Source organism: Tenrec ecaudatus, chromosome 6 (genome assembly GCF_050624435.1).
Source record: "Tenrec ecaudatus isolate mTenEca1 chromosome 6, mTenEca1.hap1, whole genome shotgun sequence".
NCBI lineage: Eukaryota > Metazoa > Chordata > Mammalia > Afrosoricida > Tenrecidae > Tenrec > Tenrec ecaudatus.
Window position 1 is genome coordinate 5203112 of NC_134535.1, and position 142125 is coordinate 5345236.

A 142125-nucleotide genomic window follows, 5' to 3' on the forward strand; every position below is an offset into this window, starting at 1 on the left:
ATCCATACATCTCTGGGCAACTGGCTTTTGACAAGGGTGCTGCTGCTGCTGTTTGTTGTTGTTGCTAAGTGCCACCAAGTCAATTCCAGTTCATAGAGACCCCACGCACAACAGAAGGACACCCTGCCTGGTCCTATGACATCTTCACAATGATTAGTATGCTTGAGCCCACTGTGCAGCTACTGTGTCAGTTCATCTCTCTGAAGGTCTTCCTCCTGTTTTCACTGACCCTCTAGTTCCCCAAACATGATGTCCCTCTCCAGAGATTGAACTTTCCTGATAACCAGTCCAAAGAATGTGAAAAGAAGTCTCGCCATACTCGCTTCTCAGGCGCATTCTGCCTGTCGCAGACATATGTGTTTGTTCTTGTGGCAGTCCCTGGTCCTTCCGATGTTCTTCATCAGCACCATGATTCAAACACATGTTCTTCTGTGCTCTTCCTGACTCATTGCCCAACTTTCACATGCACGTGAGACCATTAAAAATACCCCGGTGTGACACATTGTATGCCAACTTGGCTGGACCAGAATTCTATGAAGTGAGCTAACTTAATACGGTCAAGTCCATGATGGAATCGTCTGTGAAGCAGTCAAGCATTGTGACAATAGGGTGGGGTACCACCTCCTTAGTCTGGTCACAGCTCTGATCCAGTTGAAGAGAGGCTTCCTTTGTGGTGTGGCCTACTCTTACTACAAATTGACAGTGTGGGGGAGTTAGCTCACTTCTGCTGCTGGTCTGGACTCTGAAACTGGTTCATCAACCTCCTGTCACATTGCTTGCCAATCCCAGGAGCCATCAGCAGATTCATTCGGCTTTGCATTCACCGGCCTGTGGTCTTCCTGTTTCCACTTTCGTCTGTCTGCAGCCTGACCCATGGACTTGGAACAGACTGGACTTACTTAACTACTCCTACAGCTGTGTGAACCATTTTTTGATATAAATCTCGATATGCATACACATGTAAGCATTGCTGGTTTTGTTCCTTGGGTAGTTATGTAATTTTGTGTCAAGTTGAAGATATAAAACTATAGGGGTGGAGTTTAGCCTGTTAAACTGGTCACAGCTTGATGGTGCCTCCTTGTGGGCATGACCTTCTCATAAGGAGGGTCCTGGGAACCTCCCCTCTCTCTCTGCCTTCACTTTCCTGTTGATGAGCTGCATTGAGACCTATGCCAACTCTGGAATGCTTCCACCACCATTGGATCCACCAGACTTTTCACCCACCAGCCTGTGATCTTCCTTCATTCTGTATCATTGCATGTGGCTACGCGAGTCTGAAGAGGGACCTATGGACTAGGTTCTGACTTATGGACTTGAGTTGGACTAGGATGGGATGTTTTCCTGATATACAGTTACTTCTGGATATAAATCTCTTTTTTACACATATTTTAGTGTCACTGGATTTGTTTCTCTAGGCAACCCAACCTAATACAACCCTCTAGAGAACACAGCCTAACACAGATGACTTGGGTCAGGGGCACCTTAGTCTTCCAAGTGACATCTTTGGTCTTCAATACTTTAGAGGGGTCTTCTGCAACAGATGTGCCCAATGCAATAGGTCACCTGATTTCTTGACTGCTGCTTTCATGAACACCGGCTATAGACACAAACAAGATGAACTCCTTGACAACTTTAGTATTTTCTCCAATTCTCATGATGTTGGTCCAGCATGAGACCAACGTCTAAGATCTAAAGATTCTGGCTTTCTCTACACTGAGCTGCAATGCACACTCAGGCTGCAGCCCTTGATCTTCATCAGCAAAACAGATGTCTATTTTCATCAGCAAGGGCTTCAAATCCTCCTCGCTTTCAGCAAGCAAGGTGTGTCACCTGCATATCTCGTTCAGAAGTCTTCCTCCAACCTTGATGCTGTGCTCTCCCTCACATAGGCCAGCTTCTCTAATTATTTGCTCAGCATACAAATTGCATAAGAATGGTGAAGGGCTACAATCATGACACACACACTTCTTGATTTTAGACCATGTAGTAAGTATTCCCTTGTTCTCTGTGCACAACTTCTTCTTGATCCCAGTACAACGTCTGCCTGAACACAGCGAAGTGCTCTGGCGTCCCCACTCTTCTCAAGGCTCCAGTTTGCTCTGACCCGCACAGTCAAATGCCTCCACGTGGTCAATGAAGCACCACTAAACAGCTTTCTGAGCCTCTGCTTTCAGACTAGATTCATCTGACATCAGCAGCCACATCCCTTGTACCACATCTCTTCTGAGTCCAGCTTGAATTTCTGGCAGCTCTTTGTGGATGTACTACCGTAACCAATGTTGAATGATCTTCAGCAAAACTTCACTTGCATGTGATATAAATTAGATGGTTTGGTCATTGCTGCATTCTGTTGGGCCACCTTTTTTGGGAATTGGTACAAATATGGACCGATCTCTTCCAGTCAGTTGGCTGGCAGCTATTTTCCAAGTTTCCCAGCATAGGCGAGTGAGTACTTCCAGTGATCCATCAGCTTGCTGAAACATGTACATTGGCGTCCCAACGATTCCAGGGACCTCATAGTAATTCCATTCCAGGGGAAAGAAGAGTCTCCTCAATAAATGGTGCTAGGGAAAATAGGATTTCCACAGGCAGAAAAATGAACTTGGATCCATGCTGATGCCACACACAGAAAACAGTTGAAGATGATTTGAGGCCCTAAATGTGAAACCCCAAACCACAAAATTCTTAAGACAGAGGAGTGGGGAAGGTGTGCAGCCTAATTTTAACACTGCATTCACAAGACAACAAAAGCATGAGCAGGATGAAATAGAATCATGGGACATGTGAAGGTCATGAGTTGGCGCAGAGTAGCTCTGGGCATGCATGGTTGGTGCTGGGATGGGTTCCTCCTCATCTTCCTCTGTGGCCGGTTTGGGTCATGTGGATCACCCGGTGCAGCATTTCATCAAGGTGGAGACGCAGAAGTGTGGACAAGCCTTGGCCAAAGATACACCGTTGGGCTGAGGCCTGTTTTGTGAACTGTGTTGAGCACTTCATCGATACAAGCCAGCTGGAGTCAACCGGAACTGACCCAGACATCTAAACCAGTTTTCTCAGAAAGCCTTTCTGGCTGGTCTCAGCTTTACCTCTCTGGAGGAGGAATGTAGCTCAAGAAACGAAGAGCTGTTTATGAAGACAAGGCGATGGGGGATTACTGGTTTCCACCTTGTTTCACTTTGGGGATATTTGGTCACCTGAGAATGAACAAAGACTGGGTGTGTATGTGTAGTTTGATGACCTTACATGTATTTGGTTGTGGGATGTTTTGTTTTGTAAGCTAAATAAGGGTAAAACTCTACTAGGATGTATATGATGGTATGTGGGTTTGAGCTTTTTCTCAAAAGTCCCACTTACTGTTTCCTGTAATTTGAGAGGGAACTGCTTTCGACAGTCTGACAGAGGGCCCACGTAGGTTAAAAAAAAAATCTGCCATTTGTTGTATGGGTTCATTTCAGATTTCTGGGAAACTGAGACTCATGTGTGTCAAAAAGGACAGCCATGGGGGTGGGGGTGAGTTTGGCCTATAGCTGTACGCCTCCTTATCTAGTGTTTGTCAATACTGGAGACAACCATGTGGAGCATTCAGACTGTGTACATCAGCTGTCCTGGTATCGCCTATCGAAGACCTGGGGGTCTCTGGAGGCACTACAGGTAGCCTGTGAGTCAAGAGGCCTTTGGTTATAAAGGAAACGAGTCAATGAATACAATTCTCACTTCTAGACAAGGAAGAATTCCACTTTCCCTGTATTTCAGGGCACAAAAATTTTCAAAGATGTGCCTTATTAGTTCTAAAGATGTAGGCCAGTCAGAAACGAACAGTTTCAGAGAGGGTTATGTCTAACGTTAATCAACATAGATTCTGTGGCAGTTATATAATCTCGTGTGAAGAGCTGGAGGTCTAGCCTGTCAATCAGATTGCAGCTTGATGACCTCATTTGGAGGCACGATGGAGATAAAGGGCTCACTGGAAGACCAGACACACACACTCTCTGCCATACATTCCTGTTGACAAGCTACATAGAGCTCTGCTGATGGAGCCCAAGCCCCGGAGCTGGAGGAGCTACGTGGAGACCCCTGGCAGCACTGAGATGCTTCCACCGTCACTGGATCCACAAGACTTTCCACCACTGTTCTTGATCTTCCTGCATTCAGCATCATTTCCTGAGTTGCCTGAGTCTGAAGAGGAATTTATTAATTGGTATTGGACATATGGGTTAATCTTAGACTTAGGGACTTGACCTGGACTGGGCTGTTTTCTCAATATACAATTGCTCTTGTATGTAAAGCTCTTTCTTAGACATAGATGAGTGTCTCTGATTTTGTTTCTCTAATTAACACAGATTCCATTTGTTGCATTCTTTTGATTCCTCAAATAAAAGTTAAACGATTGGGGGGGGGGAACAGAAAAATAGAATCATGGAATCTTGTCAAAATGAAATGTGTCCGCACATCAAAGGGCTTTATCAACAAAGAGAGGGAACCGTTTACAGATAGAGAGACATTTTTTCCAGAGCCACACGTCTGGTTAGGGTCTTATCCCCCAAAGCTCCCAGCCCTCCCTGGCTGCTGTGAGAAGTCAATCAACTACTCTCACGTAGATTTTAGAATGAGGTCCTGTTACTTCCCTCTGTCGGTGGACTTAGAGCTACCCTGGGGGAGGACCAGGGCAGAGCACCACCTGGGGAGTACGAGGCTGTCTATCTGGACGGCAGCAGAAAGCCTCATTCTCCTTCAGAGTGGCTGGTGGGTTCCAACCGGTGACTTTTCCATTTGCAGTGAAATGCTCTACTGCGCCACCAGGATGCTTCGGACTCAGAGAGACTTTATGTAGGGTTTGCTCCAGTTGTAAATCTTTACAGAAACCTACCACCTCCTCTTTCTCCTGCAAAGTGGCGGGTGGGTTTGAACTGAAAATCATGAAGCTGGCGATCTCATGCTTACCAGACAGCGCCACGAGAGCTAGCTTTTGCAACAGCTGAACCTGGGGGTCTAAGACATAAGAGGCGGGCTCAGCTCGAATGCCACCTTCTCTCCATAGCCCACCTGAGCCGGCCCTGCCTGCTGGTCTATATCCACAGCCCAGAGTGGGGTGGGAGCGCTGGAGATGCGCTCTGAGAGGGAGGGGCTGAACAGAAGGGAGGGCACTGTTCGCAGAAACTTGGCGAAAAGGTTTCATAAATGCCCCACCGCCCATCATGGAAGGACAGAGTCGAAGCATCCTTCTGGACCCAGTTGTTCTAAATTTATTATTATTAAACAATAATAATAACAACCGAGTCTTCACACATACTCTTCAAAGGTGGGTGGGGAGTGTGCCTTCTCCACTACCGGCTCCTGGTGTTGAATTGTGAGAAATAGTCCCCGGTGGGGTAATTGGTAAAGACTTCCTTCATCTCCTTTTTCCTGGTAGTAAAACAGAAAGAGTGGAGGAAAGTCAAGGCCCCACCGAACAGTCTTTGCGGCAAAATGGAGCCAGCAAACGTTGTCTTATACCAGAGTTGCTGTGCGCTGCCCTCGAGTGGCGTCCACTGGCTCCAGCAGCCCCGAGGTACAGCGTTTGGCAGGCTGTCATCTTTACGGGCACCCATAGGCAGGGCTCTCCCCTGGTGGGTGGGCTCCAGCCCGCAAACTTTCGTTGCAGGCCAACACGTGCCCTTTATGCCACCGGAGTCCCCCGGAGACGGAAGATGTCTCCACCGCTACCAGTTCCGGTCTCGGGAACCCACGCGGGGCGGGGCGGGGGTCGCTATGAGTCAGCGTGGACTCCATGGCATCCACTTCATCACCGCTGGTCTCCAAATGGTCCCTTCCCTTCCAGCTCCCTTAAAACCAGTCACTGCCACCTGGCCCATTCTGACTCACAGCGGCCCTCGGGGCTGTGAGTCCTCTCGGGAGCAGAAGAGAATCAATCATCTATATCTCCGACAGAGTGAGTGATCAGTGGCCTTGAACCGCCCATCTTGTGAGGAGCTGCTTAGCGCTTACTACACAGCGCCACCAGGGCTCTGACGTCCTCCTTGGGTCACTCCTAAATGTGCAATTGAGGCCCCCACAGACCAACCGTGACCCAACTGTGTGGCCAGTGGACACCTGCTGGGAGAAAGGGCCCGCGGGTCCCTTCTGAGGACAAGCCTCGAGCTTGAGAAGTAGAGATCTCGTGGTCACCGGGCCAGTACCCACTCACAGTGACCCCAAGTACGCACGTCATGTCCTTCAGTTACAAGGGCACCTACTAGATCATGCGCATTTGATGTTCCGGCTGGGATCCAGACTTGGGGAGGAAGGAAACCCCAGGCTCGTCTTGGCAGCCCCTGCCTGGCACTGCAGGCTGGCACCGCCCTTCCTCCCGGGAAGCCCTCCAACGGCCGGCCGCACTCACTGCAGCTGCTGCTCGCAGGCCAAGCCGTGGTTGCTGCTGTCCAGCGCCCTCCGGAGCTCGCGGAGCTGCCGCCGCTGTTGCCTCTCCTGCAGCAGGGTGGCCCGAGCCTTCTGCACGCGCTGCCGGTCCCAGTCCATGTTCCGCTGCCGCTCCTCTTCCTGGAGCCTCTGCAGAGAACGGTGCTCACTCACCACCTCCTTTTCCAGTTCAGGCCTCCCACTTTACAGAATGGGAAACTGAGGCCGCAGAAGGTAGGGGCCTAAGGTCATATGAGAAGCCACACTGTCCCTACCCTGTGCCCCTCAGGGGCCCATCTCCAACACCCCTGGTGCTCCTGGCTCTGCATGGTTAGCGCATCCCACCTCTGTGGGTACCCATGGCACCCACAGCACAAGCGCAGTGGGCTGCCGCAGCACCTGACAACCCTGGGGCACAACTTCGGGACAGGCCCACTCCTGCACTGCCATGAAAGCCACTACACCCTAATGTATTGTTGGGTGGTGCCCAGGGTAGGAGTCGCCTCTAGGCATTGGATCCATTTTATCATCCTTGTTGAATGTGAATGCCTTCATTAGCACATCTTCTGGGCTGCTGTGAGGTAGTGGGTTCAAACCCAGCAGCAGCTCCTCAGAGAAAGAAGAGGCTGTCTACTAGGTAAAGCATCTCATAAGTGCTGGGGGAAGTTCTACTCTGTCCTGTCGGGTGGCTATCAGAACTGCCTTAATGGCAGTGGGTCTGGTTTCTTGAGGAAGCAGGGCCAGGGCGGCAGGTAACCCCCTTGTCCACAACCCAGGGACTCAGAGAGTGTCTATTGACCCCGCCAGCCTGCATCAGCAAGAAGTGGGACAGCGTGGCAGAGGTCCTGTCGCTGAGGGGTGGGAAGGCAGGCTGGGGACTGGCTCTGCTGTAGAGTGCAGACCGCCAGTTTCCACATCTGGAAGCTGAGGCCAGGCCTGGGTCATCGCAGTGCTCTGGACCTGGGACTGGATCCCTGAGGGGCCTGGTCTCCTCTGGGTGAACTTCAAATTCCTTCAAGCCTCTGCTCAAAGCCCCGCCCTTGCCGGCTTTGCTGTGCCTGGGACCGCCCACTGCACCTTGCATAGGGGTTGGTCTGCTCTCCCACCTCTGTGCACAAGCCCCGCCCAGGACAACCCCAGCCCCAGCCCTGAGCCCCAGGCAGTGGGCACCAGCTTCTCCTGGACTTGCTGCTTCTGGGCCAGGCGGATCTGTGCCAACTGCTCCTGGGTCATGCCCTTCCAGCGGTCAGGGACCACGCGGTGGGGCCCGAAGGAGCTGGCCGCCTGCTGCGGGTTCTCTGAGAGCAGATCCCCGCGGAGCAGGTTGGTGATCTCAGCCAGGTTGTCCTCTTGTTCTTGTTGTTTCTCGTGCTTTCTCCTGGCTGCTGACTCCAGAGCCTAAGTGAAAGGAGACACCAGGGGAGACTCCAAAGGACCCCAAGGACAAACCTCCCAGGTAGCCCTGGAGGAAGAAGGGGTTGGGGTGGGGTGGAGTGAGTACAAGACGATGTAAGTTAGTGGTCTTTATCTGCACAGATATCCAAAGCAAGGAGCTGAGCCTTCCTGAGTGGGCTCCTGGACCCCAGGCTTGGTCCCAGGCCTTGCCACTGTGGTCCCGTCAACCCCTGGACATCCCTGCACACAGAATGCTTCTCAAGTGATGTGCTAGCAATGTCACTGATGCATGTGATCACAGATAAGCCCTCCCAGCCAAGTCCTTGCTCAGGCAGGGGATGCCCCAGAAGAATGTGCAGGCAGAGAAGGTTGATGGCTTGGTTTGGGGATCTAGAGCTCCGGAGTGGGGGCTGGGTCTTGTTTGCACCTGTAATGGCACCCTGCACTGTTTCTAGACCAGGGGGGCGGGGGGTGGCACAGTCAGAGACCACAGAAGGGTCAAGGGCATGTGTGCCCTGCCACCAGACACAAAGCAGTACCTGGCTCCTGTTGAACTCCTTCACCATCGAGCACAACGCCTTCCTGGTGTCGCCCTCCAACATCTGCAGGTGCTGAGCTGTGTTGTCCAACTGCAGGCGAGTGTGCGTGTGCCGGGCCTCTGAAAGGGGGGCAGGGCCCAGTGCTGGGTGGAGCAAAGGCTGGCGGGGAAGGGGGGGTGCGAGTCAAAGTGGGAGCAGGGAGGCCAGCAAGTTGGGTGGCTCATTCATTTATGCAGCCTTGCAATGGCAGAGTGGGTGAAGAACAGGTAGGATTGCAGGTGAGTTGTCGATGGCCTTAGGGTGGGTTTTGGGAGAAGGGGTGCAGATGACTTGGGTCTGGGAGCTGGGTGACCAGAAGGTTGACATGTCTGTGAGTCATCTGAGAAGAGTCATGGTCCAGGGGCAGTGGGTCCATGGTCTGGGTTCCTGCCACAGATGCTCACCATTGAGAGAGGATGGCGTGCAGCCAGGAGACGAGGGCCAATTACCAAGCGGGGTGAGGGGGGCTGTCAAGGGGAGCTAGTTGCTAGCAGAGCTGTCCAGGGAACCCTGGTGTCGACAGCATCATCAGGTTCAGGACATGAGCCAAGATCAAGTAAGGAGCCTGAGAGATGGGGGCAGGCCCAAGAGGTATCCTGGAAGCCACATGAATGAAGTATGTCAAGGAGGAGGAAGTAGATAAGATGAGGCTGAGAACCCACCTTGGGTGGGACAACAGGGAGGTAGGTAACTGATGACCTTGAGCAGATCTGGTGCAGAGAGGCTGGGGAGGGCACCACTCTGGTGGGAGTGGGCTCTGAGGGGATAAGAGGGTATGCTTGGGGAGTGAGTATAAGCAAAGAGGCCGCTGCAGGCACTGAAGCCCCAGCCCTTGGAGGCCAGGCTGAGAGGAGGAAATAGGCTGCATGGGAGAGTCCCCTGAGGGTCCAAGTGCATCCCTCCTGACCCAGCTCCCAGCATCTCTTCCTCACGTTCCTCTTGATGGTATCCTTGCCTGTCCATGAACTCCCTGAGGGCAGGAGTTCAGCCCTGCTCACTGATGGGCTTCCTCGCCATCCAGAAACTTCTTCCATAGTGCCTAGGCCACTACGATGGACCTGGTCGTTTCCCATTTGGTTTCCCCAGCGGACTTCGAACACTTCCAGGGCAGAGACTGACTTATTCAGTGTCACCTTGATGTTCTAGCACCCAGTGAGAGCCCCAGCACAACATGCACCCTCAGAGTTTCCAGTGGAGGGGGGTGTCAGTGGGTGGGCTACAGGAAGGAAACAGGGGCTGGGGTGCAGGCTGCGGGCATCTTCCCTTTCTCCACATGGTCAGGACTTCAAAACCTTGGTGGCTTCTGGATGGAATATTCGCCTTCCAGGTGGGAGAGCCCAGTGTGACTTCTAGCCATCACCCCACCTGCCAGGGGAGCATCCAAACTAAGGTGGCTAGGAAGAAAGGCCTGGCAGTCTAGCACTGAAAACCACCCGTGAAAACCCTATGGGTTACAATGCTCTCTGTTCACATGAATTAGGGGCCAACTCTACCCCAGCTAACAACAAACAGCAACAAACGACCCAGGGTTTCATTTCTTGACTGCAAAGGCTGGGTGTTCAGCTGTGTGGATCTTAACACTGAGCAGAATGGGAATCCCAGAACACTTCGTTGTGCTCATACAGAACCTGCACACGGACCACGAGGCAGTCGAATGAGCAGAACAAGGGGGTACTGTGAGGTTTAAAATGAGGAATCTGGGCTGTATCGTTTTATCATTATTTGATCGGTATGCTCAGGGAACAATCTGAGAAGCTGGACTGTATGAAGAACATAGGAGACCTGTTGGCGTGGTGGTTAGGCATTGGGCTGTGCGCAGTCTGAAAGGTCAGCAGTTCAAAACCACCAGCCGATGAAGCACATGGCATCAGGGTTGGGAAAGGGCTTATTAACAGTCTGGGGTATGCAGCAGACACAGCCTTGTTTGCTGAAAGCAAAGAGGACTGGAAGCGCTTGCCGATGATCTTCTAAGGCGGCAGCTGTCAATGATTTACACCTCATTACAAAGGAAAGGAAATCTTCACAGCAGGACCAATAAGCAATTGAACTAGCAAGGATTTCCTTTCACTTGGATCCATAAATGTGCCTGGGAAGCAGCAGCTGAGGAATCAAGCAAGGCATCGCACTGGGAAAGCTGCTGCAAACACGTTCCAAAGCAAAGATGCCACTTTGAAGATGAAGCTGCACCTGACCCCGACTGGGAGCAGAGTGTTTTCGGATGAGCTCTGAGATAGGAATGCAGAGATACTAAAATCTCTGAACTCAGAGAACCTGGAGCAGAACGCTGTCCCGGGCTTCTGAGTCAGAGTGTATTAACTGGACCGTATGCGCCTCATTTCCTCTCCAAGTAAGACAGGACCACTATATTCCACGGTTTAGGCAAAGCCGGTGGGGAGGAGCAGATAGCTCAACCCTAAGGCACTGTATGGTCTGACCTTCCACAAAGATACACTTTCCTGTTCCCTAGGAAATGGTTGAAATGTAGATATTCCATTACACTTCCTAGTTTGGGCTTGACCTTCCTCTCCAGACTACAGATCAATTGGATGAAATATTATTGCTTCTTTGTTTGCCTTCAAAGAAATTGTCAGCAAACTGTGAGAACTTGTCACAGAATGCAGGATACTATATATAAACAAGACTGTATATGACAAGAACTGTATATAAGCCTGCCTCAAATAAAGTGCTGGGCCCTGGAGTCCCTTCTCCTGGTGCCCCCTACACCCCAACTTTGTCTTATCTTTTATCTATCTTTCTCAATCGCAACCATGCCCCTCTTGACCCTTGTTTGATTTGTGAGAGAGGGGTTCTCACACCCTACCAAACTACATATTTCCAGGCTCCTCTGATGCCTGTGAAAGCTGGCCAATGAATAAGGGAAGAGCAGAGAGGAATTGGTGCCTTTGACTTGTGGTGTTAGCAAAGAATATCAAATATACTACAGAAGCTCAGAAGAACGAACCGACCTGCCTTGGAAGAAGTACAGCCAGGGCGAGACTTCAACTCATGTGCTTTGCACATGGTGTCAGGAGAGACCAGTCCCTGGAGAAGGACATCCTGCCTGATAAAGCATAGGGTCAGCAAAAGAGAGGAGGACCCCTGTGGAGGTAGCTGGACACAGCAATGCGACAATGGGCTCAAACATGGCCACGGTTATGGCGGTGGTACAAGGCTGGGCAGTGTTTCGTTCTGCTGTACCCCGGGAGCTATGAGTCCGAATTGACATGAGTGCACCTAACAAAAACAACAACGACAACCAGACTTGCGACCAGTCTTGTTTGCCTCGTTACCTGCAGAACTGTGGTCAGCACGCGTGTTCTTCCACTCTCTCTGTTGTTGCAAGGACCACTCTCGGTTTTGTTCTTCTTGGAATTTCTTCCGTGCGTGATAGTTGAGATCCTCACCCAGGAACTTCTGCATCCCTGATATTGAATTGCGCACATCATTGTCCGACAGCCGGGCTGGGAGATCCTTCTTCAGGGCCAGGGGGTCAGACAGGTCAAATTCACGGCGTGATTCTGGCAGCTGAGAACTCTGCTGGAAGTTGTTGATAGCCCTACAGAGATTCTTTCTATCCCTCCTCTCCCGGTTTTCCAGGATACACGAGATTTTATCATTTTGCCTCATTTCAGCAGCTAGAAGAAATGAAGTACAGCAAAAGCTCAGAAGAGAAAATTAATTTAAGTCCACTTCCAAGTGTTGGGTTTTCTTAATGACTGTAAAAGTAGGAACCCAAAGATCCACTGCTATGGAGTTGATTCTGACTCCTGGAGATCCTGGATAGGGTTCCCAAGGCTGTAAATTTTGTGGGAGCAGCCAGCTGCATCTTTCTCCCACAGATCAGCTGGAGGCGGGGTGGGTGGTGTTGAACTGCTAGCCTTGTGGTCAGTAGTTCATGGTGTCCTGGACAGTGTCACCAGGGCTCCTGGTAATGCAAAACCCACTGCCACTGAGTTGGCCCCAACTCAGGGCGACCCCATAGAGCAAATTAGAACTTTAAGGGAGTAGAAAGTCTCCTTTTTCTCCTGCAGAGCAGCTGGTGGTTTTGAACTGCTGACTTTGTGCTTAGCAGTCCAAAGCTTGCCTGACAGTGCCACCAGGCTCCTTCTACAAAGGATCAAAAATGCAAACAAACACTGCCATCAAGTCGATTCTAACTCATAGTTACTCTATAGGACAGGGTAGAACTGCTTCTGTGAGTTTCTGAGACTGTCCATCTTTACAGGATCAGAAAGCCTGGTCTTTCTCCAGAGGGGTGGTTGGTGGTTTTATGCTGCTGGCCTTGCAGTCAGCAGCCTAACATGTAACCACCATGCCAGGAAGGGACCGGCAAGCCACTCAAAAGAAAACTGAACGATCAATAAACTGAAAACGATCTATCAGCCTGACATGAGTCAGAATTGACTCGGCAGCAGCAGGTCTAGATTATATGTGAATCATTTCAAAATATGCTGAATGGGAAAAACAACAACACATGTTGCCAAAGGATCCATTCAATAGGTTGGCATTCATGGCAATATTGTCAAGGGAAGAAATGAACTTCTAGAAGTTATTATGACAACATATGCCAAAAACCCAAACCAAACCCACTGCCATTGAGTTGATTTCAACTCATAGTCACCCCACAGGGCAGATTAGAATGGCTCCTTGCGGTTTCAGAGGCTGTGGTAGTTACATAATCTGGGAGTTACATAAACTTGAGACTATTAAGAGTGAAGGGGTGGAGTAGCCTGCCAATCAGATTGCAGCTTGATGACCTCATTTGGAGGCACGAAGGAGATAAAGAGCTCACTAGAGGTCAGGCACACACTCGCTCCATGCAAGATATTCCTGTTGACAAGCTACATGGAGCTACGCTGATGGATCCAGAGCCCTGGAGCTGGAGGAGGAGCCACATGGAGACCCACGCCAGTGCTTAGATGCTTCCACTGCCACTGGATCCACCCACTGGCCTGTGATCTTCCTGCATTCGGTGTCATTGCATGGCTACATGAGTCTAAATACGTAATTCTGGACTAGTATCAATATAGGGGGTAATATTGTACTATGGACTTGATTTGGACTGGACTGAGATTTTTTTTAATGTACAATTACTCTTTGATATAAAGTTCTCTCTGAGTCCTTGTGAATTTGCTTCTCTAGTCAACCCAGTCTAACACAGAGGCTATAAATCTTTATGGGAATGGAAAACTTCCTCTCTCCTATGGAGCAGATGGTGGGTTCAAACTGCTGACCTTGCAGTTAGCAGCCCAACACACAACCCACGATGCCACCTGGGCTCCTTTGGATGTGTATGAGTACATCCGATGTACAACAAACATGGTTGGCAATGATGCACACCTCTTTAGGATGAAGAGGAAATCTCCTTTGCTGAAGATTTTTTTTTAAATGGCGGGGGTGGGGGGGTGCCAGACACAGAGTAAGCTATTGCGAAGTATGATAATTTGTTTTAAATTCTTGAATAAAAAAAGGATAAACTGAAAGCTAAGCCCCCATCTAATTCGTAATTAAAAACTTTTTTTAATTCGCTGCCATTGAGTCAATTGTAACTCAATAGCAACCCTAAAGGACAGAGTAGAACTGTCACGGTGGATTTCCAAAACTGTAACTCTTCACAGGAATAAAAAGCCTTTTTCTCCCAGGGATCTGGATGGTGGTTTCAAACTGCTAACCTTCTATTTAGCAGCCCAATGTGTAACCACTACACTCCCAGGGCTCCATGGTGTAGCTATAGACGCTGTCTCTATGGAGACAGACATGTATATCAGTTGTCACTGAATTAATTCCAAATCATGTGTCAGAACAGAGGTGTGCTCCACAGGTTTCTAATGTCTGGTTTTTCGAAGTTCACTGCCATGCCTTTCTTCCTAGGCACTTCTGTGGAGACCAAAAGTGCCAGCCTGCCTGATGGTTAGTAGCTGAGCATATTAACTGTTTGCACCATCAAGAGATATATCGATATGTGTGTATATAAAGTAAAATGTTTAATTTTCTTTGCCTTATTTTTTTTTAAAGCCTGTAAATAGTTCAAGGTCTGTTTGTTGACCTCTAGGAGTGTTTTCCAGTCGAGTCTGATGGGGTGCCACACTCTGGCCCCAAACTCCATTTTTGTTCTGCTTCCCTTGCTGCTCTGTTGCTGCCCTTAGTGTTTTGCCTCGGTGTGCTGGGGTCAGATCGGGTGCAATTCCCATACTGTGTCTCCAGTGTTGTCCCCTGTAGGGCAATGGGTCAGTGATATCGTCCTCAAGGCTCGGTGGGCCAGCATGTGCTCCAGTCTCTCTTCCTCCCCCTTCATTTGCTTCTATGTGTTCTGATCAGATATGTCCCTCTCCCTGAGCTGTAGCTTCAGTGCTGTCCTCTGAAGAAAATTCTTCTGGGGGGAGGGGCACCTGTCCACGTAGTTGGGATTGGGGCTGGCCCCTCATTGGGATTGGGGCTGGCTCCTCATTAATTCTTTAAATAACACCTCTACAGTTAATTTGGGGAAATGTTATAATGTAGCCTATTGAACTACATGTATGTGTCTATCGTGTCGATTTAAAAAAATAATTTATTGGGGGCTTGTACAACTCTTACCATTATCTATCCATCCATCCATCGTGTCAAGCACATGTGTACATTTGTTGCCATCGTCATTCTCAAAACATTTTCGTTCTCTTTGAGCCCTTAATACCAGCTCCTCATTTTTTCCCTTCCCTCCCCGGAACCCTCTTTTACAAACCATTGATAATTTATAAATTATTATTATTTTGTCATGTCTTATACTGTCCAACATCTCCCTTCACGCACTTCTCTGCTGTCTGTGCCCCAGGAAGGAGGTTACATGTAGATCATTGTGATCGGTTCCCCCTTTCTCCCCCAACATCTCCTTACCCTTCTGGTATCTCTACTCTCATTATTGGTCCAGAGGGGTTTATCTGTCATGGATTCCCTGTGTTTCCAGCTCTGATCTGTACCAGTGTACATTCTCTGGTCTAGCCAGATTTGTAAGGTAGAATTGGGATCATGATAGTGGGGGGTAGGAAGCACTAAAGAACTAGAGGAAAGTTGCATGTTTCATCATTGCTATACAGCACCCTGACTGGCTCATCTCCTCCCCGCAACCCTTCTGTAAGGAGATGTCCAGTTGCCTACAGATGGGCTCTGGGTCCCCACTCCACACTCCCCCTCATTCACAATGATATGATTTTTTGCTTTTTAATGCCTGATACCTGATCCCATTGATACCTCATGATCACACATATCACGTCGATTTTTATAGGTTTGATTTTTTTGTTACTAAAAATAAAGAAGGTAAAACACTTGAAATACTGGAAATTATACACCTGATAAAACACCTCACTCACAGTTCCATCACCCGCACAAGGACTGTGGCTCACAGTTGGGAAGGAACCCTGGTGGCACAATGGCTAAGCGCTCGATCGCTCACCTAAACACTGGAGGCTTGAACCCCTCCCTGCAGCCTTTCTGGAGAGAAAGCCCTGGCAATCTGCGCCCGTGGACGTTGACAGCTTGGAACCCCTGGGTGGGCAGTTCCCCTTTGTCCTCTCGGGTACCATGAGTTGGGGTGGACTGGCTGGCCCCCAACAGCAACTATGTTGGCATAATTACTTCCATTCATTTTCTGTGTACTTTTTAAACCAATGGACAACCTACTGTAGGTACCATTGAATATCCCTGTTATCCCAGTTCAAAAATCATTTAAGTGTTAAAATTTAAAAATTGAAATCAGATGGAGGCACTTATGGTGGATTCAACCCTCTGACCACTGGGTTAGCAGCCAAGAGCACTCACTGTTTGCACTCTCTTCCCCTGTGCCAACCCCCAGGCTCCATCTAAGAGTAAGAACACTTAGGTGAATCACACCAATTGCTCAGTCCGTTCATGTGTGAGTTCAGGGACGTGGAGGTGTCATCTGGTATAAACTGTAGACATTGCATTGAATAGAGTTTTCTTCCCAGGAAGGTCTTGGCAGAGACTCTGTGTGTGTGTGTGTGTGTGCGCGCGCACGCGTGCACGCACGTTCTAAAGTTTTCACTTAAAAGCAAAACAAATTATTCATCTACACTTACCATGTATTTCCTCCCATCCATGGGAAACCTCGCATAGCTCGTTTTCTTTTTAGAGGGGAAGAATCTGCTCTTTGGCTTATTTGGACACAGAATTCCAAAAGGAGACTCAAGTCACTGCCATCAAGTCAATTCCGACTCAGAGCAACCCTATAGGACACAGTAGAACTGCCTCTGTGGGTTCTAAGACTAACCAGGGGTGTAGAAAGCCTCATCTTTCTCTCAAGGACCTGCTGGTGGCTCTGAACTGTTGACCTTGCACTATGCCACCAGGACAAAGGAGAAGGAGCATAAGAAGGACAATGCTTACATTCCCAATAACGTTGTACATTTCCGGAGAATGGTGACAGGAGTTGAAAGTTACCCTGCCCGAAGCTCCTAGAGTCTATACTCGGAAACTACTCACCGAAGGTTTCATGTCGGGCTTTTTCTGTTGCTTCTTTTATCTTCTGGTCATGAAGCTGGACATCCCAGGCCTCTAGGTCTCCCTGGAAATAGAAAACAGGAGGAGCAGAGTTAGAACCACATACTTTTAGTCAGTGTACAACAGTCCTTCTAACCTGGCAGTCTTGGCCTCCTGTAAATGACCTGTGTGAGAGGACACACATGCCTGGATACCCCTGCTGGGTGGTTCCTCAGTCCAAATTCTCTCCAGAGCTATCTTCCTGCATTCTCCTGGTTAACAAATTATGATCCTCAACACATCACCTCCTCCAGGAAGCCCTCCCAGATTTCCCCTCCCTGCCCCAGGACTGCTCCCTGAACTCCCCTCCTCCACAGCTCCCAGTCCATGACATTTTAATGTGTCCGTTTTTATGTAGGCTACTTCCATGGAGCCATGAGCTTCTTCAAGATCCTCAAAACAAAAACCACCTGCCATCCAGTCAATTACACTTCAGGGAGACCCCTGTATGTGGGGTATAGAGTTTGGGGTGGATGCTTTTGGGGAATCGACTTCCAGGCCTTTCTTCTGAGGCACCTTTGGGTAGACTCTAACCCTTCCGGTAGCAGCTGGGCACGTGGAGTGTTTGCACCATCAGGGACTCCTCTGCAGCTCAGGTTTGTCGCGAAAAAGGCACTGCCTATCTTCCCTAAGTGCATGGCGTGGGAGGCGATCCTGGTGATGTGGAAAAATCTGACTCCTAATCTAAGTAAGCCATCAACTAAGTCCACATGGAAGAAGCACACCAGCCTGTGTGATCCAAAGACAACAAAAATCCAAATATGATACAGGGAAACATATTAGAGCTTAAATTATGAACACCCAATTGTAGAAGGCTATGGAGGGCAGTGGGAGCCCCAAACCCATCTAGTCTCTTGTCAGATTAAGCCTCGGGCAGATCCCCTCGCCACAGCTTTACAGAGATGATTGTATAATGGTATAACATGATACTAGGTCAGTTGACCTCCCTCTTGACCTGGCCTGAATTTGCCCTAGGCTATTTCTTGCTTGTTCCAAGACAGAAATTTCTTCTCTGGCTTAAAAAAATTTAATAGTGGTCTTTTCCTTCTTATTCTATATTTTTATATTATTATTTTATTCTTGCTGTTTTTTATTGTTCTCTTGGGTCCCCCAGTTTGTGAAGCACAGAAAGCATGGATGCATAAAGACCATAAATGATGCAATGGTTTATTGGGGCCATGAGGGGGTGAGGAGGGGGAGCATGAGAACTGATTGTGATGATGTATATACAACTCTTCTAAAAAGTTTCTAAATGAATGGAGTGTATGACATCAAGAAAACTACCAAAAAAGAAAAAAAGAAACCAAACTTGACCAATGGTTTCCACGAGTGGAGGAGGAAGAGTTTTGCTTAAGGGGCACTGAGTTTATGTTAATGGTGGTGGAATAATTTGGAAAAGGCTATCAATAGTGGTTGTACAACGCTGAGTATATATAATTAATGACACTGAATTATACATGTAGAGTTGTTGAATTGGAGAATGCTTTGGTGTGCATACTTTAGCCACAATTAAAAGAGCAAGTGCTAAATAAAAAGAATATATAAAATGCTAAAGAATAAGAAGACGAAAAAGAAAAAAAAAGGCGAAAGAAAATCTGGTTCCTGGGAAGAACCACATTCCGAATGACCCCAGACTTCGCATCAGCCACAGGCAAGCCCCTCCCCTCCCCTCCCCAATCTGAGACTCAATTTGCCAGGTGCGGGGTGAGCAGGTTTGCTCTGCCCAAAGCTCTCCCATCCTGTGCAGATCCAGTGCAGGGAACGTCACACCCTGCACACACATCACGCACACACACACACACACCCCGCTTGCAGTTCCGCCTGGGTCCGACACTGAAAGGTTTCACTCGAAGTTCACCCTCACCCCGATGAGCCTGCTCCTGGCATTGAAGAGCCGCTTCTGCCGGCACAGCTCCGCGTGCCTCCTCTTGGCCAGGCCCACGTCCTGCGCCAGGTCCTTGGGCAGCGCGACGTCCATGGCTCTAAGGCGCCGCGACGCGCTGCGGGGATCGGGGGCGGTGCGGGAGGAGAGGAACGAACCCCCCAAGTGGGACCCGCTGCAGCCCGCACAGGGCCGAGCCGGCTCCCTGGGAAGGTGGACGGCTGGGTGCCGAGCGGCACCCCAACCCGGCAGCGCAGCTCTGCGGACCGAACCAAGGCCGGGGCACAGAGCGTCCCCAACTCCCGTTGCTAAGGAACGAGGCCGCGCTCGGCCGCCGCTCGCCCTCTTCTCGCGAGACATCGCGAGACCGCGCCGGCCGCTTCCCGCGCTTTCGCGGGCCACGCGCTTTTGTGAAGACGCGGCGGAGGCGCAGCCATGGGCCACCTGGAGGTGCTGCTCGTGGAGAACTTCAAGTCGTGGCGGGGCCGCCAGGTCATCGGCCCCTTCAGGAAGTTCACCTGTATTATCGGCCCCAACGGCTCTGGTAACTGGGCGCCTAGGCGGGGACCCCAAACTCCCCCACCGCGGCCCAGCCGCGCAGTGCTGCCGTCTGCCGAGCGGACGTGAGGGCGCCATGCCGCCTGAACTCGGGCGGTCGCTGCCGATGTCCCACCCCAGACCCGCACCCCATCTCCCCGCAACCCCCTCAAATGTCTCCCCCACTCCCACCCCACCCCCTGAAAACCCTATTTTACCGACCACAGCCTGGCTTCCCCAGACCACGCCTCACAGACTGCATCCCCACCCCCAAAGCCTGTTCCCCCAGACCCCGCAGCCCTGCAGACCACCCCTGAAACCCCGTCCTCCACAGACCCTGGACTCCGTCCTCCACAGACTCCCCCTCACAGACTGCCCCCCAAACCCTATTATCCACAAACCCTGGACTCCAACCTCCACAGACCCGCCCCTCCCCCACCACAAACCCTGTTCCCTCAGACCCGGCCGCCCTCCAGACTGTCCCCCCAAACCCCATTATCCACAGACCCTCAACTCCGTCCTCCACAGACCCCCCCTCACAGACTGCCCCCCAAATCCTATTATCCACAGACCCTCAACTCCGTCCCCCACAGGCCTGCCCCTCCCCCACCACAAACCCTGTTTGCATGGACCGGCCGCCCTCCAGACCGTCCCCCCAAACCCCATTATCCACAGACCCTCAACTCCGTCCTCCACAGACCCCCCTCACAGACTGCCCCCCAAATCCTATTATCCACAGACCCTGGACTCCGTCCTCCACAGGTCCCCCCCTCACAGACTGACCCCCAAATCCTATTATCCACAGACCCTCAACTCCGTCCTCCACAGACCCCCCCTCACAGACTGCCCCCCAAATCCTATTATCCACAGACCCTCAACTCCGTCCTCCACAGACCGACCCCCAAATCCTATTATCCACAGACCCTCAACTCCGTCATCCACAGACCCCCCTCACAGACTGACCCCCAAACCCTATTATCCACAGACCCTGGACTCCGTCCTCCACAGACCCTCCCCCTCCCCCACCGCAAACCCTGTTCCCTCAGACCTGGCCGCCCTCCAGACCGCCCCCAAACCCCATTAGCCACAGACCCTCAACTCCGTCCTCCACAGAACCCCCGTCACAGACTTTGCCCCCCAAACCCTATTATCCACAGACCATCAACTCTTTCCTCCACAGGCCCCACCCCCACCGCAAACTCTGTTCCCTCAGACCCAGCCACCCTTCAGACCGTCCCCCAAAGTCCTTTATCTATAGACCTCCCCTCAAACTGCGTGTCACCCCTCAAACCCCATTATCCACAGACCCCCACCTCAGACAGCACCCCCAAACCGTATTATCCACAGACCCTCCACTCCATCCTCCACAGACTCCCCCCTCACAGAGAGCGCCCCCAAAGCCCCATTATCCACAGATCTTGGACTCTGTCCTCCACAGACCATGCCCCCCCCCAATCATTCCCCAGGTCACAGATAAGTCTTCCCAGACCCTACCTCACAGACAGCAGTCCCTCAGACAGCAACCCCAGCCTCCCAGACCTTGACCTCACAAGTTTCAGATCCCTCACCTACACAGGACCTGACCCAAGGCTCCCACAGACCCTGTACCCCTCAGCTCCTGGCCAGCACCCACCCAGGGCCCAGCTCTGCCTGGCCCCCCACCCTCTGCCTGGGAGTCTGTCCCAACTCAGTCCTTGTCCTCGGTGCCAGTCCTGTGACCTTCAGCGAGGATAAAGCAGGAGCGCAGTTTCCTTGCAGTAGGTTCCCTTGAGGGCAGATTCCCTCAAGCCCTCCCCCCCAGAGCTGCAGAATCGCCAAGGTCTAGTGCACTCACCCTGAGCATTGCCATTTCTGTGTGGCCCATGGCTCCTCAGGGAGAAATCGAGCTAAGGAGGGCCAAGGTACTTTGCCAAAGTTGACTGACCAGGCTCTCCACTGCACAGTGATGGAAGATCAGGGCGCCCATACCTTAGCCAACTTTGAGGAAATCACTGGGCCTCTTACCCATTGATCTTTATCTTTCAACCAGTGATGGTGTGACCGGTGATGACATGAATGAAGGTGCCTCAGTTTGGTTTTAGAACTCCCACCAGAAAGTCTCTACCCACAACACAAGTTGTCAGCCTCACCATTCCAGATCCTGTTAACATAAATCTGGAACCTGGTTTTATTAACTGGTGCTGGTATTAAACCATCCCATTATGATCTAGAATATACCTTAAAGTTATTGTAAAAAATGGCCTTTACAGAGTCTTCTTGCTGCCCCTCCCCTGGTCTACATCACCCCATAGAAGCTCCTTCCCTCTCATGAGAATTAATGGCAAAGATCATCTAGAGATTTGAGTTACAATCACATTAAACCAGCCATAGTTTATTTAGCATTGCCTTCCATGCCATCTCCCCAAAGCAAACATTTGGTTGACTTATTCCATGAATTTTATTTAGATGGCATTCATTTTTTGCTGTAAAATAAGAATCAACCTGCTTTTGAGTGGATTTCAACTTATAGCAACCCTATATAGGATTTTCTGAAACTAAATCATTATGGCAACAGACAGCCTCATCTTTCTCCCAAGAAATGGCTAAGGGGCTTAATCTGCTGGCTTTGTGGTTTGCAGTCTAACATTTACATACAGTGCCACCAAGATTCCTTCCTTTTTGCTGTATACAGGCCAAGTTCAATATGTTCATATTTATTTGAATGCTTGTTAGTTAATCATTTTTTTAATCTTGCAAAATTTTTGCCACACTTAGATAATTTTGAAACCATTACTTGGTCATTTATTTTCACCTGACAAAATTTGGCATGTTCTCAACTGTTGGTTTTTAGTATAAAGTTTTTTTGTGTGGTGGAGTAACATTTTCAGTTTTAAACTTAAGCTTTGTGGTTTCCATTAGTTTTTATTTGGTAAATAATTACCTAACCAAACTGTTGGCCATCCAGTCAATTCTAGCTCACAGTCACCCTAGAGGTCAAGATAGAACTGCTCCATAGCCGTAGCTGTAGTCTTTATGTAAGCCGACTGCCACGTATTTCCCCTGTGGAGCAGTTGTGGGCTGGAACCATTGGCTTTTCCATTGGCAGCTAAACACTAAACCAGTTTGCCACCAGGGTACCCATTAGCAATTAATTGCCACTGTGTGTTGAGTTTTAAGAGCAGAGGCTATGCAGAGTAAAGCCGCCCTTTCCAAAGTATGGAAAATAAAAAAAAAAACACAAAATATAACAGAAGGTCAAATACTGTTTATGAAACTTTAAACAAAGAAAGTACATTCTTTGTAGTACATTTTTTTTTTATAGTTTGTCATCTGAGTTGAGTTCCCAAGATCACTTCTAGGACATTGATTGGCTAAGAGGACTCAGCATATAGTTATATTCATAGCTATGATTTCTTGTCGTGTAAGGAACCGGCCAAATGGGGTGAAATCTGAGGAAACTCGATACAAGATTTCAAGAGTCACTTCAGAGTCACACAACAAACTCAATGCCATTGAACTGATGCCGACACATAGTGACCCTCTATGAAAAGGTTGAATGGCCTGTTTCCAAGGCATTCCACTCCATGGGAGTAGAAAGTCTAGTCTTTCCCTGGGAGCAGCTGGTGGCTTCAAAACGCTGACCTTGCAAGTTAGCAGCCCAATGCTTAGCCACTATGCCACCAGGGCTCTTGGTCACACAGATGTGCTTAATCCCTCTAGCATTGAGTGGTGACAAGTATGTCTGAGAGAAGCTCATTCGAGTCTCGTGTCATGTTTTTATTTGTGTAGGCACCTTCTGCCTTGCACATAGAGAAATTCCAGACTCCCAGCAAGCAAAGCAATAAGTGTACATCATTGTTTATACAAAGCCGTTTAGGCACAGCATTCCTCTTATCAAGGAATGAGGGGAAGACTGTTGAAATCCAAACTCACAGATACTAGCCAGCCTGATAAGCGAGCTTTTCAAAGGATACCAGCAGTCTTAAGAATGTTAGCCTTTCAAATGTCAATTTTTAATATTCTGGAGAGCTTAGTTAAGCCTTTGGAGAAATCTTGAATTAGGAAAAAAAATTATGTGTGAAAATTTAGTGCTACGCAATACTTTTATGTCATAGTTTTTTATATTTTTAAGGTACGCATAATGGAAATTCAGCAGAGTTAGGGTAAGGATTATGCTTTGAGATAATACCTAGTAAGGAAATCTGGGATTTAGCTACTGGATCCTTTACATTTAGATCACTTAACTCTCTGCCATTAGAGCCCTGGTGGCATAGTGGTTGTTGCCTTAGGCTGCCAAGTGAAGGTCAGCAGTTCAAAACAACTAGCCGCTCTGAGGGAGAAAGACAAGACTTTGTATATACATACAGAGTTACAGCCTCATAAACCCACAGTCAGTTCTGCCCTGCCTTATAGGATCAAGATAAGTTGGAATCCACTCGGTGGCAAGTGAGTAAGAAGGCCCCGGGATAGGGCAGAGATGACAACGGACCCGTTCATGAAGACAACCTGGTTTGGGGGAACACAGTCCCTTTTGGAGTCCCTGGGTGGTTGGAGTTCATCCCGAACCAAATTTGGTGATGTATTTCCTAAAAAAATCAGTCATTGCAAACCGCATTTGCTATCTTCTCTGACACACAGGGGACACTGAATTGATACTGGCTGTTCCTGCCACAATTTGCTTCTGGATTTCTATGAAAACCCACCTCTGCCCTGAAGGACTCCCAAGCCTCACAGATCCTTGGGACCTTGGACTTGGATGTTCCTACCACCTACCTGTGCCTCCCAGGTTGAAACACAGGGCAGCAGATTTAATTTGCATTTATTGTCCACCAACTCTCTACTGAGAGTTGGACCTGTGTGAGCCCCGCTCATATCTGAAGCCAAGTTTTGTCCCTGGGGTTGATCCTGGATGATCCGCCCTTTCTGGGAGTCAGTGCAGTGGGAGAGAGGGTGAGCAGGCACTTTGATATCAGAGGGATTTGAGTTGGACCCGAGCTTGGTTAATTGGAAGTATGACCTTGAGCACTAGATTGTCATGATTCTCTGAGCCTCTTGCTTCCTCATCTGTAAAATGGGCATGTTGCCAATCAAGGGGATGGATGTGGGGAAATGAATGAGACCTTCCTCACAGGGCCCACTACTTGGCTGAAGTCCAGCAAAGGGAGGTGGTTTATTATGATGAGGTAATGACAGATGGTCACATCCTGGATTCTCTCCAGCCTGGTCACCCTCCCTGGTGGACTCCTCCTGGTCCTTCTGATGGGATTTGCTAGGCTGACGGCACCTCGCTGGCCCTTTGCTGATATCAGCAGGATGGGGCCCCAGGTGGCCCTCCTCTCACCAGTTCCATTGCTGCCCTTTAGTGTCACTATGAGTCGGAGTCAACACAGTGGCAGTGAGTTTGGTCGCTCTTTTGTTCTTGGTGCTCTGCCACAGTGATCTACATAGCATTTTATGTCACATGCATTATGAATATGTTCAATTCGGACTATTTAGATAGGCTAATTGACTATTTCACTTGTTGGGAGCCTGGTTTCTTGGACTGAGTAAGGACTTTTATGATTAAGAACTAGTATCCATGTTTGCCCTATCTCTTCTTCCCCAGGAAAATCTAATGTAATGGATGCACTGAGTTTCGTAATGGGAGAAAAAACAGCGAATTTAAGAGTTAAAAATATTCAAGAACTTATCCATGGAGCACATATTGGAAAACCTGTTTCTTCTTCTGCAAGTGTAACAATTGAGTACATCGAAGAGAGTGGAGAAAAGAAAATATTCACAAGAATTATTCGAGGTATTTGTAGATTTTTGTCAGTCGTTTGATTTTTCTTTGAAGGCTACAGTTTGATCTCACTATAGCAAATCTTAGCGTAAATAATCTGTTTGACAAGGATTATCCACTAGGACTCTTCCTTAAGCAGACATATTTGTAAAATTATCTTTTATTTTAAAAGTTCTGTGGACATATAATTCACATATCATAGTAAATATTTCTATTTATAAATAGCATTTTATACTTGTATATTTCACTAAAATGAAGGACACCTACCAGGAAGGCAAAGACAAAAATTACTTCAAAGGTAGTCAATTCTGACTTAATAGCAACTTTATAGGACATAGAATTGCTTCTTAGAATTCCAAGACTTCAAGACTTTGTGGCAGTTCACACAGCTTCATCTTTCTCTCACAGTACCACTGATGGGCTGGAACCACCGGCTTTGTGGTTAACAGCCCAACACTTCATCTACTGTACCACCCAGAACAAAGAGGTTATAAAAGTCTTTGTAAGGCTATGTATGTTAAGTTTATATATTTTTCTTAGTGATGTGTTTATGCACCTTTTTCACTTAGTGTAGGTAGTTTTTCTACCATCAAGAAGCAGCTTGAATGAAATTTTAAATTTATATTTTGTGAATTTATTCATGAAACCCCTGTCCTTCCCATTTCCCATATAAAGTTAGGGAAGTAGATCTATGTACCTATATTTATATGTTAAGTATTAAGGCAGCAGATGGACATTGTACTCCCTCAGTGCTTCATCACATTTACTTATGCACCCATTTTGTCTTCAGCAATAATGTCGGGAAGTTGAGCATCACAGAATGCCGGGTTATTGGAACACAGTTAAAAGTTGATGGTGCCCAGCTATCAAAAGATAATAGTGTTTGGGGTCTTAAAGGCATGAAGATAAACAAGCGACCATCTAATTGGGAAGCAACAAAGTCCACACAGAAGAAGCAGGTCAGCCTGTGTGATCATCAGGCATCAAAGACCAAGAACAAATTATATCGATGTGAATGAGGGGGAGTGTAGAGTGGAGACCCAAAGCCCATCTAGAGAATTCCACATCCCTTTACAGAAGGGTCACAAGGAAGAGACCAGTCAGGGTGCAGTATAGCACTGGTGAAACATACAACTTTCCTCTAGTTTTTTAATTGATTCCTTCCCCCAACTATCATGACCCCAATTCTACTTTACAAATCTAGCTAGACCAGAGCATGAGCTGAAAACACAGGGAATCCAGAACAGATAAACCCCTCAGGACCAGTAATGAGAGTAACGATACTAGTACAGTAAAGGGAAGGTGGGGGGAGAAAGGGGGAATTGATCACAATGATCTACATATAACCCCCTGCCAGGGGGACAAACAACAGAAAAGTGAGTGAAGGGGGACAGCGGTTGGTCTAAGACATGAATATAATAGTAATTTATAAATTATCAAGGGTTCATGAGGGGAAGAGGAGGAAAAGCTGATACCAAGGGTTCAAGTAGAAAGAAAATGTTTTGAAAATGATGATGGCAACATATGTGAAAATATGCTTGACACATGGATGTATTTGTGGATTGTGATACGAGCTATAGAGACCCCCCAATAAGATATTTTTTGATAAAGTATATTATAAAATAAAGTTCAACATACTCCTAAAATAAATAAGTAAATGAATCTTGTCCTTCCTTAATAAAAAAATTGATAACTATTTTTCTGTCTACGTCAGAAGTTTACAGAACTTCTATAGATAGGCTTAGTGTGTGTCTGTGTGTGTGTGTGTTTCTGTTTTCATTCTTGGCCCTTTAGAACACTTGTATAAATATTACCTTATAAATCCAATCAGAAAACTTTAGAAATGAATATTATTGTATACTTGTTACTATGTAATTTAAATGTTTCACCACTTTATCACCAAGATATCTCATTGCCTAGCTCTCTTCCTTCAGATCTTTACTCAGAAGTCTTCATCTCGGTAGGGATTCCCTAGCCATCCTATTTAAAATCGTACCCCTGCTCCTCAACCCAGAAGCTTTCATCGCCCCTTCACAGCTCACATAACTATTTATGTCACTACATGTCTTGGTTTATCTGTCTTCCCCCCCGTAGGATATTCCCTCCATGAGATCAGAGACTTCTTATTTTGTTGGTAGCCACAGACTAGTCCCTGCTTGTAGTAGGCACTCAAAACACTTTATTTGAAGCCTGCTTAAATCCATTTAAGAGCCCTGTTGGTGTAGTGATTACATGTTGGACTTCGATCTGCATGGCCAGCAGTTTGCAGCCCTGCGGAAGAAGGACTGGACTTCCATTCCCCATCTGATTCAGAACACTAGCATAGTTACAGTTGTGAAGTAGCAACAAAAATGTTATGGTTGGGTGGTCACCACATGAGGAACTGTATTAAAGGACCACGGCATTAGGAATTTTGAGAAACACTGCCTTAAACAGTTAGTCTCAGAAACCCACAGTGGGCTGCTATGAATCAACATTGACTCAGGGGCCCTGAGTTTGGGTTTTAAATGCATTTATTAGAATATATAGTGTATAACTTAAATTTCATTAAAAAGGGATTTTGTTAAACTCTGATTGTTCAGATATGTCTAAAACTTAGATGTCCTGTAACAGTCTTGATTCTTTCACTTTAGGGGGAGGCTCAGAATTTCACTTTGATAACAATCCTGTGAGTCGTGCCTTTTACTTAGCAGAGTTGGAGAAGATAGGCATAATAGTCAAAGCAAGAAACTGCCTAGTCTTTCAGGTAAATAGTTGGAGTTGTTTATCTTAGTTATAGTTTGGAAAAAGAACTGCACCCGTGTATTTGTAATGTTGGTGTACTTTACTATTTTAAAAGGGAACCGTAGAGTCAATTTCACTGAAAAAACCCAAAGAGAGAACCCAGTTTTTTGAAGAAATCAGCACTTCAGGAGAGCTGTTGGGAGAATACGAGGAAAAGAAAAAAAAGTTACAGAAAGCTGAAGAGGATGCACAGTTTAATTTTAATAAGAAAAAAAATGTAGCTGCCGAGCGCAAACATGCAAAATTAGAGAAAGAAGAGGTAAGGTCACAAAGAAGTAAATATTTGGTTGTCAGATTCAAACACGACTTTCTGTTAAAATTGTCAGTATTGATTCAGGGTCACCTTCCTATAGTAACTATTTATATCAGAAAGGCCCCATAATCATTAAAAGTGTTTTTCTTTATTTTCCACATTCACTTTGCTTTTATCCCTGGGGGCAGGACAACTGAACTGAAAAATGTCTAAATAAATATGAGTTTAACTTTTTAGAATTTGACTACAACATTTTACTTTAAAAAATCAGTAAGGAAATCTAAAATGTGTTGTTTATGGGGTTTATCTCAGCATTTGTCATATTTGAAATTAGAATTAAATTATAAAAGTATGTTTTTTGTGATCCATATAAAAATTACAATATTAAACTTACTACATGTTAATATAAATAACATCTTTCTCTGATAAGTAATTCTATATTCTAGGTGCCCTGATGGCACTGCGGGTTAGACATTGGTCTGCTAAACATGGTTCAAACCCACCAGCCTCTCCATAGGAGAAAGAAGAGACTGTCAACTCCCATAAAGATTTATAGTCCTGAAAACCTACATAGTGTTCGTATGAGTAGAAATTGACTAGATGGCAGTGGAGATTGTTTTCATGTATAAGATCTAAAAATACTAAAAGAGCGATTGTTTTATAGTTTTGTAGTCTCTTTAATGTCTGGTTGAATACAAGACAGATGAATTCTTAGATCTGCTTCTGTATTCCATCTGTTGTAATTTGTGGTCAAAATCAATGAAAATCTCACCTTATATAGATAACCTAGCTAAAAATTGAAAGACTGTCTCAATAGCTTTTCCAGATAACTGGTATTCCATTAAAGTTTGACAGATGATGGTTTGTTAAAGATTAATTTCAGCATCTAAATTCAAGAATCTAAAACTACCTCGGGGCACTTTTTATACTGTTTCCTATAGTTGATCTGAGCCAAAAGGCTAATACTGTTTCCTTAAACTGTCTTGGCATACTTTGTATTTTGAATGTGTCTTATACATATTACATGATTTTGTAATATCATGCATTGATTATTTGGTCGGTATTGGTTCACTTGAGTCATGGAGCTTTTCCAAATCGGTGCACACATCTTTATATCAAGTCAAAAGTCCACGTCTCAATATTATATTCTCATCTGAAATGTTTTTATTATTGAGACAAATACACCTTTTTCAAGATTCGGATTTTCACTTAAAAGCTCAAATTTGGTTACAGCATCCCTTCAATCATTTTTTTAAAATAACCAAGTCTGAAAAGCATCATTTGCACTTGTTCTTTTAAGTGGAAAAGGTGTTCCATTAAGCAAAGTAAGTGGTGAGTTCCATTCAGCTCAATGCAGTCATTGCAAATGCTTTTCTTCAAGACAACTGTCCGCTGACAGGCATTTGCAGCAGTGCTTCATGCACTCTTCACGCAGCAGTAAAAAGATATGGACGCAAAGGTCAGGGTTTAGTACTAGTGAGGATGCCCTGCTTTCAAATGCATTCTTAGTGAAACAGACTATTTTGAACAACTGCAGGTGTGTGGCAGCAATGGATACAGTGACTCCCTACTGCAGTTGGGTGTCACTGTCTTGATTTGTCCTCAGACCTACAAGTTGGGACTTTGGCTTCAGAGTCATCAGTGCACCTGTCAGCACTCTGAAGAGGCAGGGTCTTTGGCTCTTGCTTTTTTCTTTGTGTAGGTCACTCCTTATTTTTGTGTACATGATACTCTATCAAGTTTTGATTAAAAAACTCCCAGGTAGGCATTTGTAGTTCAGTCTCTAGTCTAAACTAGCACCCTCCCTCACACTATCAAACCAAACAACCAAACCCATGGTTACCAAGTTGATTCCAATTCATAGTGACCCTATGTAGGGTTTCTAAGTGCATACATCTTTATAGGAGCAGGTAAACTCATCTTTCTCTCATGGAACACTTGGTGGTTTTGAACCATAAGCCTTGGGGTTTGTAGCCTAATGCATAATGCGGCCAAGGCTCTATTTCACATCATCCTTTTTGGCTTTCTTTTGTAGCACATCTCATTTCACTGTCATCCAGTCAATTCTACTCATAGTGACCCTGTAGGGCAGGGCAGAACTGCCCCTGTGGTTTCCCAAGATTAATTCTTTATAGAAGTAGAAAGCCTCATCTTTATCCCACGAAGCAGCTGTTAGTTTCAAACTGTTCACCTTGTGGTTAGCAGGCCATTGTCTAACCCATGTTACCACTAGGGCTCCTTGCATCATATATTGCTTACAAAATGGTCATCTTTATTATCTGTTGCTTGTTTAGTGTCTGATTTCTCCCTCCCGTCCCAGAATATAAGCTGTAATGGAGTAGAGGCCCTGATTGTCCTGCTTTCCAGTAGTCTTAGCACATAGACCCAAACCAAAACACGCTCACTGTCATCAAGTCAATTTTAGCTCAACCTTCTAGGACAAAATGTTACTGTTCCTGTGGGCTTCTGAGACTGTAAATCTTTACAGAAGTAGAAAGCCTCTTTCTCCTCAGAACTGCTGGTGGTTTCTAACTGCTGACCTTGCTGTTAGCTGCGCAGTAAATACATAACTATGACACCACCAGGGCTTCAGCACATAGGAAAGAGTTTGGCATGTAGGAGGTGCTCAATAAAATATTCAAATGAGTAAATGAAAGGTGGGTGTGTACCTCATTAGTGACGTTGATCTCTGTTTCTTTTTATTGTCTCCATGCACTAGTGGTGGCAGTAGGAGTCAGGCTATGGGGTTCATAACATGCAGAGATAGCAGTGCAAGTACAGTTAGAGCAGACCTTGCTGTGGAGTCTTTACAATCTCCTGGCTCTAGCTGCTTACTATTACTCACAGCATGTTATCAATTATAAGTGCTTCTCCATCCCAAGGCAGCACATTGTTTTATTAACAGTTGAAATAGAAAGGAGCTAGAAAATCCTTCCTTTCCATATATAATTGAGAATTTTAGTAGTCGTGATATATCCTGTAGCAGGAATTTTACCGGACTTGTTGAAGGGTTGCTAGGAACCGTCCACATCAGATGATGATCTTTCTTCCGTTTACAAGTGAGGAAGTGGGTGCTGGAAATGTTCATGGACTTGCCAACCTCACAGGTCAAATCAAAAGCAGGACTGGGACCAAGGATAGTAGGTGTCACTGCATGATTCTTGCCACTGCGCTTGCCATGGTCATTTAGCAGTGTTCCCACAGTGTGTCTTTGAAGTGTATCCAGAGCCCTCTTCATAGTGTGTTTGGGAACAATACTGTTTCTCAGTAGCATACATGAAAATTAATTTGTTGGTGAAGTAGTTAAGTTTATGAAAGAGTGGCTCAAATGGACTCCCTGCTAACTACTGTTGAACTGTACTGATTTATAGGCAGAACGTTACCAGAATCTCCTTGAAGAACTAAAAATAAACAAGATACAACTGAAGCTTTTCCAGCTCTATCATAATGAGAAAAACATTCATGTTCTGAACATTGAGCTAGAGCATGCAAGTAGGGAGTTGAATGCCACAAAAGAATCTCTCGTACATCAGGAGGGCATAGTTAAAGTCAAGAAGAAGGAACACGGAGTGTTAACTAGACAAGTACAACAAACGGAGAAAGAATTAAAGTGAGTTTTCAAATATAGGTATTAAACAGTTGGATTGTATGTATCTTATCTGATAGATTAAGAATATAACGTCTAAGTGATTCTGAGAGTTTGTTCTTTAAAGTTAGCTATTTAGAATACTTTAATATACAGAATAATGGCAGAGATGGTCATGGTAATTCCTATATATCTACACTCAGTGTATCTGTTAGTATCCCCTGTTAATTATGGACCAAACTCCCTACTTTATTCTGATTTTCTTCACTTTCAATTTCCTGTTTTGGTGCAAGGTTCCACATTACATTTTGCTGTCACATCCCCGTAGGCATCTCTTAGCTGTGACAGTGTCCTAGGCCTTCCTTGGTTTTGATGACCTGGACACCTTTGAAGTCTGCTCAGATATGTGATGTTTTCTTATGATTGAACTGGGATTGTTAGTTTGAGGCAGAAAGAAAGACCACTGAGGTCAAATGCCATTCTTATCACAGTATATCAAGGGTTTGAACATACCACATAAGTGATATATCCTAATATTTTTGACTGGGTACTATTGATATTGACCTTGATCGCCTAGCTGAGGGGTATCTTTCAGGTTCCTCTAATAAAAAGTTACTCCTCTCCCCCCCCCCCCATTTCTACACTGTCCTCGTTGGAAAGAAGTCCTATGCTTCGGCAGACTTTCCGTGAGGGCAGTTGTGCTCCACCTTGAGGGAAAGTTTCTGTCTCACTAATTTGGGATCTGCACAAATAGATCTCTTTTTCCCACTTACTGGTATTTATTCAATTAGTTAAGTCAGGACTGATTGATATTTACTTTATGTTTTCAGTTGTCATTCAACCCTACTTTGTTTTCTTGCTCAAATTATTCCAACTGGTCATTGAGGTGGCTCCTGCATTCTTTGCCAGACCCTTTGCCACATATGAATACTTACATTCCTTGCACTAAGTGGTCATAAGTTAAGGAACATTCTTTGTGCAATAAAGTTCTGTAAATTTAAACAAATCATAGAATCATGTACCCACCAGAACACTTGTATGCTCTATAAAAATGTTTTTGTTATATGTTACTCTTAAGTCCCCCCTCGTCATTGCTGGCCACCACTGATCATGCTTAGTGTCTCTGAAAGTTGATTTTTTGAAAACTTAAGTTTAACATAATCAATTTAATCTAAAGAATTTCCCTTTATATATTATAAAATTTAATTTTGCTTAGTATTTTTTTTACCCTTTGTTCTTTTTAGAGCTCTTGAAGCACTTTTAAATCAGAAGAGGCCTCAATACATTAAAGCAAAAGAAAACACTTCTCACCACCTCAAGAAGTTAGACAAGGCTAAGAAGTCAATAAAGGACCAGGAGAAGCAGTGTTCCAAGCAGCAAAATGACATAAAAGCCCTGGAAACAGAGCTGGTGGACTTAGATGGTACATGGAAACGTTTTGAAAAGCAGGTTGAGGAAGAAATCTTACACAGAGGGAGAGATATTGAGCTGGAAGCAAGTCAGGTGAAAAGTCAACGTTTAAAAAACCTTATTTTTATCTCGTTTTGGTTTCTCCTTTTAGAGCAAGTTAAAAGGATGGCCTCTCAGATACCTTAAGAGATTGTCCTTGGGGTATTCAGTTGTAAGGACTGAGACCTGTACACAAAACCTCATTGTAATCTTTAGGCTGAGTTGCCTTTCCTTATAACCAATCACTTGCCATTGAGTTGGGTCTGGCTCGTGGCACTTCCGCATGTATCAGAATAGGACTTGGGTTTTCATCTGCTGATTTCGAGATTTCAGTTAGCAGCCAAGTGCATTAAACATTGGTGCCTTCCAGGGTCTCCATAGAAGGCGTTACAACTTTTCGGAATTAATCGAAGTTCTAGAAAATATTTCAGCAAGGTTGCATGATAATGTGTTGTTGCAAAGGGTAATTAATTGAATGCTATGCTTCTTGTACTTTTAAGGTACCTGTATACTCAGGTATAAGCTGACCTGAATATCAGCCGAGGCAGCTAATTTTACCACAAAAATTGCATTAAAATGAGCTGAAAAAACTCAGCTTATACATGAGTCCATAGGGTAATTGTGTTTCATCTATTCAATTTATTAAAATGTTAAAGACTAATATATGTGGCTTTTAAGAGCTGTATGTGATCATTAACAGGATGGAGGTTAATTACTTGAGGTTATATAAGATGCTAAGTGATATATTAATTCCCACTTTACTTTATAATATATTGACTCAATAGTACATATCCAAATATATGTAGTTCAGAGTTTTCACACATTCTCTAAATCAAATTTTTACCATTTATCTCAATATTTTGTGTAATCTTTTGTCACAATCTATATGCCAGAGAAAATTATGTTTCTATAAATAGGAAGGAAAAAAAGTTTTCATAGAACTCCTCTTGCTATCAGACTATCAAGGAGTTTCAGTCCCCTCTTTCAAGAACTTCTGGCAGAGTCTACCTTTTATTTATTTATATATTTTTCTGTTTCCTTTTTTTTTTTAGTCATTTTATTGGGGGCCCTTACAAATCTTATGACAGTGTATCATTCAGCTGTACTAAGCACACACATGTATGTTGCTATCATCATTTCCAAAACATTTGAGACCTTCTTTTAGAGTTTTAAAAAGTACTGTGTTGATCAATTTAAATGGTTTTAAGCAAGACATATGCTTTATGTTCCCATGATGGTGCCTGGAGAAGATGGTCAGTTGAGATCTAATGCTAATGTGTATAAAACAGAATTGTATAAGAGTCATGACCTGGCAAAGTATAGCATACAAAGGATCTCCTTTCATGCTTCCCTAATTGTCTGACTGCTGTTTCTGCAGCTGGAACATTCTAAGGAACTAAAGGAAAGCGTCAGAAAGAATGTGGCCATAATGGCCCAGCAGCTGGAGAAACTGCAGTGGGAACAGAGAGCCGATGAAGAACGACTGGCATTTGAAAAGAGGAGGCACACAGAAATTCAGGTACCTTGATTCGTGCCACTGTGACTTAGAAGCGTTACACTGAATTTGGTTCCTTTTTTGTACTAGCTTTTCAATACAGAGATGGATTGCTTTAAGTCAAAAATAAGCAAGTAGTCGAGAGTGGCTGGGTTACCTCTTGTGGGTTACCTCATGATTGTTGAGGTAGCTCTTCTGTGGTCTTAGGGAAGATTAGACAGCCTTCAGCTGTACTCCATACGTGTTCTTGTACAACCATGTAGTAGTAGGCAATGTTGCCTGTTACTAGGAAGACGCCAAGATCAGGTGTGACACTCATTTGAGTCCAGTGGGGTTAGGGGCAGGTAGGTAAAGTGAGAAAAGCAAGGAGGTACCATGATAAAGATGAGCACAGAATCATTTGGAAACATGAAGGTCAGCCCAAGAGGTGCCATATAGTCTATGTGGGCAGTGGCCATTGAAACAGCCTGTGATGGTCATGTTAGGTCATCCGGGTTTCTGCTTAGAGTATGTGGCTCCCGATGTATTTTCAGTTAATAACTAAATTATCTAGCTCCTCCGACTTCAATTTCCTCATCCATATGGAGGTGCTGGGCAGGTTAAACCAGGTGAACGTGTGAACCAAGCTTTAGTCTTTCCCTTCATGATTCCTCTTGTACAGACTCTCATCTGGCCTAGCCAATGATCCTTGTCACATAGTCAGCAAGAATGTAATTCAGCTAATATGAGGGAGTTACATTGGCTTCCGTGGGCCATCCTAAAAACATGACTACCGCTTCTTTTGGCAATAGGGAAATGGACCAAATTACATATGCATCTTATTTACAAGTGAATATTTGAAATGTACAGGAAAAAAGCGTCTTACCTTGCTGGGCACTTTACATTTACTAGAGACTTCAGCCCTCAGTGGCACTGTGAGAGTGGGTCTTCATGCTGGTGTGCTGAGAAGAAACAGGTTATTGCTGCTGTTGTTCCCAGGACATGTCAGCTCCTGTTTCAGAGAACCTGTTTCTTCCTGTGTTTATTGTACTTGCCATGCATCCAACACCGCTGTAAGTCTAATTCATTTAATCCTCATAATAATATCTCAAGGCTAGTCTTATCTGTTTTCTCTTGTGTACATATGAAAGGGTATCACCCTCTAAAATGGGAAAAAGCTCCCTGGGTGGAGCTTTTGTAGTACACATTTTCCCCCACTAGGCGAACATTGAGCAACTTGCTCTGAGTGTACCCAGTGGTGTCTCCTGGGAAGGTTCTCTGTGGTCATAAAAGCACTTTCACTTGAACCTCGTTTTTTGTGATGGCTGATTTAATGCACCTGCTCACGCAGCCATCTCAGTGCGGCAGTTTTTTGTCAAAAACCAGCACGCGTCTCTTGCCCCACACACCTTACGCAGCTGATCTCGCTCCATGTGACTTCTTTTTGTTTCCACGAATGAAGAGGGGCATGAAAGGATAGCGATTTGACAATGTAGAAGACGTGAAGAAAAAAAACGAGGGAGGTGCTCTCAGCCATCCAAACAGATGAGTTCGAAAAATGTTTCCAAGAATGGAATCACAGATTTGACAAATGTATTAAGTATAATGGAGAGTATATTGAAGGTCATAAGGATTTTTAATAAAAAAATTTAAATATATAACTTTGAAAAAAGTCCATTTTGGGGGGTGCCCGCTCTTACATTCATTGCCTTGGTGAGCTGATCCAATCTCATAGCTTTAAACACCATCTGATGATGACTTCCGGTTCTTTAGTCTAAACCTGGACCTTGTACATCCAGGTGCATCCTCAACATCTTCATGTGAAATGCTGACCAGACATATCACATGAAACAAATGTCCACTGAAGTTCTTGTCTGCATACTCAAACGTGTTCCATGTGTTTTTTCCCACCTACTAAATATTTTACTAGTTGCTTGGGCCAAAAACGTTGCTGTCCATCCTGTGACTGTTTAGGAAATTTTTGCTCCACCTTCAAAATCAACCACAAATCTGATCATTTTTCTCCACTCGGCTTCTCCCACTTTGGACCAAACCTCATCTTTGTTGTTGGATTTTTGTTTGTTTCTTGATCTGTCTGGTCGCCTGATAGCCTTTTATAATTTCTCAGATCATGGACCTCCACTTCCCACAGTCCTCTGATGGCTCCCATTGTGCAGCAGATCCTAGTCGAAGTCCTTAGATGTCTTATCTCCGTGTGCTCACCCTCCCTAAACCACCCTCATCTCTACAATTTGGACATCCTCTTTTTTTCTCTTCTCCTTCTTGCTCTGTTCTAACCAGATGGGCCCCTGAATTATATCTGATATATTTCTGCCTTAGAGTGTGTGGTGCATTCTAAAATTAATGTTCACATAGAACCTCAGAATTGACTCTATTTGTAAATAACATCTTTGCAGATGTAAGTACTTAAGGATCAATCTTGACATAGAATCATCCTGGATTTAGAGTAGTCCGCAGATCTGTGGCTATGAGGAGAGGACACACAGACACAGAGAAGAGGGTGATTCAAAGACAGAGATAGAATAGAGTTGTGTGTCTACTAGCCAAGGAACACCAGGAGTTTCCAGCGACCACCAGTAGCTGCAAGAGAGTTTACCACAATCCTCCCCAGAGCCTCCAGAGGCCCCAACACTGCCAGACAACCTCTCTATGGTACTAAGCTATCCAGTTCTGGTAGTGTGTTATAAGAGCCTAGAAAATAAATCCAGAGCCTTTGCACTGGTTGGTTATCCCTCTGTTTTCCCTAGATTGTCTCATTTTAAACTCTCTCCCTTCTGACTTTTTCGCTAATGTATTGCCTTCTTGGCGAGCCTTCCCCTGACTATCTCCTTTAAATTTGCAGTCTCCATTGTCCATATCGCCCTGATCCTTTGCTCTGGCTCTATTGCTCATAGCAATTGCCTTCTAGCATACTACAGTCAGACTTTGAAACCTTTGGAGAAAGATTTTCAAATGTTTTCTATGAAAGGAAGTGATAGAAAAGTAGCGAGACTGTGTGTTCCCTGTCAAAGGCAGAAATTTTCAAGATTCAGAACTACAAGGTAGGCCTGTGGAGTTCTGGTTCTCACTGAACTTCATCAACTAAAGTGTTATATTTATTACCTACATTTCCCATCTGGAACGTAAGATCCACAAGAGGAGATGTGTGTCTGTATGCTCATCGATCATCCCAAGAATCTAAAATACTTTGTTATGCCAAGTAACACATTGAATAGTCAATCGATGAATGAGTGGGTGGATTTCACTAATGAGGGATTCAGGACACACATGGTTGAGTTGACTTAACTAAGATCACTCAGCTCAGCTAGTAATCAAAGAAATTCCGGGAGTTGATCTCTCAAGCCTTAGCATACAGATTCTAAGACTAGTTCTCCAAAAATTATCTTCATAACCATTGCGTCATTTTAGTTTCTCTGTGGGTTGGCACAGGAAATACAAACCATCTGTAGGGTGTAGTATATGATCATCATGAGCAGAAGAGAGCATTTTATCTAAAGAGAAAAACAAGACAACATTGCCGGAACTACTTTAAAACACTTGTCCAGTGGGTGTCTTATAAAATAATTCTCTGATTTCTTCAGATGCACACTGAAGATTTTTGCTTGCTAATTTCTATTTTGGGAAGCCTACTCATGTTTAACATGTTAAATTCAGTAGTCACCTGCACCAAAAATCCTTCCCTGACCCCTCTTTTTCTCCCCACCTCTTTTGTGATAATTCATTTGTTACTCATGGTTTTGATCTATAAATGTCTGGGGCTTGAGTCTGTTTATACAAAAATCAATACTAGTTACAGCTGTACTGTAAGCTTCTTATAGGAGGACTCATACTTGTGTCCACTGAAGTTCTTTGCACTTAGGTGTTGATAAATGTTGGTTGAATAGTTGTTGTCTGTTGAATAGAAGAAGAAATAAATGCCCAAGTGGAGAAGGCCTATACTAAGCTCCGTGTGCCACAAACAAGAGGGGTTACCGCTTTCAACAGCTGCAGAGACCTCCGGTGCTGAGCAGTGGTTGGTTTTCCCAGACAGTGCATGACTAGCTGGCACCCCCAATCCAGGATGCTTGGGATCAATGTGGTCTGGGTCTTACCCAGGCCCTGACACCACACTCTTGGAATCATAAGCCACAGGGCCAGTTCCTGTTCTTGTTGGGCCACATGTTTGACATATCCTGCGGTAAAGCATAGAAATCACCAGGCACAATACAAGCCCTGAGACTTGCCTGGGTCTAGCCACAATAGCAGGACTTTTGTGTATCCCATTGACTAACCTTATTTTTTCCTCTCTGGACTAAATTCTTAATTTACATAATAAAACTTCAATATGAGAGCTCTTAATTTCAATTGTGTGTGTCCTCATTTCTATCATTGGCACTTGACGAGGTAGATGTGATGAATGGGATGTTCGTAAGATATATCTGTCCTTTTCCACTTGAAAAGATATTCTCTCCTGGCAGCATATACATACAGTGTTGTCCACATGTGTCCCCTCCCAGTTGTAAAGGAATAAGACAGACCAACCTTGCTGTGCAGATCACTGGATGGAGACTACCATAGCACTTGGATTCTTAATAAAGTGACCAGAGCTAGACTTATTTGCAGTCTTCTGCCCACAAGCCTTTTCATTTCCACAACCCTGTAGATCCTGCACTGTTGTCCATTTTAACCACTCTCTGCTATGATATATGATAGCTTCCTTGTCTGTCTCCCACCCATCCAGTTATTCACGAAGGCCAAGACTGACTATTCTTCCTATTAATGATTGTAACTCTAGCTCCTAGCACGTGTTAGGCAGCGAATAAGTAATTCCTTGGACCACTTTTCTAAGGAGCAGATTAAAGCTATGAGGGCCCTTGCTGGACATGAGTCCCCTGGTAACTGGTGGAGCCAAGATTATGCACCCTGATCTGTGTAGCTTCAAAGCTTGATAACACACTGCCTTTGCAAAATAAAAATGTATGCTTAAAAGTATTCTTGCATCACATTGTTTGAGATACTTCAAATATGTAACAACTTGTTAATATTAAGTTCTAAGCCAATAGTGAAACATAAACCCACTTCATTGGTTTGGAATTGCTCTTACTGATGGAAAGTTTTATTTCATGTTTCAGGGAAATATAAACCAAATAAAAGAACAAATAGAGGATCATAAAAAAAGAATAGAGAAGCTGGAGGAGTATACAAAGACGTGCCTGTAGGTATAGCAAGAAAAGCCCCCGCGGCTGCCTTTTGTGTCAGAGTCTGGTGTGTCACTGTCTGTCACGTGGATGTTCCCACGCTGTCACGATGTTCTCCGTCCCAGTATTTTTCATTGCATAGTGTATAGTAAAATATCCGACTTAACCATAGAGCAAATAAGTTTTTAAATCTGTGAACTATAAGCGCTTAGCACTGGTAAAACTTACAGCTCTCGTTTAGTGTTGCTACTCTATAATTAAAGTAACGAATGCATCATGAAAGGCGCAAATATTCTGCCATGAAGAATCTCTTTGTAAATGGCATTTTCTTAGTAAACTCATAATGATCTCATTGGTTACAGCTATCTTTAGGCCCCAGGAATCCAAAGGGGCTTCAAAAAGTTTGTAGGAAAAATCTGCCATCTTTTCATTGTTTCTTCATGAACTTGTTGAAGCCCCATTATGTAACTTTTGAATCAACAAAAACAAATCTCTCTGACTGTAATCGGTGAGGTTGATTTTATTTTATTTTCTTACCTTTAAAAAAGTTGGCAGTGTGCTGCCCCATTCCGCTAAAGAGCCGATCTGAGTTCACTGAATCTTGTCATTTCTTCAAAGTGGTTTCTTTACTGTATGGTTTTGTTGTTGCTGTTGATGTAGTGATTGCTTAAAGGAGAAAAAACAGCAAGAGGAAACCCTAGAGGATGAAATTGGAAAAGCAAAATCAAGAATGTCTGAAGTCAATGAAGAATTGAATCTTATTAAAAGTGAATTGCAGAATGCTGGGATTGACAACCATGAGGGGAAACGCCAGCAGAAGAGAGCAGAGGTTCTGGAACACCTCAGAAGTCTGTACCCGGAGTCTGTGGTAATTAGAAATGAGTAACATCAAAAAATAAGATTTCCTATTGGTAAAAGCAATATTTCACTGGGGATGAAAATGTTACCCTTTTTAGGAAGCTGTATTATTTCAGCAGTCTAATATTTGTGTTTGAAATTTCATGTATATTTCAAAGGTAGAAAAGTGTAAATATATTTTATATATGTTATATATATGTATATAACTTCCTTTTGTGTCTACAGATAAGTATTTGTTGGGGCAAAGCAGTGACTTGAACATGGTTCCCAGAAATTCCCAAGTATGGCCAGTACCCTGAAAGGATACATCGTCTACCCCAAACATAATTTCAAACCTTGTGTTCTTGGTTTGTTTAGTATATATGTGTTGATGTTTTCCAGCAGATTTTATTGATATTTTTAAATGAAGGTTTATTCTGTAAACCTGATAGTGCATCCAGTCCTGCTCATGAATTTCCAAACTAATGGTAAGTCAGTGTCACAGAACTCTTGCCCATGGTGTCAGGGGCCTAGCTAGCGTCTTCCTGTGTCATGACTAGGACCAGTGGACCCTGCACATCTCTCATTTTCTGCATCTGACACTGTTGACCACTTGCTGTAGCCTGAAGAGTGCAATTGCCTTCAAGCCTCCATGAGACTCCAATCTCTCGGCTCCCTCCTGTCTCTCTAGTCCATTTACGGGACCCTTTTTAACTTTCTGACTCTTACAGGCAGGCTTAGCTTCTAGGTGGAGGTGGAGGAGAAAAGCTGGGCCACACACCCTCTTTTCCTTCGAACTTAACCTTATTTCCCTTGTGCTGTGAGTGGCTTTCGCAAATGAATTTGCTTTCTCAGTATGAAAGCCCTACTTCAGGGTGCCCTTTCTAGAGGAAGGATTTCTCTTAGCTCTGGAGGAAGGTTCTTGTTCTGAGCTTTTGTTCCTGGGGTGATCTTCATCTATCTGTTCTAGTTCTCTTGCTTGTTTAAACCCTCATACCTCAAAAAAGGTAAAATACACCCTACACTAATCATGTTTTGTTAGCATAACAAAGGCAGTCAATGCTATTCTAACCACATGGTATCCAATCAAATGGTAATCTAACCACAACAAAGAGGTGAGGATTGGCAACACATATTTTAGGGTAATACAGTTCCATCTGTTACACTAACAAAATGACATAAAATAGTAGAAAGTGGGTTCAGCAATCAAACTGGGAAAGGGGCATGACTTGCTGGGAGTTTCAAAGAATGGTGCAAGTTTCTAAAAAAAAAAAACAGATTGAAGAAAAGCATTACCTATTCTTACCTCGGCTGTGCAGAAGACAACCTGATAAATGGATGATTTCTTGAAAATCTTTGCTAGGATTAGTCCACCTACCAAGAAGCAAGCGCCTGTTCCCCTCTCACTAGTGGGAGTTCAGTGTAAGAGCAAGTACACTGGGAGCAACCCTCTGATTTTCTCAGATGAAAGAGAAGGCCCCCTCCAGAGACAAGATCTGTCCTCGCAGAGAAGCCTGGGTGTAAAATATGAATTAACAACTGAGAAGAAAGAGCAGGACTTAGCTTTCGCTGAGCTCTCACTTGCCCTTGCTTCTGTGCCCTTAGACCACAGAAGCAGAACACCAAGTTCTTAGTCCATCAGCTGTTGCTTACTAGAGTTTGAGGGCAAGGACGAGTTCTTGTCACAAAATCACATGCCAGAGCAGAGCTGCCTACAGTAAACATGGCTGAGATGTAGGCCGTCAGCTTGGTAACTTTGTATAGGTTTGATAATCAACACAAAGTATTTCAAGTCAAAGAGCTCCACCTAGAAGAAGGTTGCAGAGTAACATCTTCCACGAGTGTTTTGTTCTAATGACAAGAGCTCGAATTAATAAAATCAGATGTCAGAGATAAGATAAAACACAAGAGCAGGGGAGAGTGTAGGGGTAAGAGCATAGCTCCAGAACAAACCTTTTAGTGAACTAAAATTAGAAACGGCAAGAATGGCTAGCACAGCTGGCAGTGAGTTTCCAACCCAGAGGACAGAGGAGCGAATCAAGCTGGAGAAGACAGCAAGGAAAATAATGCCATCGGGACAAGATGGTAAATATGAATGACTACGACGATTGCACCTAATATGCACTTGACAAAAAGGGTTCAAGGCAGTTCCAACCCAGAGTGGCTGCACAAACTGCTGGGTCCTTCACCATCTTCACACGTGCTATCTGAGCCCACCGTGTAATCCGTATTCTCCACCAACACCATCATTCAAATGTATCATTTCTTCAGTCTCACTCATTGTCCAGCTTGCACATACCTAAGACATGATCGAAAATATAGCTTGGGTCAGACACACCTTAGTCCTCAAAGTGACATCTCTGCTCTTAATTTTTTTTAATAATTTTATTGGGCACTCATATATCATGACATTCCCTAGTTCAGACACATCAAGCAGTATTGTACAATTGCTACCACAGTCAGTGCTCTTCCCTTTAAAGATGTTTGCCTAATGAATTACATAATTAGAATTCCTAACTGCTATTCCACTGCATGGATCGTGGATCAGTAAAATCCTGGACCACTTCAATCTTTATGTCATGATGTTTTGGGGTCCACTTGGGAGGATGTTGTTTTCTTTACATTGAGTTGTAATGTATACTGCAGGTGGTAGTCTTTGGTCTTCACCAGTGAGTGCTTCCAGGCCTCTTCACTTTCAGTAAGCTGTGCCGTGTGCCTAACATGGGTTTTTAATGAGCCTTCCGCCAGTCCTGATGCTCAGGTTTTCATATAGTCCAGCTTCTCAGATTTTGCTCAGTGATCAGATTGAAGAAGTACAGTGAAAGGATACATTCACGATGCACATCTTTCCTCATTTTAAGTCTGGCAGTATTGCCTCATTCGATCGACTGCTTAATGGTTACTTACAGGTTCCACATGAATACAACGAAGTGTTCTGGAATTCCCATTCTTCCCATGTTACCCATAGTTTATTATGATCTACACAGTTGGACGCCTTACATGGTCAATAAAACACAGGTAAACGGCTAATAAGTAGAAAGAGGGATCCAAAGATATAAAATCGAATCTTCAGATATTCTGGGAATAATACAGGATGATTAGCATTCAGTCATGTTCTAGTAAAGCTTTTGAACTCTAATTCTTGATCCCTTCTGAGATAACATTTCTTCATAGGAAGTTTCCCCTGACTTTTCCTTATATGTTCCCAGAGTGTACTATTTTTTTTCTCCCTGTGATTGTTGTCCCTCCACACTGAACATGCCGGAGACAATTGATGACTGTGTGTGCCTTACAGAAAGCTCTGTGGGGTTGGCGGGTATCTGCTTTGTTCAGTGATCTTACTCAGTACCCAGCTTGCTCTCTTCACAGTGCCTGCCTCAGATGAATGAACATTATTGAATTGCTGTAGATGTATAAAATATGTTAATACCTCGGTAAGACTGATCCCTTCCCTTTTTTTAAAGTAAGGAGTCATATTACTGTGACAACATAAATAGTTACTGATAATGAAACTTTATTTGAATACAGAACCTCTTAAGTTTGGTGCTTAAATTTGATAAAACTCTTTTGGGCTCGCTTCTGTTTGCATTAGCAGACAAAGGTACAATGAAATGTACTGTTCCTCATGAATGTATTCTCTCTCCTCTCCTTTTGGAAACCTGCTAAGTTTGGAAGGCTGCTGGACCTGTGCCATCCTATTCATAAGAAATACCAGCTGGCTGTTACGAAGCTCTTTGGCCGGTACATGGTTGCCATCATTGTAGCCTCAGAAAAGGTGGCCAGAGATTGCATACGATTTCTGAAAGAGCAGCGATCTGAACCTGAGACATTCCTCGCTCTTGATTACCTTGATGTAAGAAAATTGTCAAATAGCACTATTTTGTGGTGAAAAGATCTTGTCTGTTGAAGTATGTCTTGATTGAAACTATGATAACCTAAACCCAAATGAACTGATTAGTGTCCAGGCAATGCTGACTGCTAGCCACCTTGTAGGACAGGTGGGTTTTCCAGACTGTAATCTTGAGGGGAAGCAGGCTAAAAGCCAGGTTAGTGGCTGCCACCACCAAAGCTTGGATGCCAGCCCACCACCCAGATGCTGATGTGAATGTCTTTCTCTGTGTCCATGGCTTGGTGGGCAAAGAACATAGGTGGCTGCTACATTTTCTTGGTGTCCTGCCACTTAGTCATTTTCTAGCTTTGTCCTAATTCTGCCATCGGGGTGGTGAGACTGTGGTAAGCAGTGCACCCCTGTGCCTACCAGACAGCATATGATTCACTTCCTTCCCTAGTAAAGAGCAGGGTCAGCTGCTTCATTTGCTGAAACACCTGCCCCTGATGCCTGCCCGCTCCAAAGTGGCCCAGCGTGTCAGCTCCAGGTGAAGCAAACTAGATTCGAGCCTTGAGTAGTATGTGTTGGGAGATCTTAGGCTAGCAAGTGTCTGATGACCCATGATTAACCTTTGTTGAAAGAGCAAATGGTCAGGTTTGTTGATGTTTCGGAGGAAAGAATATAGTGAGTGGATTCATTCATTTGCTGGATCTCTACTACATCATCTTTTTCCCACCGTTTAGATCAAGCCCATCAATGAACGACTAAGAGAGATCAAAGGCTGTAAAATGGTGATGGACGTTATAAAGACCCAGCTCCCTCAGCTGAAGAAAGTGATTCAGTTTGTGTGTGGCAACGGTCTTGTCTGTGAAACAGTGGAAGAGGCCCGGCACATCGCTTTTGGGGGACCTGAGAGAAGAAAAGTAAGGGCTGGGGTTTGAGCCAGATTGTGAGAAAGTTGAAACAATGTTTTTACAGCCCAAGTATATATCACACACAAAGCTGTTTTCATATTTTCTCTTTACAAAGAAAAACACCTAATCAAAGAGTCTATGGCTTTTGTTAGATCCTGTTGAATTTTTTTTAAACTGATTTCGGTATCATTTTTCAATGTCACAAGCTAACATTAGAAATGTCAGTAATGAGCATCCTCTGATAGACCTGGGCAATTGACCGTTGTTCTTCTGGTTTGCACTAGGATGCGAAAGAATAAAATGTCCCTGCGCTTTCTGCCTGTCTTTGTGGTGGGTCCAGATTGAATGAGGGATTACATAGCTAGTCCGGAAGGTGGGTGTGCGCCCACACATGGCTCCCACTAGTACTGATGCAGTCTTCCTTTCTCCACAGAAAAGAAAAAAAGAAATTTCAGTAATATCTCTCCTACAGCGACAGGTTTTTTTGCTCAGTAGGGGATAAACGTCCTCATGGAGCCTCTGTCTCCTGTGCTTAACATGTGGGTTCCTGAAGACCAGGAAAGATCTTAAGGGATTACCTTTCATTGTGGGCTGATTCTTCTATTGCCCAATAGAGTCAAGCTGTTCTTTACACAGTCATGGCCCTAAAACATTTGGAGTTAAGAAAAGGGCCCTTTTAAAATGAAGCTATTTAATACTTAGATTCAAGGGAACCAATTTGGTTTTACAAATAAACCGATTCACTTTCCTTCCTACTTGAGCACTGTTATCATTCCTCAAAGTATCTAACACGCCTCCCACTACATTTGGGTTGATAGACCAGCAGCACCTCCCAATGATGCTTTCTAAAGCTCGTCTTCTAAGCTCATCTAAAACCAGGGAAACCATAGCCCTACTTCATAGAGTTTGGGGATAGAATGAAATGATAATGTGGAAAATGTGCTTAGAATGCCCAGCAAATGGCTCTCAAAATGTGGTGGTTATCTTTAAAATGTACTTTTCAGTGAGCACATTTGATTTACAATGTTCATGTTTGTAAAGTGCTCATGAGGGGGTGATTCCCAGTGTTAACTTTATTTATTTATTTATTTTTAAAATCATATAATTGGGGGATCATACAGCCCTTATCACCTTACATACATCCATTATGTCAAGCATATTTGTACATTTTTGCCATCATTTTCAAAACATTTTCTTTCTACTTGAGCCCTTGGTATCAGCTCATTTTCTCCCTTCTCCCACCCTCCCTTCCTCATGAATCCTTGATAATTTATAAATTATTTTTTCATGTCTAGCACCTACCACTGTCTCCTTTCACTCATTTTTCTCTTGTCCGTCCCCATAGGAGGGGGTTATATGTAGATCATTGTGATCGGTTCTTCCTTTTTCCTCCCACCTTCCCTTTACTCTCCTGTTATTGCTACTCTCATTATTGGTCCTGAGGGGCTTATCTGTCCTGGATTACCTTTATTTTGAGCTCTGATATGTATCAGTGTACATGCTATGGTGTAGCCGGATTTGTAAGGTAGAATTGTGGTCATGATTGGGGCGGGGGGAGTAAATAACTAGAGGAAAGTTGTATGTTTCATTGGTGCTTTACTGCACCGATTGGCTTGTCCCTCCCTTGTGACTCCCTTCTGAAAGGGGATGTCTAGTTGCCTACAAATGGGCTTTAGGTCTCCACTCCACACTCCCCGTCATTCATAGTGATAGGATTTTTTTGTTCTGGGTCTTGTATGCCTGATACCTGATCCCATGGATACTTCATGATCACATAGGCTGGTGTGCTTCTTCCATGTGGACTTTGTTGCTTCCCAGCTAGATGGCTGCTTGTTTATCTTCAAGCCGTTAAGACCCCAGACACTATATCTTTTGCTAGCCGAGCACCATCAGCTTTCTGCACATTTGCTATGGACCCATTTTGTCTTCGGCGATCCTGTCAGGAAGATGAGCATCACAGAATGCCAGGTTATTAGAACACAGTGTTCTTGCATTGAAGGAGTACTTGTGTAGAGGCTAATGTCTGTGTGCTGCCTTAATACTTAATGTTTTCCCTATCGTTATATATAAATATATTTACATATGTACATGCCTGTATTTAGACCTTATAAAGGTCCTTTGCCTCCTAGTTCTTTGCTCTATTTCCTTTTACTTTCCTCTTGTCCCACTATCATGCTCAGCCTTCATTTGGGTTTCAGTAATTCCTCTCGACTACATTGCCCTTGATCAAGTACCACCAGGCATCCTATGCCCTCCTCACCATCAGTTTTAGATAACTTGTTCCCTTATTCTCTGGGTTTATTGACACCCCTCTTTCCCCTGCCTTCCCCTCTCCAGTGCCCCCTCCTCCCCACCCCCCGGAACCATTGGTCCTGTTGTTTTCTCCTCTGGATTGTTTATCCCACCTATCTTATCTAGATAGACATGCAGAGACAATAATAAGCACAAAAACAAGACAGAGCAAAACAACAAAAGAAAAAAAACAAAATAATGACAAAAAAGAAAAGCCTATAAATTGTTCGTTTGTTCACCTTTGTGAGTGTTTTCCAGTTGAGTGTGATGGGGTGCCATGCTCTGGCCCCACAGTCTATTTTTGGTGTTCCCTGGAGACTTCATTGCTCTGCTCCCCTTGCTGCTCTGTTGTATGTCCCAGTGTTAACTTTATTTACTTGTCTAATGGCATTCACTTTTCTTATGCATAGTACTTACTTCAGTAATCGTCTTCGTGTGATTACTGTCTCTAGTGGTTATTTTGACCGATTTCTATACACGGAGTTTAATAAGTAAGCCAATGTATCTTTCCTATGCTGTTACTCACACTAAATCTGGCTTTGTGCATGTGTGAACTACATTGAGTAAAATGAGCTTTTGAAGATTATGTAGTCTATATGAAGAAGTCATTCTTAAGGTAGGACTGCGTTTCGTCTTTCCTTTACCCAGCAAGTATGTATGGTTCCTATCTTGTTGACAAATAACATGCCGCAGGCTGTCTTGTACTTATTAGTATTTCAAGCTAAACCCACTTTGTCTTATTTGTGTATCAGGCAATTATCAAGGATTCTTCTCTTCTCGCTGCTTTTGCTCTACTTGCAGCATTTTCTCTGTGCTCTACTGTGGGTGGAACCTTTGGAGTTAAGTCACATTCTCAAAGGAAAACTCTCCTGTCTTGCACTTCATGCTTTTTTGGCTTCTCATAAATATGTCAGGTTTTAGAATTTTCTTTTCAAATTGCACATTATAATTTTCTTTGAAAATTACACATTGAAACTTACATCACAAAATGATACTTTGGTTAGTTTGCAAACCAGATTTGCAGTAATTCTGCTAGTGGTCAACAAGATTTTTGTAACTCATTTAAAAAGATTTTAAATGCTTAATATTCACCAAAATTAATATACCAAAAATTTTAAATGACATTCTCTTTAAAGACATGTAATGATCTCATTCGTTTCACTTCACCAGGGAGCGAATGCCTTGCTGCCTCCTTTCACAGACCTACAGGGGGTTAGTCTAGAGGTGTGTCTAGAAAGGTCTGTGTGTGCCCCACCCTTCCAGTGTGGTAGAGGGAAGAACAGACTGAGAAGAATGTCCTCATGGTAATGTGTGAAAAGACAATTTCCCCCCAAACTTGCCCACGTAGGGAGACTAGAAGTTCAGGGTACTGGATGACATCTAGAATGAACTATAGAGGCATCTAAACCTCACAGCTTATTACAGTATAAGTTCCAGGTGGAGTACAGGTGTAATAAATGACCAGGAGAAACCACAAGACTTTCTCTCTTGATCTCAGTGATGGGATGGCCTTCCTAATATGTCAGAAATCCAGAAGCCATAAAGGAAGGATTCCCACATAAACAAAAAAAAAAAAAAACTCTTGACAAAACCTCTATAAGTAAAACCAAAAGACAAGTGACCAAGTGGGGGGAATATTTGAAACGTGTGTGTAAGAACCGGTTTTCATACAGATCAATAAGGAAAGAACTAGAATCTGGTAGGAAATTTGGCAAAGGTTATATAAACTGACTTATCTTCAGGAATGGAAATACTTTGCAGCTATCTTTGGAACATGAAAACCAAACCTCACCTGTAATACGGGAAATGCAAATTAGAACCAGAAGTACTATCTTCACTGTCAGGTGGGCAGTTTGGTGACTCATGGGCATAGAGGCTCTCCAGTTCATTTGTGTAAGGTCTAAGTTTGTTTTGGCTCTTTCTACTTCTGTGAACGTTTGCATGCAGATAAACTCATGTGTATGGAACGGGGTGTATCCATGGTTTACCCTTGTCATAGAAAAAATGGGAAATAGCCCAGATATCTACAGGTACATTAACATGTTAGAAAAATTACACTGCCTGAACAGAGTGAAATGATACATTGCAAACATAAAATTGGATGAAGATCTTTATGTACAAACATGAAACCATCTCTAAGATAACTTCTATTTTTTAAAACAATATATAAGCTAGTGTAAAGTCCATTAGCATTTGTGTAAAACGTGGTAGAAGAGGTAGACATACATATTTGCTTGTATGTGCAGAAGTATTTCTGGGAGATTACCCATGAAATGACAGCATTGATTCCCTCTGGGAGGTAACTGGATCCTTGAGGATGGGATGCCAGGAAGCTTTACTCCCTTCCTTTGTACTTTTTGAATTTTGAACATGTGATTATATTGCCCATTTAAAATATAAATGAAAATAATCTAAAATATATTATTTTTTCTAAAAGTTAAATATAACTTTAAAATGTCTGTAATTTATAGGACCCAACAATATGGGAAAACATAACATATCAGCTTAAAGCACTGAAGCTGTACGTCTTGAAGTTCTTTTAGGATAGGGGTAATTATCCCAAAGGACACATTTTTCATGTCGAGGAATTCATACTTTTTGGTAGGCCCATGCCCTCTGGAATTTCATTTAGGCCATCTAAAATTTTCCCAACACTTTATTTGATATGAAATCTCAATTTTGCAAGCTACAGTGTTTGTCAAGAATGCCTTCCCAAGGCAGGCATAAGATTCTTGTAAGGAAATAAGCTACAAGTCAAGGAGACAGCAGGCTGAGAAGAAAATGAAGTATTGCCCATCTTAGGAGAGGAATTTGTAACTCAAGTGAAAAAAGGTTGTGTGTGAGACTGCACTTTCAAAAAAAAAAAAAAAAAGCCAAACTCACTGCCGTTAAGATTCCAGCTCACAGCTGGGTGATGTTAAGCAAAATTTTACTTGTGTGTGATATCAATGATACTGTTGTGTAGTGAGAGCAATCTGTTGGTTCACCTCTTTTTGGAATGGGTACAAATATAGATCTCTTCCAGTCAGTTGGCCAAGTAGCTGTCTTCCAAATTTCTTGGCATAGGCGAGTAAGTGCTTCCAGTGCTTCTCGGCTGTCTGAAACATCTCAGTGGGTATCCGTCAATTTCTGGAGCCTTTTTAGCTAATGAATTCAGTGCAGTTTGAACTTCTGTCAGCACTATTAGTTCTTGCTCATATGTCCCCTCCTGACACGGTGGACTGTCCGCTGGTTCTGTTTGGTGCAGTGACTCTGTAGTCTTTCCATCTTCTCTTGATGCTTCCTACATCATTCAATATTTTTCCAATAGAATCTTTCAAGATGATTCATTATATTTTATTTTTCACTTTGTAAGCTTTCTTAATTGTTTTAAATATTATTTGTGGTTGCCTTGTTGTAATGCATATTTCGCCCTTACAGAAATTCTTTCAGAAAATAGGTAAATTGTAAATTAAAAATAAATAAACGAAGTCTTAGCCCACAGGCACTGCCAAGTCAGTTTGCCAAAACCTATTCGTGTTCATTTTTCAAGTCTTCATTTTTGCCCCTGTATCTTCATCCAGTTCTTTTTTTTTTTTTAAATCCTTTTATTGGGGGCTCATACAGCTCTTACAACAATCCATAAATCAGTTCTATCAGGTACACTTGTGCATATGTTGCCTTCATCCTTTTCAGAACATTTTTCTTTCTACTTCCACCTCAGTTGTTGGTGCTGCCATCCCAACCAAATAGAATCCCGTTTCCCCAGGATTGAGTCCCTCTGGGCCCTCTGCAGCCTCCAGGCATGTTTCCCAGCTCCCGCCCCTGCCTGTGCCCTCAGTCTCTGCAGCCTCCAGGCATGTTTCCCAGCTCCCACCCCTGCCTGTGCCCTCAGTGTCACTGACTGATTTCCTGCCATAGTTTCTGAGTTTTCTGTCCGTGGAATTTTATTAATAATATTTAGTGGGTTTTGTCTTCATGGAATTTTACTAACAAAAGTTAGTGAGTGGTCTTTCTCAGCTACAGAACCTCCACTGTAAAACGTGCTACCTTGTGTTCATGCCCTCTGGGAGTCTTCTTTATGTACATTCCTACAAACTGACATTTTACTTGATTTTGCAGACAGTATCTTTGGATGGAACATTATTTTTAAAATCTGGAGTGATCTCTGGAGGATCAAGTGACTTAAAATACAAGGCTCGATGCTGGGATGAAAAAGAGTTAAAGAACTTAAGAGACAAAAGGACCCAGCTGATTGAAGAACTGAAGGTAAATCCAAGTTAGAAACGTTAGAAAATACCTAATAGATAGTGCTTTTTAAAATAATAGTAATATCCTTGTTTTTTACACTTTAAAAAGTAATTCAGTGTAGAATAACATCAAAAATAAAAATCTCTTCCTTCCTCATCTTCATATCTCACTGGCATTTGCTAAGCACAGTTAAATATAAGGCCTTCCAGAATTTTCTCCTCAAATTCAAATATGTATGATTTTTCCATTTGTTTTTGTTTACAACAGACGTTGGTTAGCAGTGTTTTGCAACAAAGTTGTTCTTTTGTTATCAGCACCTGCCTCGTTTTCATTTTAGTAGTTGGAAGTTTACTTTTAACATACACTTCCTGGTATTTTGTTGAACATATTTTATGTATCTAACCATTGTCCTATTGGAATCCATCATGAGCTGTACCCTCTGTTTGTCTGGGTAAACTAGGGAAACAAATCCTCAGAAACTCTTGTATATGAGAGAGACTTTTATATAAAAGGTAAGTATGCATTTAGAAAGCATCCCACTCCAGTACCGCCCAAGCCCATAAGTCCAACATTAGCCCATATGTCCGACACCGATCCACAAAGTCCTCCTTCATCTCACAAAGCACCTGAAGTGTATGATCAATGAACTTAGTGTTATAGATGTAAAGACTGTGTAGCTTAGTAGTTTAAACTAACACATGGGATTTGAAAGAAGAAAGGCCTGGAGATATCAACTGCCGAGAAGTCAGCCATTGAAACCCCTGCAGCTGACAGGTCTGCTCTGACACAGGCAGTTGGGGTTGCCAGGTGCTGGAATTCACTCCATAGCAACTGGTTTATGGGATCTGGAACCTTACAACTTAGGTCCAGACCCTCACTCTACCTCTATTAACAGCGTGACTCTGGGCAAGTTTCTTCCATTTATGTATGCCTTTCCCCACCTGTAAAATGGTGATGATTATAACACCCACTTCTTAGCATTGTTGAGAGGATTGAGTAGGCTAATAAATATCAATTGGGCACAACAGTTATAAGTCCTAAATGTATGTGAGCTATATTTTTAATATCCATAGACCATTTATGCGGCAGTTGGGCACTGAATAAGGAGGACCAAAGAAGAATAGATGCATTTGAATTGTGGTCCTGGCAAAGAGTACTCAGAATATCATGGCCGCCAGAAGAACAAGCAAATGTGCCCTGGAAGAAGTATGACCAGAATGCTCCTTAGAAGCGAGGATGGCTAGGCTTCCTCTTGCGGTACTTTGGACACATTGCCAGGAGAAGCCAGTCCCAGAGAAGGACATCATGCGTGGTAAAATGGAGGGGAAGCAAAGAGAAGAAGGTCCTCACGAGTTGGATTGTCACAGTGGCTGCAACAGTGGGCTCAGGCATCGGGACAAACGAGTGTGAGGCTGGCGCAGGACAGGCACTGCTCCATTCTGCTGTGCACGGCGTTGCTATGAGTTGAAACCGACTTGGTGGCACCCAACAGCAACAACGATTATAACAACTGATCATATACCTGGTGGCCACGGTGACAATGTCATCTGCTTTATAAAAGTACAATTTCTTACAGGTCACATTTCCTGATCGTAATTTAATGAAATTAAGAGTTGTTACATGCCATTGAATCAGTTCCAACTCATTGTAGGACAGAACAAATACCATCCCATCCTGGGCCACCTCACAGTTGCTGTGCCCACTGTTCCAACCATGCCATCAGTGCATCCCAGTGAGGGTCTTCTTTTCCACTCACCCACCGCTCTGCCAAGCGTGACATCCTTTCCTAGGGGCTGGTCTCCCGTGATGTGTCCAAATTACGTGAGCAAAGTCTCCATCCTTGCTTCTAAGGAGCATTCTGATTCTACTTTTAAGATAAGGTTTGTTCATTCTCTGTCAGTTCATGATATATACAATATATTCCCCAGCACCAGGGTTAAAAACATCAGCTCTTTCCTCAACTGCCTTATTCATTTTCCAGCTTTCACATGCAAAAGAGGCGATTGAAAATACCATGCATGGGTCAGGTGCCCCTTAATCCTCAAAGTGTCCCAATGAAAAAACTAAAAATAATAAACTGTCGACATAGAGATTAGGAAATATGTGTGTCAGTAGCTTTTGGGTCAAAAAAACAGTCAAAAGACAAATCACAAAGTGTCTTGAAAATGCTTCTGTGACGATCTTTGCGGTATTTTTGGAACACAGTGATAGTACCTTCCTTGTCGAAGAGGAAGAGTGAAGCACTCACCTCAAGAAACCGGAGTATTCACAAAACATAACAACAACCAAACTGCAAAAAAGGATTACTGGATTTTTTTTAATTGATCATTTTATTGGAGAGCTCTTACAATCTTCTAACAGTCAATCATTCAGTAGTACTAAGCACAGTTGTACATGCATTGCCATCTACATTTTCAAAACAGCTTCTTTCTACTTGAGCCCTTAGCATCCCCTCCCACCCTTGTGAATATTGTTGTTAGTTCATAGCTTACACTGTCTGTCGTCTCCCTTCACCCACCTTTCTGTTGCTTGTCCCCCTGGGTGGGTGCTATATATCCAACCTTGTGATGGGGTCCCCCTTTCTCCCCTGGCCCCACCATTCCCCTCCCCTCATATCACTACTCCCACTACTGTTATTGAATGTTTTATCTTAGGTGCCTTCTTAGCGCAGTAGGCAGCGGGTCAGTCTCATAATCTGAATGTTTTATCTGCCCTGAACTCCATGTGTCCAGAGCTCTTATCTGTACCAGTGTGTGTACTCCAGCCTAGCCAGATTTTTAAGGTTACATTGACTCATGGTAGTGGTTGGGGAGGAAGCATTCAGGAGCTAAAAGGGGATTACTTTTAAGCCAAAATTAATTAAGTGGAAAACTGAAGACAGGACATATAAATAAATCTAAATATTGGATTCTGTTGAAGGATCAAATGATGATTTTTGTGTTTTACACAAGCTCACTATCAGTGGGTACCAACTTGATAGCACCTAACAACACTGAAAGACTAATAAAATAGATGTACTTAGCCACTCTAATGAAAGAGACAAAAAAATAGAAGTAAAAAATATAATCAGGAAGAAAAATAGAAATAATTTTAAAGAAAATCTTATATGCAGACACATTCTGTGTAGGGATAGGATCAGAGGCTCAGGATGGAAAAATCTGTACAGCCAGTAAACTTGAGGAAATCTCAAATCTACAGTAGTTAAGAATACCAATTAAATTAATATGATTATTTATACTTATCAAGAAGACTGGAAGGGAAAAAAGCAGTGTGGATAAGTTTATATGTATACAGGGGGCGCCCTTTCAAACATATGCAAGCAATGTATATTGTTGGTAGCATGGGAAAAAAGGGATTCTCAAGCATTGCTTGTGGAAACATGAATTGGTATCCATTGTTGGAGTCCTGTTGGCATGATGGCTATGCATTGGGCTGCTAACTGCAACATCAGCGGTGTAAAACCACCAGCCCTTCCTCAGGAAAAAGATGGGGCTTTCTACTCCCATAAGTAGTTATGGGAACATAAATAGTCTCAAACGCTTAGGAGCAGTTCTGCCCTGTGCTATATATAATAAGGTCACTATGAATCAGTATCGACTTGATGGCAGTGAATTTGATCTTCCAGTTTGGTTGAACACATGAATTCCTTGATCCAGCCATCTCATTCTGGGCATCTCTCGCATGGGCATCAAAATACCAGTCCTTGAGGGTTTGCATGCAAGTTGAATTGTTGGCAACAAAGTGAATATCCATCAGGAAAAACCTCCCGGAGTAACGGGCACGGTCACACAGGAATAATCTGCAGCCAACTAGGAGTGACCCCAAAGTTAGGCTGGGGAGGGGAGACTTGCGAGGAAAGCAAGATGCAGGAAAGGCTTTGCAAAAAGACTGCAGGCACCGAGGTGTACAGTGAATGTGCACTCGCTGTTGTCGTCAGCACGCACCTCAGTCCCTCGTGGCTGTCGATGTGTGCGAGTAACCACCCACTGGTCGTCTTCCTTGTTTGTGCCTGTGCTCTCCTGCTAGGAAGCTGCTTGTTTTCCCTGAGGGAGCTCCGGGGCATCTGGATGACTTCAGATGGCTAATTGCTTTAATTGCTGCATCTCTTGAGGAGGAGAAGGGGAAGGCGTGGCTGTGTGCAAAAACTGAATTGTTATGTGTGAAGGCGCCTTGCAAAGTGAACATGCTCTTCTATTGCAGAATGTTCTCATTAGACTCTTCTGCTTTCTTTTTTAGGATTTAATGAAGACAATTCGCAAGGAGGCCGATTTGAAGCAAATACAGACTCTAATACAAGGAACTCACACTCGGCTCAAATATTCTCAAAGTGAACTAGATATAATTAAAAAGAAACACCTTGCTGCATTTAACAAGGTACTAGAGACCACTAGAATTCCAGAGCCCTTAGACCCAAAGCACACGCCTGCAGGAGTGCCGTACAAAGAGCCTGGGTCGTTTTCAGGCACTTTATCCCCTATAACTGTAGTTTTTATTCTTGCTGCCCAACTGTGCCTGAATTCCATCCCACCTCACCACGACCCCCTTCTGTTCTAAAGACACTGCCCCATTGTGTACTTTATTAATGAGTTTAAGTGAAAATAGCCACCCCTGTTATTTTTTTTAATTAGGAAAACTCTCAGCTACAGAGTGAACTGCTAAATACTGAATCTCAGTGTGCTATGCTGAGCGGAGGGATCAAAGAACGACAACAACGAGTTGAAGAACTCCAAGGAAAAATAGATAAGGTCATACATGTTCAACTCGCTGCTTAGCACCTAACGTAGTTGTGGGTCCATGTAATGACTGTGATACGTGCTGAAGCAGAGGTAGTAGGGACAGTGCCTTGTTGGAAGCAGCACAGAAGCGTAGATGGGTGGGTTTGCCAGATTCCTTTCCTGGGTGGCTGACAACCACTGCTTCCCTCTCAGGAGACAGTGACCAGCACACGGTCACTCCTGCTTTCCAGCCTCTCTGTCCTTACAAATTCAGAAACTGTTTAAACTCTTTAGTGTGAATCATGTGAAGGTTGACAGAGCAGCTCAGTTCTCCATTCACGGTTCATCCTCCTCTTGTTTCAAGTCATTGATTGGCATCCCCACCATGCACCATCACGCATCCCTCCGCCTCCCCGTGTTCCTGGTTTCCATTCCCCTCCTTTTCTAACCCTCTGAACTTTGTCCTAGGGTCAGTGCTCCCCTTTGAATTGCAATTGGTTAGCTATTCTTAGGTGTGTCTACCTCCCTGCCATCACTGCCATCAATTTCTCCTTTGGCTGACAATTGAGCCAGGGGGGTGAGTTTTTCTCAGACCTGAAGGGTGACTAAATGTCATGGGCTTGGGGGTTTAGGAATATTTTTTTACCTCTCTCACATTTTTACACTAGTAACGTGCCCTGTGGGAGTTTTTTGCAGCCACACAGGTCCCTCATGCGTGTTCCCTGTGGTGCTCTGTGTGGTTTCCCTGGGCACGTCCTGTGGTATTAGTCCAGGTACAGAGCTTGGCCCGGGGCTAACAGATTTGGTCATTTGGCCTCTGGGCGTACAGTGGTGGGAATGTTCCCCTGTGACGTGCTTCCCTGCTGTGCATCTCTTCCCTAGATGTTCATTTGCTTTCAGGTCTCTCCTCTGTCACATCCCTTGAAACTACACTTGAGCCTCAAATGATCTCTTTCCAGGTTAAATTCCTCTCATTTCCCTAATCATTCCACATTTTCCTTGCATGGAGGGCAGTTCTGGTAAGGTCCTCTAGATGTTCTGTCATTGGTAGTCCCTGCCCTAGACCAAGCATCCGATCAAGACACAGCCTGGCCGGCACGGGGACCAAGGACTCTGCACCTAACTGACCTCCCAGGTGGAGATTTTCTACAGAGGCTCCTTGCAGCCACTGCTACCACTGAGCTGTCTCGGCAATGTTGCCGTGCTCACACTTCACTCAGCTTCAGCTGAGATGCAGGCTTTTTCACTTGTTCTGCTGTGAAAACAGGGCTCTCTTACCCAGTTATGGTACATGTACACACAAACTTACGACAGTGGAGGCTGCACAGTAGTGTGTTGGTTTCAGCTCATTCTAGTTTCTCTACATCTCTCTGCTCTGTCCTTCTAATTGGTCTTATGCTGCCTTGCGATAATACTTACTCCTATAGAAGATAGTTATTTATAATCGCTATTATATTTTGATGTGGCTAACATAAAAACAGTTTTGTACATTTATATTAAGCACTTCATGATACCAGAATTCTTAAGCCTTCCTAGTTAGCTCTAGAGTAAGTAACTTGAAAGTGCCTATGTGGGGATAGCTTGTGAAGTTAAAGGACAAGCAATCAGGCCCCTCTCTGTTGGGTGTTACGGTCAGGACTGACCTCGTCTAGGAGGGTCGTGTGGGGACACTTAGATTACTATGTATGTTCTTAAACTCAAGTACTAAACCAGTTGTCTTGTGATCATTTAAAAGGTAGAGGATGATATTTTCCAGCAGTTCTGCAAAGAAATTGGTGTGGAAAATATCCGTGAATTTGAGAACAAACATGTGAAACAGCAGCAGGAAATTGATCAAAAAAGGTATTAAAAGATGTGGGTAGGTAGCTTATAAATGCAAAAGCAGAGGTGGTTTGACAATTTAAAGAGATTGTGCATGAGGTAGCTTTTGTTGTATTTCATAAGAAATGGCTGGTAAACACTCAGATTCCTACCAAGAGATCCAATTTTTAAATCCAATTTTAGATTTTATATTTTCACATGCACAGATAAACCCCATAAGTAGAGAGGCTGGGGACACAAGTTCACGGTGGTCACTGAAAGAATAATATGGCCCAGCTGGGCTTATTTTCTGTAAATATTAAGATAAATGAATAATGGTTTCAATAAATTATTTTTGTTGCCCAAAATATCTCAAAAATTATGAACAGTACAAGGCCAGTTACCATAGGAAACGACTGTAAAAAGCCCCCAATCACCCAACATGCTCCAGACATGCTGTTCCCAGGACATCAGCCCAGCAGGTGACCTCACCATTCAGTATCTGTACAGACACTCACTGTCTAACAGGTAGACCCTCGACGACTAACCAAAAGACCCAAGCCTAGCAGCTGCTCCGTGGAAACCTTGTGGAACAAACAGTTCTACTCTGCCCTCCAGGAGAGCTGGGAGTCAGAATCTACTCCACAGCAGTGGATTTGGATCACGGAGTTTTCCATATTTAAGTTTTATCAGTGTAGAAGAGTAAGAATTTTAAAATTCAGTCAACATACTAATGATGCTAAAAACAGGCGCGTGTAATAGGAAACCACAAACCAATCCCACCTACACCAATTACCAGATAAAATTACCAGATGGGATCTAGCACCACACAGGATGGTCTGGTGAACTTGGCAGCAGAAATTCAGAATGGGCCAACATGAGGAAGGCCGTTGCTGTAATCCACAATGTTAATGATTCAAAGGAGGATAACATTAACACTATTGAATCTACACATGATGAAAAAGCAGCTGATGGAATTTAACAGCCATCAAATTCCCAATAAAATAAATCAGTACCTGTGATCTAAGGAGACATATTTCATTCTCAAGTCAGCTCTGACTTCATGGAGCCAGCACACCAAGTGCTTGTAGTAAAGTCAGAAGGCAGCTAAATGGTCAGTGCCACTGTTGTCACCTGGCCGCCTACTGAAGGCGCTAGTCTGTAGAATTAGACAAGGGACAGCAATGAAACATTTGGGAAGGAGGAAGTAGAGTTAACATCAAATGCAGATTACCTGACGTACATAAACCCAGCAAATGACAAGCTATCAAACAATACAGCAGCATACAAAAGTAATATAAAAAGTTTGAAAAGAATGGAAAGTAGCAATTGTACATTCTACTTAACATTGAAATTTGGAATAATATATATGTATCAAATCCCAACTAATAAAATTTTTAACTTAATAGCATGTCTTTATAAGCTATTGAAACAAAATATTTGAAGATAGAATTACAATGATAGATTCGCTTAAAAAAACACTCATAGTATTCATGTAGAACTGAGTAGAGAGCCCCTACTGGGTTTCCAAGGCAGTGAAACTTTACAGAAGCAGACTGGATTGAACTGCCGACCACAAAAGTCAGCAGCTCAAATCCTCCTGCCATTCCATGCGAGAACAATGAGGCTTTCTACCCCCTTAAAGACTTAGAAACTCACTGGGACAATTCTGCCCTGTCCCATAGAGCGTAGTTCAGAATTAATTTGATGACAATTAATTGATGACAATGAGTTTGGTGTTCAGTAAGTGTTATTCCTGGATTTATGGAGGTGGTTTTTTTTGTTTGTTTGTTGTAAATAGTTTCCATTTTTATGTGATTTTTCACGGGTTTATTGGTGTAAGAAAATGGTGCCTGTGTTTAGGTTGCTGTACCACCTAGCCACTTTGCTAAGTTCTCCCATTACCTCTGGCCACACAGCCAGTGGGGTTTCTAGGTGTGAGGTGTCTATGGAGGGCTAGCATAGGCAGGTGAAATAGAAGTGATGGAAGCGAACATTTGGGGATTGTTGGGCATGATGGAGAGTAGAAAGATGACGCTGGGAGGTCAGGAGGAGCCACAAAGAGAGAGCAAGGAGGAGGTGAAAAAGAGCCAGCGTGGCAGGGGACGCCTTGAACCCTTGTTCACCAGCCATGGTGTCACGTCTGCTGCCTCCAGCAGAAATCCACAAAGGTTTATGCTGAACACTCCACCCCGAAGCACTGTGACTAATGCCCCTGTTGTGGAGAAGGGAGCATGTAAGCCTGCCCCCAAGTAAGTTGTTCAGCTTTGTGCCTTATCCTCTTCCTCACCTGTTAAATGGGCGTGATTATATACTTGCCCTGCAGAATCGTACAAGTTACCATGCTTTTTGAACAGAATGCTTCATTCTGCTAGCAGGAAATGTGAGGGAGCAAGGGTAGAAAGGAGCTAGGGAGCTACAAGGACTCCTTCTGGGACCACAGTAGGACAGGGCCCGAGGGACGGAGAGGAGGAGGGAGGGAGGGAGAGAGGGAGGGAGCCCTCTTCAGGTCCAGGTTGGGGAATTGGAGTACAAATAAAACATTTAAAACCTCTTTGCCATTGAGTCCGTTTTAACACATAGTGACCCTATAAGACAGTAGAATTGCCCCCCTTGAGTTACAGAGGTGGGGGCAGACTACTGCTTCACCTTTCTCCCATGGAGTGGCGGGTGGGTTTGAACTACTGACCTTGTGATCAGCCCAACACATAAACCAGTACACCAGCAGGGCTCTTTGAAAGCACTGGCTAACTAAATAACAGTCAACAAATCAACTGGAACTTAAAGGAAAAGAAGAGGGTAGGGCACTCCTCGTCATATTAGACAACAAGCAACAGTTAAACCATTCACATTCAGTGTGCATCCTGAGCCAGCAAACCACAGGCCTATGAGGAAATGAACTATTGAATAAAAATTAGCTACTAAGCAAGCAGTATGGCTCTGCTTTTAATCTGTTTCTGCTTTTAGTGATCAATAGTAAAATATTTAGAAAGTTACATGTTGTCTGTAACCTGGTTCACAATGATCTGTGGTGGAGAGGAGCTAATGGGGTTATAAGTGAAGATAAGTATTAAAGTTGGGTGAGACCTAAATGAGGGCTCCTTATTCTGGGCTTCCTGCTTTGGGATTTGACACTTTTCATAATAAAATGCACAAAAAGAATTGACGATCTCTGCTTACCAGTTTAAATGTTCTGCTTTCTTCTACTAGACTAGAATTTGAAAAACAGAAAACTCGGCTAAACATTCAACTTGAATATAGTCGCAATCAGCTGACGAAGAAGCAGAGTAAGATTGACCTGCTAGAAGAAGCGGTCCAGAAGGGTGGAGGTGACACCGACGCACTGAAGAAGGTGATGATGCGGGGGCACAGGCACCTTTCTTCCTTCCCTGAGCGACATTTGCTGAGTTGCTGGGGTATTCCAACAGTGATAGGAGCGGGGCAGCTCGGGGACAGAGACTTGATGAGGCACGGGAAGGGAAGGTGACAGCCAGGGAGTACCACAGAGAACTCCTAGACTCTAGCTTGAGTGATGGGGGTCTGTAACGGCGGTTCCTGTAAGAGATTCCAGAGTTGCAGTTTGAGTGGCAATTTCCGGCAGTAGGTAGAAAGAAGACATGCCTGAAGGGACTGTCTGGACTGGAGGTGCATTTCAGGAATGCCAGGTCTGTGCTCATGAATGGGAGCTGTAGAAGGGTTGACAGTGAGCAGTGATGAGCTGGGAGCAGAGTGGAGCTCCGAGAGGAGTGGTCCCAGAGGTGCTGGGGACGACCAGGAGATGAGGGGGCACAGGAACCACGGTCTGGAGGAGGAAGGGATGAAGCCCTTCAGAAAAGTCAATAGAACAGTCACTTTGCTTTGGCTGGCTATGGGAGAGGGGGAAATCAGGGAGGTCCAGTTCTCAAGAATGGAACAGGCTGGGACCTGTTCTACCGCGCAGTCTGAGAGCAACATCTTGGAATAGCTGGTTTGGTTTTATTGATAACGAGGTGACTATTCTGTAAAAGATGACAAGTCTACACTGCCACTTCTCTGCAGACTGAAGACGACTGCCTGCAGGTTGTGAATGATCTCATGGAGCAGCGAAAGCAGCTCCTAGAGAAATCTGTCCATCAGAACGCTAGTACTGAGAAAGGCCAGGCCCAGGCTGAGGAGGAGCGGAAGAAGCTTCTGGCTATTGACAGGTAATTCCAAAGTTCACCTTGGGCAAGACAGACCAGAGCCCTACAGGAGTTGACTGTCCATTTGAGATTTACTGTAGGAAGTCTTGCTATTTGAATATATGAGGGTCCTTCAACAAGTATTGCTACAAGACCATAGAAACCTTTATTAACAAATTACCAAATTGTGAAGGTGCTCTGGTGGCACAGTGGGCTACTCATTGAGCTGCCAACCACAGGGTGACCAGTTCAAAACTCACCAGCCACTCAGGACAAATATGAGCCTGTTTGTTCCCATAAAGACTTAAAGTCTCAGAAATTCAAAGGGGCAGTTCTACTCTGTCATGTAGAGTTTCTGTGAGTTGGAACAATTGGATAACAATGAGAATGGTTTCTGAACATAATCTTTTAGGTCCACACACTTCTAAAGAGGTTTTTGTCTTTCTAACTTTTCCCTGAAGATTTATTTATAATTGACATGCACCACTTGTCAGTTTGCCATTGTGATAGGTAGGTTTATTGTGCCAACCTAGCCAATAGGAACATGTGAGATTAATAAGGTCACAGTTTGATTGGAGGGCAGAGAAATAAATGGCTTGGCAAGGCCTGCCCCTTTCTCTTGCTCTCTGATGACTGGACCAGCGTGTAGCTGCTTTAGCTAGTTCTCTGCCTCAACTTCTGAGCTACTCTACCTGTGGGACAGCCAACCCATGGATCATGTTGCTAGACCTTGAGATTCCTTGAGACCTGCTTCGCCACACTGCTGGTGTATACATCGCTTGAGCTTGAGGCTGGTGGTTCCTGTCATCTTGCATTGCTTGAGTTCGATATCCTGTCCAGATCTGCTTCACTAAGCTCCTGAGCTGCTGCTGACGGTTGGTGACCAGCCCTGCTGTTTATTGCCTGTGGGCAGACTCTGCCTGCATTGCCCTGGGGAAGATTCAGCTGTTGGTTCCCTTGACCTTGGACCCAGCAGCCCTTATGAGTTGAAGGACTTTCAGTATATTAACTGCTCCATGGAAGTGAGTTGAACTTAGCCCTCTCTACTACTGTGTGGACTAATTAGCTGTTATATTCCTTCGTGCTATATAAATCTATCCATATATAAAATCACAAGTGTCCTGGTTTTGTTTCTCTAGAGAACCCTGCCTAACACAGTCATACTGTGGTGGCCTGTGTGTTGCTTTGATGCTGGAAGCTGTCATCAGTATTTCAGATACCAGCAGGTTCGTCCATGGTGAACAGGTTTCAGTAGAGCTTCCAGACTTAAGAACAGACCACAAAGAAGGAATAGGCTGCCCATTTCAGAGGAAGTATTCACTGAAAACCTTCCGAATAGCAATGGAACATTGTGAGACGCTGAAAACCTCGTGATCAGAAGCAGGTCACAGTCAGAGATGGTGCCAGAAGATGAGCCCCTCGGGTGGGAAAGCACTCAAACCATAAGGAGGAAGAGCTACCTTCTCAAGTAGTTGGCCCCAGTGACGGGATTGGAATAAAGCTTTTAGAACCTCCACTTACTGATGAAACTAGAAGACACGTCTATAGCCATGTATTAGTGATTGGAACATGGAATATACAAAGTATGACTAGGAAAATGGAAGTTATCAAGTGAGCTGAAACGAACTGATACTGGTCATGTTGAATCAGAAAATCATAGTTTGCTGTGCTGAGCATGACAAATTCAAACGCATGGCATCGCACTCACTGTCAGAAAGACATTCCAATGTTAAGATCTCTCTTGAAGTGCATTGCTCTGTGACAGGATAATGAGCGTGTGGAAATTGAACATTGACTAGGAAGACCAGAGAAGAGTTTGAATGCTCGAAGCATGGTGCTGGAGAAGGACACTGCAAGTGCCATGGACTCCAGGAAGAACAGCCAATCCGCCTTGGAACATGCACAGCCAGAATGCTCCGAGGCCAGGATAGCTAGACCTGGTAGCACATACTTTGGAACTTTCTGTTGTGGAACAAGCAAGAAATACTTGAGTCTAGAGCAAATTCAGGTTGGGTCAGGAGAATCCCACTGACCATGTCTCCGTCTGAAGTGGAGCTGTGCAAGTCCCTCGCCTGGGGCAGAGGGGTCTGTCTGCATGAGGCTTAATTTGACTAGATAGTCTGCAGATCGATTTTGGATGCCCAGTGTCTGTCATATCCTTCTACAAATTGGGTGTTCACAATTTAAGGTGACACTTGTCCCTTCATCATCAAATGTTTTTCTCATGTTAACTTGCAGCCTGGACATTGCTTTTCCTCGGTGTCACATTACATAATGAATCCCGCAGAGTTATTTTTCACCTCGGTGTGTTTACAGGGAAGTGGGAAAGCTACAAAAAGAAGTGATGAAGGTTCAGACTTCTCTGGAACAGAAGCGACTGGAGAAGCACAACATGCTGCTTGATTGCAAAGTTCAAGACATCGAAATTGTTCTTCTCGTGGGGTCCCTGGATGACATCATCGAGGTGGAGGTAGTTTAGCCGGGACATACCCTGACACACGTGCAGTGCGTGGGATGGACGGTGCTGCTGGCTGCTGGGGGAGGCACCAGCTCTGCACTTTCTTCCTTGAGTCCTTCGGGGTTGGGCAAGGGGAACGGGCAGCACAGCCCTGCCCAGAGCTGACTGTCATCCTGCTCCTGCGGTACCTCCTCTCCCACCCTCCCCTCCCCCTACTTCATCTTCTTCCAGCTCTGCAGGAGCACTCGAGTCTCTTACTTGTACAGAAACATCCTAGATCTTCCAAAGGTCACTTCATGCCACTTCACTTTGTTTTTTGTAATATGACATCATTTATTTTTAAAATAATTTTATTGGGGGCTCATACAGCTCTTATCACAATCCATACATGCATCTATTATGTCAAGCACATTTGTACATTTGTTGCCATCATTTTCAAAACATATTCTACTTGAGCCCTTGGTATCAGCTTCTCATTTTTTCCCTCCCTCATGAGCCCTTGATAATTTATTATTTTTTCATGTCTTAGACTGACCGATGTCTCCTTTCACCCACTTTTCTGTTGCTCATCCCCCAGGGAGGGAGTTATATGTAGATCATTGTGATCGGTTCCTCCTTTCTCCCCCCACCTTCCCCTTCCCCTCCTGGTATTGCTACTCTCGTTATTGGTTCTAAGGGGTTTATCTGTCCTGGATTCCCTGTGTTTCCAGCTCTTATCTGTGCCCATGTACATGTTCTGGTCTAGCCGGATTTGTAAGGTGGACTTGGGATTATGATAGTGGGAAGGGGATGCCACTTCACTTTTTAAAAAGTCTACAGGTTTTTACTAACTTAAAGAAATAGCTTTACTTAACAACAAAGTGGCACTAGTGTTTGGCATGTGTTCTGGGTCACTGTGAGTTGCAATCGACTCCTTGGCAGAGGGGGTGGGTGGGTGTGTGTGTGTTTGAGGAGGACACCTGGAGGGCCCGGCAGCCTTCTTAGTAGTTACACGTTGGACTGCTACCCACAAGATTATCACTTCAAAACTCAACCAGCAGCTCCTTCAGGAGAAAGACCAGTCTTTCTACTACCATAAAGACCTATAATCTAGGAAACCCACAGGGGTCCTATAGGGTCACTATGGGTCGGCATTGACTCCATGGCAATGAGTTTTTTGTTTTGTCTTGGGAACAGAAAAATTTCCATATAAATTGATTGCATCTTTGCTTCACCATGTGAGCTGATGATGGCTCCATAGGAATGCACTGCCTTGAGGGCATGGGGAGAACTGCACTCTGTTAACACACCAGAATAATCTGAGCATCCAGGCTGTTGGGTTGAGAATGTGGGCAGGAGGGGGCGATGCAGGAAAAGGGGTCCTGCACTCCTGAAGAGATGATGGGGTAGGAGTCTTCTCTGCACCTTTACGAAAGGCCTGCGTGTGGAGGTGGTTCCCAGGAGGACCCTCCACCCAAATCTCAACAGGTGCCAAAGGTGATGGGTACCCTAGCAATGATGATGATGCTAGAGTGGCTGTTCCCAGTTATGTCTCGTCTTCCATGTGTGCTGGACTGATGCAAGTGTCCGCTCTTGGTCCCTCTGGCTGTCAGTAGGAAAAGGCACAAGGATTCATACTCAGCCTCACTTTAGTGCAAGAGAAGGTAGACTCCTTCCAGTGAGGTGACGCTGCCACAGCAACCCAGCTGGGAACTGTTGAGGGGTGTGTGGCCACAGAGGCTCGTTCAACACTATCAAAGCAAGGCAGACCCACATTTTGTTCAAGGACAAGTGAATGACCCCTGATTGGGGGAACCCCTGAAACAGGTTCAGGGGATGGAGACCCAGAGTCAAGTCTTCGCTGGGAAGCAGCCTTTGTCAGGAGAGGTGGAGAGCTGCTGAGGGCGACTTCTGGGTCATGGAACAGTGACATGACACTTGGCTGCTGTCCTACCCAGCAGACAAGCCAATGGGTGTGAGTTGTTGCTTGCTCTCTCCAGGGGTCTAACTCCTGACAGTGACACTCGCCTCACAACTGTGCTGTGGCACCTGGGCTCTTTCTCACCGGGCACAACCTGCACCTCCAGGTTCTTGTAGAGAAACAGAGGGAACTGTCCCCATTGCTGGCCCTAACCTTTCCTTGTGGACACATGCGGCTCACTGCCATGGAATCTGTTCTGAATCATAGCGACCCTCCAGGGTAGAGCTTCCCCAGCGAACTTCTGAGACTAATGCTATGAGAGTGGAAAGCCGGGGGAGCCAGCTGGTGGTTTCAAACTGCTGACCTTGCAGTTAGTAGCCCAACAACCACTACACCCCCATGGCTCCTTAACAAGGACTTTTATTTTCTAGCTGGGAGTGGAACCAAGAAGCACCCAGGCAACAACTGACATATATGACAGGGAGGAAGCCCTGGAAGTGGACTACAGCTCTCTGCCGGAGAGCCTAAAGGTACCGAGACGGAGGGGCCCTGAGATTCAGAACCAGCTCACTGGAACACTGGGCACTTAAAGACCACTGGTTTCAAAGTGTTTGTGGGAATAGTCCCATTTTCATTCTAGTCTATTTTCCCATATCTCCTTGAAGCCCCTCACATTGCAGTTAGTTGTACATAATAGAAGTTCTATTTACTTAATTATTTTAAGTAAGTTTCCTGATATTTTTTAAAGAAATAGCAGAAAATCAGGACTATTGTTAGTGTGTTGCCTAGCCTTCTCAACGTTGGTTAAACATGTATCAACAGAGGAGCGTCTGTGGCCAGACATCAGATTTTTTAAAAATCTGTTCCTTTCTTGTGGTTCCACAAGGAGTGTTAGTGGATCTGAGAAGCCTGTGCTAAGCAAGCATAGGCAGCCCACCACCCAGATTCTTGAATTTCCCATCAGCTCCCGGTGCATGGCCTCTTCCCCCAAGCCTTGAGATGGTGTGACATAGCTCCTACCATCTGCAGACAATGCCCTGGACGCTCAACCCAGACAGGTTGTGTTGGCTTCTGATGTGGATTGAATTCTGTCCCCAAAAATGTGTGTGGCAAATCCCATGGGGTCATAATCCCATTTTGGGGGTGGGGGGGCTGTCTTTATCATGTTAGTGACACAGGACTACTGTAGGGTATATCTTGAACCAATCTCTTAAGATATAAAAGAGATTAAGAAAGCCAGCAAAGCCAAGATGGGGGAAGAAAGGTGCCAAGACATATAGCGCCTCCAAAGATCCAGAAAGCAGAAGCTGAAGAGACAAGGACTTTTCCCCCAAAGCTGACAGAGAGTGAGCCTCCCACCCAGCTGACACCCTGCATTCAGACTTCTGGAGCCCTCACCTGTGTGGAAGGTCTAGTGGTTAGAGCTGCCACTCGGTGTCCCAGTTGCAGCAACACCAGGCAGCTGAGGCATGACCCCTGCAGGCTGCTCCTCTGCTGGGCTCAGAAGGGCTGGAGCCACTCAGGGGTGAGACTGGACCCCATAACAACTCCAGAGGCCTGACTTTGCTGTTCTCCACCCTGTAGACTCTACGGTCGGATAAGGAAGTCGAGGCCCAGCTCACACTAATGCTGCAGCAGATAGCTTCCCAGGAAGACATTTTACTGAAGACGACTGCCCCCAACCTGAGAGCCCTGGAGAACTTAGAGAGCGTCCGAGACAAGTTCCAGGAGTCCTCAGACGGTGAGCTTGGCTCTGGCATTGTGTTCACACGACTGCAGCCTACTTTCTGTTGCCCTTTCCAGCAGGCTCCGGGCTGCCTTTGTTCTCCTTACCTGGCTTTCCTGTTGTCTTAGACCAGTGTGGGCTTTTAATACCGAACCGATGGCTTCCTTCTTGAAAATTGTTCAGCTTTCACCCCTAACAGATTTACTGGTTATTTTAGAACAGGTTATATTTCACTGTTTCTTCAAACCAGAACCCTAGGCAGATGGCATTCTCTGACAGAACGCGTCACTGGTACTAAGAAGTTGGCCCTCCCTGGGCAAGGGCTGACGGGCTGTAAGGGCCATGTTTTTGGAATGAGTAATGGCCCAGGTGTTTGGAAAGCTGATTTACTCATGACCACCAAACTCAGAGTGCCGTGTTGAAAACCGTTAGGCTTTCAAGTTTAAATCGGAGAAGTCCTTCAGTGTCCATAAAATAAAGCATTGCTTCTCTCACAGCTTTTGAGGCTAGCAGAAAGGAAGCCAGGATGTGTAGGCAAGAGTTTGAACAGGTGAAGAAGAGGAGATACGATCTTTTCAACCAGTGTTTTGAGCACGTGTCGATTTCAATTGATCAAATCTACAAGAAGCTCTGCAGAAACAACAGCGCCCAAGTATGTACTTTTCACCCTCAACACGTGTGGGAATGAATGTATGTTCTGGTGGGTGGCTGTGTCATGGTGTGTGTTTCATGAAGGGCATTGCAGTTCCTGAGGATGGTCTGGGGCTCCAGACTCCTCTCCCTGCCTGGTGGGTTAGGTCGCGTGGCCTTCCAGGTGGTTCCTTCATCTGAACCGTGAGTGGGTTTCAGGCCCTCTCCCTTCGGAGCTCCTGTTGTCAGGTGCCGTGTGATTTTAGGGTCTGCACTTGCTCTCGGTGGTAAAGGTAGAGGATGATGCGGGTCTGCCTGTAGGGTCACCCAGGGAGGAAAGGCAGGATTCAGACCAGATCCCTGAGTGGTGATCTCTCCTGCACCCACTGTCCCTCCCATTATGGGGGGGTTGCAGGAATATAACATGGAACAAAGGCAGACTTCCAGGCGACTGTCCTCTCAGCTTCTTCCTGTGTGGTGAGAGGTGAAAACATGTCTAGTGGAAAGAACTTTCTTCAGTCAGACTGGGATAAACCCACCCAGCCCTAGAGGGCCAGGCTCATCACTGAGTCCACAGCACCTGGCCCCACACAGGCTCGAGGAGGAGTTGGGCGGCTGGGCTGAGAGAGGGTGAGTGGAGACTGCCCAGACTTGTGCACGTGCTGCTACCGCCATCTGTGGTGGGAAGTCTGGAGTATGGCTCCCCTCCACACCCATGTACACAACCTGCTTGTCTGATTTCAGGGACACTTAAATTCATGATTGACCAGTAATGACACCTTTTCATCGACACTGAGAAAAACCTAACCAGTTGTGGTTAAACTCTGTCACAGACCCATGTTGTAACGCACTGGTTTATTTGTCTAACTATGACCCGTGTGTTTCAGGCATTTCTCAGCCCAGAGAACCCTGAAGAGCCTTACTTGGAGGGAATTGGCTACAACTGTGTGGCCCCAGGCAAGCGGTTTATGCCGATGGACAACCTGTCCGGGGGAGAAAAGTGTGTGGCGGCGCTGGCCCTGCTGTTCGCTGTGCACAGGTGAGGCCCGGCATCAGGCAGATGGATGGGCGGGCCCCACAGAGAACTGTGAGCATTTGGCATGGTCCACAGGTAGCAAGGGTGGCATGACACAGACACTTTAGCGGTCTGAGGCCTCTGACAGGATTGAGTCTGTTTCTGTTGTTAGTCGCTACTGATATTCAAGCAGGATGACGATGTCTTGACTGTCCAGATGTGGCACCAGGTTTGCCGCACCACCATCAAACCCAAGCAGAGGAAAATCAGGTTCTACTTTCCAAGTTCACAAAGATGTGTTAGTCTGTAAAGAACATTCAGCAATTTTTCTAATGAAAAAAGACTTCATCTCACTGGTGACAGCAGTAGCTGCTTGTACACTAAAGCTTCAGGAAAGAAAGTTCACCAAAATTAAGGACAATGACTAACTTTCAACATTCAAAGCCTTCACTGTAGATCTAGGTGTGGTTGCTACTTCCATGTCCACAACCAGGAAGATAAGACTAAAAGCCTTTCTCCAGTGGTCTCCCTGGAAAGGAGAGGCTCCCAGGGACAGAGGTGCAAACGGGAGCCTAGGCTGCCTTCTCTTCGCAGAGCAACAGCCACCATCTGCTAATGCAGAGGGATTTGGGGCTGGGTTCAGGAACAAAACAGACACTCCCGCCTTATTTTGGGCAAGACAGACAGACCATCAATGTGGTATGTCCGTAAGAGAATTCTTCAGTGTGGACACTTGGGAACTGAGAGCATCAGAAAGAAATGATGAAGCAGGCCTGGCAGCAAAGGTGCTAATTGAGCAGAGATCTGAATAAATGTAAGGGGGGTGGGGGTGGATCTGTGGCTGGCTAGGGGAAAGACGTTCCAGCATGAGCAGCAGCAAGTGTCTGAGCCCTGACGTGTAAGGCTGGAGAGCAGGTGGGGATGGGCACAAGCCAGGGGACTTGTCACGTGGGGGGTGGCGGCAGCAGATTGGGTGAGTGTGGAAGAGGAGCCAGGGAGGAACACAGCTTAATTAACCAGGCTTGGAGGTGAAGACAGCAGGTGGGAGGCTCCGAGGCAGCTGAGGGGTGTGGTGTCAATGAGTTTGCAAAGCTGATTGGACATCAAACAGGATTGGGGCCAGCAGTTGGATCTGTGAGATGGGGAGTTCCAGAGAGTGGATAACTAGAGACAGGAGCCTGGGTGGCCACCCTGGGGACCCAGGTGGTGCTTACTCAGAGGAGATGACAAGGCAGCCACCTGGAGAGATGTCTTTTGTACAGAGCTGAGAGTACTGCAGATAGAACATTCAAGAGGAGGCCAAGCCCCAGAAGTCAAGTGAGGCGTTCTGAGGAGGGGATGTGGCCTCATGCAGGCCAAACAGAATGCACCGGTGGGGAGCCAAACTGATGCACAGCCACCCAAGTCAGGGAGGGAGCTACACAGCACACTCTCAATCCCCAGAGCAGGTGTGTCCCTTCCCCTCGGGACACTGCTGGCCCACACCAGGCCAGTGTGAAGGGATGGGAGGTTGTGGCTGACTCACTGGACTGTCGTTCCCCCCAGCTTCCGGCCAGCTCCGTTCTTTGTGTTAGACGAGGTGGACGCAGCCCTGGACAACACCAACATTGGCAAAGTGAGTCTCTCTGCTTTTGACTTTTCTGAGTGTGCGCATAATTTGAGGTTCACATTGATCAGGTGGCAGGCATGGGGAAAGATGATGACTAAAGCATTCTTAATACCCAAGTTTACAATCCCCAGAAGAGGCTGGCTGGTGACTTAATTAGGGAGTATATAGTTAGATGGCTGCCATTCCCAACCCCTAAGCTCTCAGTCTTCAAGTTGACAAAATACAAGGTCAGCTTATTGAACGCAGCTTGTCTCCGCTCTCCCAGTCTTCAAACGTTTTCCCATTACAAAAGCTGGTCGCAAATACACACTACAGCCTTCTGAGAGCAGAGTTGTATTTTATTTTTAAAAATTCTGTTTTCTCCCCATGTCTAATGAGGTTCATCCTCCTTAGAACGTCTGAGCCATTACATTTCTCCAGGGACAGAGGCCGGGGCCCGATCTGAGCTGGTGAAATGGTGCTTTGTCTCTTCCCAGGTGTCCAACTACATCAAAGAGCAGACCCAGGAGCAGTTTCAGATGATCATCATCTCCTTGAAGGAGGAGTTCTACTCTAAAGCCGATGCCCTGATTGGCATCTACCCAGAGGTAAGCCAATAGAGGGTGGGGACAGGGCACCTACCACCACACACCCCTTCCTGATGGCACAATGAAAAGCTCCAGGTGGCTCTGGCAGTGAGGGCACTGAATCGCACACCTGGAAGTGGATGAGACGGCCATGTGTTTTGTGTACCACACAATGTTACCAAACTAGCCCAGAATGGTAAAAGTGGGGGTGGGGTGGGAGTGGGAGTGGGGGTGGGTTCATATGGAATATGAACACATGGTGAGACTTCATACAAACTGCAATACTTTTTCACTCAAGATTCCAAATTATTTAACAGCCTTGGTGGTACAGTCTGCTTTGCACTGAACCTGCTAACCACAAAGTCAGTTCTCGAAACCCACAGGGGATACAATTCCCCCCTGTCCTACAGAGTTGCTGGGAGTTTAAATTGATTTAGTGACACTGAGTCTGGCGTCTGGGAGATTATTTTTCCATGACAGTACAGAAGGTGTAAGTAAGGTCATTTTAAACGAAACAAGCAAACTGAAGATGGAAAGCCAGCAAGTGTGACCATCTTGTTTTATAAAGTAATAGTGTACAGGTTATTCCTTCACGTGTTTTCATCAGCAACAGATGCATTGTGTGTGGCCGATACCCAAGGGCTGGGTGGCTTTTAGACGTATCCAAGGTTAAAACCAAGACATTAGAAGTTCCAAATCCTACAGCCAGCTGATCCACGGTCATTGGGTCTTCTGATTCATAACGACCCTGAGTAGAACTGCCCCCTTGGGTTTCAGAGGCTGCAGATTTCACAGCCAGCCTCATCTTTCTTCCGTAGAACACCTGGGAGCTTGAATTGCTGACCTTATGGTTTTAGCAGCTCCACATGTAGCCCACTCTGCCACCAGGGATCCTTTCCAAGACCTGTAGTAGCAGAGAGGGAGCCCACCTTCCGTTGGCCGTCCAGAAGAGGCCCTGGGCTCATGGCATTGAGCAGCCAGTGTAAGCCCTCTGTTTGCTTGAGTGTAAGGTCTTACTACTTCGTGAGTTCTTCTTTAAGCTTAGCTAAGATCAGTTAACTTCTGCCTTTAGGTCCAAGTGGAAATTGACTTAACGCCCTTCCAGGATGGTAGGAGACCCCCACTGGGAAATAGGGATCCTGCAAATGGAGGCTTAGGCCAGAGAGCACCAAAACACAGGGAGCCCCTGCAAGCACAGATCACTGCGTGGCCTTTGGGCGTTAGGCCAGTGCAAATCCAGACTTCCTGAACACGGGCTGGTGCTTACTTGCTCTCTGTCTTTCAGCATGAGGACTGCATGTTCAGCCGGGTCCTGACCCTCGACCTCTCTCAGTACCCAGACACTGAGGGCCGTGAGAGCAGCAGGAGGCACCGAGAGTCCCGTCGGGAGCACGTGTCCTCTTGAGCCACTGTGGACTCAGAGCCACAGAACAGTCCTGGAGTGGCTAGGCTGACGTTCAACAGCTCTGCAGCACTAGGACTCACACCTTCGTTCCACCCAACAGCGTGGCTCTCGAGGAAAGGCACGTTTACCCTCTGTCCTGGAAGGAGCTTCTGCTGAGAGTTCACTTGGAATGAGTTTAAGAAAAAGTTATCAGTTTTGTACCACAGTTGAATGTTTAAATTCCTAAGATTTTCAACTTGCCCTATTGTCACTGGGTGGTGCCAACTCTGGTGCCTTTAAATAATCTGTAAGAGAAACTCATTTGTTTGTACATGACAGGGCAGTAAGTTAAGTTTTATAGGAAATTCTTTCAGAGCAACTGTTTATCAATATTGAAAATATCAATTAAAAAAAATCACTACTTTCAAATGTCTCCAGTTGACAACTTTTGAGAACCTAAACCAAGTTTAATGTAATGGTCAAATTGAAAAAGGTCTGTTCCCATGCTGTCTACATTTTTTTCTAAATATAATTTAAGGAAACTGGAAAACCAGTTTTCTCAAATAACAAATGACATATCTATTCAACATATTGTGAGTAGAAAAGATGTAGAATTTTCTAAAGGGCTTCATTTCCCCATTTCTAAGTGAACCAATAACCACTGATGGTCTTCTGCTTAGACTTTGTTGGGCCCAAGAGCTAACCCAGGAGCAGCCTCTGGAAATAATGGAATTGCTTTCCTGCTACACTCATCGCTGCTTCATGTAACAATAATGTATTTGGTGCCAAAGTAGATTGTCACAAAAGCTATGCATCTCCAATTAGCACTGTGGATTCTCCTCTGAGTCTAGTATTGGCCCCCAGTGAGGACATCACCTGCACCTCCAGCTCTTGAAAGCAGGGCTTCAAACCAGTTCCCTAGTGGCCACCACAGCAGTGGAGCAAGCTTACATTTATAAAATGTAGGTGTGTTCAAACAATTATGGGACAGGAGATCCTGATGCTTGGGACAGATCACTGCTCAGATTGGACTGAGAGACTCCTAACAGGACGGGATAGCAGCCATCTTTGGGCCACTGTTTCAGACTCTTCCAGTCAAGAGGTCTGGTTGCCATGTAACACACAAGCTGCTCTTGTTTTCTAAGAGGGGATTCCATTTCTGGCAGGCGCTGACCTGGGATTATTGCCATCTGGGCATTATACTGGTTCGTGCATGCTTGATACATTCAGGTCTATACTAGTTGTCACTCTGGCTTGAAAAATGCCAACCTCACCATTGAGTGGGACCATCACTGCTGCCAGCAGCTTCTTTATCTGTGATCCAGAGTCACAGGTGAGCCTGGGCCCATCACTCAAACCTCAGTGACACACACCAACCAGGACCCTAATAAGCCACAGCCACCTGCACCCGTTACATGATTAAGAAGTTCACCAGCACTGCAACACGGACACAAAGCACCTCAGTCGAGAGGACCCGCGGCTGCTGGTGGCAGCAGGCAGCAAAAGTGGAAGGAGAGTTCCGAGATTCTCAACCCAGCTGGGGCAGGAGCTGGGGAGAGACCCGCCAGGCATGTGTGGCCATTGCAGGGGGCTCCCACAGCATGTGGATCAGGAAGAGAAGTGAGCAAGCTTCTTAAAGACCCTGAGAATGACTAGTTAGGGTCTGGGGAGGCACAATGGCAAAAGCCCATTCTGGCTTGAACAAACGGACACAGTGGACAGACACTGCTCACTCTAGAAGGGTGATGAGAGACACAACGGCAGTGAGTAGGTTGCAGCCAAGAGTTGGCCCTCAGCTCTCACCCACACTGTGCCTCCAGAGGATGCCCAGCCCAATTGCGCTTCCTCAGTGGTCCACAGAAAGTTTATTTTAAACGTGCTAATCGATGACACGGCCTTCCAGGGAGTGGCAGCTTCAGCTACAAATGCTCAGAGCCACGGAGATGCACACATGAACGAGGTTAGCACTTGATTCAGGACCAGCATGACAACCTGTCTGTGCTTCAGAAGGAAAGAGCTCTTAGGAGGGACTTGGGCTCCTTCCGCAGACCGGATACATCTCAAGCTTTAAGGTCCATAGCTTGTAACTTTGTACTGCAGTGCTTCGATGCCAGCAATGGGGAGTGTCACAGTCTCAGCAAGTAACATCAAGGGCTGGCTGGCAGTCCATTCACTAGGGCCCTGGCTGGGGACCCAAGAGCTGAGGACAGGAAGGCTGCACTGATCCTAAAAGACCGGAAAACTGGGAGTTTTAACTACAACTAAGTGACAAATGGAGGCTGCTTTTTTGCCTGAGGCAGTGGGGGAGGGAGGGTGTCTCCAGGTGGCCAGGCAGCACTGGACTGCGCTGCGAAGGGGCCCACTAATGTCTTTGGGGCAGAGGCAGCTGTAGCCACCCCATTCCATGGAGTGTCCTTAAGCCACCACTCTCACTAGCTGTTCCTGGGCCTGTGGGTCCCACTCACCCCTCACTACACGCCTTTCGAGGCTTTCCTCCACAGAGACAACTGCTGGCAGAGAAGGGATACAATGTCAGTGTCTGGTTTCTCATTTTCTCTTTGGCCACCAGGGCTGCTGGGTAGGCAGGTCTTCACTCACCCCTCATTGGTGAGGGCTGGTCCAGATTCCGGTCCCATCCGACGGTCCTGACAGAGCTACCTGATGTGTTGTGTTACCCCTGCCAGCAGGCAGACAGGTGGGGGCGCCTTCACCCAGCCTCAGCCTCACGTGTTCTTTTGGGGGTGGGTGAGATCCGAGTGGCCTTCTCTGGCTGGTCCTCATCGCTCGCATGTGGCATGGCGGCTACAGAGGCTGGTGCTCAGGTTGTAGGCTTTATTGGGTTTAGATTTCAAGACCCTCCAGCATCATCTGTTAAGCAAAAGAAAGGGACACGTGATGATAAAGTTCTTTTTTATGTAATTTTTGAGCCAACGGAAGGGGGTCTAGTTTGAGTTTGATTGTGTGTACTCACTGCTGACTCACAGCAGCCTTGTAGACCAAGTAGAACTGCCCCTGTGCATTTCTAAGTTCGTTCTTTACAGGAGCAGAAAACCACATCGCTCTGAGTGGCTGGTGGATTAATAGCTCCATTCTTAACCCACTGTGCCACAAGGGATCTTAGGGAGTGTGTACCAGATTCCGAAAACCCATCAAACGTGGAAAAAGCAGCACTGTTTAGTAAAGGAACAAAAATTATGAGGAAGGGTTCAAAGCCCCAGGAAGCCTCGGCCCACGAATCAGCAATGCTGGCACCATTCCTGAGTGGACAGACAGAGGAGTATGGCTTTGACCAGGCCCGCCGGTCTGTGCAGAAGAATGTGCTGGCAGTGGACATTGGCTTGGCGACACAAGCCACGGGATGGTCTGCCCACTGCTTTCCTGCAGAGCCCCCAAGGGCCAGGCCTGCTTCAGGGGCACACAGCCTGAAGCCAAGGAGAAGGTCCCAGTCACCAACAGCAGCAGCCACCGGGAGCCAGGATGAGACATTGGAGACAAGTGGGGAGGCCAGACCCGAGGAGCCACGGGAGGAAGATATCCAGAGGCAAAGCCATGCTAAGGGGACACTTGGAGGGCGCAGGTCTGCTCAGTCCCCAAACAGGCAAAGCACAAGCCACCCTCTAGAGGCAGGACTTCCCACATCAGGTGATACCATGTCCCCCAGGGAGCTGCAAAGGAGACCCAAACCCTGTCCCCTGGAGGATGGGCTACAGCACAGATGTTTTTAAATGCTGGGGAAAAGGGGACATTTGGATCTTTTTATTCTTCTGAAAAGGCACTGGTAAGCGAAACCCACTTGGGAATTACGTTGTAGGCGATCTGTAGGCGTGCCCCCATCCTGCAAGGCCTCAGTGAGGGATGGTGTCCCCGGTGCCAGCAGGATGGCCATGGGCCTCACAGCGCAGCACAGCCTCGACTGCTCACTCTGACCCCGTGCTGTCTGCGTGCGTACGAGTCTTCACTCTACAGCCAATCTCGGCAACAGCACCTGCTCGCCTCTGCAGCATGTCAAGAACCACCAGAGCCCACTACCGTGGGGGGTGGGGGGGAAGCAGAGAGCACCATAGGGCTTGAGGCTGTCGTCCTTCAAGGAGCTGATGGCCATATCCTCCTCCAGTGGAGGGGCCAGTGGGCTTGAACGCATCTTTTTGTCATGTCAACAATTGAGCACTTAACCACTGCACCACCAGCTTGGGCTCACAGATGCCCACTAAGGAATTGCCTGATGCCATTGCTTGGTAAATAGGCAGTTAGCATGTTAAACACTTTGGAGTTCTCAAAATCCCCTGGTGGTTGGTGATGTAGGTGTTTGCTGTGGGTTTCTCATCCTTGGTGAAGATTCCCCTCCCAATCTCCTCAGGAAGGGTGTCCAGGCCACAGGTGGCTGGAGAGGCTCCTGGTGCCTCCCGGGTGTGGAACTGCTAACGGGAAAAACAACAGACGCGGAGAAGAGGTAGCCAGGGTAAGTATGTAACCCAAGACTAGCACGCAGAGGCCCTTGCAGAAAACCGTGTTTATGTTCGTAATGTAGTTAGATTAAAGACACTAGAGAAAAAGTACAAAACGTTAGACATCAAGTCAACATTCCCAATTAGTATGAATTTCAGGAAGAGAAGAGTTAGGAATAACCACATAAATAAGAAGGAGTTCCACACTGGCTAAATCAAAGGAAAAATAACTAAGCAAGGATGTGAAAAAGACTTCCACTTAAACAGAGCCGCCAGGGTTCTAGATAGGGATCAGGGAAAGCTGGCAGAGTGTTGAGCGAGCGCAGCAGGCTTCCCGCGCGTCAGTGAGGGCAAGGCGGACAGCAGGGCTGCTTCCCCAGGAAGTCTGGATGCGCAGCACAGTGGCAGCCGGAGGGGAAAGGGCCAGGTACAGACGCGTGCAGGAACACCAACCCATGGCACGTTCCTCTCACAGTGGCTGAGGGTCCTTGGGGCATGAGGGCAAGGCAGCCTGGGGACAGCAAGAGGGCGGGCTTGAGGTGAGACGTAGGAGGCCACAGCTGTGACTGAGAATGGGAGTGGGGGGCAGGGGGCACACTAGTCTTTGGACCAGAAGAGGAGCCTAAGCACTGCTCAAGAAACACAGAGGACCTGCAGAGCACTAAGGTCTCTATGCGAAACAAAGCAAAAAACACACACTGGACCCTGACCATGTGACATGACCTTGGAGGGACCCTGGGGAATCCCCAAGAAAAGGTATTTCTATGTAAACACTCTGCTGTGGCAGGACTTTTTGGACCAGCTGTCCTGCCCCGCCCCCCCCCCATCCCCACCTGTTGGGCAATGGACCTAGACAAGGTAGGGAGCGGGAGGCAGCCTTCCCGCCAAACACACCCACACACCAGCTGACTGTGATGACAGAGACTTGGGTGCAGTGGAGCTGAGGGCATCCAGCCCAGCTGGGAGAGAGTGGCTACTATTCAGAGATGGGCTGAGAACCAGATGCTTTAAATGGTTTCTCTACGATCCAAGTTGACTAAAGTCATGAGAGTGCCACCACTGGACATGAGGAAGCATGTGTGTGTGTGCATGTGCCTTGTGTGTAGGAGGTCTGGTCATGTTTCTGGAAGTGGGAACAGGCAAAGCCCCTCCGGCCAGCCTGCAGGGCAGTGTGGAGCTGACCAGTACACTGGCTACCACTACCCTCTTAAGGTGCAGGTTCCACGAAGCCAAGCACTTCAGCTCTGTGCGACTCTTGGGGACTAGGACGTACAAGGCCTCACCTGGTGATTCAAACTGCGGACCCTACAGTGACCAGCCAGTGCACATTCACTATGGCACCAGGGCTCCCTGGGAGCATGGGTAGACGGGGAAATTCAACAAGGCCGCAGGCGACAGGGACATGGCATGTCGTCATCCTTCCCAGCAGGAAGTGAAGGATATAGGGCAAAGCCCCACAAGCCACCCCCAAGCAGACCAGGTGGGTTTACCACGTTTCCAACTAGAAGGGACTACCCACCGGTGTCCGACGGCCGAGGCCTTTTGGAAACTTCCACCCCATTCTCCTCCAGCTTCCGCTTTGCACAGTCCTGACAGGCATTACCTGCAAGAAGGCGGGGGATCCATAGGCGGGTCAGACCCTCCAGCATGCCCACCCTCAGTCTCGCCAGGACAATACAGACACCGGCCAGGGAACAAAGCCTCTCCAGACGGCGAGGGCCTGCTAGGAGTCATGTGAATGAGAAAGTAGAGGGCCTATCACGAGACGATGGGTTCCAACTGAGAAGCTGTCTGAACTAAGCTCGGTCCACTGGTAAGATGCCACACAGACACGTCTCTGGGGAGGTGGCGAGGCCATGGACAGGCTGGGGCTGAGCACACAGGCCTCCGCTCCTGGCCAGCAGGGGGCAGGAACCCAGGAGTTGCTGGCCTTGGCCTGCTTCGGGCGTCTGGGAAAGGGCAGCATTGGGCCCAGCAGAATGACTCCACTTGGGCCAGGTGTGAACTAGGAAACTGCGCCAGGTAGAACCCGTTTCAGAATATTCAGAGTTGGGGGGGGGGAGAGCTGTCACGTGGCTGCACCTCACACTGCATAGCCCAGCACACATGGACTCGTCTTGGCTCCCCCCTAGATCCATCTCGGAGGCCGGCAGGGGCCCAAACTCCCTGGCAGGGATGTGTCTAACACAAGCTGGGACCAGCAGTGAGAAGCATGTAAAGGGGGTGTGGGCAACAGGCGTGCGACAGAAGTCCAGGAAAGCCTTACTCAAGAGCGTGGTGCTGTCCACCCGATCTGCATCTGAGAAGAAGAAACACAAGTTGTCAGAGTGGGCTCTTCTGCCCTCACCCCCACCCCGTCCCAACACAGGCCAGGCCCTCTGTGTCCTGAACACCCTATCTCCCTGCTCTGCGCCCGTGTCTGTATCCTTAATGCCAGTCAGGGACTGGGAGTGCTGGTGATCTGCTGGCCCTACTCAGCTGCCGGGCCTAAGATCACGGGGACTGGCCAGAGGCCTGGTGTGCACCTGGGCACTAAGTAGACAAGTGTCCCACCACTAACTTGTCACCTACCTCCGGCAGTGTGAGGACTACCAGAAGTAGGGCCAGCTGGGACATGTGTGGCACTGCGCCGCTGGGGGCTCTTCTCTCGATGCCACCGTCCTGCTGACACTAGCACAGCTACACCAAGCTGCACACACGGCGCTCGCGGTAACTAGCCAAACCGCAACCACACGCACTGCGGGCTGCCCTGCGTCAGTGGCCTTGAGCCTGGCACCCTCCAGGGTCTACCCTCACAGCCAGTCATGGGCCCCAGTTCTGCCACCCTCTGTGGGCGTGGCTAAGCCTGTCTGCGCTGTGTGCCTCTGCTCCCATTACAGTGACACGAGAAGCCGCATGGAACTTGGCAAGTGTGCCCTCGTCAATGATTCAGGATCCTCAACATAACCACTGAGTTGCCCTTGGCAAGACGACCGGGCTCTGGGGTTTCTCAGTCATGCCAAGCCCCAAACTGCTCCCCAAAGAAGACCCTCACCAATGAGTGTACGGTGTGTGGTGTGCAGCAGACCTGGGTACACAAGGGCACCAACTTCTACAGAAAATCAATGTGTTCACTTAAGGCAGTGATGTAAGAGAGTGGCTGAGGCGGGGCTGGGGTGGGATAGAGCAGCTTGGTCATCTCTCTGGGCAAGGGATCTAAAACAGGGTGTGGGGATGTGTGGTGTGTACGGACTTCAGGATGACGGCATCTGTCTAACTACACAGTATCACCCACCCCTGCCCAGCCTCCTCTACCCCCGTGGCCTGGGCGGCCCTGTGAAGCAATTGGGAGGCTCCAAATGAACAAGGGTGGTGGGTTCTACTGGGAAATACTGGTCCTGGCGTGCACATGGACAACCGGGACGGGGGATGGATTATGAGCCAAAGCTTTCAATTACCCGGGGCACCAAGGCAATTGTTTGCCATGAGAAGGGGTGGCCATAGGCCAAATGTGTGGGGCAACTCTGCTACGGTAGGGAAACCTGACTCTCAGAGTAGGGAGGAGCAGTCTGGGATGGTACCTGGGCCCCCCTGGCGGCAGATCTGGGCGCTGAGCTCCTGTACGTAGCCCGGGAAGCTGTCGAAGCGGTCCCCGTAGGACACCACCTTGATGCCGTGCAGCAGCAGGTCGGCCTGCTGCTTGAAGAAGTGGTCCTCGCCCTCCTTGAGCACCAGCATGTAGTGCTCCAGGTCCACCCTGTTGGGCACCGCGTAGAGGAAGAGCGCCTGGAAGATCTGGTCGCGCAGGGTCTCCCCGCAGCCCACGAACAGGAAAGATCGGCTCAGGTACAGGCTCTGCAGCGCCTCCTGGAGGAAGGGAGACCGTGGGCATGACAGTCAGTCACCACACAAAGCGTGGGACACTGCTCTCGGCCCTAAGGAGCCACACAGAGCAGCCAGTCGCAGTGCCTGCCCGCACTCCTCACAAGGCTCAGACCCAGGCGGCAGTCAGCTGGCCTGTGCCCCAAATCAAAGCCCTTCTAGCCCAGTGGCGCAAATGCTGAGCTCAAATCTAGCACATGTACAACGTCTAAATATTAAGATATAAAATAAGGCATTCAGAATGTTCCGGCTCAGAACTGCACCCACAAACACCTGGAGCCTGCCTAAGTGGGAGGGAGGGAAAGAAGGAAGGAGGGAGGGAGGGAGGGAGAGGGAGAGGGAGAGAGAGGGAGAGAGAGAGAGAGAGAGAGAGTTAGTTCTTGCTGTGGGAGGGAAAGATGAGGGAGACAGGCAATTACCAGAAGCGAAGAGGGTGGGCTGGGCAGACCACAGGGTGACACCTGAAGAAGGCTCAGAGGCACCCACGCACCTTCATCACACAGTCCCCAGACACAGCCCAGTCGCCCTGCTGTGGGCACCCCAGTGCCAGTCACATGGGATCTGGGGTTGCCAATGAGTGACGGATCCCCCCCAGCCCCCAACTTGCGGATGAACAGATGGACGACTGCTGGTGCCCTGTGCTGCAGGGAAAGGGGGGCTGAGGGGCACATTGCTAGGCTCTGAGAGCCCAGAGTGCAGAGGGGAGCAGGGAGGCTGAGAGGTACACTCCAGGTGTGTGCAATAAATGGCCAGCAGAAACCCCCACCCCCACCCCACTGCTGAGGAGCTTCCTCTGATCCCTGGGTGACAAGTGGCCCTTCAGGGCAGGGCTGAGCTCCCCACAGAAGCCGCCCGCCCCCCCAACCACCACCACCAGTACACCAAGCAGGCGGACCGAGGGATACAGGACCAGGGAACCACCTGGAATGCAGCCCCGTGGCACCAGGCGTCCCCAGGGCTAGGCCACAGGCTCGGAACGCTAGGTCACCAGGACACGCACCATGACTTCGGAGTCTTGAGTCACATCTTTATACCCCGACGGGTCCAGCACCATCCCACAGGGGTCAGTGTACAGGCCGTGGATGTGGAGGACGCCATACTTGATGTGGCCTCTTGCCCACTGGAGCACCTGGCAAACATGAAGCCAAGAGGGAAACTGGTGTCACCTCATGCAGGCACGCAGGGAAAGCCACCGGCCTCATGGTTTAACATGGTTTAAGGCAGAGCCGTTCCCACTGGCGCTGCTGAGACAGCTGGACTGACGCCAGCGCGGTCGTCACTGCAGTATCTCACATCTCAATCAGAGGGCCGAAGGGAGGGCCCGCATTTCTCAGCCCTGTGCCAGTTTGAGTCCTGCCCTGGAGAAGGCCCTGGTGCTTGGCAAAGGAGACTTCATTCTTGGGAAAGGTGGGGGTGGGGTGAAAGGAGGAAGGTCCCCGACGAGAGGGACGGACACAGTGGCTGCAACAATGGGCTCAAGCACGACAACTGTGTGGCTGGGGCAGGCGCGAGCGGTGTTTCATTCTGTTGCAGACGGGGTGGCTATGAGTCAGAACTGACCCCACAGCTCTACCCTTTGACCCAAGGCCGTGTGGGCACTGACGCTGGAGGCGGGCACAGAGGGGGTGGGGAAATCATTCACGAAGGCAGAACGATGCTGATGTGGGTATGGGAAGAGGGACAGTTGTGATTTACATGTATAACTATTTGGCCATTTTAAATCACGCTTTTAAAAGCATTTAATAACAACATCTACATTTATGGGAAAAGTAACTTGGTACAAACAGCGCATAGGCTGCCATCCCAGATTGTTCTAGTTGCCACGAAGGCCATGGAAGCTGCTGCTTTGCTGTCTTGTTGCTGTCCCTCCCTGTATTCTGGTCTTTGGAGCACTGGCGACGTAAGTGGTTACCCGTTGGGCTGCGATCTGCAAGGTCAGCAGCTTGAAGCCACCAGTGGCTCTGTGGGACCCGCCCGGGGCCTTCTGTTCCCAGAGTCAGTCTGCCGGTTCTAAAGGGTCGGCCTCGACTCGATGGCAGTGATGAGTGTGCATCTGAGAGTCTTACGGCGTGGGTTATGCTCCCTTTCAGCAGCCAGGCTTCTCTGGGTGGGCTTGAACCATGGACTTCAGGTTAATCAACTCAAAAACTCACTGCCACCCAGTCAATGCCAACTCACAGTGATCCCTGTGAGTTTCCCAAAGTATGAAAGTACTACTGTTTACTGGAGTAGAAAGCCCAGTCTTTCTCCCACGGAGCTGCCGGTGGTTTTGAACTGCCGACCACACGGATCACAGCCAAACTCAGAGCCACGACACCACCAGAGCTGCTTGAACGCAAACTGTTCTGCACCAAGCAGGGACCAAAGAAAGTCAGAAAGGACAAATGAGAAGCCAGGACCAGAGAGTCTGGAGGGATGTAGGGTCTCCCTGTCCCAGCTGCTGGGGGTCGACCGTGGAGAACTGCCCAGAAGTGGCCTCCTGGGGTCTGGTGCCCGCACCTTGGTCTTGTCCTTGAGGTCCAGGGACTCCATGGGCCGACCCTGTTGCCGCCCGAAGAGCTCAAGCAGGTTGTCATAGTTGGTGGTGAGCACCATGGCACCACGCTCCATCAGGCTGAGGATGGCCTGCAGCACCAGCGGGTCCTGGATGTGCTGCTCCAGGCTGTCGAAGACCTCCATGAGGCAGTCCTGGAAGAAGTTGGGCTTGGTGTCACCTGTGCGCTACAGAGAGGCAGAGCGGGAGTTACAAAGACAGCACCTCAATGGCCACCATGTTCTAGGAGCTAGGGACACAGCAAGCAAAACACAACCCAACACCCTAAGCAGAGGCCGAAACAGGCACACAGCACTGGGTGACAGTCAATCCCCAACCCCTGCCCTTCCACCTTGACTCATGAGGCACAGCCGTGCAGGGGGTGAGGGTGGGGGGACAGAAAGTGAGAGCAAAGCCCAGAAGACGCCACCACACAGACACTGACCGAGTGCATGGGACCAGGCCTGGGGAGAGTGGGGGTGACAATGAGTGCACCTGGCTTTTATGCAGTTTTGTTCTAAGGGAGTCTGGGAAGTGGGGGGGGATAACTGAAAAGGATGTAGAGGGCCAGAGTCCATGCCCCCTGAAGAATCCCCACCCAGCCTGTCTCCCGTTAACAATCCCTGCCCACCACACTCCTCGAATCCTCTTCAGAGTGGTGCCCTCGTTGCCCAGGGAGCCGGAGACCCTCAGTGACCGCATGTCATGTCCACCGGGCTCCAGGCAGCCCCCTTCCTGATACTCTGAGCTCCCAGACTCTGAGGTGCTCACTTTCTCCCAGGCACCCCCTGTTCCTGCCATGAACCAGGAAGGGCCCCGGTCTCCACCCTGCCCTGTGGCCACCAGGACTGCCTGTTTCCCACTCAGGGCCAGTGATACGCGCCTCCCAAGCTGCAAAAGCCCTCCTGGGCACGTTCCCCCAACCCAGACTTTGGCTCCCACTTGCTGTCTGTCCTCTAGCTGTGTGTCCACCACCCTTGGTGGCAATTGGCAGCCACTCACTGAGGTCTCCACACTCTGCCATCCTGCTCCCTTAGCACCGGGCCCATCTTGGCAGTGCCTGCCTTGGATACCCAGGTCACCCTCAGGCACCCACGAGGTGTGCACCTCCCGGAGAGCTGCTCCTCCTTGGCCTCTGGCCCAACTGCCCCTGCTGCAGTCCCCCTCCCCTCAGCCCACCTCCCAGGAATCCCCCCGACCAACAGGCCACCGGCCCTACCACCTCTTCACTGGCCCTGAGTGCACAGGTGTCCCTTCTCCCGCTCCCAGTGAGGGTCGCCACCCACCGTGCACTGCTCTGGGATGGTCTCAGCTCCTTTCTCTGACTTAGTCGGGCTTCCCTGGCAATTGAGCCCCACTGGGCACCTGCACCAAGCCACTTGTGCTCTGCACCCAGCTCTGACCTGCCCCCCGGCCCCCACCCACCTGCACTGCACCCCCAGCCCCTAGCAGGCCCCAGCGCGCCCCTGCACGCAGCACCGCAGGGCAGCACCGAGCGCCTCACGCTGAGGGGCCTCCCTGGAGCTCCTGTAGGTAAAGCCCTCAGAAAACGAGCAAAGTGGAGCGAACAGCAGAGCGACGCTCCAAATACTCATTCCCTGGGGAAATCAGCGTCCCCTCTGGCTGCTCTTCAGGAGGGGTGGTTTTGCCCACGGACCTCCCTGCTGCCTAGTGACTCCCTGCATCTGCCTGAGAGCCCGTGGCCTCGGACCTCAATCTGGCTGGGTGCATCATGGAGGACCCAACACTGACCTGTCACCTCACCAGCTCTGTGGAGAGCAGCCCATGCATCTTAGCGCAGGCCCTCCTAACCAGAGGTATCACAGCATCTCCATCACTGACCATCCTCCCTCCCCTGGAACACGCCTACCAGCAGACAAGGGGCCAGAGCCTCCACCCACAGCCCCAGAGCCCAGCCCAGCCCATGACTAGAAAGCCCCCGAGTCTGTTCTCAACTCTTCAGCTCTCGACCTGAGCTCTGTGGACCAGAGGGACATGCACAACTTGCCAGGGACTCACTCACAGGGGACATCTTGCGGATGAGGTCGTGGGCAAGGACCAGCAGGTCTCGATCCTTGGTCACCTTCCTTCGGAACTCAGCGATGTCCCCGGGGTGTAGCACCTCCAGTTGGCCTGCGGCCTCGATCACAGCTTCAATGCAGCCTCGCCAGGAGCGCAGTGCCGGGATACCTGGGGCCACGGCCGCACTCACGCCCGTCCCGATGACTAGCAGCAGCTCCTGTGGCTGCTTCCGGACCAGACTTTTCAGGAACTTTCTATGTGACGTGGAGGGAGAGAAGAAACATCAACTGAAGTACTGCAGCAGCAGAGAGAAGGGAGCTCGGGCACCAGGGAGCTCGGGCAGTCTGCAGGACACTGACTTCCCCACCTCACCCCACTGGGAGCCTGGGCACTCTGATTCCAAGCGAACCCTGGGATGCAGTGGTCAGCACACCGACCGCTCTATAGAAGAAAGATGGGTCAGTGGCTCTCCTGTGGGGCAGTTCTGTGTGCCAGACCACCCAGGAGTACTGTACTGATGGGAACTACCTGCCAAGGCAGGTCTGCCATTGTGCCCTAGACCAGGAGCTGGACTGTATCCTAGACCAGGGCTGCACTAGAGATGTGTTTAAGTGCAGAGGGGCAGTGAGCCATCATCTCTCTGGGAGGGGCAGGCAGTAAATGAAATCATTTGGGAAACTATATCCTAAAGCAGTGGTTCTCAACCTGGGGGTTGCGACTCCTTTGGGTGTTGAACAACCCTTTCACAGGGGTCGCCCAGTTCATAACAATAGCAAAATTAGTCATGAAGTAGCAAGGAAATTAATTTTATGGTTGGGGGGGGGTGTCACCATAATATGAGGAACTGTATTAAAGGGTTGTGGCATTAGAAGGTTCAGAACCACTGTCCTAGTGGGTCACTGGGGGTGAGAGGGACTCAGTGGCAGGTTAGTGCAATTCCTAAGGAATTGGTGTGCTGTCTTATTCCTGGATCCCTGGCGGTGCAGTGGTTGCTGATGGAGAGGTCGGCGCGTTGAACCCAACAGCCACTGCGCTGAGGGAGGAGGGAGAGTCGCCTCCACTAGGATGACAGCCTCAGAAGCTCTCTGTGGCATTTCCACTCCTTCCTAGGGAGGCACCATCAACCCACCGGGGGCTCCACCCCACCCACAGTGACAGACACGCAGGCTGCAGGGATCCCAGGCACCGCTGGGCTTGAGGCCGGGCTGCAGAACACTGCCTTCTCTTGTTGAAGCCAAGGGGCAGGTGACCCGCCAGCATCTGCTCCCGGTCCTCAGAGACCAAGGTGTCCCAGACTGTGTACACCCGAACCCTGAAGGGGTTGGAGTCTTGCTTACCTTGATTTCTGTTCACTTCTGTTTGTGGTCTTTTCCACTGAATCCATCTGTGAACCCTGAAGAGAAACACCCGTCAGCCTTCCATTCCCCAGACCCAAGCTGTCACCAGTGCCCAGGAGGAGCTCGACGGCTGGGGTAAAATCGAAGGTCGTCATGTAGGTCAGCACAACCAAACGACACCGCTGGCCAGTGAGTCCATCCTGGCCACCGCAAGCCCACAGGACACAGACCTGGTTCCCTGGGGTTTCCTTGTCTGTCCACCTGGGCCTGAGCAGGTAGCCTCCTCTCTCCCCCCGCTCCCTGAGAGCGGCTCATGGGTGAGGCCATTCTGACCCAGGGAGACCCCACAGGGCAGTGGAGACCTGGCTCCTGACAGTCCCAGAGACTGCACATCCTGGCAGGAACACCAGCCTTGCCTTTCTCCCACAGAGCAGGGGCCCAGCCACAGGTCAGCAGTCAGCATCCCCATGCCTAACCCCAGTGCCACCGGGGCTCCTTTCAGGCACTTCTGGACCAGGCTTTGCCCCTGCGTCGACCCCCCTCACCTCCCCCCCCCCCGGAAATAACCAGGGCAGTGTCACCTGTCAGCTTCCATGACCCAGCCGTGGATCTGTAAGTCAAGGACTGTAAGGCGCCTTCCAGATGGGCCACCTCTCCCCAACTCTCATCTACCCTAACCAAGAATGAACACAGGCTATAGACAACGTGTTCCAGCGGCGGGGAGCCCACAATCCTGCCGACTATGGGCCATGACGAACCCGTGCCTGTCCTCCCCTCTAGGTGCTGTGTGAGATCACTGTGCACACGCCTCCACTGTTCTGCGCACAGCAACAAGAGCAGATCAGGGGGCCCTCCCGCTCTCTGGGAACCCCTGCCTGCCACCTGGCACATGTGCCTGAGGAGAGCACCAGGGAAGCAGAACTTTGAGTCACAGGGACAAGCTCCGCTCTCTGAAAGGTGGCGTGTGTGTGTATGTGTCTGGGGGTGGTGGGGGCACCATGGTTTTGGGGCTCATACCCGCTTTTTTGATTACACTCAGGTCACTGTCACCAAAAATACCTATGCAGGGCTAGGAAATGGCTTCGGATGCCTGGGCCATGTGGTCTCAGCGCCAAGTGGGATTCTGAGGACTGTCTCTGACAAGGGGACACAAAGCGGGTGGAGAAGAGGTACAAAGCTCCCCAAACTCCCTAAGGTGTCTCCACCTATTCCCTGTTCGCGAGCCGCAGGCTGCAGGGGGACAGCGAGGCCCACCGGGCTCGCTGCTCCTCCTGACGGCACTGCCCGCACATTTGTTTCACTCGTGGAAGATCCTAATCTCCTTCTGGGGCAGGTGTCTGCCCCTGCAGCTCCCCCCACTCCAGGTCCATGCACCCACCCTCAGCAAAACTCGGGGTGCGACGCCATGGCTCACCCTGCCAACTAAAAGACAAACTGAGGCTGTCTGGGAAGCTGGGCGAGGGGAGAAGGGGCTGTGGTATTATAACCTCTGGGTGCCCCTGAGGCTCAGGCTCTGGCGTCCAGGGGACTGCTCCCTACACTTGCTCCCAGGCCTCCCACCATAGAGCGACTGAGTCAGTCCCATCAGCAGGGTCTCCAGGAGCTGCCCACACACACTCCGGCTACCCTCGAGCACAGCCCTCGTGCACAGAGTCCCGTGACTCCCAGTCACTAGTCCGTCAGCGATGCTGAGACACGCGGTCCCCCGCCCCCAGGGGTCCCGGGGAGAACTTTCAGAGCCTCACGACTTCTCCCGCCAACGACCATGGTGACAAAGACCTAACACGGAGTCTCCACAGTCACAGAGCCACAGTCTGCAGGCCCGGGCCCACAAACCAGAAGGCTGCTGTGGCAGGCACCCCACAGAACCACTGCTCAGTGTGGAAGTCGACACCCGGGTCTGGTGGGCGTCACTGGGCCTGGGCAGGGGCTAGGTGTGGGAAAAGCTGGCCCTCAGCATCCCTGGCCCCACGGCACAGAGCAGGTGGGCACCACATGACATGAGTGCCCAGCACCAGTGCACCCCACGGAGGTGCCCATATTTAGGCATTTACAGTTCACTCTCCCTCAAGTGTTTAAAGCATGACCTCATTTCCCGTTCGCCCGGCTGTATCCACACCAGAGCCAAAGCCCACAATCTCCTCGAACCCTCCCTCCTCGCCTCAGCATGAAACCCAGGACCAAGTGGGTGAGCCACAGCAGCTGCCTCCAAGTTCTAGAAGTTTCTGCCCCCCGTCCTGCGTGGCTCCCCCAAGCCTGAAGACTCCACAGCGCCAGGAAGAAAGCAGAGAAGCTGCGTCTCTGGTTTCCTGGGTGACTGCCATCGCCAGTGTGCGGGCTCAAAGCCAACCATCATAGCAACCCAGCTGCCTACGCTCCAAGCCGCCCTCGAAGTGACCTCTGGTCCCCAGCCGCGCAGCACTACAGAACCATCCCTGCTCGGGGCCTGGGACCACCTGGAGTTGAAAAAGAGGCTGGGGGCCAGGCCTTACTCTCTGAATTCCCAGCAGCCCTCCAGCACTGTCAGCTAGAGCTGGCAGAGCAAAGGCAGCCCAACCCTGTCCCATCCTGCTCCCCCAACTGTGACCACCTGTTCAGGAGTCAGCTCACCCCAGCAGGCCTCCAATGTCCACCTCAGCCGGTGTCCAGCACACTGACTCCAGGGACTGGTGGCATTTTCACCCAGTGTTTACAGACGAGAAAACAGAGTACAAAGGAAAAACAAAAGAGAACTGGATGGTGGCCGGCTACCAAGATGGAGAGTTTGGATTTAAGTTTCCATAAGAGGCTCTCATCAAGAGGGGCAACGGAGGGCAGAATTTCAAATTCTCAGACTCCACACTTCCCTGAAACGAATGCTCTTCATCTTCAAACCTGGAACCAAAAACCATCCCCTGAAGTCTTCTTCCCCAAGCAAGAAGTTTGCCCCACCAGTGACGATGTCTGCCCAAAGTGCTGGGCTCTCTAAGCTCTGCCTGTAGGCGACCCAGGTGACAAGGGCAACTGGGAGGAATAGGTGCCACCTGAGGGGCTGTGAGCTTATGCTGCGGGGCGAGGATCCCACAGGAGGGTGGGCAGAAGGGCGGCATACCTTGGAGAACGTCATCAGTATGATGCAATTGTACATGCAGACCAAGTGTCACACTGGTCTGTTGAATGTTTTGCTGTAAGTATTCAACAATAAAATCATTCAAAATTGTTTGGAAAAATCATTCAGTTTCTATTACAGACCACACTTTTACTTAATTAGTACACACCATGGATTAGAAATCTTATGTCTGTGAACTCCTTAAAAACATCCTTTTTAAAAAAAAACTCAGTCTTTCTCCGCCCCCCCCCCACCCCCAAGTGAATTTTCTTACAGAGAAAAGATAATGTCACTTGAGGATTAAGGGCCAAGCCATGGTACTCGCAACCACCTGCTATGCAGGTGAGAGCTGGACAACTACTATAGGCTCCAGGAGGGCGGGGCCATTGGGCAAAGAAGAGGGGCAAGTCCCTTGGACTAGCAGAAGCACACACAGCGCTGTCTCGGGAGAAGTGCGGTGTGACTGCTGCCTGGGTACAAGGGTGGCAAGACTGGCCTGTTACCAGGAGGGTCCAGTCCCTGGAGAAGGACATCATAGTAAAGTGGAGAGGGTCTGCCACCACGGCTCAGAAATGAGGGTGGTGCAGGTCCATGCCGCGCTTTGCCCGGTGGCTGTGAGTCAGGTCGCCTGGACAGCACAGGACAGGTGACAAGGAGGGAGGTGTAAGAGAGCAGGGCCCCAAAAGACGGCCGCACTGGGTGGCCTGCTTCCAACATGGGAAGACAGTCTGCTGATTGGGTGACAATGTCTTTTTCCTTTGCACAGCAGCTAGAGTAGGGCAGTGCTGGGCTGCTCAATCAGCGAGATAAGCAAGGGCTTTCTCATGCTTACTTACTGATCTGAAGTGAGCAATTTCACATGCTGTCATGTTAAAGACTCTGCTTCCAGGGATGGCAGGCGCCTGTGTCTCTCCCAGGCCCACAGCACCTGCCTACCAAGTCAAAGTCTCTTTTGAAATTCCCAGTGACCAAAAGGGATGGGGAGCCAGTCAGCCAGGTCAGCACAGGCTGGCATGTGTGGGGTCCCCCCACCATCTACCGAGCAGTTTCACATCAGTGGTGTGGGGAAGCCCCCGTGAAACAGTTCTCCAGCTCACCTGGCTGATGGGGGCCTCGGCCTCGTGAAGGTTGCCCAACGTTCCAGTGTTGACTCCAACTCTCCCAGACACAGAGTTAAGAGGCCCGGGGAATTTAAGGCAGAGGCAAGTCACCATGCGAACAGCTGAGTTGACTGTTGGGAAACCCTGAAGATGGGGCTACTGCTCCAACCACAAAGCCCCAGAATCAACAGCAGCAGGTTTGGTTTTAGAAATATTTCTGGTCATTTAAGTCCGTGGTTCTCAACCTGTGGGTCGCGACCCCTTGGTTGGGGTGGGGGGGTGTCAAACGACCCTTTCACAGGGGTCACCTCATTCATAACAGTAGCAAAATGGCAGTAATGAAGTAGCAATGACAATAATGTGATGGTTGGGGAACTGTATGAAAGGGTGGTGGCATTAGGATGGTTGAGAACCACAGACACAACATCAAAAGACAATATAAATGCTGGACCCACAGAGACTTGGAAAATCAAAGCTTGAGCCATGTCTTCACAACTCAAGGTAAAGACAACCCTCACAACTGGGCCAATAGGTAACAATAGCATGACCGACCGAGAAACACTGAGGCTGTCATGGATTTCATCTTGCTTGGATCAAAGCTCATGGAAGTAGCAGGTAAAAGATCAAGACCTGCACCAGACCTCTTCAAACTGCTGACGAGCAAGGATGTCACCTTGGGGATCACGGTGCGCCCACCTCAAACCGTGTTATTTTCAATCGTTCCGTGTACATGTGAAAGCTGTACACTGAATAAGAAAGCAAACAAAATAATCGGTGCATTTAAATTATGGGGAATCAAATGCTGAAAGCACTATGACGTGTCAAGAGAACACACAGATTTGCCTTGGAAGAGTTTGTCAGAATGCTCCTTAGAGGCAAGGATGGCCAGACTATCTCAGATATTCTGGACGTGTTATCAGGAGAGACCAATGCCTGGAAAAGGGCGTCACACTTTGTAAAGGAGACCCCAAAGAGAAAGAAAGCATCAAATCCTGTGACCGAGTCAGTTCCAAGCCACAGTGACCCTACAGTGCAGGGCTGAACCAGCAGTCACAGCAAGGGAAGCCTGATGACAGGCCAGTGGTCACAACACCTCTGCTGCCCTTTGTTCTGCAGCATCCCCGCTGACCCTCCTAACAGCCAGCTTCCTTCTGAGGACCGAGGACGGGAGGGGAACGGTCAGGGTGGGGCCCACAGGGCAACAAGAGGAAGCGTGCATGAAACCTGAAGGTCACAGCTTTTCTCACCAGTGAGGAACTGGGTTTATTTATTCATCTTTTTTTCCCCCATGATTCACAGGAACATTAATGGTCTTCTCTTCAACAACTCACCTACAATTCATTTCATGCCTCAGGCTGCAGGCCTCAGTACAATAGCTCTCACCCCACACCCCCTGGGCTTCCTGGTCCACCCCTCCTCTCCTCTCCCTTCTAAGCCGTCTGCACTTTCTCCCTGGGCAAATGCTGCCCATTAACCTCTGCAGGTTGGCTGTTCTAAGGCCTGCAGACCTTCTGGTACATGTTCTAAGCCCATTTACTGTTTCCCTGACCTTGAATGAGGAACTGGGTTGAGATGAAGGAACCCCAAAGGGGCTCAGCTGCCAACCAAAGGGTTGGTGTTTGGAACCCGCCCAGAACTCCATGAAAGAAAGATACATGATCTTCTTCCCTAAAAACCCCAGCCTGGGAAGCCTCTGTGCTGCGGTTCATGCTGACTAGCCATCAAAGTGCTGCGCATTAAAACCACAGTGAGAATGCCAGATGTGCCTGTGATGACGGATACACAACCCTTTTTAAAAGTGGTTTAACCATGGGAGTGTATAAGATGTGAAGTCTGTATTAAGAAAACGAAAAAAGAAGCCAACTTGACCACTGGTCACCCTGGATGAAGGAGAAAGAGCTGGTGCTGCCGAGCAGACACTGGGTGTATGTTAACGGCGGTGGAGTAATTTGGAGAAGGCTATCAGTAACGGCTGTACAACACAGAGCGGAATCAATGGTCCTGAATTACACGTGCAGAAGTTGTGAAACTGGAGAATGTTTTGTTGTGTATATTTTTGCCACAATTAGAAAAATAATTACATGAGTAACACGAGGAGTACAAGGAAGAAAATGTCCCAGAATTGAATGTCGTGATAATGGACAACTCTTCTTGATATGATTGAATTACTGAAGGGTATGACATGTAGACGAAGTGCTAACAAACTGTTTGCATGGCTTAGGCCAGGCACACCTCAGCCCAAGTAGCACCCTAGCTTTTCTGCACGTTAAAGAGGTCTTGTGCAGCAGACACACGCAACACAATGCATCGCTGGATCTCCCAACTGCTGCTTTCCTGAGCATGGATTGTGGAAACAAGCGAGACAAAGTCACCGACTTCCTCACTGCGCAGGACTGCTAGCTGCTTCCCTCTTCCGGTAGCAGACCCTTGTGCTGAATCACCACCAAGCACCTGTTGGTGGGTTCCCAGCCTTGGAATCGCTACATGGAATTAGCGGTTTGATTAAAAACAGCCGAAGGAGATTAGGGCAATGGCAAAACAAAGTCATCGGCCTGAAAGCTCTTCATGGGCAGACTTCACACGGAAACAAACAAGAAGGCCCTTGAAGCGGTGTTTGGCAAACATGGACGAACCGTAGAAGTGCCACTGATGAAAGAAACAAACAACTCCAGAGGATTTGCTTTTGTCACCTTTGAGAGCCCAGCGGATGCTAAAGATGCAGCCTGAGAGATGAATGGCAAGTCTCTGGATGGAAAAGCAAGTAAAGCTGAACAAGCAACTAACCCAACATTTGAGAGTGGCAGACATGGACCACCCCCACCCCCAAGAAGCAGAGGTCCCCCAAGAGGTCTTCGAGGTGGAAGAGGAGGCAGTGAAGGAACCAGAGGACCCCCTTCCCATGGGGGGCATATGGATGATGGTAGTTATTCCATAAATTTCAACATGAGTTCCTCCAGGGTTCCACTTCCAGTGAAAAGAGGACCTCCACCACTGAGGGCCACCTCCTAAGAGGCCAGCTCCTTCAGGACCGATGCGCAGCAGCTCCTGTGTCCCGTGGAAGAGATTGGTACAGAGGCCCACCAAAAAGGGGACCCTGCCTTCCCGTAGATATATTTATTTGTCCCCAAGAGACAACAAATATTCTACTAAAGACAGTTATTCCAGCAGAGATTGCCCCGGGTCTCATGCTACAAGAGATTATGCACCACCACCAAGAAAGTGTACCGATAGTGATTATGGTCATTCCAGTTCACGGGATGAGAGTGTCCCTCCCGAGGCTGTAGTGACAGAGCTGGCTACAGTCGAGGTCGTGACTGCTCAGACCATCCAGGTGGAGGTTCCTACGGACTCTTGTGAGAGCTGTGGTAACTCACGTCATGCTCCACCTACATGAGGCCCCGCCATCTCACGGTGGAAGCAGCCGCCATGACGATGAGAGCAGCTCACGGGGCGGATACGATGGAAGTCGAGACAGTTACTCAAGCAGCCAAAGTGATCTCTACTCAAGTGGTCGTGATCGGGTTGGCAGACAAGAGGAGGGCTTCCCCTTCTATGGAAAGTGGGTATCTTCCTCCACGTGATTCCTTCAGCAGTTCACGCCGTGGAGCACCAAGAGGTGGTGGCTGTGACAGAAGCCGATCTGATAGAGGGGGAGGCAGAAGCACATACTAAAACCAAACAAAACTTTGGGCAAAAATACCTGTTCAAAGAAACAAAAAAATGGAAACTATTCTGTCATAACTACCCAAGGACCATTAAGGAAAAATTGTGTTACTTTTAAAACCTGTTTAAGTTCTCCCATAATTTTTATGTTCTTGTGAGGAAAAAGTAAAACCGGTTTAATTTTATTTGATTTTTATGACATTGCTTGATTTCAGTCTTCTTCACTTGGCCTGGAAGCCATACTAAAAACTACAATCCTTGATCTTCATCAGCAAGTGCTGGTTCAAGCCCACTCAATGTCAGCAAGGCGAGGTTGTGTCATCTGCATACCGCGGGTTACTGGCTAGCCTCCCTCCAGTCCTTCCTATGCATTCTTCACACACTCCAGCTACTACATACAGATTCAATGAGTGTGTGAGAGGAGACAACCCTGAAGCACACCTTCCCTGGGTTTAAGCCCTGTGGGTATACTGTTATTCCGTTCACACAACTGCCTCTTGATCCATGCACAAATTCGACATGAGCACAATGAAGTCTTCGAGAATTCCTAGTCTTCTCAAGGTTACCCATCTGTGCTAGTCCTGGTAGACTAGAGAAACAAATCCATAGAAACTCATATGTATATGAGAGAGTTTTATATACAAGAGCAGTTGAATATTAAAACATCATAGCCCAGCCCAGTCCAAGCCCAAAAGTCTGATATTAGCCCTTATTGTCCTATATAAACAATCTATAAAGTCACCTTCAGACTCACGAAACATAAGCAATGACGCCGAATGCAGGACGATCACAGACCAGTGGGTAGAAAGTCTTTGGGTCCAGTGGCGTTGTAAGCATGTCAGCGCTGGCAGGGGTCTCTACGTGGCTTCTCCGGCTTCAGAGGTCTGGCTGCATCAGGGCAGGTCCATGTGGCTCCTCCAGCTCAGGGCACTAGCGTAGTTCCATGTGTCTTGTCAGCTGCAATGTCTCCCAGGGAGTGAGGAGAGAAAGAATCTCCCACATCCAGGAAGGTATTTCCAGAGTTCCCAGAATTTCCAGGAGTAGGCCATGCCCACACAGAGGCCTCACTGGCTATGACCTGATTGACAGACTAGACTCCAACCCTTCACTCTCTCAAACTGGCAAACGATTATATCACTACCACACCATCATTGGTTGTGACCCACACAGCCGAATGCCTTGACACGATCAATAGGATACAAGTAAACATCTTTCTGGCATTCTCTGCTTTCAGCCAAAATCCGTCTGACATCATCAACGATATCCCTTGTTCTATGTCCTCTCCTGAATCTGGCCTGAACATCTGGCGGCTCCCTGTCAACGAACTGCAGCAACTGTGGTTGGATGGTCCTCAGAAAGTGTCTATTTGCATGGAATATCAACGATAGTGTTCTAGAACATGAGCAGTCTGTTGGGTCGACTTTCCTTGGACCTCTTCCAGTCAGCCAAGCAGCCATCTTCCAAATCCATAGACACGTGAGTGCTTCCAGTGCTTCAGCAGTTTGTTGGAACATCTGGGTAGTATCCCCTCAGTTCCTGGAGTCTTGTTTTTGGCTAACGCATTCAGTGCAACTTGAACTTCTTCCTTCGGCACCATTGGTTTTTGCTTATATGCAACCTCCTGAAATGGTAGGACGTTGACAGTTCCTTTTTGATACAGTCAAGTTTTTCCATCTTCTCTTGATGCTTCCTACAGCATTCTATATTTTGCCCATAAAATCAAGATTGCAACTTGAGGAGTGAATTTTTCCTTGAGTTTTCCTGGTTATAAGTAGTTAGTCTATTACAATTAACTATGTCTACACCCAACATCAAACCCACTGCCATGGCATCCATTCAGAGTCTGAGGGAATTAGTTTATTGTGCCAACCTGGCCGATAAACACATGTGGGGTTAATTGAAGTGAGGAGAGAGAAATGGCTCGGTGAGCCTCGCCTTTCTAGTTCTCAGGTCTCTTGCTTTGTGATGATTGGACTAGGGTGCAGCTGCCTTAGCCAGTTCCCTGCTTCAGCTGGCAAGGTTCACTTCCTGCAAGACATTCCCAAGGAGAATCCACATGGACCTACCTCAATGCAACCCTGGGTGCTGGAGCAGCCTTGTGGAGACCCCTGCCAGCGCTGAGAGGCTTACACATTCATTGATTCAGCTTTCCTCCTGCAGTCGGCGTCATAGTGTGTGTTTTATGAGATGGAGGAGGATTTTGTGGATTGGTGTCGGATATATGGGTTAACACTGGACTTGTGGGCTTGAGCAGCACTGGGTTGAGGTGTTTTCTTGATGCGCACTTAACCTTTATATAAAACTCTTATACATGAGTTTCTGTGGATTTGTTTCTCTAAAGTACCCAGACTAACACAGAGTCATAGCGAACCTAACGCACAGAATGAACTGCTCCACGGCTTTCCAAGGTTGTGGAGCTCTATAGAACCAGGCTGAGATATCTTTCTCCCAGAGTGACTGGGGGGTTGATGGACTGGCCTTCTGGTTAGCAGCCCAGCGCTGACCAAGCCCACTGTATCACCAGGGCTCCTCCCTCAGCACCAGCGGGCTTTCAATTCCACTCTACTTTTCCCAGCCAGTCGCTGCTGACCCACATCAGTCTAACCAAAGCTCTGGTAAGGCGTAATTAGCCATTAAAAGTAAGGGAACTTCTGGGTGAGTTGTTTGCTCCAAATTACAGGAAAAATCAAACCTTTAAGTTAAACACAAGCTATTGAACCAATCAGTTCAGACAAGTTATGAATAAAAAAAAAAACGCAAAATGACCAGTGCTAACAATCACCCAAACCAGAAACAGGGCAAAACTCACCACTAATAAACTTCAAAGAAACATTTAACTCAAAAAGCAAGAATAACTCCCACCACTGTTGGGAGTCCTGACAATCCTGGCAGAAAGGGGCCCTTGTGGTGTCATGGTTACATATACTGAGCTGCTAACTGCAAGGTCGACAGTTTGGATGCTACAGAGGGAGAAAAGTCGGGCTTTCTATCTCAGAAACCCACAGGGGCAGTTCTACACTGTCCCACAGAGTCACTATGAGCTGGAAACGACTCAATGGCAGTGCGCTCTTGTTTTATTTTAATCCTGGGGCACACGTGTGGAGCTGGAAGATGTAGTATCTGACTTCCCTTCTCATCTTCCCTGGGGTAGGGCGCCTGGCCAAGACCTGACACTGACCTCTTTCACCAGCCCAGCCCCGGAGATATGTAGTCTTGCCCGTCTTTTTTTTTTTTTTACCCCCACTTGGCGATTCACTTCAGAAGAGCAAACACGCCTGGTATTACCTGGGAACCCTGCCCCCAGGTATGGCTTATGCCATTGAAAGTTTGTCCATCAGCTGTGCTATGTCACATCCCTCAAAGGGTCATGCTATTCAGTGATGACCCAATAATGGTAAGAGACATCAAAATAGAGACCCGAGGCCTGCTAGCCCCACCAGTGTTTGCCCTCCCTGTCCTCACTCAGGAGGGGTTTTAAAGCTAGGGGGGGACATAACGACCATGTAGCACCAAGCACCCCCAATTTTTCAGCTGTCAAAACTGAGATCCTGGCAGACAAGGGGCCTTGGGCAAAGTTCCTGCTGCATCAGGGGCAGCCACACTGACATCACGGGCACTGCTGGGTGCCATCTCAGGCTCTCGTGTAGCATGGGGCTTCAAAAAGTTGGTGGAAAAATGAAAGTGCAAGAGAACGGAATTTTTCCATTAACTTCTGAAGCCCCTCATGAAGCTCTTCCCCCTGCCAACAGCTCACAAAACCCCGCCCAGTCTGACAGGTCCCTGCCTCCCTTGCTCTCTCCTTTCATCCCCCAGTCTAAAGCAGCAGAGCTGGACTCACTAGGAAGATGCCAGAACCAAGAAGCCTCAGGCAGGACAGCCAGCTCCAAGCTAGTGCTTGTGCTTTGTCCGGTCTGCGGACAGTGGAAAGGTCTAGGAGGAATTCAGGGTAGGGCAGAGAGCAGCCCGGACACAAGTCAACCTCTAAGGAAACTGAAGCACCAAATGCAAACCCAGGTGACTTACTGGGTGTCACTAGTCCCTCATCTATAAAACAGGACTAAGCACTACTGACCCTTCATAGGGCTGCTGGTATCTTGACAAGGAGTCACCCACACCTGTGTTTGAGTGACCGAATCCACAGGGCATCCATGGAAACCTCAGCTGCTCAGGCACTGAGCTCGTCTCTGGCATGCTGGGTGCCTCGGATACCTGCAACCACTCCCTCCCATAAGATTCCTCTCCCTCACCTGTCTAGACGTCAACAAACAAAAGTCCAGTCGCCTCATCTTTCCCATCTGCCTCTCACTGACTGCTCCTGCACCATCCCCTCTAATCCTGCTCACCAAGTGGGGTGTTTCAGATACCCTGCATCTGAGCTTGCCTCCTCCAAACACCAACCACCCCCTACTCTTGGTCCATCTCTTGAGCAGTGGTCTGTTCCCTCCTGCCCTGTGTGGGTATAGTGGCCTGTCCCCAGCAAAGCCCCTGCATCCTATGGGGTGAGGGACATGACTTGACCTTGCTCAAGACAAGCAAGAACTTGCCCAAGCGAATCCCCAGGCTGAAAACTACAAGGCCTAGATGAGGCAGAGCTACAAGGTCAGTCTTTGGAGTCTAGATGCTTGAGGAAGCCACGATCCCCACTGCCACCAAGACTTCCATCCAGGAGGGTCGGTCACCTCCATCACTCATGAGGTCTTGCTGCCTTGAAACAATTATGCCACAAGTAAGACCACACACAGTCACTCCCACCCCACCCATTCCCCACCCTTCTTCACCTTCTCCCACCTTCACACCCTGTGCTCCCTGGAGCGCCCTTCCCCTCTCCTCTGTGGAAGGTTGCCTGCAGTTCTTCCCACAGGTGACCTCTAAGACCAACCAGAGAAGGCAGCCCTTGACCTTCACTGAGAGGCAACACAGCCTCACCAACCCTGAGAGGGCACGCAGCTCCAGCCATGCTGGACGTCTCCATCTGGTGAGCCTAGATGTCTCACTGCAGACAGCTCAACCTCAGCCCATGAAAATCCACTCACCTGTTACCTGTTACAGGTGCCTTGCCCAGGAATCGGACAGTCCACCCAGGTGGGTCCCCTGCCACTCAACTACGACCATCACCACACAGAAACCACCCTCCATGTCTAGCCATGCCTCCAAGAAGGCCCTGCAAGCAGGGGCAGTGCCATCTTCCCCTCCAGTGCCAGTGAGCCCTGGGGATACCGTGGTTGAAGCACTGGGCTGTTGACCACAAAATCTCTGGTGCCAACCCACCAGATACTCCTCAGGAAGATGATGAGGTCGGCAGCTTCCTTAAAGATTTACACCCTCCAAAAGCCACGGGGCCATTTCTACCCTGTCCTGTCAGGTCGGCACGGGGAGTCGGAATCAATAGGAGAGTGGGTTTGGTATCAGGCATTCAAACAGCTCCAGGAACAAAGACATGATGACCGGGATTTGCCCCCAGCTCCCAGCTGCTGGCTTCGGCCCCCCTGCCTGTATCACCCTACCCTGACCCGCTACCTCGCTTCTTATCCCTGGACCACGTGGGAGCCTGAAAAGTTCCACACTGGCCCTCCTTTGGCCTCAGTGCGCAACAGTCAGCAGTCAAAACAGGGTCCACAAGAGTAAGCCCTTCGTCTGGCTAAAAAGTGTCCCCTGGCCCGTGAGACACCCCACTCTGGTGGCCACCCTCTTGTGTTCCCATTGAAATTTCACAAACCACCAGGAGTCGAGGGGCCACCCCAGGGACCCCACTGGGCCGGCTCCATGAGACATGGAGACCGCCAGGAGTTGGGGGCCACCTCGCTGGCAGCTCACAGACTACTATGGGGCTTGACGGAGGACCCGCTGGGGGTAGGGCTGTGGGCTTCCGCGGGTGTCGGAACCTCAAGCTGGAGGGGCGCTGCCCTCGGGTGGGCGTGGAGGCCCAGGGCCCGCCGCTTGGGAGTGGGCGAGTCTAGAGCGCCAGGGCCCCGGGCTGCGGAGGTGGTCTCTGGGGTTTTGAGGGCGCGGGGGGGGGGGGGGAGACTGAAGGGCCTCAGGGGCCTGGGGCCCTAAGGGAATCTTGAGAATATTGGGGCCCTAAGGTGGCTGAGTCCTCGGGGGTCTCAGAGTCCTGAGGAAATGCTGAAGGATTGGGGCGGCTGTACGTGGCTCCTGCGCACACCTCCGCCCAGAAGCGGCCCGGAGGGTCGGTCTCGGACGTCAGGGGTCCTGAAGGGAGTATCCGGAGGGGTCGGAGGCCAGGCGGGTATCGGGAGCCTTGAGGTGCCCAGCTGTTGCTGGGGGACAGGGGTCCCGGGGGGTCTCTGGGGCCCAAGGACAGGCCTCCCCGAAGCCGCGCTCACCTGCAGCGCCACCAAGTCGCTGGTCCGAGAAGGCGCTCCAGCCGCCTCTGCCGCCTCCGCCGCCTCCGCCGCGGACGTCTCAGCTCTAGCAGCCGGCGGGGAAGAGCTGCGCGCGCACCCGAGCGGCCGGACGCCGCCTGCTGCGCTGCCCACGCTCGGCCTTCCCCCGCACGCCCGCGCCCGCAGCGCCAAGGTTCCGCCCCAAACCAACCGCCCGCGGCGGCCTGGGGGAGGGCGGGGTCAGCCTCGCGCCCCGCCCCGCCCGCTGCCCGAGCCCCGCCCCCTCAGCTAGGCGGCGCAGGCGCAGTGGAACGCACCGGCCAGCCCCGCGCTTCGAGCCCGCGCGCCAGCCCTTGGGGCGCCAGTTTCTGCCTCTGCCCCTCGGTCTTCCCGTCTGCGAAGAGGGGCGGCGAGCGCACTGGGCCCAGGAGGCAACGTTTCGCAGCCGCATCTGCAGCACGCGCTATGAACCGCTTCGCTCTTCAAACTGTGGGTTCCCGGTCCCCGGGTCCACCCTGCTAGCCGAAGCCAAGTCCCCTGCTGTCCCCACTTACAGGGTAGAGATTCCGAGACTGTTGACTTGGGGGGAAGCAACCTGCCTGTCTTTTTGCCCAAGAACGACTGCTAGGTTAGCAGCCCAACGCCTAACGCCTGACTCCAACCAGTCCCCTCGGTTACCTCCAACCTCGTATCTCCCTGTGCTGAGTACTCCCTGCTATCCGAAATCACGCGTACCTGTCCTTTTGTCCTTCTAGGGGCTGCAGGTGACAGGTGGCGCCTAGCGGGGCACGCGATCAGGGCTCGCACACTGTACCTGACCCTGACTCTGACCCTAACGGACTTTACTACTGCTTTTCCTTCATCAAGTAACCGCTTCGCTTCGGAAGACAAGCTAGAGGCCTGGGACATGCTGAACTGACATCACTTCACATCAAAAGACTTCATCAAGAGAGTGAAGTGAGAGCACACAGATTGGGCGAAAATGTTTACTAACGACTCATTGGACAAAGAGCTGATTACCAAAATATACAGAACGCTCAATAAGAAAATAACAAGAGACCCAGTTAAGAAATGGGGGAAAAACACGAACAGTTCATCAAAAATGAAGTACAAATGGCTAGCAAACACATGAAAAAGTGCTCACAGTCACTAGCTATCCGGGAGATGCAAATTAAAAGGACCATCAGAGACCTCTTTACACCCCCAATGCTAGCCCCACTCAAAAAAAACAAAGCAACAAAGGCTGGAGAGGATGTGGAGAGACTGGGACTCATACATTGTTGGTGGACTTGTAAAAACCATACAATGATACTTAAAAGCAACTGGGAATTTAAGGCCCATATGATCTTCACTATTAGGCATATACCCCAAAGAGACACCACAAGAGTAGATGTATGCTCTCCCATGTTGTGGTAGTTACACTGTCTGGTGTCAATTTGAGGATTAAGAGTGTAGGGGTGGAGTCTAGCCTGTCAAGCAGGATATAACCAATGAGTGGGCATGGCCTTCTGAGGATTCTGGGAACTCCTGTATTTCCTCTTTGGAGGTGGGAGATACTCTCTCTCAGGTCCCTCCCTGGGAGACATCCCTGTGGAGAAGACACATAGAGAGCAGATGATGGAACCAGACCTCTGGAGCCAGGGAAGCTGAGTGGAAACCCCTGCCAGCACTGAGATACATTCAGTGCCACTGGATCCTCAAGCCTTCCCACTCACTGGCCTGTGATCTTCCTGCACTCGGTGTCATTGCATGTGTTTCGTGAGTCTGAAGAGGAATTTATAGATTGGTATCAGACGTATGGGCTAATATCGGATTTGTGGACTTGATCTGGACTGGGCTCGGATGTTTTCTCAGTATTCAATTGCTCTTTTATATAAAGCTCTTTCTTACACACATGGGAGTGTCTAGGAATTTGTTTCTCTAGTCTACCCAGACTAACATACATGTTCATAACATAGCACAGTTCACAATAGCTAGAAACTGGAATCAGCCCAAATGCCCAACAGTGGATGAAGGGTAAAGAAACTGGTACATACACAAACTGGAATAGTATGCACCCCTGAAAAACAGTGAGAAAAGCATGAAAAGACCTGGAAATCATTATGATGACTGAAGTAAGTGAATCACAAAAGGACACATTTTGTATGAGTCCCCTACTATAAGGAGAAACACCAATTAAACAAATCTTAGGGACCAATTCCTGAACAAAAAGGGAGAAGTTTACCAATGAGCCATGAACCATATATGACCTCCCTTATGCACACTCCGGAAGAGCCAACTTGAAGGAGGAGACCTCACATTGTCTGGGGTCACTCCTTCGAGAGCGGGAAGATGGGAGAAGACCATCCACTCGATGTAATACAACACCGAGACAAAGGTGCAACAAACAGTGGAAAATGAAGTGAAGACCAGGGGAGGGAGCATCTGCAATTTAGAAGAGGCACTGCTATTTCTGTTTCTGGTTATGGTGCGTGATTGAGGAGAACTAACCTCACTTTAGTGGGTAGGGATGCCAGCCCCTAACACATCATCACAGGCTCGGTGGGTGCAGTTGTACAGCGATAATAAGTAAAGATTATAGTACAGTCACAGCATGAGAGATAGAAAGAATGGAGTCAGACACATTTCATAGTAGCGTGCTCACCTCAGCCTCACTTGGTGGTCCACGTGGAGAGAGAGAGACCAAGGGCAGGAGAGAGGGGGAGGGGAAGGAGGACAGGGGAAAGGGAACGGGATTGAGGACGGGGAGAGAAAGGGGGAGCCGAGAGAGCTCTTTATTGCTAACCAAGACTTGTGTATCTTTTTTTTGGGGGGGGACGTGCAAGCCCCCTAATTACAGGTAAAGACATACGTCACAGGAAGGGGTTGTGCTATAGGTAATATAAGGGGCGTGATCTAGAGGTGTCCACGCAATAGGAAGGGGAGGTATTGGGGGTACACATGTGACAAGATGGGCGGATCTTAGATTCAGGGAGGCAGCTTAATTTTTTGATATTACTGAGCCAGTTTGACCTGTACTCTGGCTCACTATAGAAACCATTATCAGTAGGGTGTAAACCCCACCTACAGGAACCAAATGGATCACCACTGCAAGCCTTTAGGGAGAAGTAGTCCATTGTCCTTAACCTCAGGGAGTGGGGCCCTCTTGTGGTGGGCCCAGACAGTTGTCTGGCGACTGACTGCCATCAGGGAGGATGTCTCTAAGCATCTGACCTCCCATCATATGCTGGCAAATAGTCTCTAATGTTTGGCATGTCTCTGGGGGAGACAAAGCTGGAGAAAAGTCTCTATAATCCCACAGGGAACCGATGGAGACAATGGGCCAGATATTTATGTTCTTGGGTAGATTCTATACATATATTTCTACCCAACCCTCAGTGAACCACACCATGGACTAAGCACCATGATGAAGTAGGATGCTGACTTGCAGGCAGCATGGCATAACGCAGGGGCTACACCAGAAGGACTTAACATACAGGTCGGGCTGAATGAGCTGAGCCCTGTTTAGAAGATGCCTGCACCCTTGGACTGAGGACTGGGGTACTCAGCTGGGAGAGGAAGCAGAGAGTGGCCTCCCAGGGCTGTGGAAGTGGTGGTCATTGGACCTTATGGGGAACCCCCGACTTGCTGGGTGACCAATTGAAAGAGACCCAGAAACACCATATATTTAGTACCTTGATGCCCCCCTTGTAGTGATATGACAGGTTTTGATCTGTTGGGCAGAGATCTGGCCCTTGGAAGAATTGATCCAGGAAGTTTCTCCCTAGCACCAATCCCTGTGCTTAGGGTAAACAGAACTCAGTTGAATGAGAGATCGAACTATGGAGGGTGAGATAGTTAAAGTTTATTGTGCGAACTTGGCTGATAAACACATGTGGGGTTAATTGAAGGGCGGTGAGATAAATGGCTGGGTGAGCCTCGCCTTTCTAGTTCTAGGCTAGGGTCTCTTGGTTTCTGATGGTCGGACGAGGGTGCAGCTGCCTTAGCCAGTTCCCTGCTTCAGCCGGCAAGGCTCACTTCCTGCAAGACATTCCTGAGGAGAAGCCACATGGACCTACCCCGATGCAGCCCTGCGTGCTGGAGCAGCCACGTGGAGACCCCTGCCAGCGCTGAGATGCTTACACACTCACTAATTCGGCTTTTCTCCTGAGTCAACGTCATTGCATGTGTTTTGAGGAGGACTTTGTGGATTGGTGTCGGACATATGGGCTAATGTTGGACTTATGGGCTTGGGCAGCACTGGGGTGAGATTCTTTCTAAGTGTACACTTACCCTTTATATAAAACTTTCTCTCATATGTAAGAGTGTCTGTGGATTTGTTTCCCTAGTTTACCCAGAGGAACACAGAGGGCAACAACTCATGGGTTGCAGCTCATTATGAACTGGACTTCAATAGAGTCCTCATACTGACAATAGCTTGAGGGTTGAGTCACTGGAAAAATTCATGATGTTATCAGTGCAATTGCCTTACCCTGGGGGGAGGATTGGCAATGTTTTATTTTTTGTTTCTCTGGGGTTTTGTTTACCTGCCGTTTGTTTTCTATTTGGTTGATTGCTGACTGGTTTGTTGTTGTTGTTGGGATAGTTGGTCTTATGGGATTTTGATTTTGTCATAATACAACTGCCAAAGTAAACCTGAGTCGTGCATACCCCATGGACAAGCAGATGGATTCTGGGCCCCCACTTAATGATAGCTCCAATCCAAGAACAGTTAGTTCTGATAATATGACCCTGCTCTATACTCACCTTCATGAAATGATCGATGGAAATAAGGGTGCTGCAGCAGAGTGTGGTGAAGAGAGCAGAGGGTGCCCGGCTATCAATTAGAATTGTGTCTTGAGTCTTAAAGGCTTGTATGTAAACAGTCATCTAAGTGTGCAGCCAACTAAGTCCACATGGGAGAAGCACAGCAGCTTGTGGGATCCAAAGATGACAATAACAAAACTCAAGAATGATGAAGGGAAAAGTATCAGAGGTTCAGTTGTGAGCACCCAATTTGTAGAAGGCTGTGGAGAGGAGAGTGGGGACCCAAAACCCATCTGCAGAGTATCTAGTCAGATGAAGCCTCTGGCAGATCCCCTCGCGGCACAGGCAAGGGGCTCAAACAGCTCTACTATCAGATGGAGATCATTGTGACCTTGACTGTTCTGGATCAAGTTTGATACTTGATCCAGCTGACCTTTGAAATTTGATCAAAGTTGACCTCTCTCTTGACCCAACCTGAATTTGTTCTAGGGTCGAGTGTTTCTTACCATGGTCCAGGACCAAAACTTCTCCCCTGGCTTTTAAAATATTGATGGTGGTCTTTTCTTTCTTACACATTATTTGCATATTTATCTTTATATTATTATTTGTGTAACCTTATCACTTTATCTTTTTCTTTTCAATGTTTCTGTTGGGTTTCCCTGTTTGTGAAGCACAAAAGTAGATGCCCAGAGATAATGACTGATGCGAAGGTTTATAGGGGATGTAAGGCTGTGGCATGGGAGATGGGGAGGGTGAGGGATTTGAGGAGAAAACAATGAATGCGGGAGGGGGAGGAAGCACTAGAACTGATTGTGATGATGTATATATGTCAGGGTACCCGCCCTCACATATTATCCCGGGTCCAGTAGGCACAATTGTACAGCAATCATAAGTAAAGATTCTAGGACAGTCATAGAGAGCATGAGAGATAGAAGAGAGATTGAAATAATAGAGTCAGACACATTTCATGGTAGCATGCTCACCTCAGTCTCACTTGGTGATCCACGTGGAGAAAGAGAGATCTTTATTGCTAACCAAGGCTTTTATATTCTCTGGGGACGTGCAAGCCCCCTAATTACAGGTAAAGACATACGTCACAGGAAAGGGTTATACTATAAGTAATACAGGAATGGGAGAGTGATAATCTAGGGGTATACATGCAATAGGAAGAGGAGGGATTGGGTGTATACATGTGACAAGATGGGAGGATCCTAGATTCAGGGAGGCAGCCTAACTTTGGATGTCACTGAGCCGGTTTGACCTGTTCTGTGACTCACTATAGGAACCATTATCAGGAACCAGGCTAATGGCTGCAAGCCTTTAGGGAGAAGTAGCCCATTGTCCTTTAACAGCAGGTGGGGGCTACCTGTGGTGGGTCCAGACAGTAGTCTGGCAACTGACTGCCTTCAGGGAGGATGCCTTCAAGCCTCTAGTGATATGAATATATGATATATGAATATATGATATATGAATACCATAGCACAAAAAGAAAGAAGGCAAACTTGACCCGTGGTTAGCACAGGTGAGGGGAAAGAGTGGTTGTGTAGGGGCATTGAGCTCATGTCAATGGTGGTAGAATAATTTGGAGAAACAAACCAAGAGAGTAGCAATAGTGGCCGTGCAGCACTGAGAGTGTGATCAATGACGCCGATGTAAGATGTGGAGCCGGAGAATGTTCTGTTGTGTGTATCTGTGCCGCAATTAGAAAGACAATAATTGCCTGACTAACAATGGGTACGCAGAAGAAGGAAATGTTCCAGGATTGAATACAATGACAACTGCATAGTTCTTCTTGATAGGATTGAATTGTTGAACTGTATGATGTGCGTAAAACGCTAACAAAACTGTCCAACAGTTTTTATAAAAAAGGATTACAGCCAATAAAACCCAGTGAAACTTTAAAAAGAAAAAGGAAAGAAAGAAATTGCTTCCCAGGAAGCCGAGACTAGGACCAGCTTGGGTTCTATTCAAGCAACCATGTGGTGCCCTGGGGCCTCTCACCTGCCTGTGCCCAAGGATCTGCACCTGTAAGGGGGGGGGGGTGACACCAGAGCCTGCCTCGCAGACTTGCTGAGAGAGAGGACACACGGACAAACTCCTCAGTGAGCCACCTGACACAGATGAGGGTTTGTCTGGGCTGGGAAAGTGTCCCCTCCGGTCCCCTGGTGGCTGAATGACTCTGGTGAGCCCCCAGTCTTCTCTCTGCCCTGGAATGGCATTTCTCCCTTGAGCAAGAGCCTATGGCTCAAAGTCACTTCCTCTTCCCTGTTTTCTCCCCCTGGCCATACTTCCTCTTTCCATGCATGCTCTTCTGTCATCCTTTAAAGCTGATGGTCCCTCCCAGCCCACCAAGGAAGCTTCACATTGTTTAGAAGACTGCTCTTGGGCATTTCAGTAACCTGTCAATTGGGAGGGGGCGCATAGAGCCCTGGGATTTGGGGGCACAGGAAGTCCCTGGGTTTCCTCTGCAGAGCCAGGCAGCCATTCATTGGTTGGTTCACTGAGTTCTCAGCACTGCCCTGTGGGGAAGGCACCATCAGTACCCCAACTTATCAGAGGGGCAAGTGGGGGACCCTGGAAGTTATTCAGACAGTCTTCAGCCCATGTGTGGAACCCCATTCCCCAGACTCGAGATGGAAATGCAATGCAATTGGTTCTTGAGCTGCTGGCCCTGCAGCTGGGCCCATGGCTGAAATCGCTTCAACCCCTGCTCCCAAGCAGCTCTCAGACTGGAGTTGGACTCCTCCAAGGGGAGCAGGCGGCCATCAGAAACCAGCCCAGGATGTGGAGGATGGGTGGGGTGGGGGGGCAGGTAGGACGTCCTCTAAAGCTAGGTAAATCTGCACAAGACCTCTTTAAAGTATTTGAAAAGCAAGGAGGTTCCCTTGAGGACTGAAAGGGCACCTGACCCAAGCCATGGCATTTTCAGTTGCCTCACAGGCTCGTGAACGTTGGACATTGACTAGGGAAGGCTAAAGAAGCATTGAAGCAGGTGAATGCCGGCGCTGGCGAAGACCATGGAGAGGACCACGGGCTGCCAGAAGAGCAACGGGATCCCTCTCTAGCAGTTCAGCCAGAATGTTCTTTAAAGGCGAAGACTGTAACACATGGGATCACCGGGAATGAGAAATGGATACCGTGGCAACTTACAAGTATGAGTGAGAGTCCATGCTGAACACTTGACATACATAACGTATTTGCCCCTGTGCAGTAAGTAAGACACTGGTCTTTCAAGGACAGACCACCAGACTCAGAGGGCAGACAACCTTGGTCTGCTTGAGACTGGAGCCCAGGGCGCCTGGCCCCAAGTGGCCTCCAGCATGCTGACACTCTGATCTCAGACTTCCGGCCCCCAGACAGAAGTCTTATTACCCAGTGCGTCATCCTGTGCACAGCCTGCCCCTGCCCCTCGGGCTCCCTCCTAGGGTATGGTGTCTACCCAAGAGAAACAGGAGCATACGTCCACAAAGACGTTCCTAACGGCATTCTCTGTGACACCCCAAACCTGGAAACAGCCCCACGTCAAACGATCATCAACTGCGAATGCTGGAACCACACACCACGGCATCCCCAGACAGGGACTACTACTCTGAAATCAACGGGCACGAAAGACGGATGCACGGAAGGACATTCAGCCAAATGAAAGAAACCGCACGAGGAATTAACCTGTGGGTGGTTCCCATAAGACCCAAAGCAAACCCGTGGACATCGAGTCCCTTCTGACTCGGGGTGGCCTTTGAGGACAGCCTAGAACCGCTCCATACGGTTTCCAAGGCTGTAAACCTCGACAGGAGAAGGCGGCCTCATCTTTCTCCTACAGAACGGCTGGTGGAGTCGATCTGCTGACCTCTCGGGTTGCAGCCCAAGGGGGCATCAGTGCACAGGGAGGAACTACAGAGAGGCAGGAAGACATTCCCGAGGGGCCAGAGGAAACTTTTCAGAAAGAGAAGCGTGCTTTCATCATGGTGTTGGTTACACTGGGAGAGAATATTTTATCAAGGTACAAAAGAGGCCCCAATTTCAGATCTAAAGAGAAGATTTATTCAGTCATTAAAAAAATCATTTTATTGGGGGCTCATACAACTCTATCACAGTCCATACATGCATCCATTGTGTCAAGCACCTTTGTACCTGGGTTGCCATCATTCTCAGGGATGCTTTCTTTTAAAAATTATTTTAAAAATCATTTTATTGGGGGCTCTTACTGCTCATAACAATCCATACATCCATTTTTGGGGGGTTTTAAAATCATTTTATTAGGGGCCCACACAACCCCTATCCCAATCCATACATACATCAATTGTGTAAAGCACATTTGTACATTCATTGCCCTCATCAGTCCCAAAACATCTGCATTCCACTTAAGCCCCTGGCATCAGCTCCTCATTTTTCCTCCCTCCCTCCCTACACACCTTCCCTCATGAACACTTGATAATTTATAAATTATTATTTTGTCATATCTTACACTGTCCAACGTCTCCCTTCACCCACTTTTCTGTTGTCTGTCCCCCAGGGAGGAGGTTATATGTAGATCCGTGTAATTGGTTCCCCCTTCCCACCCTCACTCCACCCTCCCCATATCACCACTCTCACCACTGGTCCTGAAGGGATCATCCGCTCTGGATTCCCTGTGTTTCCAGTTCCTATCTCTACCAGTGTACATCCTCTGGTCTAGGCAGATTTGTAAGATAGAATTAGGATCATGATAGTGGGGGAGGAAGCATTTAGGACTAGAGGAAAGTTGTATGTTTCATTGTTGCTACACTGCACCCTGACTGGCTCGTCTGCTCCCTGCAACCCTTCCATAAGGGGATGTCCTATTGCCTACAGATGGGCTTTGGGTCTCTACTCCATACTCCCCGTTATTCACATTGATATGATTTTTTGTTCTTTGATGCCTGATACCTGATCCTTTCCACACCTGGTGATCGCATAGACTAGTGTGCTTCGTCCATGTGGGCTTTGTTGCCTCTAAGCTAGATGGCCGCTTATTTACCTTCAAGCCTGTAAGACCCCAGACGCTGTATCTTTTTTTTTTGGTCAGGAAACTTTATTTTAACAGTCTAGAGCAGTAATGCTTCAGACGTTACTTAAGTGTCCCAGACAGGATTAACAAAATCAAGACGCTGTATCTTTTGATAGCCAGGCACCATCAGCTTTCTTCACCACATTTGCTTATGCACCCGCTTTGTCTTCAGTGATTGTGTCAGGAAGGGGAGCATCATGGAATGCCAGTTTAATAGAACAAAGTATTCTTGCATTGAGGGAGTACTTGAGTGGAGGCCCAATGTCCATCTGTTACCTTAATACTAAACCTGTAAATATATGTGTGTAGATCTATTTCCACATCCTCATATATAAATATATTTACATATCTGCATGCCTTTATTTAGACCTCTATATATGCTCTTTGCCTCCTTGCTCTTTCCTTTTTTTATTTTTAGGGGCTCATACAACTCTTATCACAGTCCATACATACATCAATTGTGTAAAGCACATTTGTACATTCATTGCCCTCATCATTCTCAAAACATTTGCTCTCCACTTAAGCCCCTGGCATCAGGTCCTCATTTTCCCCCTCCCTCATGAACCCTCGATAATTTATAGATTATTATCTTGTCATATCTTGCTCTGTCCGAAGTCTCCTTTCACCCACTTTTCTATTGTCCATCCCCCAGGGAGGAGGTCACATGCAGATCCTTGTAATCGGTTCCCCCTTTCCAACCCACCCTCCCTCTACCCTCCCAATATTGCCAGCTCTTTCCTCTATTTCCTTTTACTTTCCTCTTGTCCCACTATTGTTTTTCAGCCTTCATTTGGGTTTCAGTAATTCCTTTCGGTTACATTACCCTTGGTCATGCCCTACCAGGCCTCCTACACCCTCCTCACCACCGATTTGGATCACTTGTTCTCTTGTCCCTGGGTTTGTTAGCACCACTTCCTTTATTACGTCTTAAACAGAAAAGATAAGACAAAGATAGCTGTTCTGATGACCGAGACCAAATGTGCCGCTGTGAGTTTGATTGTGTTTGGTTAGTGAGCACCCACCATGCAAGGGCCCCTCGGGGCAGTATCCCAGGGTCTGGAGCGATCCCGAGAGCCACAAAAGACATGGGAGGGCAAAGGGAAACGCACAGAAAAACATGATTGGTGGCAGATCGATGCATCACAGTACCAGGTGAAGCTACAGAAGCAGGGGCCGGAGCCAGATTGAGACGGGTACACTATGTGAGAGAAAGGAGCTTATGAGATGGGTCTGGGGTCTCAGACTGAGGCAGTCGGGATCTGACTCATGACCATGAGACCCTAGCACCCCCAAACCCAAACTCACTGCTGTCAAGACGATTCTGACTCATAGTGCCCCCGTGGGATGGTAGAACTGCCCCTGTGGAAGTAGAAAGCCTCCTCTTTCTCCGCAGAAGCAGCTGGTGATTTTGAACCCCTGATCTTTCAGTCAGCAGTCCAAGTAACTACAACACCACCAGGGGTCAGATAGCACTCCAAATTCCATTCAAGCCACACCCAGGCAAAATCCCTAAAGGCTACCTGGCTTCTCCCAGGACCTGCTTCTCCCAGTCATCTGCAATGCAACTACACTCTGCCTGACAGCAAAACGATTGCCCCTACTGGTTCCTGGTCCGAAGGGACTCCACAGAGACTGGATTTCTGTGAAGACTCATAAGCGTATTCTGGGCTTCCGGCGTGAGCCAGAGCCTTTTGCAAACTCAGTGCTCAGAAATGAAAACGTTAGTACAGTGCACATAGGTGGAAGCTCATCAGCATACACTTCTCTTTTAAAGCAATTGTGATTTGGATGAAAGCCGAGCGAGCAACTTGTTTTTGTTGTTTAAGAGTACATTGATGTTTCTATCCATAATCCATACATACACATTTTGTTCGGCGACACGTTCTCCCTGTGCTTGCCTTCTGTCCTGGACCTCCCTGCTCGGAGCCTTGCTCCAGAGCAGACGCCCATGGTTATCATCCCTCTGGAGAGCGGTCCTAAAGAGCGCCCACTTACCTCCTGGGTGGCCTGTTCTGTAGGTTACAGCAGTACATTGACATGGGAGCTGCCAGAAATTCAAGGCATAGGATATCATTGTTGATGTCAGATGAATTTCTGCTCACATATTTTTCGGCTATGCTATTCTGCTAATGGGATAGCAGAAAAATATTCGCTTGTGTTTGATTGACTATGTAGGGGAATTCCACTGTGGATCATATTGAGAAGGGCAGCAATTCTAGAACATGCCATTGCGCTCATGCGGAACCTGGACGTGGACCAAGAAGCAAGGGGATGGATGGTGTATGGCTTCAAATCAGCAGTGGTGTGCCTTGGGTTCTCTCTTCTCACCATTACTCAGGCAGTATGCTGAGCACCTAATCTAGGAAGCTGAACTGCATGGGAGGAATGTGGCCTGAGGAGGAAACGGCATCACAACGGAGGAAGGTTCATTAACAGACTGTAGTACCAGGAGGACTCAACCTTGCTTGCTGATATCACAGAGCACCTGCAGTACTTGCTGACGAGAGCCAAAGGCTTTGCAGGAGAAAAATGAGGCTATAGGTCCCAGTAAAGATTCACAGCCGTGGAAACCCGATCTAGGATCGATGTGAATCAGAATGAATTCGGCGGTAGTGGGTTTGGTTGGGTCAGGGCCACAGAGGCTGAGGTTTGTGGGTTCCATTGCCCTTTGGATGAATTGTTGCCTTACGTCTTGGCTTGTCTTCGCTCTTCTTCGCTCCAGATGGGGAGAAACTGATAGTGACATCTCAGAAGCCACTCACACGCTTTTAAGACCCCAGTCATTCCGCACGAAGGTGAGAGAGAGAATGTCGTCTTTGTGTCCCCGAAGATCGTGACCCTGCGTCTCCAGGACCAGTGCCTCGTTTCTCAAGGTTTCTGGTTATGGCTAAGGCGTGTTCTTAACTTTGTTCCCTATGGGGCTACACTGCACCTATATTCACCTATAAATACATATGCAGAAATATCCTCTGTCAAACTAGGTACTCATGAGTGTAATCTCGTGTGCCCACCCCTGTTCAGCTTGCATGTCTACCCATGTATCCAATCATATAGTTGCTATTAATGTCATTGCAGGGCAAATATACACGTGGAATTGTTGTGGTTAACTGCCTTCAAGTCTGCAGCAAAAACATGGAGCCCTGGTGGCCCTGTGGGTGAAGTGTTAAGCTGCTAACCACAAGGTCAGTGGTTCAAACCCATCAGCCGCTCCAAAGGAAGAAGATGAGGCTTGTCTGTTCCTTTAAAGGCTTATAGTCTTGAATATAAAGCTGATGAGCTGCGATGAAAATCTTCACTGCATTCCTGGTAGAGAGTTTTTCTTTTTACCCAAAACAAAAAATCTGCAGTCTCAGAAACCCCATGGAGCAGTTCTATGGGTCAGAATCAACTTTCATGGCAGTGAATTTGTCTTTTGTTTTTTAGTGGTGAAACAATTAAGCACCTGGCTGCTAACTGAAAGGTGGGTGGTGCCACCCGCCCAGACAGTCTACAAGAGATAGACCTGATGCTCTGTTCCCATAAAGATTACCAGAACCCACTGCAGTGGAGCCAAGACCCCACAGGACACATTAACACTGTCGGGGAGACAGAGGGCTGCTAACTACAAAGTCGATAGTTCAAACCCACCAGTGGCCGTATGGAAGAAAGATGAAGTTATCTGCTCCCATAAAGAAACCCTACAGAGGGTCCCTCGGAGTCAGAATCACTCGGTGGCAGTGAGTGTGGGTTCTCATCTTCATGCAAGCAGACTGCCACGTCTTTCTCCTGCGGAGTGCCTGAAGATGTCAATCCCTCAACCCATTGATTGGCAGACGAGCACTTTAGCCACTGCACCACCAGGGCTCCCTCCTCAGAAAGATTCTAAGCTGGAAAAAGCAAACATTCAGCTGTACCGTCAACTCAAAGCTGTCATGGCCTGGAGCGGTCTCCCAGGCTGTACATCCTTAAAAAAAATAATTTCATTGGCATAGAACTCACTTCCCATACACGTCCATAGTTCAGTCCTATTTAAAAGTGATGCACAATCATCACTACAATCCACTCTAGAACAGTTTCTTTCTTCTTGTCCTCGTTATTAGCTCCCCATTCCCCTCCATGAATTTAGTAACTATTACTATAGGTTTATCTATCCTGGATTTCATATACTGCAAAAAATACCCCAAAATTAGAAAAGCAAGAATTAAATTTAAATAAAGGACCAACAATAATAGCAAAATAAACCAGAGGAGAAAGCCTCGATTGAGGAGGGAAACGAAACCAGGAAATACTAAAGACTAGAACAAATCTAAGGGAGCTGGAATGATCAGATATTACATTGTACCCTGATCACATCTGCCATGTGGAGCTCGGACTACACTCTGACTGACATTCACACACCCCTGACTATGGTCAGAGGGGATTCACCAGAGACTTCCTCCACCTGGGGACCCTGAAAGTGGATTCTGGACTCGCGCTGTCATCCACAGCTTCTGCAAATCGAGGCGGATCCCATTCTCTCCTTTGGATTTGGATTTCACTCTTTATCATCCTTGGACCACACATCAAGCTGTACATCTCCATGGAAGCACATAGTCTCATCTTTCTTCCATGAGACAGCCAGTGGGTTCAAACCATCAACCTTTTGATTAGCAACTCAACACTTAGTCCACTGGCCCACCACAGCCTAGGGAATGCTATGGGCAGTTCTTCATTCAGGGCACCCAACAGCAGAAAGAATAGTGTGGCAGTTCTGACTTCTCTACCAGTGGGTCTAATCCCATGTGGGAATGGAATCTTTGTTAATAAACATTACCAGTATAAAGTATGTCCTAACCTAGTCTCTTCTGAGTGAGAATGTATTAGAGCTTAAATTCTGAGCACTAGGTTTGCTGATACAATTGGTAGAATACCCATTGAAATGTTTCAGCAAGCTGAAGAAGCGCTGGATGCACTCACTCATCTCTGCTAGGAGATTTGGAAGTCAGCTACTTAGCCAACTGACTGGAAGAGATTCATTTGTGGTCATTCCAAAGAAAGAATCCTCAAGCAATAGAATGATGTCATTAATATGGCATACAAATAATTTTGCTGAAGATCATCCAACAACGGTTACAGCAGTACATTGACAGAGAGCTGCCAGAAGTCCAGGTTGGATTCAGAAGAGGGACATGGAACAAGGGATATCATTGCTGATGTCAGATGGATCTTGGCACAAAGCAGAGACTACCAGAAAGATGTGTACTTGTGTTTTGTTGATTATGCAAAGGCATTCAACTGTGTGGACCATAATAAACTGTGGATGACCTTGAGAAGAATGGGAATTCCAAAATACTTCATTGTGCTCATGTGGAACTTGCACCTGGATCAGGAAGCAGTTGTGTGAACAGAACAAGGAAATACTTCTTGGTTTAAAATGAAGAAAGTTGGTCAGGGTTGTATCCTCTCACCATACTTGTTCAACCTGTCTGCTAAGCAAATCGTCAGAGAATCTGAAGAAGAATGTGGCTCATTAACAACCTGAGATATGCAGATGACACAGCCTTGCTTGCCTACAGTAAGGAGAACCTGAAGCCCTTGCTGATAAAGATCGAGGGCTGTAGCCTTCAGTATGGATTATTACAACTCACTGTAAGGAAGACCAAAATCCTCACAACTGGACCAGTAGGTAACATAACGAAAATGGAGAAAAGTTTGAAGTTGTCAAGTATTTTGACTTGCTTGGATCCACAATCAGTGCTCATGGAAGCAGCAGTCAAGAGATCAAAAGACATTGCATTAAGTAAATCTGCTGCACAAGACCTCTTTCAAGGATTGAAGAGCAAGGATCTTACTTTGAGGACTAAGGTGCTCCTGACCCAAGCCAGGGTGTTCTCCATTGCATCTTATGCATGTGAGAGTGGGACACTGAAGAAGGAAGATTGGAGAAGATTCCATGCACTTGAATTGTGTGCTGGGGAGGAATATTGGTAGCACGAGGGGCTGCTCAGAGGAAAGACCAATCTATGTTGGAAAAAGTATGACCAGAGCTGTTCTTAGAGGGAAAGATGGCAAGGTATTTTTTGTCTTACGTTTGGCCATGTTGTCAGGAGCGACCAGTCCCGGAGAAGGACATCCTGTTTGGTCAAGTGGATGGGCGGTGACAGAGAGGAAGGCCTTTGAAGAGATCGGTTGACAGGGCGATCAATGATCTCAGGCACAGGAGCAATTGTGACAATGGCACAAGACGGGGCAGTGTTTCATTCTGTTGTGCGTAGGGTCGGACCAACTCAATGGCACTTAACAGCAGCGGGGTTGCTGAGGTGGCAATAGGTGGTTGTCATTATGTGCAGTGGGATCCTTTCCAACCCAGGGCGACCCGATGCACAACAGAACGAAACACCGCCTGATGCTGCGGCATCCTCACAATTGTCTTTACGGTTGAGTGCATCGTTGCAGCCACTGGGTCAGTGCATCTTGTGCAGGGCCTTCGTCTCTTTTGCTGTCCCTCCACGTTACCAAGCATGACGTCCTTCTCCAGGGCCTGGTCTCTCCTGACATCAAGCCCAAAGTGTGTGAGAGGAAGTCTTGCCAGCCTTGCTTCTCAGGAGCGTTCTCACTACTTCTTCAAGGACTCATCTGTTCTTTGGGCAGCTCACGGACTTTCAAGGTTAATGTTCTTCACTAGCATCGTACTTCCTCTCGGTCTTCCTCATTCAATGTCTAATTTTCACATGCCTATGAGGCAGTTGAAGCACCTTAGTCCTCAAAGAGACATCCGTGCTTTTCAACACATACCATCGTGGTAAAGAAAAGATTGAAGTTGCAGAAGGTTACATGTATTGTGAAAGCCCTCGATCCATTTGGAGTCTTCTTGTAGACTTGTAGACTCAGCCGCCTTTGCCCTCAGGCAGAGCCCAGTTGGAGAGTGGAAAGCCACCCCTCACCCAGACAATGGCAGGGGTGGGCTTGGGGGTGTGCTCAGCCCAGCCCACAGGGACTTGCTTGGGTGTACCCTTGATGGAATTTGGGGATCTGGGTCCACATGACCATGAGTAATACCATGACTGCCTTGGTCAGAGGGCCCAGAACCAATCTTGTAAGCTTTCCTATTTAGAATGGTGTAGATGCCCCAACTGTGGCCTCTCCCTCTTGTGACTGTGACGTATCGATGGCGTTATGACAGGGCCCCTCCTGACACCATTCTGGCCCCAGGCGGGTGGTCTCCCTCATCTGGATGATGTCTTTGTCTTGTCCGATGTTGTTAGGTCCCAATGAGTCCATTCAACTCACAGCGACCCACAGCAAAGCAAAGCACAGCCGGTCCTGCAGCATCCTCACAATCGTCCATGTGTTTGAGCCCATTGCTGCAGCCACTGTGGTAATCCATCTGCCCGACTCCCTGAGAACCAGTCGGCCTGCCGGCCAGAGCTGACAGACTCCATCCTGGGCCATAAACCTTGCTGCTGCAGCACACACACCCCTCTCCCCGCTGTCCCTTTAAAAACCCCAGGCACCCCCCACCCCACCTCCTGGCCCCCTGCAAAGCCCGAGATTCCCCTGGGCTGCTTGCTAGACCCTGGGGCTCCACCTGGGAGCTCCCTTTCTCTCTCTCCTTGCTAGCTGTCTCCAACTTCACTTATTTCCTCCTGACCTTGTTCTCGCCCTGTGCCTCAGTTTACCTCTCACTGTCTTATTGAGAGTCTTTGTCCTTTTCGCTGCCCCTCCGCTCTACCAAGCATGATGTCCTTTTCTTTCTTTCTTTCTTTCTTTCTTTCTTTCTTTCTTTCTTTCTTTCTTTCTTTCATTCTTTCTTTCTTTCTTTCAAGCACTGGGCTGCCAACTGCCAGGCCAGCAGTTCTAAACTACTAGCCACCCTGTGAGAGAAAGAGGAGGCGATCTACCCCAGTAAAGATTCATAGTCTCACAGCATCTCCTCACTGACTCATAGTGCTATGGGGTCGACACTGGAGACACAGTGCAGGAGCTGTGCCTCCCCCACACCATCCCACGAGGGCGAAACATAAAGGGAGAGCAACAGAGCAGCAAGGAGGTGAAGCAATGAAATCCCTGAGGAATCCCGAAAATAAACTTTGAGGCCAGGGCTTGGCACCTCATTAGACTCCATCAGAAAACATTCATAAAGGTCGACAGACGGACCTGAACTATTTATAAGCTTCTTTTTTGTTTTGTTTTTATTTTTTCATGTCTATCTATATAAGATAGGCAGAATAGGAGGGAGGGAGAAAAAAGAGTACCTGATGCAAAGGGCTTAAGTGGAGAGCAAATGCTTTGAAAATGATTAGGGCAAAGAATGTACGGATGTGCTTCATACAACTGATGTATGTATATGTATGGATTGTGATAAAAGTTGTATGAGCCCCTAATAAAATGTAAAAAAAGAAAATGATTAGGGCAAAGACTGTACAGATGTGCTTTATACAATTGATGTATGTATATGAATGGATTGTGATAAGAGTTGTATGAGCCCCTAATAAAATGTTTTTTAAAAAAAGATAGGCAGAATAAACAATCCTGAGGAGCAAACAATGGGACCAATGATTCTCTCATGAGAAAGAGGGAGATGGGGGAAAGGAAGGGGAGAGCCAACAAACCCAGAGACAGAGGAGCAACAAATGATCTAAAATGGATGGTGGAGAAGGTGTAGAAAGCCTAGTGGGGTTTGATCAATTGCAGTGTAGCCGAGAGGAATTACTTAGTGAGAGCCGAATGAAGACTGAGCATGATAGTGGCCCAGGAGGAACGTAAAAGGAAATAGAAGGAAAAACTAGGAGACAGAAGACATTTATAGAGGTATAAACACAGGCACATAAATATGTTTATATATAGCAATAGGAATCTTGGTCTATCTACATATATTTATAGTTTAAGTACTAAGGTAGCAGACAGACATCGGGCCTCTATTCAAGTACTCCATCAACACATGAACACTTTGTTCTAACAAGCCAGCAGTCTGTGATGCTCACCTTCCCTACAGGATCACTGAAGACAAAATGGGTGCATAAGCAAATGTGGTGAGGAAAGCTGATGGTGCCCGGCTATTAAAAGATAGAGTGTCTGGGGTCTTAAAGGCTTAAAGACAAATAAGCAGCCATCTAGTTGGGAAGCAACAAAGTCCACATGGAACAAGCACACCAGCATGTGTGACCATGTAATGTCCATGGGATCAGGTATCAGGCATCAAAGACCCAGAACCAAAAATCATATAGATACAAACAAGGAAGGGGTGGAGTGGAGACCCAAAGCCCATTGGTAGACAATTGGACATCCCCTCACAGAAGGGTCACAAGGAAGGTGCTGTATAGCACCAATGAAATATACAACATTCCTCTAGTTCTTTAATGCTTCCTCCGCAGTCCCACTATCACGAACCCAATTCTATCTTACAAATCCAGCTAGACCAGAGGATGTACACTGGTTCAGATAAGAGTTCCCAATACATGGAATTCAGGACAGATAAACCCCTCAGGAACAATAATAGGAGTGGGGTGGGATGAACAACAGAAACACAGGTAAAGGGAGACAGCGGTCAGAGTAAGATATATAAATAATAATAATAACTTATAAATTACCAAGGGTTCATGAGGGAGGATGGAGAAGGGTAGCCAAAAATGAGGAGCTGATACCAAGAGCTTCAGTAGAAAGAAACTGTTTTGTAAAGGATGAGGGCTACATGTACAAATGTGCTTCACCCAATGGATGTATGGATCGCTATAAGAGATGTAAGAGCCGCCCAATAAAATTATTTTTTTTAATAAAAGATTTACAATCTCAGGAAACCCACAGAGACAGGCCTATCCTGTCCTATAGGATAGGGTTGCTATGAGTCAAAATCAACTCAGTGTCAGTGAGAGTTGTCTGACTTAATAAATGTGTCTCTGTAAATCAGATTTAAACTTGGGCTCTCTTTTGTCATTGAGAAGGAGCTTTGGTGGAGTAGTGGTTATATGTTGGGCTGCAATCCACAAGGTCAGTAGTTCGAAGCCACTAGCCGCTCGCTGCAAGGGAGAGAGGTGGGGCCTTCTCCTCCCATCAAGATTTATCGTTTGGGGGAGGAGATGAGACAGTAAGGGTTCAGGGTAGCAACGATGAAACATATAACTTTCCTCTAGTTCTAAAATGCTTCCTCCCCCACCCCCACTATCATGATCCCAATTCTACCTTACAAATCTGGCTAGACCAAAGGATGTATATTGGTACAGATAGCAACTAGAAACAGGGAATCCAGGACAGATGACTCCTCCAGGACTAGTGGTGAGAGCGGCGATGCCTGGAGGGTGGAGAGAATGTGGGGTAGAAAGGGGGAATTGATTACAAGAATCTACGCATAGCCTCCTCCCTGGGAGATGGACAGCAGAGAAGGCAGGGGGAGATGTCCGACAGTGTAATATGTGACAAAATAATAATAATTTATGAATGATGAAGGGTTCATGAGATATGGGGGAGTGGGGAGGGAGGGGGAAATGAGCAGCAGATATTAAGGGCTCAAGTAGAAGGCACATGTTTTGAGAATGATGATGGCAACAAATGTCCATATGTTCTCGTCACAATGGATGGACTGATAAGAATTGTACGATAACCCCAATAAAATGATTTAAAAACAAAAAAGATGGTAGTACTGATGAAGAACACAGCTTTCCCCCAGATCCTGGATGCTTCCTCCCCCCAACTACCATGATCCGAATTCTACCTTGCAGGACCGGATAGGGCAGAGGCTGTACACTGGTACATATGAGGGCTGGAGGTACAGGGAATCCAGTGTGGATGATACCTTCAGGACCAAGGGTGTGAGGGACGATGCTGGGAGAGTGGAGGGTGAGTGGGTTGGAAAGGGGGAACTGATTACAAGGATCCATATGTGACCTCCTCCCTGGGAGAGGGACGGCAGAGAAGCAGGGGAAGGGAGACTCCGGATAGGGCAAGATATGACAAAATAACAATGTATAAATTACCAAGGGCACATGAGGGAGGGGGGAGTGGGGAGGGATGGGGGGGGGGAAGAGGACCTGATGCAAAGGGCTTAAGTGGAGAGCAAATGCTTTGAGAATGAGTGGGGCAGGGAATGTGCGGATGTGCTTTATACAATTGATGTATGTATATGTATGGATTGTGATAGAGTTGTATGAGCCCCTAATAAAATGTAAAAAAAGAAGAAAAAAAGAAAAATGATTAGGGCAAAGAATGTACAGATGTGCTTTATACAATTGATGTATGTATATGTATGGATTGTGATGAGTTGTATGAGCCCCTAAGAAAATGTTAAAAAAAAAAAAGATTTATTGTCTGAAGCAGATGGATTCTGGGCTCCTACTTAACTCTACCCCAACCCAAGAACAGTTAGTTCTGATAACATCGCCTGCTCGATACTTGCCTTTTCCTGAAATGATCAATGAAGAGAAGGGTGCTACAGCAAAGTGTGGTGAAGAAAGCAGGTGGTGCCCGGCTATCCATCGGAATAGTGTCTGGGGTCTTAAAGGTTTGTATTCAAACAAGCACCCATCTAAATGAGGAGCCAACTAAGTTTACATGGAAGGAGCACACCAGCTTGTGTGATCCAAAGATGACAATAACAAAATGTTAATGTGACACCGGGAAGATGATCAGAGCTAAAATTGTGAACACCCAATTTGTGGAAGGCTGTGGAGGAGAGTGAGAGCTAGTCAGATTAAGCTGCTGGCAGATTCCCCTCTAGCCACAGGCAAAGGTCTGGAATGGTCTTGCTACCAAACAAAGATCATTGTAATCCTGATTATATGGGGTCAAACTTGATACTTGGCCAGTTGACCTCCCTGGTCCAGACCCCACCTAAATTTGTTCTAGGTGCAAAGGTCTCTTGCTTGTTCCATGACAAAAATTCCTTCCCTGGCTTTTAAAATCATGATAGAGGTCTTTTCTTTCTTGCCCATTGTTGCTATTTTTGTCTTTAAATCACTATTGTTTGATCCTTACCACCTCCTTTCATTTCTATTCTTCACTGTTTCTGTTGGGTTTGTGAAGCACAAAGGGAGTGGGTGCCCAGACACAGTAACTGACGCATGGACTTGCAGGGTGTGTGGGTGGGGGGGAGGGGCGAGGCTGGGAGGGGGAGGGGTTTGGGGAGTGAACAATGAAGGTGGGACAGGGAAGGAGCACTACAACTGAATGTGATGACCCAACTCAATTAATCACGGGGCAACTCAATTAATCACGGGGGGGGGGGGGAGGGGGGAGGGAGAAAGAAAGTGTTCTGAAGTGGATTGTGGTAATGGTTGTACAATTCTTCTTGAAACGATTGAATGAATACATTGTATGATGCGGTTTATGTGCTGAAAAACTGGAAGAAAAAGTGACCCGTTCTCAGAAGCCCCCAGGAGCAGATCCACCCTGTCCTGCAGGGTCCCTGTCAGTCAGCATGGACTCCTAGACAGTGGTTTGGCCCTTTAAAAAGGAGCCCCGAGGGGACAATAGGTCAAAACAGACTGGGCACAGTTGGGGTGGGGCTCTTTCACCCCCTCCACTCAGTGGTATTGAGATGTAATTTTGCCTGGATCCACAATCAATGGCAAAAGATCAAAGGACGCATTGCATTGGGTCAGCCTGCTGCAGGAGACCTCTTTCAAGTGTTGAAAAACAAGGAGGTGACTTTAAGGACTGAGGGGCGCCTGAGCCAAGCCACGATCTTTTCAATGGCCTCACATGCTAGACCCTGCATAAGTGGGCCACTGAGTAAGGAAGGCCTTTGGATTATGATGCTGGCAAAAAACATGCAAAGTACCACAGACGGCCGAAAGAGCAAGCAGCTGCGTCTGGGAAGAAGGACAGCTGGAATGCACCCCAGACACGGGGACGCCGAGGCTTCGTTGGGAGACAGCAGTCTCTGGAGAAGGATATCAGCTGGGTGACGTGAAAGGGCAGCGAAGAAGAGGAAGGTCCCTGAGGAGATGGAGGGTCACCATGACTGCCACGATGGGCTCCAACCTAGGAACAGCTGTGAGGATGCTGTGCTTCCGTCCGTTGGTCACAGGGACACTGGGAGTCGGAAATGACTCCATGGCACCCAACAACAACGACCACTTGCGATGTTTCTGATCCCGAAGCCTGTGGAGACCAGGACGCTGTTCCAGACAGGCAGCCCAGAGCCCGGCAGGGAATCGGTCAGCCAGTTCTGCACCTAAACACTGGTGTTTCACTCACAGGAGCCGCACACACACCGGGGACACAGGGACGAACACTCTGGGAGGCTGGTGGCATGTCACCAGTGGCTAGGAATCCTGTCTGCAGGTGGGTGGGGAGGGTCTTCATTTGTTCACTCACTCGGGGCCCCCACATCTGTGGTCAGTCAGCCTGGTCCATTGGCTTTTACCTCTCCAATAGTACTTCTCAGAAGAAGCCCAGGCTGGGTCACGGTTAGGTGGACCTTGGAATCACTAGCGACCCAGCAGGAGGATGTGGAACCTGCTGGGACAGTCCACCTCTGCCCTGCGGGCTCACTGTGAGTCCAGTGGAATGCATTTCCTGGGGGCAGTGCAAAGAAGGCGGGGCCCAGATAAGAGGTGGAGGCTGCCAGACTAGAATGAGACAGCAGCGGCTAGCAGGGGGTCAGGGGACCTCACTGCCATCGAGTAGGTGCCAACTCTAAGTGAGCCCATATGATAGGGCGGAACTGCCCCTGTGGGTGTCGGAGACTGTAACTGCTTACGGGAGTAGAATGCCCCATCTTTCTCCGGAGCTGCTGGTGGTTTTGAACTGCTGACCTTGCTACATTATCAGGGCTCCTTGGGTGACCTCTCACTGCCTTCGAGTCGTTCCCAACCCACAGAGGCCCTCAAGGGTGTCTGAGACTGTAACTCAACAGGAATAGAAAGCCCCATCTTTCTCCCAAAGAGCGGCTGGTGGTTTTGTGGGGTCCTGGTTTACAACTGCCAGCACCAGCACCATGACAGGCTGTATAGAACCAAAGTCTGGGGCAGGCTTAAGCTCTAATTTCAGATTCCTGGACACTGAGGTAATTCTGTCAGAGAAGGCATCACCTGTCCCAGGCTGACCAGTAGGGAGCAGCGACCACCCCCCACCAATTGACCAGTCAAGAGAATACGCGCGGAACTACTCGCCAACCACCACTGGACAACGCTGATGCCAGAAGTTTTCTTCAATAAGTTTAAAGAACAGCAACACTGGACTGCCCCCAGCCCCTAGCCCCATAAAAACCCAGAGAACAAAGAACTCAGGGCTGATCCTCTTTGGACACTGGGTCCCTGCTGCGCTGGGCAGTGGAGGGAGGAAAGCCCTAGCTCGAGCTAGAAAAATAAACTCCTTTGCCGTGTTTGCATCTCAACTGGTCGTAATTCTTCCGTTCGCCCAAGCTGAGCTCATGTTCCTTTCCCCAATCTAACAGTTTCAAACAGCTGACCTTGCAGTTAGCAGCCCAACATGTAACCATTACACCACCAGGGCGCCTCAGGTGACCTACAGGTCCTATTTTTCAATTTGGGGAAATAATACTTCTAGGAGGGGGGTGTCTTTAGGACCCAGGGACACCCAGGTCCACAGAGTGAACTCTGGGCCTCAGTCAGAGCTGTGGATGTGATCCACACTGTGTGTGTTGCCTGGACTAGCTGCTGGTCCCGGAGCCCTTGGTGGGTGCCAGTCAGCTCTGCCCGTGTTACAGTCCTGCCTGCATCCCAGATTAGGGGTCCTTAGCTCTGCCTCTGGCACCCAGGGCAGTGATGCTACATTGGCAGAGTTCTTACAGGGTTCAATTCCCGGTCAGCGAACCCCAGGTGCAGCCACCACCCGCCTGTCTGTGGAGGTTGCTTGCTGATGGGAATCTGAGCAGAGCTTCCTAGAATAGACTCGGAAGAAATGCCTGGCAACCACCTTCTAAAAATCAGTACATCAAAACCTTCCGGATCTCAATGACCAATCGCATCTGACCAGGTGGGCGGGGCAGGGCAGGGGTGGGCGTGCCCTTCCATCCCATCATGCAAGGTTCCCATGGCAGCTGACAACCCTATTCTCCACGTGCCGTCATCTCCTTCCTTCCTTCCTTCATTCATCCGACCACACACTCACTCATTCACTCTCGCACCTTTGCTAAAAGCAGTCTTGCGAAGATTTTATTGACTGTTTTCCGGCTGCGGAACGGCCAGGTGGGGCTTGAGCCCTGAGCAGGGTTGGCAGGGGCAGCGCTCAGCTCAGTCCTGCAGTTTGCTGGAATATACCTCGGCCCTGTCCAGGGCAGGGCCCCGGTTCACCGACGAGTATGACGGCTCCGTGGCCCCCAGGGACTTGGGAACAGCCTCCTGCGTGATCTGGGAGTCGTGGGTCAGTTCTCCATCAGCGTTCCCCATGTCCCTGGCGGAGGGATGAAGAGAGCCAGTGTTAAGGGGGCAAAGCCAACCAAGCCCCTCCCTGCAGAGGGGCGGGCCTCACACACATTGCTTTCACAGACTATGTCTTAGGCACGCCTTCTATGGAGCTTTTACTGGTGCCACACCCTGAGGATAGGTTCCTCACCAGACCTGCTCCGGCAAAGGCCAAGATTGTATGGGAGTGTCATAGATTAATTGTGCCCCCGCCCCAGATCTGTGTGGTAAACCCTAACTCTGTGAAGGAGTCCACACGGTCACGGAAAGTCTCTCTAGGAGCCAGAACCCATCGGCAGCCACGTCCTTGTGTGAAAGGCGTCCTGGTGGCACCGTGGTCAGAATCAACGCTAAACCGAGAACCAAAAGGCCAGCCCACCAGCCGCTCCTCTCCTGCGGCGATCCCAGCGCAGGAACCCCTGAGAGCGAGACAGGCCTCTATGTGGCTGGATGGACGAGATGGCTCACGAGAAGTTCCCATCTGGAAATAAGGCTTTCTCATGTGAATGAGGCCCTATCAGTGGCCCGAGGTGCCCTAGTGGCGCAGAGGATTGCGCGATGGGCTGCTAACTGAAAAAGCAGCAGTTCGGAACCACCAGTCGCCCTGTGTGAAGAAGACGAGACTTTCGACTCCCATGAAAGAGTTACAGCCTCGGAAAGCCGCAGGGACAGTTCTCCCCTGTCCTACCTACAGTGTCGCTCTGAGTCAGAACTGACTCAATGGCTGTGGGTTTGGCTTTGAGTTGGATCGGTGTAGGGGGTGTTTTAAACCAATCCCCTTTGAGATAGAAAAAGACCAGATTAGGCCCAGAGAAAGATGCACATGTGGAGGAAGACCCAGGCCACACACACACGAACGTCCCAAAGAGGCAAGGAGCCATGAGAACGCCCACTGCCTTTGAATGGACTCTGAAGTGACCCAGAGGACAGAACAGAACTTCCCCAGAGGGGTTCCATGGGAGCAAATGGTCACCTCTCTCCCCCTTGGATCAGCTGGTGGCTTTGAACTGCTAACCTTTCACTTAGCAGCTGGGTACTAACCAACCACTATGCCACGAGGAGCCAAAGCTGAAGAGACAAGTCCTTTCCCCCAGAGCTGACAGAGAGGGGAAGTGGGCCCCTAGAGCCTGAAGGACAAAAACATAACTGTCTGGTTGTGAAAGGCACCCTCTTGTGGTGTTTCTGTGTTAGCCACCCTAAGGGACGAAGTCAGGAAGAGGCCTCAGCGGCCAACAGCAACCACACTGTTCACTGCGTGACCTTGGTGGAATCCAGGGCAAGGAGTGCTGGGGGTGGGGCCTAGAGAGACTATGCAGGTGGCATTCCAAGGCTAGGGACAGGGAAAGGTGACAGAACTTTGGGGAATATGGGAGGTTGGGTGCAGCTGGGGCAGGTCTGGCGGAGGTGGTGGCAACAGAGCCAGGTGAAGCTCAGATAACAGGAACCTCCAGGACCAGATGGGAGTCCCCAGGTGCAATCAGTTATGGGCTGGGCTGTAACCAAAGGCTGGAGCTTGAGTTGTGTTGGAACACCGTTTGCAAAAGGGGCTCCTGATAGCATAGTGGCTATGCATTGGGCTGCTAACCCCAAGGACAAAAGTTTGAAGCTACCAGCCGCTCCTCTGGACAAAGATGGAACTTTCCACTCCTATAAAGGATTATGGTCTTGGAAATCCACAGGGGCAGTTCTGTCCTATTCAAGTCAGTGCTGACTCAGAGTGACCTCCTGTGGGATTCCAAGACAGTAACTCTTTGCAAGAGTAGAAAGTCCAGTCTTTTTCCCTCTTAGCTGCTGGTGGTTCCAAACCACCAACCATGCCGATCACAGCCCGCTGTGTCATCCTTGGGCTGTCTTGATGACTCACTCGCTCACTCACTGCCATCAAATGGATTCTGACAAGACTGGAACCCTTTATAAAGAGTAGAAAGTCTCAGAATCCAGCCTCCATTGAATTCCCTCTGGCCATTAAGCAGCAGTGGTAAATAGCTTTGTCCTCAGGCAGAGGGCATCGGAGAGTGGGTTACTGTCCCTCCCCTGGCCAGTCCTGGGAGAAGAGCCTTAGGGGACGTACCTGGGAGTGACTTCAATACTAATTGGGGTGCTAGAGTCACATAGTCATGAGTCATATCCTGACTGCCTTGGTCAGAGGGCCCTGGACCAATCTTGTAAGCAATTCTGTCCCCCTTAACACGTGTGTCCCAATCATGGCTCCAGACCCACCTTGACAGTCCCACCTGTCACAGCGCTGCATCGATCTGCCGCCAGTGCTGCTTGGTGACAGCTCCCTTTCCATGTCTTTTAAAGTCTCTGAACCTCTGGGAACCGTGGGCGCCATGCTGACCTCTTGCCAAGGGGCTCCCTCATCCAAATGATATGTCTTTGTCTCTCCTTATTCACATTCTCCTTACATTCTATTTGAGATTTGGGGTCTCTTTGGTACCCTACGGATTACTGGTGGCAACTGGTTACCAGTTGAGCTGCTAACCCCAAGAGAAGCAGTTCGAAACCACCGGCCCCTCTGAGGGAGAAAGATGAGGCTTTTGACTCCCACAGAGTTACAGTGTAGGAAGCCCACAGAGCCAGTCTGACCCTGTCTGAAAGGGTCGCCGTGAGTTGGAATTGACTTAATGGCATTGAGTTTGGTTTTTGTTGTTGCTGTTGTTGTTGTTGTACGCTAAAGCAGAGCCCACCCGGAGGTGCCTCAGAAAGAAGTCCTGGCAACCTATGTCTAAAATACGGAAAACCAAAGGGAGCACAGTTCTACTCTGACACAGGGGGTGCCATGGGTGGGGGGTCAACTCCACCGCAGCCGGCACCAGCTCAATGCTAGCTGAAGGCTAATCTCATCTGTAGTTTCATTAATTTCACCCTCAGAGAACAGCCTGATTTCCCAGTTCACCACCTACCCCGACTTCCCTACCCTGCCAGCACCCACACACTGATGGTTTCTCTCCACTTCCCTTCGCTCTGAGCAGCTTTGCTGTCGGGGTCACCTCTACCCCTCAGCTAGCACAGGCTCTTGATCTCCAGAGCCCCCTACTGAGATGCACCCATGGGGTAGGCAAACCCAAAGAACTCACTGCCAACAAGTTAATTTTGGTGGCATAGGGGGTTACCAGCTGGGCTCCTAACCACAAGGTTGGAGGTTCAAATCCACCAGTGCTCCTCAGGAGACATGGAAGGCTTTCTGCTGCCCTAAAGCTAGACAGAGTCAAAGGGGCAGTTCTACTCTGTGCTATAGAGTCACTCTGAATCAGATGGGGGCTGGCCAGTATTTACTCTTATCCCACTTCCCAGACAAGGAACCTGGGGTCCAGAGAGGGTCAGAAACTCCAAGTTGCACAGCTGGCAAGTGACAGGGCTGGATTTGAATCGGCGGTCTGGGTGTGGAACCCTAAACAGGATGCTGAACCCTTGACCTCGAAGCTGAATGACTTGTCCCTGAAGCCCTACAGTTGGGAGATAGAAGGGAACCCAGGGTCCCCCACCTCCCCACCCCAGGGCTCTCCTCGGCTCTGGAAGTCCTGGGGATGGAGCATCCCATGGCACACCCCCTCCCATCTGGGGGTGCTCACACGAAGCTGAGGATGATGGCGCCCGCGAACCCTATGAGCAGGAAGAAGGGCAGGGAGCCCAGGATGGACGTGATGACGATCATGCCTCCGCTCCGCCGGCCCGGCCACGTGTCGATCGCCAAGTAGGGGGTGACTGTGTGGAGACACTTCCCAGTTACTCCCCAAAGATTCGCCATACTCCCCAGACCTCGAGCCCGCCCCTGGGGTACCCCCTCAGGGATGAGCCAGGGAACCCAGCGTTGTGTCTCATCTCAGCCTGCATCCCACTTCTTCCAGTTCCTGTGCTGTGAGCCTCTCCCTGGGGGGGGCATCTTTTTACATAAATGTGAATTATGAGCAAACTCTTCTATCAAGATGGGTATCTAGGGATAAGGTCACTCACTGCCAGCAAATTGATCCCCACTTTTGGCACCAGGCAGTCCACTAGAGAAAGAGGGGCCATCTGCTCCCATAAAGAGGTGCAGTCCCAGAAACTCACAGAGACAGCTCTACCCTGTCCTGCAGGGTCGCTGTGAGTCAGCATCGACTCCATGGAAGTGAGTCTGCTGCTACAGTAGTGACAGTAAGGATCCCCTGCAGGCCCTGCCTTGGGCCCCTGCCCCCTGCCCTTGTCACCTCTGGTCCCCATTCTGTGGTGGCCTTTTCCACATGAGGCTTGGTGTTGCTAGGTGTTTGGAGAGGTTACAATGTCAATGGGTTGGTTGGGTAACAATGTTCCTTAAAGAATGGAAGGCTCAGAGCTCCAGGCCTCCCACCTGCTCTGGAGGATGCCTTGCCTAGCTCCTCAGGAAAGAAAGGGCGGGAGGGAGAAAGGAGTTCTGGGCTGAGCTGTTTCCAGGTGTGTTTGAGGCGGGGGCCCAGTGGGCTGAGGGTTTTGTTGGGGAGACTTCCATTGCTGGCTTTGTGAATCTTTGTCCCCATGTGGTCTGTACCATCTCTGCCTTCCCCAGCTCCTCTGCTGTTCCCCTCCTCCCCGCCTCCCCCCAGACACTTACGGCGGCTGGTACGGATGGGGTCCGACCAGAGGGTCTGGTCCTGTACCAAGCCTGTGGACATATTGACCAGGACGTACTTGAACCTGGAAGGGGACAGAGTGGGGGTGACTTCTACCCTGTGCCCCAGCCATTGGGAGCTGGGAGGAATGAGGGGGGGCAGGTGGTACCACCAGGGTGACCCTGGACCTCAGCATGGGCTGTTGCACACGCCTGACCACCTGGACCCTGTCCCCAGCCTAGACCCCTCCTCATCCAGGAAGCCTTCAGAACCAGGGCCCGCTGCTCACCAATCCCCTTGGAGCCCCTGTACCCCCATCATATATTTAGCCTGGGGGTCAGGGCGGAGGTGGAGGCAGTGTCTGTTGAGTTTTAATACTTTTGTTCTCCTAGCATTTTTACCTTCTACCTTTCCCAGCCAGAGAGGCTCTGGGGATCCACAAGTTAACCTATTGGGCTGCTCACCGCAAGGGCAGCAGTTCAAATCCATCTGGAGAAAGATGAGGCTGTCTGCTCCCATACAGATTTAGTCTTGGAAACCCCAGGGAGCAGTTCTACTCTGTCCTATAGAAGGGCTGAGTTGGAATCGACTCGATGGGAGTGAGTTTGGTGGGTTGGTTTTTATTCCGTGCCAAATTCTTGGTAGAGTAATGAGGACCTCACCAACAACACAGAAATACTACTCTCCCCACTCCCGCTGCCCCTGGACAAGGGTGACGTTTTAAATGCAGGAGCCTCAAGCAATTGATCCTGGGCTTCCCAGGCTGCCATGGCAGCACAGTGAGTTATGAATTGTGCTGCCACCTGGAAGGTCAGCAGTCTGAAACCGCCAGCCACTCCGAGGGAGAAAAATGCGGCTTTCTACTCCTGTAAAGAGTTACTGCCTTGGAAACCCACAGAGGCAGCTCTACCCTGCCCTATCTGGTCATTATGAATCAGAATTGACTTGGTGGCAGTGAGTTTGCAGGTTTGTTTGTTTTTTTCATCTTCACGGAAAGCAGACTGCCTCATCTTTCTCTTGCAGGGAGGCTGGTGGGTTTGAACCACCAACCTTTCAGCTAGCAGTTGAGTGCTTAAGTACTGTGCCACCAGGAATCCTTAATGCGGTGTGATTCCTCACAGAGGAAAACCTCAGGAACTATGTGTGGAGATGAATCGGCCTCTGAGGTGGGGAGCGCAGGTGTGGGGAGACAGTCCTCAGGGCTTCAGCTCAGGGGCCCGCCCCTCTTTGTACCAGCCACACTCCTCTAAAGTGAAGGGTTTGCCTGGGGGACAGGGACACATATGGTGAGACTTCATCACCGCCAGGGTCCCCGGTAATGAAAATGGGGCTCCTTGTCCCCAAATGGTTGAACCTTTCAAGGCGGCAATGACAGAGAATTACAGTAGCCCATATGCCCACCCCAGGCTGCCCTCACAGCTGTTCAGACCCACCTGTATTCTGTAGCCGCCGACAGGGGTGGGCTGCAGAGGCCCTGGAAGTTGGGGTCCAATAAGCAGGTGTGGTTGCCACCCACCCTGACCAGGTACGCATTCAGGATCTCCGAGGCCTGAGACACATCACCAATGGCGTCCAGGCTGGGCAGATCACCGCAGGGCTGCAGTTCAAAAGCTGCAGCCTTGTAGGGGCCTGTCCGCCCGCCCTCCGTTTGCCTGAACGTGGCGCTCAGGGGGACACCGCTGCCATCCTGCACAGAGACGTTCCCGGAGCTGGCTGCAAGGGCAATGTGGAAGTGAGGTCCTGGCTGCCCCAGTAGGAGGCACTCCCTCCGTCTGTCTTCACGCACTCCCTAAGCCTAATAGTAAAACCAAGCCTCAACCAACTTTACATGGAGGGCCAGAGTCTATGACTAGCTGAAGCAATGCTGCAAGAGAAGAATAAAGTAGGAGGACTCACATGCCCTGATTTGAAAACATGCTGTAGCCCTGGTGGCATAGTGGGTTGCTAACCACAAGGTCAGCAGTTCAAAACCACCAGCTGTTCTTGGGCAGAAAGATGAGGTTGTCCACTCCTGTAAAGACTTCTAGGCTTAGGAACCTATAGGAATGGTTTAATTCTGTCCCATAGGGTGGCTTAGAGCTGAAATGGACCGGATGACAGTGAGTTGGTTTGTACAGCCACAGTGAGCAAAACAGGCTGGCACTGGTGGAACAATGGAACAATGGAATAGAATGGAGAGTCCAGACATGAACCCATGCATACCTGGTCAGCCGATTTTCCACAAGGGTCTTAAGTCCATGTGGTGGGGGAAAGAAGAAGCTCCCCAATAACCGGCGCTGGGGAGATTGGACTTCCACATGCAGGAAAACGAAATGGGATCCCTGCCTCACACCATACACAAAAATCAAATACAAAATGATTTAGGACTTACCTAAAGAGAGAATAAAAGGCAAATGATAGAGACCGAAGTGTATTAGTGGTTAGCAGGAGCAAGGGGAAAGAGGGGTGCTGGTGGTAATGGCACTGATTTAAGGGTGCTGTTGTTAGGTGTTATTGAGTCAGCTCCAACCCATAAGAACCCTCTGCAAAACAAAATGAAAAAATATGCCGTTCTGTGCCATCCTCACAATTAATTGTTCCTATGCCTGAGCTCATCCATGCCACCACTGTGTCGGTCCACCTTCACCTCCTTCACTGCCCCTCCACTTTACCAAGCATGATGTCCGTCTCCGGGTCTCTGTCAAGTCGCTCCTGACAACATGTCCAAAGTATGTAAGACAAAGTCTTGCCATCCTCCTCTTTAAATATTGATGGTGACTTTTCCCTCCTACTCATTGTTTGTATATTTATCTTATTGTTATTTTAACCTTACCACTTTATTTTGTTTTTGATTTATATCATTTCTGTTGGGTTTCCCAGTTTGTGAAGCACGGGAGTAGATACGCAGAGATAATAACTGATGGAAGGATTTATAGGGATGTAGGGATGGAGTAGGGTGAGACAGGGAGGGTGAGGGGGCTTTGTGAGGAAACAGTGAATGTAGGAGGTGGGGAGAGAGGACTGGAACTGATTGTGGTTACATGACTCATTTTAAAGGCGATTTAACCGTGTGTGTGTGTGTGTGTGTGTGTTCTAACCTTGATTGTGGTACTGATTGTACAATTCTTTTTGACATGATTTAACTATTGAATTGTATAACTTGTGGATTATATGCCAGTAAAACTGTTTTTTAAAGAAGTCTTGCCATCCTTGCTTCTAAGGAGCACTCTGGCCGTACTTCTTTTCAAGGCCGAGTTGTACACAGGGCTTGCCATTGCAAACACTGCTCTGGGGCCTCCTGGGAAAGGACTTGGGTTGGAGGAGCACCTGAGAGGTCTGGATTCAGATTCCAGCTCTGGGAGCCCCGGTGAGGTGGTCTAGGCCTCTGAGCCCTGACGCCCTTCTCTGCAATTGGCACAGTGCTCAGCTGCTAACTCAATGGACAGAGGCTCCAGTCCACCCAGAGGCCCTCAGAATAAAGGACTGGTGATCTATTTCCAAGAACACAGTCCCTGAACGCCCTATGGACGAGGTTCTACTCTGACACATGTGAGGGTCCTCTTGGGCCAGAGTTGACGTAACAGCAGCTTGTTAATAGTTATAAGCGCCTTAAAACTCAAAGCTCACTGCCATCGAGTCGATGCTGACTCACGGTGACCCTATAGAACAGTTTAGAACTGCCCCCATGGGTTTCCAAGACTGGAATTCTTTAAGGGAGTAGAAAGCCTCACCATTCTCCCATAGAGTGGTGAGTGGCTTCAAACTGCTGGCCCTGCAGTCAGCAACCCAATGCATACCTTCGGTGCCACCAGACCCACTTGCCATGTGGTATGAATATTAACCCTAAGGCTGTGAGTAGGAAGTGACTTGCTGGTAGGTAACAACAAAGCAGGTGCTATTATCCCCCCAGGGCAGGACAGGTGTGTGTCCCTAGCACTCGGCTCAGGGGTATGGCAGATCAGCCACTGGTGTGTGTCGGTGTGCTGAATGGGGTCTGCACCTGCAGGTTTAGGGCATCCCCACCCCTCCCCATCCCTTCCTGCCTCCCTCTCCCCTTCCCTGTGGACAGGAGCAGCCCCTAGCCAAGAGATGGATGGTAAGCTTCGGTAAAACCATCTGTACCCCCAGGCCCCTCTGTCCATTCACACTGCACACATGGCTGCACGCAGTTCTTGAGCACCTGCTGGCTCCTTACCTGACTCGGCCAGGACATACAGGTAGACCTCATAGTTACCAACCAGGGCGGCAGAGCTGTCAAACATGCAGAGTGGCTTCTCCAGGGCCACCGTGGTGAGCGTGGGGTTGTTGGTGGCAAAGGTCACGCTGGCCAGCTGGGGCTGGAGGTCCACGGCTGGAGGGGGCAATGAGGATGGGTGCCGAGAGATTAGCGGAAATGTCCACCCTCACGGGCATGTCTGCCCAGGCAAATGCCATCGTGGCGATGTGCAGTTCTTGAGCTCCTGCTGTGTCCCAGGCACAGGGGACACATTGGGAGCTGATCTCAGGGGGAAGCAGTAGCCCTGAGCCACCTATCTACCAGAAAGGGGTCAGGCCAGCACAGCTGCTCCCATCCACACACCTACCTCAAAGCACTTCTGGCCCCGGTCAGCCCTGCCATGTCATCCCCCACCCTGTTCACCTGGACCCTACTCACTGCCCCATGGCCGGCCCAGGGCCCCCAGGCTGTGATCGACTCCCTAACTGTACCATGCCCGCTCTGGCCACTGCCCTCTGGGCATGGACCTCTCTGGAGGGACAGTGAAGTCCAGCCTCACGGTCTGCACGTCCCTTGCCACCTGCTCTGGACATGTGCACACACACCGACACCAGGCGGTCCAAGCAGGTGGCCCGTGCTCCCTCTCCAGCCTACGCCCATCTGCTATGCCACAGTCCTCACCTGTGTTCTCCCAGTGCCCGCCACAGGACTGCTGCTCTCCATCCCCACGGGCGGTGGGGAAACACAATGACTGCTTGCTAGTCTTGTTCTTATTGTCACTATTATTAATACAGATCCCTGCGTGTCCAGCACCTGCACAGGACCTGGCCCGGCGCTGCCACGATGGCTGGCTATCCCTGGAGTGAATAAACGAAGTCTCCAATGACGCTCATCCTTATCCGGGCTCCCTGGGTCTCCCGGAGGGGGTCGGGGTCCAGGCTGCCCAGGTAGGGCGCCCTCCTCGCATCCTGCGTACCTGAGCCAAGCTGCAGACAGCCGAGGGACAGCAGGACCCCAAGCACGCGCATCGCCCCGATGACCAGCCGCCGCTAATCCAGGCTCCGGCTCCGCGCATCTCCGCCGCGCCCCGCCTGCACTGGGCCCTCGGCGCCCCGCCCCGCCCCAACCGCGCCAGCCAATCCGCCGCCTCCTCGCGGGCTATTTGCATAGAGCCCCGCCCTGTCCGTTCGGGCTTCTTGGTGTTTCAGTCGTGTGTGTGTGTGTGTGTGTGGGGGGGGGCTGGAGGGCGCTCTGGTGTCTGCGCAAGAAAGGCGTGCCATTACCAAAGCGCCTACTGCGTGCTAGCTAAGGCCAGGCAACATTTGCATGATGTCTCTTAACTTCCTTTGCCGTATCTTAAACCGTCCACTATAACCACTCACATACAATTCTGCTGTTCGCTCCCCTCCAGTGGGGTTATACAGTCATCAATACTATCAGCTCCTCCCTCCCTCCCTTCCCGACCCCTCTCTTCCCCTACCGTCAGGGCTGCAATTCTGATGTTTGGGGTTGAAAGGGGAGTTGAGGGCGGACAGTTTGGCCACCTTGCTGCCATCGGCTGAAGATGTCTTCAGACACTGACTCAGCTCCGTATCCATGACCAAGAGAACACAAGAGCTCTGCTCCGGATCTTTGCCTGCTTCGGACCCCCAGCCTGGCCCCGATCTTTGGCCTGCTCGTGGGTCTCCAGCCTGTGCAGGCTCTCCACCTAGCGGCCTCATTCTCTTGATTTTCTGATCTACTAGCGGGAGCACAGAGCAGTGATTCTACATGGGCACCATCTCCAAACTGTCCTCACTTGACTGCTTGGCCGAGCGCTCCTGGACGGCTCACCGGAAATGTCCCTGCAGCCTCTTCCAGTTGAAAGCTAAAGAAGCAGCTTGATTTGAATGGTCCAGCAAAGAGGTGCTCTGGGACTCTGGTCACCAAGGAGCGTCCCAGGTTTAGCACAGGAGTCCTGATGACTCAGCGTGGGGAACAGTCTGCTGACAGCCTCTGTAGGAAAGGGACATCACAAAGACAGGGTGCTAACAAGGATGTCCCTTTGGCCTCAAGATGGCAAAAGGCCGGGGTGAGAACACGTTCCCCAGTAGCTACCATGTGCCAGTGACCAGCTGCATCTAACGGAAGCTAGATCTTCACCCCGGCTGTTCTTTCCCTTGGTTGAGCAGGAAGCTCCCCATTTCCCTGGTGGGGAAACCGCTTTGAACAGAAAGTAGGTTCTTGCTTGAACACGAATGATTAAAGGTGGTGGATAAACTGCAGGCCTCAGTGACGATCATGAGTGAAGAGCTTAAAACGGTCTATTTTAAAATGAAGGCCCGGTTTCTTCTGGTGACTCGTATGTGCTGATCACCAAGACATTGATTGGCAGCAGCCGTGTTCCTCGTGTCCAAGTGTGCTTCCTACAGATGAATGACAGATTGTTAAAGATTTGTAAGAGCCCCCCCCAATAAAATGATAAAAAAAGTTGTGTTCCAAGTTAAGATTTACAAGTGCACTGAGCGATAAACAACATCTTGTCCTCATCGTGATTATTGCTGTTATTAAATTGCTTGTGCTCATCGTTTTAGGCCAAGATCATGTCTGATCACTTTTCCATGAGCCTTTTGAAGTCCCTTGTACATGTTTGATATGGAAGTGAGAGAGACAGCGATGCAAGACACATCTGATGTTAGGTGCCCGCGAGCAGCTTCTGACTCAGAGGGCCCCCACGAACCACAGAAGGAAACACTGCCCGCCCCTGCGCCAGCCTCACACGCACTCTGAGCCCCTGGCTGCAGCCACTGTGTCCTTCCAATCTCCAGGCCCTCCTGTCTAGTCTGTCTTAGTCTGTCCGCTTTGCTGACACCTGTGCTCCTGGGGTGACCCTGCTGGTCCTGGAAACCCCCATGCCAGAGCTCCCTGCAGCACAGCAGTGCAGCCGCCACCACAGTAGGACACACTGACAGGCAAGCGGCGGAAATGGATGAAGTGGAAAGAGAATGGACTCTTCCCCGCTCATCTACTAAAACCCAAACTCACTGCCATCCAGTCCATGTCCACTCACGGTGACCCCAGAGGACAGGGTAGAACTGCCCCCGTGGGTTCCCGAGCCTGTAACTTTTTACCAGAGTAGAAAGCCCCCTCTTTCTCCAGTGGAGCGCTGGTGGTTTCGAACTGGCAACCTTTGGTTAGTAACCTAACGTGGAATCACCACACCACCAGGTCTATCATACTGTTAGCAGCTGATGAAGCTTCTTCAGATGTAAGACTTTTTCAAAGTACAAAAGTCGAAGGCAAACAGATGCCATGAAAACTAGCTAGCTCTGGCTCTGACGTGAACACACAGCTATGCTCTCTGAGCTCAGTTTCCCCTCTGTAAAACGGACGGTGGAGGCAGTTACCCACCTCCTGATGGTGACGTGCCAGGAGTGAGCGAGCAGATCTCTATCTCCTGTGCCCAGGAAATGCCCCAGAGATAAGGAGCTCCTAGGCAGGGGCAGGGCCTCCCAACAAGAATTTGTATAGACTGGGATTTCTCGTCCAACGACTGTCTGTCAACCTGGCATTTCACAGAGGCCAGAGAGTTCATCTCAAAGGTTCCCCGTTCCCCCCCTCCCCCCCTCCCCCCTCCCCCCCCCCCACTAGCCAGCGGGTCTACGGGGACAGCCCTCACAGAAACAAACACAAAGAGTCCTCGCCAATTGCCTTGACCAAGTAGCGAGAAAACACCTGGGGGTGGAAATGTTACCACATCATCTTCAAGGGCCCCCAAACAGACTAGCAAACATTGGGTTTGGTTTCCGATTCACAACGTGTGGGCTGCTGTTTGTCCCTTTGGGAGGCTCTAGGGAGGAGTGAGTCACAGGGGGGGTGGGGGGTGGAAATGGGGGGACATTTCTCATGGGAGCAGCCCCTGCCAGCAGAGGGAGAGATAAGGACAGAAAGGACATTCTGACCCCTGCCGAATTCCCCACACTGCAGGCCAATGCTGCAGCTGACAGCCCCCAAAAATCTGCAGAAAGAATGATAAAAACAGGCTAAATTTTTTTTTAATTTCCCCGTCAGGCAAATTCCTGGGTCCTGAGCTCCCATCTGCTTTGAGCTTCTTTTGCCTATCTGCGCCCATCTGTCCCCTTTCTGAACCCCAAGCCCCAGAGCAGGGCGCTTTCCAGGCAAAAGGTTAAAACCAGCCCAACCCTCTGAAGGCCTCCATTGAATCTGAAACTCGGGAATTTATTGAGTGGAAACTCTTAACCCAGAAATATTTCTTCTCCCAGGACCCACCTGAGACAGAGCTGGGTGGCAGAGCTCTAGGGGTTCGCTGATGGGCTGCTAACGATGAACTCGGCGGTTCAAACACACCAGTCATTCCCTGGGAGAAAGATGAGTCTGCTCCCATCAAGATTTACAATCTGGTAAAAACCTGTGGAGACGTGCTGAGTGGGAATGGACTGGATCACAGTGGCTCTGGTTTGGTTTGGGGTTTTCCTTTAGAAGGGGGAGAGGCAGCGAGTGCAGGTCTCAGTGTCTGCTCCCTGGGAACCATCCTTTTTTTAAAAAACATTTTATTAGGGGCTCATACAACTCTTATCACAATCCATACATATACATACATCAATTGTATAAAGCACATCTGTACATTCTTTGCCCTCATCATTTTCCTTTTTTTCCCCTTTTCTTTTTTTACATTTTATTAGGGGCTCATACAACTCTTATCACAATCCATACATATACATACATCAATTGTATAAAGCACATCCGCACATTCCCTGCCCCAATCATTCTCAAAGCATTTGCTCTCCACTTAAGCCCTTTGCATCAGGTCCTCTTCCCCCCCCCTCCCTGCTCCCCCCTCCCTCATGTGCCCTTGGTAATTTATACATTGTTATTTTGTCATATCTTGCCCTATCCGGAGTCTCCCTTCCCCCCCCTTCTCTGCCGTCCCTCTCCCAGGGAGGAGGTCACATGTGGATCCTTGTAATCAGTTCCCCCTTTCCAACCCACTCACCCTCCACTCTCCCAGCATCGCCCCTCACACCCTTGGTCCTGAAGGTATCATCCACCCTGGATTCCCTGTGCCTCCAGCCCCCATATGCAGCAGTGTACAATCTCTGCCCTATCCAGTCCTGCAAGGTAGAATTCGGATCATGGTAGTTGTGGGGAGGAAGCATCCAGGATCTGGGGGAAAGCTGTGTTCTTCATCGCGGAACCATTCTTTACCCTCTGAGACTCCGTCTGTCCTTCACAAACCGGGGAAACAAACTGAACCATAAACCAAGCTTCCTAAGTCCCGCACCTGTGGGTGCTGCCTGCCTCCTCCAGCCCTCAGGCCAGGACACTGGGGGCCCCTGAGCAGCCCCCAGCTCTCTGCCACTCCCAGACCCCCGTTTCCAGCCACTGTCTACAGAACCCACAGCCTTGGTGGGTTCCCTTCGAAGACTGGCTTTGAGCTCTAGTCCTCTACATCTGCCTCCATCTCTGCTTCAGGACAACGGGGCTAACCAGGTCCCTGATCCCCACCCCCGCCCAGCAGAGTGGAAGGACGCAGGGTGAGCATGAGTGTCCCTGCACGATGGTGTGCTGGGCAGTGTCCCCAACTAGAGCTGCCCATGCAACCCCCAGCCTCAGCCTTGATTTCCCGGCTACTCCCAGGCCAGCCGGTCAGTTCAGAGTCTCCCATATGCTCATTGTTTCTGCTGCCTGCCTCCCTAGTACCATTGAGTGGATTCCGAGACCCCTGGAGACCCCCCGCCCATGTAGAACTGTGACCCATAGGGCTTTCTGCGTCAGATTTTTTTTTTTTAAGTTAGCCAAGCCTTTCTTTGTGGTATCTCTAAGTGAACTCAAACTGCCAATTTATCATTGAAGAGCGAGGTGCCAGAGCCCTGCAGGTTTTCTGAGCTTGCATCCCTTCCCCACATCCCCCATGGCCTCCGGGCTCACTGCTTGAACCCCGCCCCCAGCCTGGGGTCTGGCACTGCTGGGATGGAAGGGTAGACATG

General features: G+C 48.3%; 4 protein-coding genes, 1 non-coding gene and 2 pseudogenes across 6 annotated transcripts; 4 read left to right on the forward strand and 3 right to left on the reverse strand.

The window, feature by feature from the left end:
• Window positions 1-2838: 2838 nt before the first annotated feature.
• On the forward strand, window positions 2839-3107 carry LOC142450621 (mitochondrial import inner membrane translocase subunit Tim8 A-like; annotated as a pseudogene).
• Window positions 3108-5311: 2204 nt separating this feature from the next.
• Window positions 5312-18975, reverse strand: RIBC2 (RIB43A domain with coiled-coils 2). Its single transcript, XM_075552653.1, has 7 exons — window positions 18766-18975; window positions 16845-16926; window positions 11660-12004; window positions 8331-8449; window positions 7567-7794; window positions 6380-6546; window positions 5312-5403 (listed from the first exon to the last, which is right to left on the reverse strand). The coding sequence occupies exons 1-7, from the start codon at window positions 18877-18879 to the stop codon at window positions 5325-5327; spliced, it is 1134 nt and encodes a 377-aa protein (XP_075408768.1). The 5' UTR covers window positions 18880-18975; the 3' UTR covers window positions 5312-5324.
• A 243-nt stretch (window positions 18976-19218) lies between these two features.
• Window positions 19219-78361, forward strand: SMC1B (structural maintenance of chromosomes 1B). Its single transcript, XM_075553505.1, has 26 exons — window positions 19219-19327; window positions 24905-25099; window positions 27721-27827; window positions 27921-28124; window positions 31490-31728; window positions 32949-33207; window positions 34532-34672; window positions 39760-39842; window positions 40486-40693; window positions 44330-44515; window positions 45235-45414; window positions 51799-51945; window positions 56164-56301; window positions 56556-56672; window positions 58378-58484; window positions 61653-61794; window positions 62481-62626; window positions 64919-65072; window positions 67392-67490; window positions 68545-68701; window positions 69184-69338; window positions 70204-70355; window positions 71877-71946; window positions 72417-72527; window positions 73792-73888; window positions 78339-78361. Exons 1-26 carry the CDS (start codon window positions 19219-19221, stop codon window positions 78359-78361), a joined length of 3726 nt encoding a protein of 1241 aa, XP_075409620.1.
• LOC142452147 (small nucleolar RNA SNORA31) lies at window positions 45635-45766 on the forward strand. The gene has a single exon (XR_012785188.1). It is a non-coding gene; the product is annotated as a small nucleolar RNA SNORA31 (small nucleolar RNA).
• On the reverse strand, window positions 72270-102431 carry FAM118A (family with sequence similarity 118 member A). 2 transcript variants are annotated; one of them, XM_075553507.1, is made up of 9 exons: window positions 102284-102431; window positions 88089-88144; window positions 86753-87005; window positions 84696-84917; window positions 83197-83325; window positions 81896-82181; window positions 80602-80634; window positions 79855-79938; window positions 72270-76758 (listed from the first exon to the last, which is right to left on the reverse strand). In XM_075553507.1, exons 2-9 carry the CDS (start codon window positions 88133-88135, stop codon window positions 76739-76741), a joined length of 1074 nt encoding a protein of 357 aa, XP_075409622.1. In that variant the 5' UTR covers window positions 88136-88144; window positions 102284-102431; the 3' UTR covers window positions 72270-76738. The 2 variants fall into 2 exon arrangements, with proteins under 2 accessions (XP_075409622.1, XP_075409621.1); XM_075553506.1 differs by having other exon boundaries at window positions 84696-84884; window positions 102284-102407.
• LOC142450622 (RNA-binding motif protein, X chromosome-like) lies at window positions 92849-103065 on the forward strand (annotated as a pseudogene).
• A 24068-nt stretch (window positions 103066-127133) lies between these two features.
• On the reverse strand, window positions 127134-137166 carry UPK3A (uroplakin 3A). The gene is made up of 6 exons (XM_075552654.1): window positions 137115-137166; window positions 136118-136273; window positions 133377-133656; window positions 131946-132028; window positions 130951-131083; window positions 127134-127364 (listed from the first exon to the last, which is right to left on the reverse strand). Exons 1-6 carry the CDS (start codon window positions 137164-137166, stop codon window positions 127205-127207), a joined length of 864 nt encoding a protein of 287 aa, XP_075408769.1. The 3' UTR covers window positions 127134-127204.
• Between the last annotated feature and the right edge of the window lie 4959 nt (window positions 137167-142125).

Excerpts from the sequence above, each read along its gene's own strand:
- RIBC2 (XM_075552653.1), bottom strand. The coding sequence starts at position 18,879 with ATGGACGTCGCGCTGCCCAAGGACCTGGCGCAGGACGTGGGCCTGGCC. Across the intron at positions 12,005-16,844 it reads AGCCCGACATGAAACCTTCG|CTGCTGAAATGAGGCAAAAT; the intron begins GTGAGTAGTTTC and ends CATTTCTTCTAG. Across the intron at positions 6,547-7,566 it reads AGCAAGTCCAGGAGAAGCTG|AGGCTCCAGGAAGAGGAGCG; the intron begins GTGCCCACTGCC and ends CGTTCTCTGCAG.
- SMC1B (XM_075553505.1), top strand. The coding sequence starts at position 19,219 with ATGGGCCACCTGGAGGTGCTGCTCGTGGAGAACTTCAAGTCGTGGCGG. Across the intron at positions 19,328-24,904 it reads TATCGGCCCCAACGGCTCTG|GAAAATCTAATGTAATGGAT; the intron begins GTAACTGGGCGC and ends CTTCTTCCCCAG. Across the intron at positions 58,485-61,652 it reads CAGGAAATTGATCAAAAAAG|ACTAGAATTTGAAAAACAGA; the intron begins GTATTAAAAGAT and ends TTCTTCTACTAG.
- FAM118A (XM_075553507.1), bottom strand. The coding sequence starts at position 88,135 with ATGGATTCAGTGGAAAAGACCACAAACAGAAGTGAACAGAAATCAAG. Across the intron at positions 87,006-88,088 it reads AGAAGTGAACAGAAATCAAG|AAAGTTCCTGAAAAGTCTGG; the intron begins GTAAGCAAGACT and ends CACGTCACATAG. Across the intron at positions 80,635-81,895 it reads CTGCCGCCAGGGGGGCCCAG|ATGCAGATCGGGTGGACAGC; the intron begins GTACCATCCCAG and ends TCTTCTTCTCAG.
- UPK3A (XM_075552654.1), bottom strand. The coding sequence starts at position 137,166 with ATGCGCGTGCTTGGGGTCCTGCTGTCCCTCGGCTGTCTGCAGCTTGGC. Across the intron at positions 136,274-137,114 it reads CTGTCTGCAGCTTGGCTCAG|CCGTGGACCTCCAGCCCCAG; the intron begins GTACGCAGGATG and ends TGCCCCCTCCAG. Across the intron at positions 131,084-131,945 it reads CCCCATCCGTACCAGCCGCC|TCACCCCCTACTTGGCGATC; the intron begins GTAAGTGTCTGG and ends GTCTCCACACAG.